Source organism: Mytilus californianus, unplaced genomic scaffold (assembly GCF_021869535.1).
Source record: "Mytilus californianus isolate M0D057914Y unplaced genomic scaffold, xbMytCali1.0.p SCAF_11, whole genome shotgun sequence".
In the NCBI taxonomy this organism is placed as follows: Eukaryota; Metazoa; Mollusca; class Bivalvia; order Mytilida; family Mytilidae; genus Mytilus; species Mytilus californianus.
This window is the reverse complement of record NW_026262593.1, coordinates 42,092,884-42,237,062: the sequence shown is the minus strand read 5'-3', so window position 1 is coordinate 42,237,062 and position 144,179 is coordinate 42,092,884. Positions and strand designations below refer to the sequence as shown.

The 144,179-nt window shown below is 32.6% G+C and overlaps 3 protein-coding genes across 8 annotated transcripts; 2 read left to right on the top strand and 1 right to left on the bottom strand.

Annotated features, from left to right (window-relative positions):
- Nucleotides 1–72,419: 72,419 nt before the first annotated feature.
- Nucleotides 72,420–98,264, bottom strand: LOC127720126 (methyltransferase-like protein 27). 6 transcript variants are annotated; one of them, XM_052226555.1, is made up of 11 exons: nt 97,544–98,264; nt 97,046–97,250; nt 89,557–89,606; nt 83,921–83,995; nt 81,874–81,957; nt 81,172–81,231; nt 79,717–79,781; nt 78,878–78,997; nt 76,457–76,592; nt 75,190–75,282; nt 72,420–72,701 (listed from the first exon to the last, which is right to left on the bottom strand). In XM_052226555.1, the coding sequence occupies exons 5-11, from the start codon at nt 81,875–81,877 to the stop codon at nt 72,514–72,516; spliced, it is 666 nt and encodes a 221-aa protein (XP_052082515.1). In that variant the 5' UTR covers nt 81,878–81,957; nt 83,921–83,995; nt 89,557–89,606; nt 97,046–97,250; nt 97,544–98,264; the 3' UTR covers nt 72,420–72,513. The 6 variants fall into 6 exon arrangements, with proteins under 6 accessions (XP_052082515.1, XP_052082519.1, XP_052082518.1 ...); XM_052226559.1 differs by lacking the exon at nt 83,921–83,995; XM_052226558.1 differs by lacking the exon at nt 89,557–89,606.
- Nucleotides 98,265–107,309: 9,045 nt separating this feature from the next.
- LOC127720121 (procathepsin L-like) lies at nt 107,310–120,276 on the top strand. Its single transcript, XM_052226550.1, has 11 exons — nt 107,310–107,467; nt 107,943–107,984; nt 109,200–109,313; nt 110,045–110,152; nt 110,787–110,872; nt 115,084–115,111; nt 115,456–115,560; nt 116,254–116,320; nt 117,204–117,428; nt 118,568–118,700; nt 119,960–120,276. The coding sequence occupies exons 1-11, from the start codon at nt 107,415–107,417 to the stop codon at nt 120,142–120,144; spliced, it is 1,146 nt and encodes a 381-aa protein (XP_052082510.1). The 5' UTR covers nt 107,310–107,414; the 3' UTR covers nt 120,145–120,276.
- Nucleotides 120,277–121,552: 1,276 nt separating this feature from the next.
- On the top strand, nt 121,553–143,062 carry LOC127720122 (cysteine proteinase 1-like). Its single transcript, XM_052226551.1, has 11 exons — nt 121,553–121,627; nt 125,820–125,864; nt 129,514–129,627; nt 130,297–130,404; nt 131,299–131,384; nt 135,440–135,467; nt 135,698–135,802; nt 137,340–137,406; nt 138,981–139,202; nt 139,737–139,869; nt 142,582–143,062. The coding sequence occupies exons 1-11, from the start codon at nt 121,572–121,574 to the stop codon at nt 142,755–142,757; spliced, it is 1,140 nt and encodes a 379-aa protein (XP_052082511.1). The 5' UTR covers nt 121,553–121,571; the 3' UTR covers nt 142,758–143,062.
- The last annotated feature ends 1,117 nt before the right edge of the window (nt 143,063–144,179 follow it).

The window sequence follows — 144,179 nt, the reverse complement described above, 5'->3', positions numbered from 1 at the left end:
AAATAACTGAATGTGAGTTTCATGCAAACGTTATGGTTACAATATGTTTTCTTACCCGTTTTGTGAGATTTGGCCATCGGTAGACCACTGTTGCCTTAATTTATTACCTGAGTGTATCATAGAAGAGTTGATATATTTGGATACTGATCTGTGAATACCAATATTCTGAAAAGGTAGCACATCACATTCTGTATCGGTGACTTCATTTTGAACGCACCAATAATACTTCTGAATACCAGAGTCGTGATTTACAAAACCATTCCAGGATACACCAACAACATGTGAACTGTTTCGAAAAACAATTTCTCTGTGTCCTACAAAACATGAAAATGTTTATGTAAAACAAATTCTTGAGAAAATTACAAATGTAGCAATAAATTTATAGGATAAATAAACCCTATCATATTTATACATTTTTACAAAGTGTATACCTCCAAAAAATGAAAAGTAAAATTCATTTTATCACTGGACTAGACAGAAAAGTTAAAAAATATGGAACCATTTGAGAATTTATGAACAATAGTTCGAATCTTAATACGTTTCATTCTTGATAATGTTGATATCACATGATTTTCATATTAATTTATGTTTATGTAGATTTTACTATGTAAAATAACCTGTTAACGAAAACTAAGTTCACTTTTGGAGAAACTAGTATACAATTATTTATGCAAATTCAAATTGATGTCTTAAAATACATTATAGTTTCATTACTTTCACAAGACAAACACAATTACACTTACCGATGCCGTCATGTACAACTCCGATAAAAAGTTTATCTATATCTACAGTAAACCTATCTGATGACAGTGTCACGTGCTGTCCAGCATAACTGTATTAAAATAAACATATAAATATTAGTATTATTACAGCACGATTTTGCAGTTGTAAGTAATTTTTATTGGATTATTTCATAATTTATGTCCAGCAGTTTTTTTTAAATACTTGAACTAAAAATTTACATACTCACAATCTATTTGTTTATCGTTAGAGATACAGGAAAAGTAAACGGGGGAAAAGTTGGAACATCAAACCGCAACTTCATCGAAATAATCCCCACCGATAGTTCCTGGAATGTGGAAAATGATACCTTAATAAAGGTGAAAAAAAAATCAAAAAAAGGTCAGGTCACAATTGGCAAACCGGGAGTAGGCTTTTTTTCTGTCTGAAGAGTAGATACGTCGGCGCGCTGAAGTTACTGTGTATTCATACATTTATTCAATTATGATGTTTCTGTTTATATAATATGTCCGTCTTCCATATATTTGGAAATGCCTGTCATGTTTATATGTTAACGTGATCATTGAATGAACCTAATTTGTTTTAGTTTGTTAATTTATGTTCAATTGTATTTGTTCACATACCCTGGTTAAGAGTCTTGAGGAATAAAAACTTGAAACTTGAAACTTGTTATTCATTGTTTTTTTTTTCGTTTTTTATAATTAAAATATACATGATTGTTTGATTGTTTGCTTTAAACGCCATTTTCAGCACTGTTGGCTATTACATGATGGTCAGTTTTTATTGGCGGAGATAGCAGGAGTGCCCACAGAGAACCACTGACATTTGGCCAAATATACATGAAAATTCAATACATATATGATTGGCTAGCGACGATGCAGCACCAACAGAAAAAATACAGGAGTCCTGAAATTTGTCCAAAGATACTGAAAAAAATTTTTACGAACAAGATGAAATGAAAATGTATTGACATATATTTAGGCAGAACAATAGCCTTCATCAGTGTCACTCCCGTTCCAAAATGTTATAAACAATGAGTTCTGTTTGTGTTAAAATGTCATGAAATAGAAGTTCCTTCATAATATAATTTCCAAGTGAAAGAAATATTCTGAAATATTATTTCCACTGGAACAAATATAACATTATCTGTTTTTAACGGAACAAAGGGTATAGAACATGGCTGTGTTCAAACAGGAACAGATATTATGGCACTGCTTATAACAAAGTTTCCAGGAAAACTTCTGTTAGGCGGAACAAATATACGTTGACAAAAAGAGCACACTCACTCATACAGTGTAATATATATTGAGATGTCAGCTTTATATTGATACTAAATGAAGATATCTTGTTTTATTTTGTTTTTCTTTTATTTCCTAGTTTGCAAGTTTCATCGTGAAGACATGGGATTTGTCACAACTTCTTTTAATAGTTTGCATGTACATGTCACAAAGGTTACGAAGGACACCGATGCCAATATGGTAAATCGTATATAAATTAAGATCATGTTTTTGTACCAATATATCATAATGAAAATACTGGTACTGTAAAATATTAATACTGCAGCTAGAACACTTCATGTTGTCTTTATCTACCAAATATAGTAACTTAGGGATATTTCGTGCAATGTATATTTCATATCACGTCACTTTACTTTTCTTCACAATCTGGGGCTCGTTTAGGGATTGAAAGAAGTTTTTTTTGTATTGACATTTTCATGTATATAGATGTATCAATTTTAAACTGCAGTATAAAAATAATATTAGGTGAATGTAAAAAAAAATATTTTTTTTTTGTATTCGGCTAGAAACTACAAAGGGCTCGATAAACCTCGCTCTTCCCCAGTTACTGAGCCTCATACACAAAGTTTATATTTTTTTCTAACAATGACCTTATACTGTATATATGAAATATAGTTTATCATTATAATGTGACAGGTCATTTTAATATGACGACATAACCTTTACTTGAGGTAACACTCCTAACTTAAACTTGTTACGTTAACACAGCTACCGGTAACATGTAACGTTTAAACTACTGCTATCTTTAAAACAAACGTTTACACTAAATTCAGAACACTGCTACCGTTAATATGTAAAGTTTTTATTACACTACAGCCAAAACACTGCAAATAAAAAAAATGTTTAAAGGGGATATAACTCTCAGAGGGGATAATGAATTCCTACGCAGCCTCATCTGGTAATACTTCATGATGAGATCTACCTATTGTCCAAATTAGTTCATGATATCTTCAAAAACAACCGGCCGGAAGGGGGGGGGGGGGGGGGGGGGCGGGGGCATGTCGAAAAAATGAAACCAATAAAAGAGAGATAACTTCTAAAGGCGATGATTAAATCCTACACGAGGTCATCTAGTAATACTTAATGATAAGGTCTATCGATGGTCCAAATCTGGTCACGATAACTCCAATTGAAACGGTATAAGCAATGTCAAATGTTGAGAAAAAAAACGAAAAAAAAACACCAGAAAAACAATAATGTCTTTCCTCACGTAGTGGGAAGACCTTAATAACCAAAGGTTGATTAACCACATCGGATTTCTACAAAATCAGATTGTATACGTATAAGATGATTTTTTTTAACTGTTCAGAAAAAAATACATTTATAAATGATCGATATATTCTTTTTTTTATCGTTTCCAAGATTAACTGTAAGTTTAAACAATTAATATAGTCATAATTTCTGGTTATCTACTTTGATACCTTGTGCCTCTACTGACGCTTAATAAGTGTGTAATGGAAAATAAACTCAATGAAAATCTAGAGCTATTAATTTTTATATACAATATATACAGCTTTAAGTGTTTTATATATAGTAAATTCAAATCGTCAGTGAATGATAATATTATGATTATCCTAATTTTAGTGTACATAAACATTTTTGAACTTTTTATGAAAAAAAATTCTAGTAAACTATACTATTGCAAACTAGGTTGATCAGACGGTATACAAAACAAGCGCAATGTAATACATGTATATTTATATATAAGAGTTTTGAAATATACTTGTATTGCCAAGTGGCGTTTACAAAAAACAAAGCAAATACTCAGTCAAACAGCTGACATAAAATGGTGGTAATTAGATAAACGGTACCAATTTTACCACACCGGATGTTCATTTCGACAATTAATGTCTCATAAGTGATGCTCGAGACCGCGTCATCTGAAAATCCAAAACCTAATACAAACGTTGAAGAGGTGATACAACCAAAAAGGCTAAACCAGGACAAGGAACCAGAGCTATTCTTGAGGGAGATACATTCCTTAATCAAAATGATTTCAAAATTTGTAAGTTGTCAAATAAACCATGTTTTTTTCAAACAATCTTTGCATTTAAAAGAAATGTCATTAAAGGTAACACAAAAACCACAAATAAAAATGATGCATAAAAGACAAAAGTCAACACTTGTACTACACTAAACGCAAGGGAAAGTGCAATATAAATCCTTCTCAATATCGACGATTAACCTAGGTGCATTCGGGGAGTAGGAAGATTTAAGCTCAACTAGGTCAATTTGGTCATTAAAATAATTATGCCAAGTAACATATAATCTTGTTTTACAGATTGTAAAAGAAGTCCTTGTAAGTATGGAAGCCGTCAGAGTAGTACATCCGGGTTCTCGTGTAAATGTAGAAAAGGCTACACAGGAAAACAGTGTGATATAGGTATTAAATGTCAAAACGCAGCTGAAACGCCAATCTTTTTCTACTTTCAATATTTTTTTCTTAAACAAGTGAACAATTGATGTTACGAATGTAGAATTGAATTGTCCAGTTATATTTTACAATAATTATTCAGTGCTACAAATACAGATAAATGAGATTTATATAGTATAAATTCAGAATAGACCAATTGCAAACAATTATGTATTATTATCACAAGTTACTCGAGTAATGGGGGTTGTTTCTTTGAATCTCGACCAGATGAATCCATGCACTTTCAGAATCGAATCTGTTGCTTTACCTTACAATCATCCTCGTCTTTTTCATACTTTTTGATGCTATTTTCATGAAAATCTTCAATAATGACTTCTTTTCTTGAAATTGTACAATTTTCTATTATTTTAACTTGATATATTTCGACTGATCATATGACCAAATAGGTGCATTTTTAATGCAAACATATGATAAATACATAATGAGAAACCAGTTGAAAGGGAAGAGCATTGACAGATCAGATTAGTGTGTTCGTTGAGTATGAAATTTACTTCTGCGGTTGTTACATTTAAAATTCGCGCGTTTCAGGTTCGGATTAAAAGTATCAATGTAGAACAATGCAGACTATATGAACATAAGGAGATGTGGTATGATTGCCAATGAGACAACTATCCACCAAAGTTCAAATGAAGTGGATAAAAGCAATTTTAGGCAACCGTACGGCCTTCAACAATGACAAAAACCCAAACCGTATAGTCGGCTATAAATTACCCCGACATGAAGAATATGTATCAATTCAATTGAGAAAACTAACGGTCTAATTTATAACAAAACAATTTACGAAAAACAAATATGACAGACATGAACCAACGACTACCACTGAACTACAGGCTCCTGACTTGGGACAGGCACATAAAGAATGAGGCGGTGTTAAACATGTTTGTGAGCTCTCAACCACCCCCTAACCTTAGACTCTATATTGATATGTCTAACTTATCCATCATCCAGATATACATGTAAAATTTAGCTGTTTCCTCGTTTGTTGGCTATTGTTGGACTGACCAATATTTTAGGTATCTCTTTTTTGCAATTCATGCGATTCCCCCAGATTTTTTTTTTTTACTTTCTTTATGGAGTTATCAGATTTGAATTCAAGCAAACTACTGTTGCCTTCATTTTAGCACCCACCAATCAAACAAGTAGTAATGGTTCATCATACATAGGTCGAAGATATAATTGGTGAATACAGCCTTGGTTAAACGTCTAAAGTATGGCTATACAAGTTATGCCTTTAGCAAATCAGACTGTCTGTACAATATGCTGTTCGTTGTTGTTCATCTATGTACGACTGTTTTCAGAATCGTTTGTTGGTTTTTGTTGGTGTCTATCATACTGTTAAATATATAGGTTATTCCTGATGTCCTTTTTATGTGTTATCAAGAGTATGTAGTCCAGTAAATTTTACTCTCTTCTTACACGTTATTAATCGTTCAAATATAAATCTGTTCAAAATGTGAAAAACTGAGTCATTGGTATGCTTCTCTTTCGAGCTAATATGGGAAAAACAACATCTATTCTGATTATTTTTCGTTCAAATATGCACTTGATTCATCAGGACTATATGCAAAAGACTTATTCTTAAGTTGACTTTGTATTATGTCCCTGTCGTCAGACAATTATGTCTGACAATTACACGTATAACCATTATTTTGTTAGGAATGTTGTTTAGCTGGTTGATTTAGAAAGATGTTCTACCAACGTTTAAAATGACCAAATATGAATAATCTTATACCTTTAAAGCGGCATTTGCTACAATTTTGAATAAAAAACAGTTCATTTTAACTTTTGTGGATAGTTGTCTCATTGCCAATCATACCACATCTCTTTATTTTTATATTAAGTTAAATAAAAATGAAATAGGTATTTTTACATACCTTTACAAGAATGAAACATTAATTATAATTCGCATCTAGAAGTCAGTTTGGTTCAATTTGGCAAAATTGTTTTGCAAGATATACATTTGACCTCATTTAGGTCCATATACATGCAACCTATGGTGTGACCTATGGTTTGAAATCAATTGAGTCCCAAAATGTTGATAATTTATAACGATTCAATGCAATGTTTTATTGTTTCATATAGAGCTTTTGCAATTCGAAAAAAAACATTTTAGTATGTCATCAATCAAATTTAAGAGTTTGAGTGAAATAGGCGAACATGAATTGGCAGCTTATACCAATTTTAAGCATTTAGGGCGAATAAATATTATTTAATCTGAGGTATCAGAAAAATTGACCTTTTTACAAGTGATACTCAATGTATATTTATTGAAGATCATTACTAGTTCTCCGATTTGATCAGTTTTATGGAAGATGAGCTGAACTTGTTCCTTGGAGAATCTAATATTTAATGTTTTAACGACTTATCGTATGAATGTTTTATTTTTCAGCTATAGACTGTAAGCAAATAATTACATACAATGTGTAAGAGCTCTTTGGTAATTGTTTCTGCGTTCTTTGGGTCTATAAATATTGACATCAGCTCTCGTGTGGAATGAATAGTTTTGGTCTGAAGTATAGGAACATTTATTTTGCTAATTTTCTTCTGTTTTCAAAAGCCTCTAAAATGATAACTGTTTTAATTTTCTTGCAGGTAATAATTGGTAACAAACTCTTAAACTTATGCACTTTAATAGTATTATATGAATTTTAGTTTGCTAATGCTGTATGCTTTGTTACTTATTATACTGCGATATAAAACAATAATTTTTTTAAACGTGCTTTTATATTTGAAATTAAGATTGTTTACCGGATCCGTGTAATGGACATGGAACGTGTAGACGCAGCCATACTGGTTTCATTTGTAAATGTGATGTAGGATACACAGATTCAAAATGTCAATCGGGTATGTAGTACAGGAACATGTACAATGTATCAATATATAAATAACACATAGCTTAGAGGGTGATAGAGCAGATTGTTATCCCGAGAAAACATTGTCAACTGAGGCGAAGCCAAGATTGTCAATGTCTTTTCGAGGGGTAACAATCTGCTCTATCACCCTCTCAGATATGTATTATTTAATTTATTATACTGAATGTTTTGTTATTACTGCCTATTAAATTTCAAATTCAAAGTAATAAACTATATCGTCTTGTACATAACAATCATCCGTATTTATTAAAGCGCACACTAGAGCAAGCGTCTCTGTGAAGGGTAATAGAGTATTTGCCATGGTATAGAGTAAATTGTCTCCCTCGTACTTACCAATCAAAATCTGGCATTTTGACATGAAGTATAATAAAATAAGAAGATGTGGTATGATTGCCAATGAGACAACCCTGCAACAAAGACCAAAATGACGTAGATGTTAACGACTGTAGGTAACTGTACTGCCTCCGACAATGTTCGTATACACCATTTTGTTTTCGAGAATAGATTGTCATGAAAAGCAAAAGTATTTAGATAAATAAATCACAAATAAACAAATGAAAAAATAAAAAAATGAGACTAAATCAATATCTTCGAGCTTGTTTTATTTATCTAGTAACCAAATTGAAAAAGCATTGGAATAGTTAATTAACCAAAATGTTAATAGTTTTGTTTTCATAGACATTTTAATTAATTATTATATACATGTAGCACCTCTACTTCATGTTCATGCTTTTGGTGTATATATGTCAACTGCATTTCATTGTGTTTGTTAACTGAACAATTATTTTTGTTAGCCGTGTCGTATTACTACCCTTGTATTCAAGAGAGAGTAATTGTACCCCTAAAATTTAAGAATTACGTGTGTACAATGTAGCATATTCAAAATAAATTTTGCAAAAGCCATAAAAAAGTAATTTACATTTGTATATATTTGAAAATTAAACAATCAATGAAAATATCTCATATTTAGTAGTCATAAGTCTCAGTTTTCTTGTGTTGATGAAGTGTTTTGTTTTAATCTAAAGGATAAGAGAGATTGTTTAAATTTTATTGATAGATATTAAAATGTTAGTATGCGATGCGTACTACAACATTTATTGCTTTGTTACCTATTAGTTGTATTGCTTTTTGGAATTAAGAATACATACACATGCAAAATTATCATTTGTCATTAAGCAACAATCAACCATGTTCTTTACTTAAAAGTGCTGTTTTGTTGAAATTTTCATCTTGAGATTATTTCTAATTAATGTATATCATGTTCATCTTTATTGTAGTTGTTAATCGTAAGTTGGATATAAGTATTTTATTATCCTTATGACAAAACAGAATATTGGAAAATAGAATTTAAATTTTGTTTGTGATATTTTCCTTGTCAACGGGTGTTTTACTTTTAAATGATGGTTAAAATCGTTGGAAATTTTAAGGTTGAAAATGGACAACGGCTAAAAATCGATGAATAAGAGACAACACTATGACCAAAGAACAGAAAAAAACTATTATTGATGAATTAAATGGAAAATGTTTCACTGAAAACGATATTGAACTTAAAGTCAGCTTTCCTGAAATGCTACACACTACTTTTCTACGTAACTCACTCGATAGATTACATTTTAAAATCCGATGATCGATAGAAATCATATATTTGTTGATAAATCATGAACAAGAAAAAACAAGGATTTTATTTTGACCCAAAATGAAACAAATCCGTGGTTATCTGTGTCGGAGTTGCATACATTCCGTGAACATAAATCAACTCGATTTGGTCCCTTATTTTAAAAGAGAAATACAAAAAATATATTCATACATAGAAAGACATTTAAAGTGCAGCTTGATACAAATATGAAAGTTACAATTACATATCATGCAAATTGTGCTTACACAATATATACGTGTTTGCTTGTATCATTCAACCTCTGAATGCTTAAGGACATCATTACAAAATGTGCAGTTCTGTATTTCAAGTTTATAAATATAAAAAAAAAGAGTTTAATATATTTTGGTAAATGGTTTGGTGTCAGAAATATATCAAAACGGAATAGGTCAATATCGTTATATTATTGATTTTAATTTTAGTATAATTGTGATAGTTCTTACTACAAAAGATGAAATAAATTTAATTTGAATCTAGACTACAATTGAAATTCTTGCAGTAGACATGGCGTCTGTAAAAACAGCCTCACTGGTTTCAGTTGTAGTTGTGATGCGGGGTACACGGGTTCAACATGTCAGACAGGTAACCAACATTTTGCTTGCTACTTTACACGAAATTTCCTGATAATTTTACGATTTTTATTTCGTTCAATGATTTTCAATTGTTTGTTTGATTTCGATGTGTTTTATTGCTGTGAATACATTTTGAACTTTGAGACCCGCGTTTTTGTGCTATTTTTTGTTCATTGTTAGTTTTGTTTAGTATTTTGCTTCTGTTTAAATTCCTTTTATATGTATGCTTTTCAATTCTCGTCACAGTCATTGATCGTAAGTATGAGATTAATGAGAATAACTGCATTTTGTAATTATAAATTTTACCATTGTAAAAATGAATCGATCATTGACGGAGACTTCCTACAAACTTTTTTCAAAAGCTATGGGAAAAAAACAAAAATTAAGGCATCGTCAATAACTTTGTATGAAACCGATTAAATAGAGGCAAATCAAGGCAACAAACAAAACCTGAAAGCATCACATGAACGCCATAAGGAGCGAGACATGTTACGTCGACAGTGTAATTGAATGAGGTATTAAAAGGAACGAATGCAAAGATAAACATGAACCACAACTGCATAAATGTCTCAATAAGGATGTAGTTTAATTGAATTAAAACCTTCTTGAACAATCTTTCACTCTGCATTCATGAAAAAAAAACAACAAAAAACATCAAGATCAAGAGTTCTACATTGTATATTTGTAATTTATATTCATAAACCATGTTATATAAATTTACAAGACTTCAATTTTAAATCTTATTTAAGTACTTTTGAATTGAATCTAGACTGTCTTGCAGATCTTTATAGTGGAAATGGAACACTGATTTTGCTGTTTGTCTTCTATTTTACAATCGCCTCTTAAATGACATCGAGTTTTAATTTCCTTTTATGAATTAAGTGGTAAATAAAAGTGTGAATATCATATTTATTTCAGTTGCATATTTAAGATTATGAAAAAGGTCAAGCCTTTTATAATATAAATAGAAAGTATTTATGACTTATTTCATAAATTGTACAGCCCCTCTCTATCTGCTAATTCTGTTTAAAAATCTTTGAACAGATAAGATTTGTTGATACCAATCCTTCAAGGATAATACAAGTTGCTTGCTTTCTGGTTAGAATTTATATATCACCGTAGTGCTACTTATTTTATTTTGGCCAAAGCTGTACTCTTTGTTAATGATTTTACTGTAATACTGTACTTGTAATTTTAAAATTTAGATTGTTTACCGGATCCGTGTAATGGACACGGAATGTGTAGAAACAGCCATACTGGATTCACGTGTAAATGTTATTCAGGATACACTGGTTCAGCATGTCAATCGGGTAAGTAGTACAGAAACTAGCTTTTGATTCCACCATTTTGCTTCGAGAGTAGATAGTAATAACAAGAAAAAGTACACAAATAAGCAAACAAAAGAGAAATTTTAATTCTATTTTGTCAAGCTAGTTTAAGATAGTGAATTTGAAAACGTACTAGGAAATTTAATCAACCAAGATGTAAATTGTTTTGCTTTTTAAAAAAACTTTGATAAATGATTAGGTATCTCTTCATCTCATTTTCATGCTTTTAATATGCACATGTCAACTGTAGTACAATTTGTTGCTAACCTGATTTAATATTCTTGATACTTGCGTTATATTAATTTCCTTTTGCTCTAGTGAGACAAATATTGTTCCAGAAATTAAAGCATTACGCGTGCACAATGAAGAATGCTCCAATCAAATGTTCAAAAGTTCAAATTGTTATTTTGTAGTAATAAGTCCAAGTTTTGTTGTTAGAATAAACTGGTCAGATTTTTAACAAACATTATAGTTTTTTTCAGCTCATAAACGTTTTTATTCGGTTTATGCATTCAAATATTTTGGCCTCGAGCAGCACTAGAGAGACATTAATTGTCGAAATGCGCACCTGGTGCAGTAAAAGTTGTACAGTAAATTCTATCTTCATTATAAGGCTCAAAATGATCATGTTATCATTCTCTTATTTTGCCATGAAAAAAACAGTCAATATTTGCCACTGGACAATGAACAAACATCTATCAATTATTTAAAAGTACTATCTTTGTTCATTTTCTTACATTTTTAGACTATTCTTAATTATTGCAACAAAATTTGTCTCGAGTCGTTGATATGTTCATCATTATTGCAGTTATAAATCGTAAGTTTGATTTAAAACATTTGTTCATCATTATCAAAATACAAATTTTCGGAAAGGAACATAGATTAATGGTAAATTATGTTTGAAAACTATGTTTCCTGTCAATTTTTTTACTTGATCTTATCATCAATGTCACAGAACCTTCGATCAACACTAGGCGTAATTAAAATCCTAAGTCAAGGAATAACAGACTGCATCATGATCAAAACAACAAAAGTATGCAATACTTTATAGATCGAAGGAAAGAGAGACAAAAGATACAAAAGGGACATTCCAACTCATAAGTAGAATATAAACTGGTAACGCCATGTCCAAAACAAAAGACCAAAATATAAACAACAGTATACAAAACACAACATAGAAAACTAAAAACGGAGCAACACGAACCCAACAAAAACCGTGGGTGATCTCAGATGCTCCACATGTGGCACCCGTCGTGTTGCTCATGAAAGTTTTAGGAATTAATTTCATAAATGTGTCGTTTTTCTTCACAAGACTATAGTTGTATATTACGGATTACAAATGTGTCGAGTTTTGTGATTGGATAACAACACAGAGATGTCAGTATATATTCAGGAAACTGCCGGGGTATATACGACGTTTTTATCCCAATTGGAACTTCAAAAACGTCAGCATAACACCTGTAACTATGTGACGTACTCTAAAGCTAAACAGAACACTAAAGAATTCAGAGGCTCACAGAGGGAATAATGACGTGCATCCGTCAATAATACATTTTTAATACAAAATCACGCAAATTACACTTCAAATACATAAATTTAATGTTTTAAAGTGTTATTATAAATTATTACATACACGATAAACTTATTTTCTCAGCAAATTAAAAAAATCCTTCACGTATGCGGAACATATCAAGTTGGTTTTATATGTGTTGTAAAAAACAAAAGCCACTCACACATATAAACACAAAACATGAGATCTAAAAACTTGATTGAAAACATTTTCTTAACGGAAAAAATAATGTCAAAATAAAAAAGGTGCATTAAAATGGATACTCAAAATATTAAGAAACAATAAACATGTAATGAATATATATGCTGCATTGTGAATGTTTAACAAATACCTGGCACTGGAAAAAACATTAAGACAGGGGTAATCCGTAATATATGTGTAATTCAGGTCTCAGACCGGGTATATACTGTGACATTCCCGGCTTAGGGCTTATATCCTGTAATATATCCTCTGATATAAACTCTAAGCCGGGAATGTCACATGTATACCCTGTCTGAGACTTGAATAACATATAATATATAGGGGTATAGAATATGTTGGCAAATTGATCAACAGCATTTGGTGGAAGATAAATCTTGAAACGAAATGGTTATTTTTATTGTCAAATATCATTTATTGTCAATAACTATAATTTTGACTTGATTGATTTTAATTTACTCCTATTTCAAAAGATACAATATATTTTATTTCAATCTAGACTGAACGCGGCATTCTTGCGGTAGAAATGGCGTTTGTAAAAACAGTCTTACTGGTTTCACGTGTGCATGTTATACAGGGTACACAGGGTCAAGATGTCAGACAGGTAAACATTCTGCGTGCTTCTTTACGTACGGGGATGATGAAATTTACTGATATTTTCAAGGACTTAAAGTTCGTGTTATGCTTATAAGCGTATCTATTTTTGCATTTCATGTGTGAACATTATATTTACTCTATAAGACTTGCGTTATTTTGCTCTTTTTTTGTTCACGTCTGTTGAAACTGCTATAAAGAGGCGCTTTTAACATACATACTTTTACATAGTAGCGCTTTTACAAATAATATATAATATATAAGAAGTAAAGTTACATAAATACAGAACTCCAAGTAAAATTCAAAACGGCAAAATCAAAAGCTTAAACACATAAAACGAATGGAAAACAACTGTCATTTGCCTGACTTAGTACAGGCATTTCCTTATGTAGAAAATGGTTTTATAACTAGTTAAACCTCTCACTTGTATGCAGTCGCATATATATCAGAACTTTTAACATATACGTTTTTTTGTATTTTATTTCTCTTTGCAGCAATTAATTGTATGTATGAAATTTTTCTATTAGCATTACAAAATTAATCTAACTGATTGAAAAATTAATCGATGTATCAATATCAGATTTACAATAAAAGAATGTTGAGAACACCCTTTAAATAGTATTTTTTGGTTTTCAACAACACTCCTCATATTCGTAGCTAATTTCGGCCTTCAAAATGTTTTGATTCGAGTGCCTCTGATGCTTTTTTATGAAGAAGAATCGCGCGTATGACATTTCAAATTATAAGCCTGGTATCTTTGAAGATGTTATTCAATGTTGCACAGACAACGAGAAGGAAACAAAAGCAACCAGAAAGCATTACCAATATCTATATAGGCAAACGTTTAGAAAAATATCCATCATAGTCTCATAAATCAATTCAAAACATACAAAACATACAAAAAAAGGTGAAATAAAATGTGAAGGAGTCGCATGAACTCCAAAATAGTAAGACAATGGATTGACTGCGAAGATGCATATGAGAATAAATCACAACTACGACAATTTTAAGGAATAGAAGTAAATCGTCTTTGTAAACATTGTTGAAGTTAAATACATTTTCAACAAATCTGCATATTTTATACGCATTCAGTATCGTCATTAATATTGTAATTTAAAACAAAATCAATTATTTACTTACATCTTATTCAAGAAGTAAAAATAGTTTTGATTTGAATTTAAATCCAGATCCTTGTAGTGGTCATGGCGTCTGCAAAAACAGCCTGACAGGTTTCAAATGCACATGTAATACAGGAAATATATGCTCTGGATGTCAGAAGGGTAAGTCTTAATCCCCAGACATTAAATTTTCTTTAGTTTTTTGGGGGGTAATTGCCTATGGAATTTGTCATGAGCAGATAACGTTTTTAACGTGTTTACTTGAGACAGGATATACTGGTTCGAGGTGCATGACAGGTAATTACGATAATAAAACTGATGCTTATTACATTTCTTACAAAATGTCATGTTTTTCTTTTTCACATTGTTAGCCTGTTTCTGTATTTCAAATTATTTCGCATGAATACTTGTTTTTAGATGAATGTGATTTTTATTAATGTAATGGAGCTGGGTATATATATTTTTTGTCTTTTTATTCTTAACAGTTTATATGGTTCAATAACTTTTAACCCTGAACAGTGTCTAGTTTCGGGGCAAATATCAGAGATTAACATCCTGGTATCGATGACGAGTTTATATGTGTGTTAGATACTGTCCATTGTTAAGAACTAATGTAGGTCTAATGACGTACTTTTCTATTTTTGTTGTTGACTACATAATTATAACTTTATTGTAACATATATCTCATATCGCCTGCCATTCATTTTGTCATACTGTGCTTATTAGCTAGTCATGTAATTATATTTTCTTTATTATGGTAAAATAAACAAGATTATTTATGTATGTAAAAGAAAAGACAGAAATAAATTCATGTATGTTTATACTCTTCTTAAATTGTAGTATGATACCTGTAGTTAATCGCAATTAATGTCTAGAAGTGCTAAAAGAATCCTTAAGTTACTATTACTCTATTTATATATTCTCAGACTGCAGTCCGGAACCCTGTAATGGACACGGTGCTTGTCCGAAAAAATAATACGGGATATACATGTAACTGCAACAAGGGTTATACAGGTTCACAATGTCAAACAGGAACATAAGTTGTAATACAACTGTGGTTTATTGTCAATAAATTGTCCTAGAAAGTTGTAAAATGTCTTTTTTACTTAAAAACGGTTATTATGCACGTATTAAATTAGAGCTTTTCTAAAAAAATATAAAAACAAAAAGAATCATCTTTTTTTTCTATTTTGAAGAAAAAACCCGCCGTTTTTTTTTCATTTCTTAAACAATGTAATCTGTTGAGACATCTCGCAATGTTTTCAGTCTATTTTTTGTATTTACTGTAAAGTTTAATTAATTGAATTTATCTCTTACTTTTATGTTTTATTTGTTTGTATTGAGCTATTGCTTGACAACGGCTTGCTTCTTTTATGTTACAGTTGTAAATCGTAAGTATACTCAATTTGATAGTTTTAGCTTTATTCTGTTATTTTTTTTTTGTAAATGCAAATTCGCTGTAAATTGTATTGACTTATAAAATATAATTCCTTTATAAGAAGGTATTTTGTAATTTGAGCACATTTGTTCGTTTTGAAACTATTTTTCCCTGACAATAGTCCACTTTGAAAAATTTAGGATCACTATGATCTAAGTAAATATTTTGTAGGTAAATTCAACATGGGCTATTTTGCTACAAGGATAACTTTTGATAATGAGTCAAATTATTACTAATATATCAAAAAGAGGTGTAATATTTTGCTTGCGATTGAACATACCATTTCATACGAAACTAAGTATGTTAGTTCTGAAAGCTTATTACTTACTGAACCAATGAGAAAATTAACTAAATATGTATGAATATGACGATTATTTTTTTATACCAGGAATATTTGTCTGTCAAAGTTTGTATTTTATCATATTTTGAATAGATCAATATTTTCATTAGGGATTTGCTAAACCCTCATAAAGAACTACTTATAAACTTAAATATCAAATGAATGTAGGAATTCGTTTAATAGAATCGAAAATTAGTAACAAAAGTTTGTTTAAATTTGATAAATATATTATTTTTAGTAATTTTAGAAATCTCATAATTTTCAAATTAATTTTCAGTATAGTTATAACTGTCATTTTCTCCAACATTACGCAAGTAGATAATTTGAGTTTGATTTCATTCCAGACTGTAGTTTAAATACTTGTAGTGGATTTGGCAGCTGTAATAACACATCGACAGGTTTCACATGTTCATGTAACACGGGTTACACAGGTTCATGATTTACTCGATAACACATATGAATATCTTTTTAATGTATGTTCCATTCCTTACAAATCGATACTAGATTTATTCCGGACGTCATTGATATTAAATGTTGAAATGACAATAATCGTATTGACCATTAACTCATCCATATCTTATTTGTAATATTACTGTGAAATCTTCTAATTAAGACTGCAAACCCGATCCGTGTTCCGGACGTGGAATTTGCCGTAACTGTCTGACTGGTTTTACGTGTACATGTAATGCAAGGTATAAAGGTTCACGATGTCAAACAGGTAAATACAATAGACTAACTGTTTCTATCATACATGATTTTCATCATGTCTGCGATTGATTTGGATATCTACTATCTATCTCGCTCATTTGTATTTCAATATACTTAAGTATATAGCCATTATAGTCTGGCGTACAAAATTATGAGCCTGGTATCTTTAATGAGATTTTTTTTAACCACAGTGAATAAGGCCACTGCTGATTGACTTTCACTCCCGAGGGTATCAGCTTCCCAGTAGTCAACACTGATGTGTTCATTTTCCATAAATTACTGTTAACATCATGTGGAGCAGGGTCTGCTTGCACTTCAGGAGCACTTGGGATCACCCCCAGTTTTTGGTGGGGTTCGTGTTGCTGTTGTACCTTATTTGTTACATTTTTACCTATTGTGTTTGTTTTCTTCACACATCGTTGTCAAAATAATGGAATTGGATGCGACTGTCATACAAGTGAAAGGTTTATATAGCTTTAAAACCAGGTTTAATCCACCATTAGACTAACTGTTTCTATCATACATGATTTTCATCATGTCTGCAATTGATTTGTATATCTACTATCTATCTCGCTCATTTGTATTTCAATATACTTAAGTATATAGCCATTAAAGTCTGGCGTACAAAATTATGAGCCTGGTATCTTTAATGAGATTTTTTTTAACCACTATGGATAAGGCCACTGCTGATTGACTTTCACTCCCGAGGGAATCAACATCCCAGTAGTCAACATTGATGTGTTCATTTTCCATAAATTACTGTTAACATTATGTGGAGCATGGTCTACTTGCCCTTCAAGAGCACCTGGGATCACCCCCAGTTTTTGGTGGAGTTCGTGTTGCTGTTGTACCCTATTTGTGACATTTTTACCTATAATGTCTGTTTGTTTTGTTCACACATCGTCAATATAATGGAATTTTATGCGACTGTCAAACAAGTGAGAGGTTTAGCTAGCTTTAAAACCAGGTGTAATCCTCCATTTTCTACATAAGAAAATGCCTGTACCAAGTCAGGAATATGACAGTTGTTATTCATTCGTTTGATGTGTTTGAGCTTTTGATTTTGTCATTTGATTACGGAGTTTTCTTTTTGAACTGTCCTCGGAGTTCAGTATTTTTGTGATTTTACTTTGAATTATTCGACACACTAACGGTTTTTTTACCCTCAGGCATAATTGTTATAGCCGTATTCGGCACAACTGTCGGAATTTTCATTGCTTGCTGCTCTTCAACTTCGTATTTGATTTGGTTTGACTCATTTCAATGCTGGAAATATTTTTGAAATTTCTAAATAATCAAATTATAATATCATGTATAAATTATGTATTAATATAAAGGACACAAAAAAACTGCGAAAATGTGTTTTTTTTTTTTTTTTTTCGCTTTCTTTAAATTAAAGCTTAAGCCGATGAAGACTTTGACAACATTAATGAACTAAGTATTCCTATTGTAAACTCGCCATTCTGAGAAGTAATATACACTGTTCAAAGGATTAATGTGTTTATGTTACTTATTTGTTCGCATAATAGCAGTTTTAATAAAAGAGGTATATTCCCAAATAGACAAACTCTAAAAAAGATACGATGAAAACCGACTTAAATTATCATTTCGCAACTTTCACTTTCTCTCTCTCTCTCTCTCTCTCTCTCTCTCTCTCTCTCTCTCGATCGATCGATCGATCGAACGATCGAACGATCGATAGATGGAGATTGATTGCTCGAAAAGTCATGTATGAACCCCTAATCTGTTTTAAAAATTCAGGTTTACCCTAGAAGAATACATTTTTTTTCTTATTTTTTCCTTCAACCAAGAGAACATAATTATATTATCGTAACTTTCAGTTAAAATTACAACTACTACAACAACTGCAACACCAAGCCAGACACCGTTATCTAGCTGCATGGATGACCCACGCGTCAAGTGTTCATCTTCCATTTGCAGTGTGGGTGCTTTGAAAACCTACTGCACATTGACGTGTAAAATGTGTAGTAAGTTGAAAAATAATTATATTACCAATAAAAAGCAGGGAGTTGAAATTACTATTCGAATGAAAATGAAATGAAAAAATAATGGGTTAAGATATATAATTGAATCAATGGGGGTCATTGCAGAAAAAAAAAAACTTCATGTCATTGGATTCATTGAATGAGATAGTACACTGCAAAATTTAATAAGAGTGTTAATTTATCATGCATGTATTGATTTAACGTTGTGTGAAAAAAAAATATTATAAATAAAGGCAACAGTAGTATACCGCTGTTCGAAACTCATAAATCGATAGAGATAAAAACAAATCCGGGTTACAAACTAAAACTGAGGGAAACGCATCAAATATAAGAGGAGAACAACGACACAACAAAAACACATAATTAAAATGTAACACACACAGAAACGAACTATAATATAACAATGGCCATTTTCCTGACTTGGTACAGGACATTGTAAGAAAAAAATGGTGGGTTGAACCTGGTTTTGTGGCATGCCAAACCTCCCGCTTTCATGGCAACGTCAAACACAACACCAAAACGACAACATCACATGACAGGACCACAATACAAATAAATGGGAGAACATATAGGACAAAGAAACACACGAATAATAGCTAGCAGAAGGTACTAGGCTTAAAATTCAATACGCATACATAGGATTATACGTGGTCAAAAGCATTTTAACCTTCACCAAAATTTACCATTTACAACACAATTTCAGTCAGACTTGTCATGCTGATTAAAGCAATAGTAAATAACAAATTAATATTGTTCGAGTTTAAACGGTCAAATTTGGTCAAATTATAATCCTCCTAGTCTGTATAAATGATATTAACAAAGTTGTTTTTTTTAGTGTAGCGCCATGTTCTGATAGTAATCTAGTTAATTGTAAAAACACAGCTGTTTGCAAAGACACTACGTTGAAGAACTACTGTAAAGCAACATGTGGTCTATGTTCAAGTAAGATATCGTTATCAAATTACCTACATTATATATCCCTCAAAATCAAATGTATACTCTGCGTAAAGATTTGAATAAAGTTGTTGCTTGGACACATCTATGTTTTGAATCCCAAATTTGAAATAATACCCCCCAAAAATATAACAAAATAATAGGAATCCCTAAATAAATAATCGAAAATCAAATTACTTAAAAGTATTTCGCAGTATAAAGGACCACACTTAACTGCTAATCAATATTCTCGTACATTCAAAGACAACCAAGAACTAAAAACACATTGTGCATTTACAGCCTGACGCGGTAAATACACAAACGTGTACTAGGTTTAAACTTATTGAACGTGTGCATAAGCATCTTTCTTCCAGATCTTGTGTCGTTAGATATTTATGAGAGGCTATTGAGTATTTAGGATCGTCATACCAACGGAAGAAGAAAATTTTTCTAAATAGGTCGGTATACGAAGCTTGTAGCCCTTGCCCTTACATAATAAAACATATTCTCTTCAAATGATTTAGTCCAATTTAGTTTTATTTACGACATTTTAATAAATCGTAATTTGAGAACAATCGTCTAATTATAATTATTTGTCAAGAACAATATACATATTGACAAGATGAATATTGACTGTGAATACTGTGTTGAAGTCTGTGGTATGAACTAAGGTCTATGCAAGGCGATTTAGGTTGAATAATTACTAGTTAATGCACTTATCATGCAAAATTCCCGCAAGTAATTAAACAGCAAAATAACATTTTAAAAATTCATTGACAGAATTTCATAGCACAATAAAGATATATTTATAAACGATAAGTTACTTACAAATTGGTTTCCTTTAAAAAAAAGTTCCATTCGAACATGTGTTAAATATGTTGTTCTTTCTGATAAGGTATGTTCTCTGTACTTCTTAAATGTAAATACAGAAACAAATATTAATAATTCAATATTAAGATAAACTTTCAGGATGAAAGAAGGTGAACATTTAAGCACACCATAAGTTTGTTAAAAAAATATGTGACTTGCATTACCTACCAAATCAAATTGGTTGTAGTGTTTGGAATTGCCGTGTCCAATTTAAAGACTCTTGGTAATTTAAATTTTGCGGGCTCCTTAAAGTAAATAACGTCATGTCATTGGGTAAATTTCCATTTATGGAGGATAATGTCAGCAATCCACAAAGTTTGGGTTTTCCATTATGAAAATATAACCGAGATTGCATTATATTCTGCAGCAAATACTAGTAATTTTATTAAACAATGACTCCAGGATTTCAATCTTCATCCGTTTAAACTTGTTTTGTAATAACTCCTTCTATTAGCTCAACATGTCAAGTCGTGAAGTAAAGTTTTTTTTACAGTTACCGACAGCATGCTATATAAAATACAAAATTTAGTTCATTATCTATACTTGTATGTCCCGTTTTTGTCTCCTAGCTTTTCAACTTTTCGGTTCTTATACATCCTTGTCTTTTAAATATTCGGCTTTTAACGTACCTGATGAAATTAAATCCAGAAACGCACTTCGGACGAATGAAATATATAAGCGTTGTTTTCATTTTTTTTTTAGAAATCATGTACAGGAAATGACATTGGCCTGTCAATCTAGAATTAAATACTTAAATCACTCCAATACGATAATAGAATTTTGGTTTAAAGGACAAAGAATTTCACTAAAAACTACATCTTGGATTCATAAAATTACCAACCCCTATACCAACACGATGGTAACATGTAGGAGGAAAATAACAATCAAGAGAGCAGGGAATCCGTCAACCAAAGGCTGTATCTACCTCATTAGATATAAAATTAAAGTAAATATCACAAATGTGTTGTATTCTAATAAGACACACACACTTTCTCATCATTTATGAAATATATGTCCAGCAAAATAATACGTAAGAACCGATATCATGCATACAAAAAAAAACGGAAATCTTACACGTCGTCTCTACGTTTTAAAGACACATACATTCAAAAGCAAGGTGCTTTCAATATTTATGATATCATTAAATCCGCACAAATTGCGTGATAAGAGGAATTGCATTTATCAATATAAATCTTTTCCCCGATATTTTTCTCTAAACAACTACATGAATATTTGCACTCTCGTATAACAGGATATTCATCTACGATATATTATATGATGTTTAGAATGACGAAAACTTGTGTAAAGAATAGCAATGTCAAATGCTTCATAACATTGCAAGGAAGTATCAATGGATTTGAATTATTTGTAAAAATACAGAATTTTGGAATTAATAAGTATCGACATCTGATTCACACAATCACTAGAGAAGGTAGTTTCATAGTGTCGTTGTATTTCCAAGAAAATTACTTATACCTTCTCCACTCAATAATCAGTTTACATGAAATAGTTTATACACCAAAACCATATTGAATGCAGCTTTTTGCATTTAAACAATATATTCGTAAAGGAGGCAAGTCATGTATGTATCAATATCGGGATCTTTGAAGATAGATAAATCTGAAAGAGAGGTGGGAGATACCAAAGCACTTTTAGACTCAGAAGTCGTCGATATACTGAAAACGCAATGGCAAAAAATGAAACATGACGAAAAGATAAACAACAGTATGCAAATCACAACAGAGAAAGCTAAAGACAGAACAAGACTAACAAAACAAAAAACGTGAAGTGTTCTAAAAGGTTTACAGATCATGCTTGCTCCACATGTGTCACACGTCGTGTAGCATAAGCTTTTTTTTTTAAATTGTAATGCTATTTTTGACACCAAAGCTTTACATTATTTAAAATAGTATAAAAATCTTTTCTACCATATATTTTGCATATTTCTATAGATAGATCTATAATTAGCATTTTTTCCATTGAATTCAATTATTATTTGTTATTGTACTGTGATATCTTCTGCAATTTCCTTGTAATTGTTTTTCAAGTTGAGGACTCTGGTAGAACATGTAACGTATTTCTCATTTGGTTTAAACACTGCGTAACGAAGTATTCTTGAAATATAAAGGTCAACAATTATTGTACACAGAGGCACGCAAAAGCTTGAAATAGGGATATTAGCTTTAACATTCACGGAAATTATTATACAGCTTTTTGCAATAGATTTCGTATCTGTAATTCATATTTTCACAATTCCGGAAAGAGAGATTTATTTTAAGGTATGTTAATAATTTGCCATTATTTTCATGTTTATGCTAAAATGGAAACAATTTATTTGCTCTGCGTAATATATTTGTGTCGTGCAGCTGGTCAGTTTATTTCAACTTTCCCTCTTATTATGTTCATTTTTGATTGATTTCCGTAATGTTATAAAACTGTATTTAAAAATTACGTTACATCTAAATTGCTTTTGTTGATATTTATGCCCAATAGTAGGTGGGTAGTATGGTTTCTGGTCTATGCATCCCTAGGTCCGTTAGTCCGTTCGCTTGTCTGTTCAATATTAGGTTGACGTGTTTGGATAAGGACGTTTACCATGAAGTGTTGGTCACATTTACTTTAATGGTAGTACGCATATTCATTATGATGTGAACTGAAAATATATGTCAAATTAGGGTCTTGAACACGATTATGCAGGTAACTGAACATACAAATTTGATAGTGCGAATGAGACATGAGAAGTCCAATGGGGATATTTCCATTTACATATCAACAAAATGGACCATTGCGTTATATATATGAACTCCAGTTTTCGTATAAATCGATAACGAGTTTTGGATATCTGTTCATTTTTCAAAGGATTGTCCTAATAAATTTTAAACTTTCTAACAAACCTTTATTTCATTATTGCTATTATTTTTTTTCCAAAATCCATTCATCTCGTTGGATGTGAGTATTTGCCTGAATTATGATTATTTCATCAAATTTATAACTAGAGTATGTTTTGCCAGTCAGGCAAGTAAGTCATTCTTGGTTTTCGCATAGAGGTTACAAATAAGACAATTAAAGGTTTTCTTCAGTACTTTGTTTCCCGTGTTTATAAGTAGAACTGCAATTCTAGAATTCCGTTATTGAAAGATTATAGCACAGACTGTGCATTTGTGTATCTTGTAATTGTATAGTTTGCTCTCACATTGACGTCCAAAGGCGATTGGAAACATTGTCTTTAAATAGGTCAAACAAATCAAATAATTTGATTTCCAATTCATACTTTTTTTAGGTAACTGGTCTTTGTGAAATATAAATATGAGAATAAACACCCATCATTTGTTTTCACATCGAAGAGGGAATTTGATCATGTTTCATTAGCAAAAGCGATCGTCACTTTTAAATTGCAAGTGATTTGTTGTCCATCAATACCCTAGGACAACACACGAGTGCAGTATTAATGATTTTAAAACGATTTATAATAAATACCTGAAACGCATTTACCTATTGTTTTCAACATGGCTGTTCAAATCAAATTTTTTCAATATATGAAGATATTACTGGTCTTCGGGCTTTAACAAGTGTGGAATGGTATAAAATATTGCTTTAATCTTATTTATATTCAGACGGTAAAAATATTGCATTAAAAACAGTTAAAGTGTCAAATTGCTGTAGAACACTACAAAATGCAATGGATACAAATCAGATGTAAAATATGCTTGCGATTTAAGTTGTTAAAGTTTACTTCTAAAGTGGTACAAAATCATTTTGAATTGGTGTTCAGACGGATATCTGGTTATTTATCTACAATAGCACGGCGGCTGCAAGGGCGGATTGTCGACCCCAGCTGTTTCCGAACAAATCACTGAAACCAATACTTTCCATTTAACATGATGACCGAGATCAATTTTGATATTGATGATTTTCACATTAGTCGTTTTTGAGTTACGGTCCCTGATTGAATAAGAAATGGCTCATATGTCGCTTAATTGCTGTAACTTGTGACCATCAAATCGATGGTTATAATTTTTTTTAATATTTCGTTTCTCATTACAGAATGAGGTCAGTTCGATGTTGACGGTTTAATCTTTTGCTCTGCAGGAGTTATGATCCTTGATTGAATGACGAAATGCGCTTTACGTCAATTACGTGCAATGACTTGCAAACACTTGACACATGACATTAATAAATGCTGGAAAACCCCGGGTTGCTTTTGTTTTGGCAGCCTCTTGTTTTACTATGCATTATGAGTATACGTAGCTTGGATTCCAGCTTAGTTCTTTTTATTACTTTCAAAAACGGGAGGAAAGCAAATTATTTTATTAAATCTTCTCATTACTGCGTAATCAGTCAGCCAATTAAGTTGGTTAAGGGCAGAGGCTTAACATTTGAATTAGAATCAACGAAAAATACAAGAACATGTTTAAACTATTTTTTTTAAACATCATGTGAATGACAAGTGCGTAAGATGATACATTGCAGTGGTCAAACATTGACGTACAATATAAAATAATAAGATGTGGTATGAATGCAAATGAGACAGCTCTACACTAGAGACCAATTGACGTAGAACATGTAGAAGTTAGCAACTATAGGTTACCGTACAGTCTTCAACAATTCGATACACCTATACCGCAAAAGCTATGAAAGGCCCCGAAATGATATATGCAAAACAATTCAAATGTTTACTAGTCAATCAGTACGTAATAAAGAACTTCATTGCATTTAAATCGTTTTGAGAATCAATAGCACAACTCCTTAGTAAACTATTTCTGGATGAAGTACTGACATATTTGTCATTCAATGAATCAAAATGCCAATATTCATCATCAAAGTGGATATTTCGTGGATGATCAGGGACATAAACATCACTAAAATGAATATACATTATAGTGTCAATGATAAAGAATGGTCCATACTATAATACACGGCTATGATCAATATAGACATACGTTTTTGAGACTGTAGTTTTCAAATGCGCTAAGTAACCGTCTTTGTCAATACTGCGATCATATCTTAAATCTAAAATTTATAAAAGCACCATGATGCTTATTTAGATGAACGTTATAACTTTTACCTGTACACTGTCATAAAGATAAGGCATAACATTCAGATAACAGTTATAAAGGTATACACATGTATATGTAAAGAAGTAAAAATACAAGGTAGGATCTTTTTATATATGTATGAACGTGTTAAACCGAGTCTTAAACTACTACATAAAGACAATTATCGAAAACCATCACAATTATAAAAAGGGGTGAAAATGCCGAGAAGGTAACCGAAAACCATAAGTAAAAGATAAACTGACAGTATTATGGACACATGAAAAACGACGGAAAAAGGCCTTTAAACATATAAAACTAAAGATTAGGCAAACGAAAAGCCACCAAAATACCTGGGTACAAAACATGTGACTAAAAGCACTCGATCCGTTGCTCATGACAAGTTAACATTCGGTGAGGTAGCAATCGAGGAGAAAAAAAGTGTCTGTTGCGACGAAATGTTGACCACATCCATGGTCAACTGTGGCATAGGTAAATTATAGGTAAATCATAACGGTCATGAGGAAATGAAATAAACTCTTTTACAGTAAAGATGAGTTATTTGCTAACCCTATAGACTATTTGTAGCTGTGAATAAAAATGTAAAGTGAAAAACAAAATACTGACGAAACTAAATGCAAGAAAACTTCCTTAGCTTGAAGAAATTCTTCATGGTATCCCTGGCATATTGTCTTCTGTTAACTCATATTTACTCCTACAGTATGTCTTTTAATGCTGAAAATTAAAGACGGATATAAATCATAACCACCAAATTCGATACATGTTTACATTTTGTCTAGCATCAATCACATATACTGCTATAAAACTCATTGACACAGTTCATTCTTGAATTCAGAAATTGTAAATAAGGGCGATGCTGTCCTGATAAGCATGCATTTAAATGACATCACACGATATAATTCTTTATATCTCGCATAATTAATGTCACAACCCATTTTCTGCACATTACAAGTCTGATTTAAAGCTGTACATATCAAGTAAAAGGCAACAGTAGTTTCACGATGTTAAAATATCGGAATTCGTTAGAATATACAAGTGAAGACACAGAAAAAAAAGTGGAAGACATGGCATGTAGTGGATGCGTCGATAGTTTGAGCGTCCCTAGGTATTCGAGCATCTTCCATCATGTTGAGTCACACTTCGTCTAAAATATCCAAAGAGGGAATGCAAAATAATCAGTAAATTAACAGATAAGACGACTTTACTTGTATCTAAAGATCTATGAGGACGAAAACCTATCGCTTTTGAATTGAAACACAGGCACATCGCACCGGGTAACCATGTCGTAATTGTGATCTGCTGGAGCAGTTTTGGTGTCGGGAGCATTTTCCTGTTAATGACGTCTGAATAATATGAACATGCATGCTTGTAAGGTATCAATTGATAAATGTAAATACGATGGGACAAAGTAGTTGTTACTTCAGTAAAATGGAAATTTAAAAACGAAAAAGCAGAAATCGTCACGTTTGTCATTGATCTTAGCTTAAAATCTTTCATTTCTGTCAATATCACAGAAAAGATCAAAATATGAAGCAGATCTGATTGTTTTGGTAGTAGTAGTTTCAAGTTCAGTGAGATATATGAGATGTAAGCAGTTATACTTAAATATGGATTATGAATTGACAGGACATCATCAATATACCTGACAGAGAAGTCTAAGAACTTGGCAAGAGTTTTTTTGTCTTGGAGAAGTTTTGGTTACAATTCTCCTTCATATGAGTAAAAACAGTCGGCAAGTAGGAGTGAACAATTGATACCCATTAGAAAAGTGGCTGCTTGTTGTAATGCGAATACACCAAATTGGATGCAAACTCAAAAAATATGTTGTCGTTCAAAAAGATCAACATATCTATGATATCGTCTACCGTGGATATGTTGTGGTATTCGGTCTGCCTTTAATTTAAAGCCAGATTTTTTATTAACAAAACACGAAATTCGTATAAATGTATTTAAAAGTAGCCAACATATTCCTACATTTTGCAAAACTAATAAGGAATTAATAAATTGTGCTATCTTTGCAAACAATCCCTGGATCATCCGTTTTTTCATTAGAAATGACAAGAGAATTGTATGAATGTTACCGTTGAAATAAACACAATCAGTTAACAATTCAGCCTTCAGCCAATATCAAAGTAAAGATTTTGAACAACATTCTTATTGTTTTAGTCGGATTCTTTGACAGTTTCACTTGAGATTTTGGAGCATTTTTATGTCAAAAAGTTTCAAATATCTAACCAAATACTAACTGCAATAAGAGTATTCATAAAAAACAATATCATTAAGACTGTTCCTTAAGGGACAATTACTTTCGACACGAATTCGCCTACTAAAAGGTGGTTTTTCTTACTGATGACTAGAATAACTCCATCAGCGAAGAGAAAACAAGTTAAATGTCTCCATAAAACAGAAAATCAGTTATTCTTTAAGTATAAGTATGGTACTTTATTAAATGACCTACTAGTATAAGATTTAACGATAATGTAAATCAACTTAAGAAAGAATGTGGTCGTAAATATCTGAAGAACAAAAACACATAGAAACTACACCGTACTAAAAAGCACCGGGACAATACATTCGCATTACTACATAATATATACAACTACAAAAATCAAGTTCAAAGAGTTTCAATAACTTTCCAAGATCTTTTACCAATATGAAGAACATATTGTCAATGATGTTTTTATAAACGTACTTTATAGAAATAAGGAGATGTGGAATGATTGCCAATGAGACAATTATCTACTAAAGTAGTTTAAATGAAGTGGATGTAAGCAATTACAGGCAACCGTACGGCTGTCAACAATGAGAAAAACTGATACCGTATGGTCGGCTATAAAAGGTCCTGACATGAAAAATATTATTTATTGTTTTCTGTTTGATATTTAATTAATAATAAAGATCCATTTTGTTACATCTTGGGGTCAGTTTATTTGGCAATCGCCTATGGCAGTCAGCATGGTTTAAGAACATCCGTTGCTCGACCTGTTAGTCAAATGCGTTTTGTTTAAATATACTTTTCACTTTTTTGGTCTTTTGGAAAATGTTGTTTGTGCTGTATTTAGACACCCCCTATCAAGAAATTTGTTTTGCATGCACACGTATAACAATTGCGGTTTTTATCCAACGCAATCATAGGTTTGAACCTTGTTTTCAATTTAGACTTATTTATACTTTTTCGTTTGGGCTTGTATTATATTTGCCTTCGGGTTTATATGATCCGTTCATCCTATTTCGACTCTTCAAAATTCAAGAGTCTATCCTAAATTGAGGTAAATTATATGGCCTTTCAAATACCGTTTCGATTCCTAACATCACTGAAGAGACATTAATTGTCGAAATCCGGATATGGTGTACAAATTTTTACACCTCATGTTTACGGTATACCATCTTTTCCGCAAGTTTATTGTTTTTTGTTTTGTATTTAATTAATAATAAAGACCCATTTTGTTACATCTTGTGATCCGTTTATTTGGCAATCGCCAAATGCAGTCAGCAGGATTTAGGAACATCCGTTGTTCGACCTGTTAGTCAAATGCGTTTTGTTTAAATATACTTTTTCACTTTTTTTGTCTTTTGGAAAATGTTGTTTGTGCTGTATTTAGACCCCTCTATCACGAAATAAGTTTTGCATGCACACGTATAACAATTGCGGTTTTTATCCAACGCAATCATAGGTTTGAACCTTGTTTTCAATTTAGACTTATTTATATTTTTTCGTTTGGGCTTGTATATATATTATATTTGCCTTCGGGTTTATATGATCCGTTCATCCTATTTTGACTCTTCAAAATTCAAGAGTCTATCTTAAATTGAGGTAAACTATGTGGCCTTCCAAATACCGTTTCCATTCCTAACATCACTGAAGAGACATTAACTGTCGAAATCCGGATATGATGCACAAATTTTTGCACCTCATGTTTGCGGTAGACCATCTTTTCCACAAGTTTATTGTTTTCTGTTTGGTATTTAATTAATAATAAAGATCCATTTTGTTACATCTTGTGATCCGTTTATTTGGCAATCGCCGATGGCAGTCAGCAGGGTTTAGGAACATCCGTTGTTCGACCTGTTAGTCAAATGCGTTTTGTTTAAATATACTTTTTCACTTTTTTTGGTCTTTTGGAAAATGTTGTTTGTGCTGTTTTTAGACCCCTCTACCAAGAAATTTGTTTTGCATGCACACGTATAAAAAATTGCGGTTTTTATCCAACGCAATCATAGGTTTGAACGTTGTTTTCAATTTAGACTTATTTATATTTTTTCGTTTGGGCTTGTATTATATTTGCCTTCGGGTTTATATGATCCGTTCATCCTATTTCGACTCTTCAAAATTCAAAAGTCTGTCCTTATGAGGTAAACTATATGGCCTTCCAAAAACCGTTTCGATTCCTAACATCACTGAAGAGACATTAATTGTCGAAATCCGGATATGGTGTAAAAATTTTTGCACCTCATGTTGCGGTATACCATCTTTTCCGCAAGTTTATTGTTTTTGTTTGCTATTTAATAAATAATAAAGATCCATTTTGTTACATCTTGTGATCCGTTTATTTGGTAATCGCCAATGGCAGTCAGCAGGGTTTAGGAACATCCGTTGTTCGACCTGTTAGTCAAATGCGTTTTGTTTAAATATACTTTTTCACTTTTTTGGTCTTTTGGAAAATGTTGTTTGTGCTGTATTTAGACCCCTCTACCAAGAAATTTGTTTTGCATGCACACGTATAAAAATTGCGGTTTTTATCCAACGCAATCATAGGTTTGAACGTTAGACTTATATATATATATATATGTAGCCTATATTTCTATTTATTCTAATTACAAACTAATTAACGAGAAACATTGCATTTCTCGAGAGAAACATATTTAAAAAGACGAGGATTGACTGAAATAGTCTATTTTTTATGAAAATTGGCTGTAGGATAATGATATAAAACGAGGTTTTCTTTTTTCGATTTAGATAATGGCTTCGCTATTTTTCTTTTAAAGTGTTGACCTATGGGTTCCTATGGGATTTGATGAATGAATAAGATTACCCAGCGCCAACATTTTTCATAATTACTTCTAGAAAATAATAAAGAGGTAATCCTTTTCCCGAAAAAAACCCAAAATGAACATATTTTTTTTACAGACAATCAAAATTGATGAAATGAAATTATAATACTTTCATTTAATAGGTGCGGAAGTAAGATGTGCCAAGTGTTAACATTCTCTGTATTAATATTTGGGTTAATCAGAACAGGAAATCCCACTTGTTTATTTGTACCATCTGTGTCCGAAATATGTCTTGACTCCTGGACTTTTGCTGACATGGAATATGGTTGCCTTAATTTAACAGACGACTTGCAGTTTTCTGGAGAGACAAAAGCTGTAGATGGAAAACAGCTAATAAGTGTACATGCTACAAACATAAATAAAAGAGTAAGTGATTAAGTATATTTTGATTGAACATGCATGGTTTTACTACAAGTTCTCAGTTTCTATCTTATATTTCTTACATTTTTGATATTTCAAAAAATTATCTTCGATTGACCAAAGTTTAAGCACTATTGTATGAAATGGAAACGCAATTTGAATGTGTATTACTTTTGCGCAATAAAAAAACAAGGTTTCATTTAGACGAGCGTTTGGTTTTGTAATTTTTTATGGATTTTTCTGTTCTAGATTTCTAATACATGATTGAAAAAGAATATATCACTGACATTATACAGTTCTCTTTTACTGAAAAAAAGTAAAATAACAAAAAGACCAAACTCCGAGGAAAATTCAAAACGGAAAGACCCTAATCAAATGGCAAAATCAAAAGCTCAAACACATCAAACGAATTGACAACAACTTTCATATTCCTGACTTGGTACAGACATTTTCTTATGTGGAAAATGGTGGATTAAACCTGGTTTTATAGCTAGCTAAACGTCTCACTTGTATGACAGTCGCATAAAATTCCTTTATATTGACAACGATGTGTGTGAACAGAACAAACAGACATAATAGGTTAAAATGTATAAAAAAAAGGGGTACAGCAGTCAACATTGTTATAATCTTAATCGCTTTACAAACAAACAAATATGTATACAAAGAAACACAAAAAGGCATATAGACAAAGCACATTAGCAAAAATGAAAGAAAATACAAAAATTTACCATAGCACAATAACACAGAAACGGGATGTATTAGTACCGAGACACGTCAAATGAATATTAACAAAAATAGACTAAACAGTAAAAGTAAAATTCACAAAGACAAATAAAAGAATACTTTTATAACATGTTATTAAGATGATAAACAACGTCAGTACCTAGAATCTGTACTTCAAGACCATCGTGTATTATTTGTGAAGTTTATACGGAATATTTATCAACAAGGTCTTGTTATCTTCCTATGAACCTTTTTAGAAAAAGAACGAGACGTTCTTTGACATAACCCTGGTTCATCAACTTTCTGCCCAGACACTGGTGACGTTTTACTAAGTCTAAGTAGCAGCTGCAAGCTCTTGAATACCGGATAATTTGGGAAATGTATATCCCATATGCAGGTGAAGTTGGAATATTGCTACTAAGGCGGCAGAAATTGAAAATTTCAAAACTAAAATTGTCTCGTTTGTCATAGATTCTGGTACTGAGATGACCGCGTATGTCAAAATCGAGGTAAAAGTCTAAAAATGAGGCAGAGGAAGCCATGTCTGTTGTTTCTTTAATTAATTTCTAGTTCTGGAGGATATAATAATGGAACCCAATCAGAAAAAGTTTGGATTGTTAATGGAAAGAACATCATCAGTATATCTGAATGTGAAATTAAATGATCTGGCGTCTTTGATCTTCTTGTTTTTGACAAGTGTCTGAAGGAACTCCGACTCATATGAAAATAAGAAGAGGTCGGTAAGAAGAGGCGCACAGTTCGTTCCCATAGGAATGCCGACAATTTTGAAAAAGTCTACCTCCAAATTTAACAAATATGTTGTCAATAGAAAACTCCAGCATACTGATCACTTGTTCCTCTGTGTAGCATGTTTTACCTTTTTGTTCACTATTAACAAAATATGCCGTATGGTATCCCAAAGTAATAAATTTTAACGTATGCTACCATTTTTATGCTGAAAATAAAATTATTTATTTTACAATACTTGCAGGTTTTTAGATAAGCATATGTTTGTTATATGTTATACACAATAGGTACTGTCTGTTAATAAAAAATAACCAACGTGGCGATATCCCATATTTTTTGTTAACTTTAACTCCTTCGTGGTTTTAAGAAGGATACATTTCTCAGTATGTATTTTTATACTGGTGTTTTCAGTGACATATGAAAAAATTGCGATCAAATTAATATTGCATAACTAAAAATTGGTACATTAAACAAACGAGTGCCATTAGTGGTAGGGTGCCTGGTATTTTGATTTATGTTACTAGTATATCAATTTAACTTTTTCACTGTAGAAATAAAAAATAAATTGTGCATTGCAATTTTATTATGATTTTCTCTGGAAATTGCACAAACAGTTTTAGCCTTATATGTATATAACTTTGTGGTATGGAAAAAATACGGCAAAATAAAAGAATATAACAGCAAGTTGGTTAAGTATTCTAAAAGAATTTGTACGTAAAATAGTTCTGTCGTTGTTCTTAAGGTTGCAGCTCCCTAACACTGAATTGACCTTTTAGAAAAAGAAGATATTAATGCTAATGAGACAAATACCCACCAGAGACCAAAATGTCGCAGATGTAAGCGTGTTTTTGTTAGATGTACACAAATGTATTTATATTTGTATCCATCTGATGAGTTAAGCCTTTTTCAACTGATTTTTATAGTTTTTTCTTTTGTTGAACTGTTACACCACTGTCCAAGGTTAGGGGAGGGGGTTGGCGTCTTCAAACTAGGTTAACCCCGCCACATTCTGTATGTTTCTGTCGCGTCAGGAGCCTGTAATTCAGTGGTTGTCATTTGTTGCTATGTAATATATTTGTTTTTCGTTCATTATTTTGTACATAAATTAGGCCGTTAGTTTTCTCGTTTGAATTATTTTACATCCGCCATTTCGGGACCTTTTATAGCTGACTATGCGGTGTGGGCTTTGCTCATTGTTGAAGGCCTTATAGTTGCTAATTTCTGTGTCATTTGGTTTTTGTGGAGAGTTGTCTCATTTGCAATCATCCCACACCTTTTTTTAAACATATAGGTAAACAATTAGCAAAATCCGTATCTTATAGTAAGCTATAAAAGGCTGCGACATGACAAAATGATAAAAAAGAAAACCAACGGCCTGATTTAAGTACAAAATAATAAACGAAACACAAATATAATAGACAGGAACCATCAGCAGCAGCTAGAGTATCGGCTCCTAACTTGGGACAGGAACATACAGACTGTGCCATGGTTGAACATGATTACTACTGCTTAACCCTTTCCCTTACTTTTAAGGTCCTTTTTAGTTATATAGCTCTTCAACTGTTTCGAGTTTATTCATCCTTGGCTTTCAAATATTAGGCTTTGAGCGTTCCTGATGAAAGTAAATCAGGAAAAGCGGGATTTCGGACGCATGCAATTTATAACGTTGTTTTCATGTTTTCATCGAACAGACACAAAGAACATATCTAAGAGTTCTCGCAGATACTGAAAGATAGTTCAACGCATATTACAATTGATAGAAAAATCATGTTTTCTAGACTAAAATGTCAGTTAATACATATCCAAAGGATTAAGTGTAAAGACGTCGTAAAAATGAGAAAAAAACATGACCTTCTGCAATGTCAAAATATAAGTCCCGATAGGATGTAGGACCAAAAGTATTCATAACTGCATCTTATTATAACATAGTTATGTTTTATTATATGTTATATACAATAGGTACTGTCTGTCAATCAAAAATTACAAACGTGGCGATATTCCTTTGCTATTGGTAATTTTCACTCCATTTCTTTTAACATTGCCATATAAGCGGCAGGTTTTGCTAGCCATAAAACCACGTTCAACCCACCGTTTGTTCTTATAATGTCCTGTTCCAAGTCAGGAATTTGGCAGTTGTTATCTACAGTCCATTTTTATGTATGTGGGCGTTTGCTTTTGTTGTATTTCACTGTTCTTGTTGTTCCGTTGTTTCCCTCTTATAGTTGATATGTTTCCCTCGGTTTCAGTTTGTAACCCGGATTTGTTTTTGCTTAATCGAATTAAACAGCGGTATACTACTGTTGCCTTTTTTATTATATTTTTTTTATCAAAATCAACGTTAGTGACTTTAAAACCATATTCAAAAACCTTTTTACATTATTAAATAAATAATAACCTTTTAAAATATGTCTATTGCATTGATCGATAATATACATTGATCGTAACTAAATTTACGCGCTCTTTAAACAAAACCACTTTATGAATTTCATGCGTCCGAAGCGCTTTTCTGGATTTACCTTCATCCGGAAATTACAAAGTCGAATATTTGAAAGCCAAGGGTGCATTAGAACCGAAGCAGTAAAAGTTCTATATGATAAAAAAGGACATAAATATAATAGTCAAATCCATCTAAGGTCATCTTGCCTTGAGGGAGATGAAACCTTAATGCCTTCGTTTTAAATTTATAAACTGACAATTTAGGAAAGATTTGTAATAGATCATTCCGAAGTGCTGACTACTGAGCTGAAACTATCAGGGTGGGGAGGGGGCTGATAGTCCACCAGCAGCGGTATTGACCCGGTGCTGTAAAAAATGCAAACAACATTTTATGAATTACAAGCGTCCGAAGCGCTTTTCTGAAATAAAATCTCCTTTTATTGACCGATTAGTTCAATCTATCAGAATCGTTATAAAACAATTCAAAATGTGCTCCAGGTCACTTAAACATGCATGTATCCTCTTGGTATCTATGATGAGTTTATTCCGAACACTGGGTCGATGCCACTGCAGGTGGAGTTTTATCACCAGCCCAGTAGTCAGAACTTAAATGTTAACATGAATTATCATTGATATGGTCATAATCATAAATTAACTGTTTACAAAACTTTTGGGAATTTTAGGTTCTCAATGCTCTTCACATTCGTACTTTGTATAACCTTTTAAAACTTTTTAAAATTTAATTTTTTTAAACTTTTTTTTATTCAATAGTCCTTTTTAGACGAAACGAGCGTCTGGCGTACACACTGTTTATCCTGGTATTTTCGACGAGTTTATTTTATTTGAAACTATATTAAAGAAGCACAAAACTATTCCATGATTGTTTAATATAGACGCCAATAAATTATGTAAAATAATTGATTGTAGAACATGATACCTGTATGGATTCGAAAATCAGATGGGTATTGTAAAAGAAATTGCTGTAGTAACATGAGTACGTATAACATCTTGCTTGAGTGAAATAAGTGTTTTGCAAGGTCATAAATCAGACCCACAAGAGCGAGAAAACTAATCGGACATGTTTATGAGGGATGACATTGAGCATGTTTTGACGATATATAATTTAAAGGAAATTTTTGATCGACCTGGACATTTCCGACGAGGTGAACGACTTTGTTGGACACACGTTTGAGAGTGTTATAAACATACCATGTTTTACAAGATTAAATTTAAATGTATACACATCCTCCTAATTCAGTGTGAAAATATCAAAAGCGGTCTGAGAAAAAAGATGATTCCAAAGTACTAGTATTTATATATTTAGATGCAGGAAAGTGTATGCCAAAACATGTTAAGCTGTGTATGAAATCATTAACAATTCAATGAATGTAAGTATTTATTTGATTTGTTAACATAGATCAAAACTGAATATTCAAGCATTATTAAATGTCTAGCGGACATTAATGTACTTGTTTCTAGACTGTGGACGATGAGACGTTTATCTTGTAAAGATACTCTATGCGTGTAGACCGTACCTTGACATCTACATATACCGTATATTGACCTATTTTGTTTTGTGTTTTTTGTTAGGTTGCTATCTCATTTTTGATGTAAACCCTATATTTGTTGTAATTCATAAAAATACAGTTGACATTGTATTGTATTGTATCTTTTCTATATATTGCAGCTGGTCTTAATATTAAAAGAACTTTCCAATCAAGTAAGTATTGAGATTTTTTTCCAACTCTGGTGATATAAGAATAGAGAATAGCAAGAACTGCTTACCCCTTCGAGCGCCACTGACGGGTCTTATGTATACGTACTAAATTATAAGTCAAGTGTCATTAATTGGCGTTTACCCATTCCGGAGCACGTGAATTATTACTGTGTTTCGTATTGGGCATATTTGTTTTGGCATACTGCTAACTTAAGTTGACTATGTTTTGTCACTTTGTCATACATATTATAGTGTTTGTTATGTTTATACTTTGATATATGATTAAACACACACTTTCTTAATTCCTAGTAATCATGATCTTAATTTTTATTATTAGAACGCCTACTAAATACAGAATCGTTTGTTACAAATATAGGTTGATTGTGCCGCAGAATTTATATGATTAGTGAGAAAAGCGCTGGTAATTTTGTTTATAAAGGAATTACTCTAGTATCTGTGATTTGGCAACATGTAGTTTCTCAAATGTTCGCTCCTGGTATTTGTTTTGTTTTAATTTTTTTTTCAATTCTGTTGTTAAGGAGTAACAGTTATACAAAAAGGTCGATATCCTTTTGCGAGCGATATATGCTATGACTCTTGTACAGTTATTAGCAATATTAGTGAATTATTCTAACAATGCGTTTGATTTCATGCAAATTATAATGCAATCGCCCCGACACCATTCGCTTGAATTGTTTCTATTTAGGTTTAAACATAAACCCTATATCTTTCTTTAATTTCGTTGTCCGGGCTTTGTTCAAATTCAATAAACAACCTCAGTTTTGTTTTACTGGCATTCATCATACCTGATATTAGTTCATCATATACCAGAAGAACTCTAATATAGATATTAATATATTACATATCTGTAAAGCTTTATACATAAGTGACACTATCGAAAGAAACAAGTCCTTAAAAATAATAATTCGTTTTATTTTGCGTGTGGCATTGTGAAGGAAGATGACTAAATGGGTCATTTAATTGCCCACCAAAACTACATAATAGTGTTTGGTCTGCAAAGTGGCACAACATAATTATTTCCTTAACGGCTAAATCTGGTTGGCATACGCTATAAAACAAAATATACAAATGCTAAAAAAACATTCCACAGAAAAACTGTAATATATTCTGTTAGATCTGTGATTCTTAAGAGATGTTAAATATTACATGAAAAAGTTCATTAAAGAACATTTGTATATCAAAATTTCTATCTAAATGCAAGAGCAATATGCACTTGCTTATTCCATCCTTCGCATTCCCTGCAACATTTCTTTTTTTAGAACATTATTAATACTTGCATCTCCGTCAAACGTATCGGAGTTGTTTTTGAATTGCGCAACGCTTGTCAATCGGTTGGTCTATGCTGGCATTTTGCTCTATTTTAAGCTCATCTGTCCCAAAGGGTGACTATGAGCTTCTGACATTAGTTGGCATCCGTCGTCTGTCATCACCAATACCTGTCGCCGTCCCTTAACTTTTACAAGAATCGTTTCTTATCAAACTGCTTAGGAAATTAAACCAAACGTGGCCAAAATTAGCATTGGGATATCTTAATGAAAATTGTGTCCGATGATTTCACTTGACAACCAACATGGCCGACATTGCTGAAAATAGATCATAGAGGCAAAATACACGTTTTGTCTGTTTCCTTAACAAACACTTTAGATAGAGACGGGGTGAACATGTTTAGACGCGGCGACCATGTTTCGAATGATGAGATCTACATACTATCTATTGACTATTCAAATAAAAACTGCCAGACGACTTCTTTTGGGAGTCATTGTTCTTAAACGACGCATGTTGCTTTATGTTAAAGCAAAAATTTATACTACTTTGCAAATTATTAAAGATAGAAAAAAATGATCAACAAGACATGATTTACAAATTAGCCATGTAGTAGAAATCTAAGGTCGACTACTAATTCGATTTATTGCCCTTTAATGATAATTTTAACTATTTTTTGCCTATTATTTTGAAACCTATAATAGATAGATAGAAAAAATTTAAATACAAAATGATCAGCATGCCAAGATGAACAAATACGTCAGCATGACTGAAATGTTCAGTTAACTTTTAATAGAGTTATTTCCCTTTCACATATTTAAATGTTTATTTTTACATCTTATTCCCTAGTTGATCTACCCTGCAGAACTTACACATTGCATTAATTGTAAATGTGTCGTCGTCCTAAATAAGAATGATATAATTGCTACTAGATGTTTTTCAAGGGAAAACCAATATGAAATCTTTCTTGTGTTTTATTTCTCCCAGACGTGGTATGCAGATTACAGACACAAACGATACAGACTATGGTATCGTCAATCCTTTTTGGTTACTACTTATCAATGTTTTATCTAAATAGATATTTTTTTTTAAATTCAGCTTGCGATCCGGATCCGTGTTATGGACGTGGAATTTGTCATACCGATCTGATTGGCTTTACATGTACTTGTTATAAAGGGTACACGGGTTACAGATGTGAAACTGGTAAATACAATTAAAGAACTGGTTATAATGATGTTTATAATTGTCTTTTTTTCCAATTATCTATAATGTTTAGTATTTCAGATTAATTCGATTGATTTCTTGGGGATTTTTTTTTAATTTACATACGTAATATCCAGATAAAATAGTAAGTCGGGTATGGACTCAAACAATAAGGTATACATATGAAAATTAAATAAACATCTAAAAGGTGTACAATAACATCGAAAGATAGTAAAAAAGTATAATAAGAAAACAACATTGATGAAAATCGAGTGGATTTTTCTACACATAACTATCGATTCTCAGTTGTATAAAATAATTTGGTTTATTGAATTTGATTTGTTATTATTGAGTTTCTACTAGTGTTGTTAAATTGAATATACCTAACGGATTACTCGGATAATTTTTCGATCAATTTACCGGTTAACCGGTATGAAAGTTAGCGTTTTAAGAACATGTAACCTACGGGTGAGTGGGTAAAGAAATATGGTATTTTTTGGTCTTCTTCCGACCTGCAGTAAAATGAGACGTCCTTTTGATTGTGTGGCATGTGTGAATTCGCAGTCACTTATGCTTAGAATGAAGACATTAAATCCGATGACTCATGTAGAGAACGTTTCATGCGCTTTGCACGTTATTACCCCTTGCATCAACCCTTTAAAAGGTTCTTAAGATGCCTTTTGAAAGGCTTAATTTCTGTCCACTCTTTCAAGTAGCATTTAAAATTTTCGACCCTGCGTGCCGGTCGATCTGCATATTGGGTTAAACATTAAATTACTCAAATCCCATGAAATATGCCTGAATTATCTTCCACTGTGCGTATACGTTACGCAAACAACAATAAATTGATCATCTAACAAAAAAATGTTTGCAGTACTTCATCATGGTGTATGGTTGTATGATATGATCTATTAATGTTTATCTTAACACCTTTCCGAAAACATGTGTAGTTCATATCTGCATTACAAAAATCGAAAAATTTGATCAGCTCACGACTTTTCAATGTATGTTTTACACAGCTTAACAAATTAGGTTTGCTTAAGATTTTGCATTGATACTAGGAAAAGTGTGTTCTTGCTAACTAATTTAGGCAAAATTGGAATGTATTCATTGTTAACTTAGTCACAAATGTATTGGATAATTGATCTCATCAAATACCAAGATGATCATGTTTAAAATACTAACATTGTTTGTTTTTTTCTTATAACAAAAAATACATTTATATTATCACTATAAGAACTGATAAAGTTCCGATTAATATACACACTCTGCCAAAAAAAGAAACGCTTGCGTTATTAAGGTATTTCAAACATGTATATGAAATTCAAATTTCAGTTCCTCTTATTGATATTGAATCAGAATGTTTTTGAAGGATAAATGCATGAAAATAAGTTTATCAAAGTTCAGCATACCTACGGCCATGTTTCAGTAACACCGTATATAAATATTACGCGCGACCAACACTGCTCCGTTCCTCGTAGCATAGACTCAATCAATTTTACTAAAATAATTTCGTGCCATACACTTTTTCGCCATTTCTGATCACTTATTTATCCAGTTGGTCTCATAGATGTTCATTCGGATTCAAGCTGAGTCAATTGTTCAGGGTGTGCGGCCTAGCGTTAGCAATACATGGGACATTTATTTTTTTTATTTTTATATCAGTAATAATAAATTCTAGATAATAATAATAAAAAAGTTTTAAATCATACTAATTTCACAAAGTATCCATAGAGTCACATCTTTTTGTATTCCAATAGGTTTCACTCTTCAATAACCGATATTCATTGATGTGTAACTCTGTGCCACTAACGAAATTAACTATTGTAAACTAACTTCATAATCATAATTTTTTTTTTCGAAAGTAACGTTATTTTTTATGAACATATAACATAAAGTGAGGTAATTGAAATAGAGTAACGGTTCTGTTGTTGGCAAACCTGACATGTAATAAAATATATTGAATTCCCCGATATTTGAGCATATATACAGTTTGATCCTAGGCATCTTTTCACAGTCTTGGTACCAAAATGTGCTTTTATCAAGAAAATGTTCAATGATTTATACAAGGAATGTCAATTCGGTTAAGATTTACTTATCGAGTACACGTTGGTTTCATCGAGCGATACTCGAGTACTCGTTTGGAAAAATATCTACAAAATGGGAAATTAATAACAAGCGCTTTACGTTTTGTTGGTCGTTCCTTATTAACGTGAGGATAAGCTTGATAATTGTAGTTCCTGGCTTGATCTACTATAATTAATAGCTCAAATACTACATCATCCAATAAAGTAAACACTGATTTAACCAATTACTAAATAAATCTTTGGAATATAAAGATTTTACATTTCATTTTTTTAAAGAAAACACATTTACAAAGGTGCTGTGGTAAAAAGTGTGATATAGTATTATTGTTACGATTTTACATTCCACATTTTTTGTCCAGCTTAGTTCTCGGCGATGACTTTACAAACATTAATAAAACTGCTTCTTATAAGAATCCCAATAAGCAGATGTGCATTTATGATTTAAAATTTTCAAAATGCCCGCCGTTACCATGGACATGACGCCACGTTCTTTCTCGCGCGCGGGTCTTATTTTAGATTCCAAAGATTTCCAAAACTATATATAGATCTCAAACATTACGGGATAATTGCATTTTTTTTCTACGGGAAGATAAACAAGGGAAGATTCATAGGTAGAAAAGTCAAATGGCATGTATAGATGTGCCATTTGACTTTGGTATATTCAAAATGGTTGCTGCTACAGTGGCAATGTCCAGTACGGGTTGACATCTTCCGCTATTGCTTGCAATAGTAATATTAGTTTAATTTGTTCTTCGAAACGAAATTTTGTCGTGATAAGATATCACATATTAGTTAAGTATTTAATAATGGAATAAAACCTATAAGTATTTAGTGATTTCTTTTGGATCGTGGGTTGGGCGGTCTAATTTAACAGATATAAGAGAATGTGGTATGAGTGCCAATGAGACACACAATTTGTAAAAGTAAACCATTATAGGTCAAAGTACGGCCGTCAACACGGAGCCTTGGCTAACACCGAACAGCAAGCTTTAAAGGGCCCAAAAATGACTTATGTAAAACCATTCAAACAGGAAAACCAACGGTCTAATCTATATAAAAAACGAGAAACGAACCACATCAACAAACGACAACCACTGAACAACAGGTTTCTGACTAAGGACAGGTGCAAACAAATGCAGCTGGTATAAACGTTTTAACAGGCGCTAACCATGGTTTAATTAAGAATTATTGTTTGCTTTTATGTTTTTAATGTGTAATGTGCATTTCATTATTTTCTTTGTATCGCTTTTGCGCAGTGGTATTTTAACAAATATATTTTATTTTGTTACAGAGAGCAACAGTAAGTATAGACAAATATGAAATAAATTCTCCAGAGAACATACAATTGAAAAAAATTGATTTGATTTGATATGTCCAAGGTAAATGATATATATAGTTTAAAGAGTACTTTAATTAAATTATATGAAAAATATTCATTCCGAATAAAATATATATATCAATGCGAAATTTTGATTTCATGCCCAAATGTTTGTATCAAATTAATTTGACTATGTCTAGTGAATTCACATATGTTCCGTTGACAGAGATATACATGTAACTATGATAATATTGTACTTTAAATCATATTTAAACCTCCAATGTTTATTCATCACAATACAGGAACGTAGTCGGTAATTGGCCTTATTGATGGTTAAGTGTTTTGTTCTTTAAAAGAAGAAAAAAAATAGTATTTTCTTAAGTCAACTTAATTCACATGTAGTCTAGTTAACGAAAATAAGACTATATAAATTCCTTAATATCGAACTTACTTTCCTAAACTCGATTACGTGCTAGTAAATGCAAATATAACTTTATAAATATGGTGCGTTTGAAGATTTATTTTCAACAGGAACGTTCGAATATAAACATTTGAAATCCAGCGATGTTTAAGAATAAGGGACACATTAGTTGGCATTCATAATAGTATAGCTACTTGATTATTCTTGATTTAGTTATTATGTGCGTATATATTAATACACAATAGGCAAGTCTTCAAGAGTAGCAAGTAAGAAAAAGAAAGCAAGACATTTAGTCATGTATGTCAATGCTCTTCCCAGGTTGTGTTCCTGATCCCTGTAACGGACGTGGTGTATGTCAAATGACTTTAAGAGGATATACATGTGATTGCAATTATGGTTACACAGGTTCACAGTGTCAAACAGGTCCATTAGTGTTATAAATATGGTTTCATAAATTATAGTGATTTTGTCAACATATTCTGCTTTTTTTAAATTCAATTACAACATTTAACATTACTGTGGTACAAACTTCCAGAACAGTTTATACATGAACATATTATAAGACAATAGCATTTGATAACTGTACAATTTGTTGATTTATAACGTAGTTGGTATTTTTAAAGAAATATTTCCAAAGAACTGATTATATACTGTTAAATTTACGCAATGGTATTTTGGGAGTGTTGCACGCGTTTAATATGTTTCATTTGGTTGAGTATATCTGTATTACATATTATGTACTACTTTATTTGTTGATTTGACTTTTAGTTTTTTCCTTTCACAACGTGTTTGATAACAGAGGTTTTGATAAATAATGTTGTTTTTCTTTCCTTTGCAGCTTTACCCTGTGAGTATGACATTTATTTTTATTTTTTATTTAAATCTCAGAAAGCATTATTAATATCAAAAGCGATAATAAGTTACATCTATTCAATTTGAATCGTGATTTTGATTATCTAGTTTGTTGCTAATTTTTTTTAAAACTTTTACAGCAACAATCCATATCTATTATTGTATTTTAAACTCTTTAATCATACATACTCGATTATATCCATCATTTTACGCACAGGAACGAATTCAGTAATAGACTTTATTCTTATCATTGTGTTTTAATTTTTTGAAAAAGTAAATGCTTCTGGCTACAAATTCCGAAGCCTTCTGTAACTTTATTCACGACTGGTCTGGGTAGAAGTTAAACTGAAGCATGAATAATCGTAAATAGACTTACTGATTTTTTGCGGCCTTATCATGTTTATCGGTTGTTATCCCAGTAATGTATATCAAGCACAAAATCGTTAAGTTAGAGCGTTCCTGGTGAAAGTAATTCCAGAAACGTTCCTCGGACGCATCGAAGTCATAAAAATGTCATGTTCATTTTTTAGCGCATAATTGTTACCGCTGCTGGAGGAATTCATCTAATCTCCGTAAGTATCATTGGCTCAGTAGTCAATGCTTTATTACTTACATGATTAATTTCATATTTTTCTTGAATTCACCTTGATAAATTGAGAAATCATAAAAAAAACCTAAGTTCCAGTTCCTTAGGCAAAGTTGATCTTAGGTGGATTTGGCTATTTCTTTAAGATCCTTTAGGTCATATAGTTCATCGATTATTTGATATCATATCTTAACTTACATCTGCAACTTAAATTTATGGGTCGGCTGCGAAAAAAACTTTGTGACAGAAGAGATGATTTTTGATTCCAAAATGCGAATTTCTATTTCTATGTAGCATTACCTAGCAGCACCAGTATATAGAGTATAAATCTCCGAATTGATACGATATTTCAGATTTCGTTTCCTATTATAATTTTCTGATAAAGGATTACTACTTATAAAAAAGTTTTTGAACCAAGTGGTAAAGTTGAAGTAAACGCTTTTTGTATAGATTCGAGCACGAGTTTGATTGACCGTTATAAAACATTTGTTTCCCAGATACGATGGATATGTTCCAAATGTCGTCACAACAATCCCGTCCTCCTTTGCTCGATGTGACATCACTAAAATTGAGAATGGAAATGGGGAATGTGTCAAAGACACAACAACCCGACCAAGCAGAAAACAGACTAAGGCCACCAATAGGTCTTAAACACAGCGAGAAAATCCCGCACCCGGATTCAGGTTTCAGCTGGCCCCTAAACAAAACTGTGTACTAGTTCAGTAAAAACTCAAAAACATATTAATGAACTCAAATTAAAAAACATACAAGATTAACAAAGGCCAGAGGCTCCTGACTTGGGACAGGCGCAAAAATGCAGCGGGGTTAAACATGTTTTGTGAGATCTCAACCCTACCCCTATACCTCTAGCCAATGTAGAATAAACAAACACACAGTAATACGCACAGTAAAACTCAGTTTAAAAGAAGTCCGAGTTCGATATCAGAATAGATAACAAAAGAAACTAAGCAAAATGACAAAACAACATGAATTAACAAAGGACTACTAGTAGTTACTGACATGCAAGCTCCAGACCGCAATGAAACTGATTGAAACATTATGTCTTCATCAGATGAAAATCAAGCACAACCTCTCCCGTAAGGGGTTAAGTATCATACCATCATAAAATATATGAGAAAAACCTGACCCGTATCATGCCAACAACTAGAATAACAGTATGATACTTATCATCGAATCTTATTTCACAAGATGGGTGCCACATTTGGAGCAGGATCGGCTTACCCTTCTTAGGGACCTGAGATCCAAACCGTGTTTTTGTGTTGTTCAATATCAAGTGTTCTATATTGTGTTTTATAGACTGTTTGACGTTGACGAACTAGATTGAAAACGCTTTTTGTAACTTCTGTCTCTCTTGAGTACTCAGATATCTTTGACTTTTAATGTTTTTTTTTTAGCTTTCATAAAGAAAGTAAAACAGGCATGCTTCTCAGATGCACCAAATTTTATAATATGCTATTTTCATACAGATTTTCATTATTTGAGGTTACCATTATTTATTTTACTCCGTCGTTTTTAGTTCAACAATGGCCCGAATATCTATAAGAGTTGAAAAAAGAGAAATAACTTTTGTCTTGCATTTTTATATTCTTCGCAGACTGTGATCATGATATTTGTAGCGGACATGGGACATGTCAATATGGATATAGCTGTCATTGTCATCATGGTTTTACAGGTTTTTATTGTCAAACAGGTACAATTATTGTTGATAATATGGTTCCACATTTATGATACATTAATTGATATTTAGGCTTTTTATGTTTTAAAATCTAGTTTACAATTATGTATGTGCTATAACGTTCTAAATTATTTATAGTATACCAGGATTTTCCCTGGGTCAATTTCTTTTTTCGTCACCTATTTCGCCAAAACAATATTTTTCGCCACTCTCAATTTTTTTTCGCAAACTTACAAAAGCATGTTTAATTAATTTTTTGCTAACAAAAGAAATAAGTTTGCAGCATTGTTGTCACATTCAAATTTACTCGTATATATCTATTCCATATCCTACATTGTAATAAATGAACTTTTTTAAAGATACTGAAAAATTAGACTTCTGATAACACAGAGTTCATCTTCAATCATTTTATTTAATATTTCCTGTCTAGAAGATGGACAAAGAATAACATCCGAGATGTCTCTTAATTTTGAACGCATGATGAGTTCAAGTTGAAATCTGAGTATTGTCTGATTAGTGGAAAGGTCCGAGAAACCCGAAACAAAATTATAAAGATGGACGGAAACGAACCGTTATATTTCTTTCGCCAAATGCTTTCGCCATTCATGAATTCTTATCGCCACAATTATATTATATTACAATGTAAAAATGAGGACCGCCAGCTGAAACCCTGTAGTATACATAAACGAGCACAGTACAACTAGGGTCCATTTACAAAAAAATTCAGATTAAGATGTCAACACAGCCGCACACTACTGTAAATAATTTTCAGTGGTAACAATCTGTAAAAACATAAATATTTTTACATCTGAAGCATACACTGTACAGCTAATATAAAATGTGGTATGATTTGCCAATGCGGCAGCTATCCACCGGAGACTTAATGACATAGATATTAGCAGCTTAAGACTACCATATGGTTTTCGACAATGAAAAAGAACCCATACCGCATAGCAAGCTGTAAAAAGGCCCCGACATGGTAGAGATTCCCCGATTTCATACTGTTCCAACTATGCTACTCGGAGACGTCATTGAACATATGAAAAAAACACTTTTGAGTGTCTATTGCACAAACGATATATCATTTTGTATTACAGTGATTGAAATTGCTGTAGTGAGCAAACAGACTCAAATAAAGGAAAAATTTGCATGTTTAATATAATATTTTTCGTAAAATTGTTGTTATTATATAGAATAAGAATTAACCTTTATTTGGCATATGCAGAAAAGACAAGAAAAATTTCATATTAACCAATAAAATTTACCTCTTTCATAATCAATAATGATCTTTCTTCCCTCAAACACATATCAAAGGGTTGTGGAGATCGTTATAAACAGCCATAGTTGTATCTTTCTGCAATGTAGCTGTGTAAAACATATTTTAGATGTGTAAGCTAATTTTTGTTTCCGAATTCAAAAATTCTTTTACATATTATGAGAGATTTATCAGTAAATGTAAAACTTGAAATAAGGTAGGCCAAAAGAAATCAAGAATAAAGGTTCATTGAATATCCGAATATTTTGGGTATTCTTTTTATGTCCCCTTTGGTTAAATCACGACTCAAGTAACTCCGCTACTGTAATGTTTTTTTTATTTAAACGTTAATGGTGAAATTAAATCCAGAAAAGCTGTTTGGAAGCACCAAGTTTTAAAAGTGTTAATGCTATTTTCATTCAAATACCTTTTTCTCGAACTCGGTGTAAGGGCACAATTTTTATTAAGATTTTATTCTATGAGTATTTCGCTCTTTAAAATATTTACTATAAAACTATATATTTGAGAGTCAGTTTTTTCCTTCATTTAACCAAAGTAACTAGACGTTTTCTGTGATAAAAATATCTAACAGCTCAAAGGTATTTTTGCAGTTTTGATAAGTAAATTCTGATCCGACCTGGTTTTTTTATTTCCAAATATGTTTCCGTAGTTTCCTTTTTTACATAATTAAGCTTTTTTTTATAGCGATTTACATAGAATGTCTTTTAGAAGACTATTTTTTTTAAACTATATGTAGCTTCTTGCTAGCATTAATATATAGCAACGCATCAACCATTTAGAAATGAAAGGGAAGAACTGGAGGCTTGAATTTTGAAAATTTCATAAAACAATTGTAATTTTGTGTTTCGGATCAGTATACAAAAATAATGTATAAGCGTTTATCGGAATATATACAATGCATTTCTGGAAAGAAAGAAACAATTAGGTTGTGGTTGTTGCGACAACAATCCGTATTGAGGGGTTTGCGCGAAAAAAAACATGACTCGATATAAAATCCCAACTTCCAATCTTTAAAAAAACCCAACTGAGTTTATAGTATATTACAAGAAAACAATCAAAACTATTGAGAGATAAACAGAATTCCTACATATCAACAGTAGCCTAATGTTCTGTAGCATTTAGATAATAAAATCTATGTATATCTTAATGTATTGTTTTTGCATTTGTATTTTTAAAATAAATTATATAAAAGAAACAGAAACCAAAAACCACGGTTATAAAAGCACACAGAAAAAAACAAACAGAAACACACATTTTATTTAGAATCTTATTACATCTGTTTAGGGACTGTTTGAATCATGAACTTACATACATAATGCAAAAGTTTGCACAGAATAACTAACAACGCATCTAGAAATGGTCAGTTCATCATAAAATAAATTGAAATACCTTTTTATTTTATATATTTACCATTTCGTTTTCATTGAATTTATCATGAAAGGTGTGATGATCTCATGCATTAAAAAAATAATAAATCCAATACATCACGAACGGTAAAGATACGTATTACAGATTAGAGATTCCTGACTTAGGACATGCAAATACTGAATGACTTTCCCTGAAATATACATTTTGCCAATAAGAATACAACCAACAAAACTTGTGACTACTCCATGATAATTTAAAACTTAAGTAACACAAGAAATCTGTTCTAAGATCTGTTTAAACCAAAAAGCCAAAATACAAAGGATGGCCATTTAATAAGTTCAACAAGTGTACCATCTGCTTTACTACAAACTAAAGGGTTAATGCAATTACTAGCTAGATTTATAACGGGAACTAACCAGTTATTCTCGACATGCTTGTTGAAAGTTAATACATCCATCGCTGTTGGTGTCGGATTCCAAATTTTCGACCCAGTCAGCGTTGTATAGTGCATGTTAGCAAACATATCAATAGTAGAAGGACTCCAAATGATATTTAAACATCAAAAGTAGCAAATGATATACCCTAATCATTAATCACAATAATTATACTCAAAGAATCAGTTTTTTGATGATCCTCTCTTAAAAACTGTGCAAATTAAAAAGAAAGACATCTTGTGCGAACCGCAAGTGCTACAAACTGATGAGCTTAACTATTTAAATGTACAAATCCACTACACATCTTAAGTGGAAACCTTCCCAAGAATCAGCAGTGGTGAAAACATAACAAACCAAAACCCGATTAAGTTTACCTTAGATAAAGTTCACAAATTACATGACACGCAAAAACAAAAGACCTACCATTTCTAACTAAAGGATGGTTAGGTCGTTGCGTCTTTTTTGGCTAAGTTTTGAAATTCTTTTTAAATGCCTGATTCGCTCAGAGACTGGCACTTGATAAGATCAGCTGCATTTTGATCATATCATGAAAATAGTAAATGAAATGTTTTTTTTGAAAGATTAGCAAAATTGTTTTTGCCTAGCTTCTCAATATGTCTCATTTTCAGTCAGAGACCAGTTTCTGTGTGCAATTAATGTAATCAATATCTGGTAATCCTTGGTGCGCCAGTGTCACTAGTACCATTAAAAATATCATATCAAATTCTGAATGTTAACTAAATACTTGGTTACAATCAACATTTTTGTTTCCAGAATATAATTCTTTATATACTGAATGGTATCACAAATCATGTTTTGTAGACTTTTATTGGTGTTGTCTTACCTTTTTGTTTTTTTTTTTTTTGTTATGCTGTCGGATTCTATTCATCTTATAAGTTTTGAATACCTCTTTGGTATCTTTCCCCTGTCTCTGTAGCCTGCTGCATAAATTTCAATAATTCACTGCTCCCCTTCAGCCCCCGTCTAAGCCTCCTGTTCTCTGAGTAACTAGCCATTTTTGCGGACAGAAACTCATCTACCGCTATCTCAATGTTTCCCTAATATGAGATGTTTAGGTACCAGAATAGTCATCTGATATATCTGGCATCTGCGACATTTCTTTTGATTTCCAACAGTTTGTTTGTAAAGTATTATTTTATCATTGACAGTGAATCAGAATTTATAATTTCTGTATAATCTGTCCCTTTTAGTTCATTAAAGATTTTATTAGGATCGGTAACAGATATTCAAAATTGCTTGTTTATAGACTTTAATATCTTTCTTTTATGCATTTTTGAACATGAGATTTTCTTCTTGTTGCAATACGTTAATATACTTTTTATTCCAATTATTTTTAAAAACTCCATGTATATCTCAAAAAATAATAAGTTAAAATGTATACCGACAACAAATATAATAGAAAAGGGAAGGTGACACAAGTTGGCAATAAAAAACCATCGGTCGAAGAACAGACAGCACAGTATAAATGGCGAAATTTAAAGGACGAAATGACAACAAACCTAGAAAATAAGCGATTGAACAACACGAAATTCTCAAAAAAAAAAAACGAGGGGATCTCATGATCAGGTGCTTTTGATGTATCAGCATATCCAATAATCACACAATACCATTAAATGTGTATTATTTCAATTGCATTATCTTTAATAGATATACGTTTCTCTGTCTCATTCATGTTAAATTGCTTTACTCTTTCTTTTTGCAATGTCCACAAGAAAAGAGCTTTTGATAAATAAAGTTTTCCTGTTGCAGCCATTTACGGTAAGTATGACATAAATAAGAGTCTTTGTATGATTTACATCTCAGAATTCCAAAAACATGATAAAATGGTTAATTAATAAGATCTAATTGTGATTTATTAACATTTAACGGAACAACAAAAGTTTGTTAATTTAACACTTCTAACAATCTCGTAATCTTGTAAAGTGACGACGAAATTTTCTGAAGAATGATAATGCTATGAACATGATGAAGAGGAACATAGTTTGACAATACTAAAATTGGATTTGCATTTTTAAAGGAAATTTATGTGGAAATGCCAATTTGTTAATAAACTTTATGTTTGAATGCTTCAGTAGTCAGGTTGACTTTATATGAAAATATATAATAGTTTGATTCTCTAAGTCAATTGCAAACGGATATTCTCATATTCGTTCATCGAAAACTCATAAAAATGCAAAATACTTCTCAGCTTTTTTTCTTTTCATTTTTATTTCAAATAATTTAAAAGGAGTTGGGTCTCAAATGAGTTTAATATTTTGCATGGGTAGGAACATAGTCTTTATTTTACCAAGCCATGATAATGGATGAAGTCACTTAAATATTTACGAAACAAATCATGCGAAATAAATATCCACTAAACAGTGTGGACTACCATAATGTCCTCAGTTGTTTTATCCATGGTTTTTATCTGGTTCTAGGTGGTGGTGCATTCTCTCTCTGAGTGATGTAACTACATGCAAAATCTCCATGGTGTGTGCGTCGTAGGTTCTCTCCGTTCGCCTTATGTTCAGTGTTACAACATTTTTGGGTTTGTCAATGATGACATGCACACCTTTTTGCCAAATGTGAGCTGTATTTTGCTTCCTGTCATGTGTTACCACTTAAATCAAAACTCTGTTTTCCAAGGTCTAAAGTAGATAATCTGAATTTTAAGTCAGATTCTACCTTATATGCTCTTTGTTTGTGTATGCAGTCAGTTATGCTAACTTATAAGCTTTAATAAACCTCTACCTGAGTTCCTGAATATACTAGAATTGAGACTGTTTGACAATATCTATGTTATGCTCAAAAGCTATATATATAGGCAAATTAGATTCTATAAAAAAGATCAGAAAATAATATGAATTGCTGGTGCTTAATAGCGGATACTGTTGTAATCATGTACAAGTAGAGCAACATGAGTATGTCTATGTATCAGCTCGCCGCGATATAGGCTTGTTGTGCTGATGTGGCGTAAAGCAATCACCAATCAATCAATCAGTCAATGTATCAGCAATATTACGAATAAGCCAGGTAAAGTCCTCTTGAACCTAGCAGTCATACCCGTTCCCATAAAGTGATAAGATGCTGTTTTCACTTTTTGTACTACAAAAAACGTACATTGCATAATTCTTTTTTGAATTAGGTTCTTTTGTCCGAGTGCAATCTCTGTGAGATTTCGTTATAAACTAAAAACTGTTAATCGATGCCAAATTCTTTACATTTATCTATACTAGCTACAAAAGTGAAATGGTGAAAACCGTATCAAATAAATCACACTTGTTTTTGAATTCAAATGGTTGACATTCAGCTATCAGAGATTGAAGAGGAATAGTAACCGTCCTAGTTGTTATCATGCTGATGTTCATATCTATTTATTTGTTGATTCATTTGGCCTCTGTTGGAGAATTGTCGCATTGGTAATCATACAAACTTTTCTTAATTTTAAAAGAACTATGGATGACGCAATATCTACTTCATCTGGAATGACAGACTGAAATGTTGTTTGAACCAAGGCTGATGTTGGATGGTAAAATATGGCTTTATCGATTAAACAATTAATTATGTGTTTCAATTCGGAGGTATGGTGATATGTCTCAGCGCTGATTCTTTTTGCCTGTCAATTGATCCTTGTTCCTTTGTAACTCTTTTTCTTGTAACGTAGTACAACGGAAATATGTATTTTTGAGATGAATAACAACAATTTTGAGATGAAGAACAGCAATAAAAACGCTGTTTCTTTGCTATTTGCAAGTTTTGTACTCAATATTTTTTTTTATTATATTAACTGAGTTTGTCTCTCGTGCTGTGTGGAGGCCGTAGAAAGTTTCCACGTGGTTGGTTACATCTTACAAAGTCTATCCAAATTATTTTTGCAAAGAATTCTACAAAATCCGGTCCTAGGGGCCGTCTTAAACTTGCAGTGAGGTTAGACTTTTTTTCCTCCGTTTTAAAGGCTTCACATAATTTTGATATGTAGAACAGCAATAATACGCTGTTTTTTTGCTTATTGTGTGTATTTTGCTGTTCATGTACTGATTTTGTGTCATGGATGGACACCCCATATCCTTTGTTTTTCTATTATATTAACTGAGTTTGTCTCTCGTGCTGTGTAAAGACCGTAGAGAGTTTTCTCGTGTTTAATATGGATGCTCCTCTGTATTTTTCAAGTTATGATGTGTTTAATCTTGAGATAAATTTTCTCATGTGTGCCACATCATTCTCTCAATTCTAGGACAGTTTGTATACTATAATTTTAAGACGCACACAACCTTTTCTTGGCCCTCATTCCTATCCACGTTTAAATTTTCACTTTCACACATGTCATGGGAACGGAATCAATATACCGTTATTTATCGATTACACCGTACTGGTTACCGGAATTTTGATACACCAAACCAAGTATGTCATATATGAGAAACAGGCAATACTGTCCTCAATTTTAGAATTCATTCATACATTTATGTATTATTCAACATTATCAGTCAATATGTGTTCTACAAGGACCACCAGTCCTTCACCTTTCATCTAATTCCTGAATTATTAAAACATATTCTATATAGTTTGATATTTACACCAATGCGTAGGTACTATTTTGTTTTAAATCTGTACTATTTTCCAGTATGTTCTATTTTGAGCGGGTCCGATTTGGTGGTGTTACATCTGAGCATCTGAGATCACCCCCAGTTTTTGGTTGGGTTCCTGTTGCTCAGCTTTTAGTTGTTTTCTATGTTGTGTTTTGTGTGCTATTGTTTGTCTGTTGTTGTTATTCTTTTTCAGCTATGGCGTTGTCAGTTTTTTTTTACTTATGAGTTTGAATGTTCCTCTTGTATCTTTCGCCTCTCTTTTACAAAGTATATCCAAATTATTTTTGCCAAATATTCCGCTGAAGCAGATCCTTGCGGCAGTCGTAAACTTGTAGTGAGGCGAAAGTTTTGTTTTGTTCCGTCCCGAGGTACTCACTGTAATTTTGAGACAAAGGACAACAATAAAAGCGCTGTTCCTTTGCCTTTTGTGCGTTTTTTGCTGTGCGTGTACTGATTTTGTGTCATTGATTGATACCCATATCGTTTGTGTTTCTATTATGCTATGATGTGATTAACTTTGCAGACTGTACAAATAAATATTCTTTGTCGTTGACGGCAAATATCAATGATAATGAAAGTAGGTTAGTACATAGTAGAAATTGAACGGTTGAATTGTATTCACAAAACACATACACATATGGCGAACAAGCTGTTTGATGTAAACTTCCACTTCTACATATCTAATGTAGGGTAGCGATTCACCATGTTCACATTAAATCTATAGTCGGAATAGGTTAAGTTGAAGTTGTTAATAATGAAGTTTCTTTCTTACTTAAGAAACGGTTGATTCAGTGTTTATCAAACAGTTGGCTTTATTCCTCCTACATTAATGTTGCTGGTTTTTTTTCAATCGGTGAACCACAATATCTAGTTGACATCTTGTTAGATGTAGTAATTACTGCTGTGTTGGACGGGTAAAGCTGATTATAGAAACAGTTGATAGAGTGTCAAAAGAAGCAGTTATCTGTATTTCTTCAAAATTAATTGTTGTTTCATTCGACTGTCAACTCTCCAGCCATTGGTGTAGATTCCTTACCTTTTAAATGCTGAAATTTGGAAGGCTTGGTGGCATAGCCTCTGTCATAACGCTCTTCTTGACCAAATCTTCTCCAGTATATATGCTTCTGTCTCTCATATAGGGGTTGCTGTCACTCATAGATGTGTGTTAAATCCTGATCATTTCATTTTCTTGTTGTATTGTTTCTTTGATAATTACTCTTTTGACTCGATCTTTATCCACTGCCTCTGAAACTTCCTCTGTTACCTGTAACCCCTACATATACTCTGTCCTGGCTAAGGACTTTAATAATGTGGTTTCAGTTTAGTCTTTTCTTGATGTAATGACCTCAATTACTATCTTAATTGTCCTTGCACGAAAGGTGATTAGATGATGTTTTCCACCCGGTTTAACGTCCTGTTTACGATTGCATCGAATATCAAGGAAGACAGTTTTTCTACTGATGTTTGCAGGGCAAGGTTCTCATTTCGACTCATGATGACATTATGTTTGCTTTATCACATAAATAAATCCTAAGCTCGAACAATGATAATGTAAGTTGAAGTACAAACACCCACAATTTAAATAAACAACAACTATGTATTAATATAAAAACACATACAGTTGTAAATACAGAGTTACACATGTAATACCTAATACATTAGTAATACGAATACAAGATACAAGCACACTATACTATTAAGTGTGTTTCTTGTTTGTAACCAACAAACAATTTCGTGTCAGTTTTATAGTTCATCATCAAATATTGTATTTACCATTACCAAGGCAAATTTGATTATGAGAACCATGCAGGATCATCGAAGAAAAATTGAACAATCTTCACCCCATCAAGCATTAAATTAATGAATTACGTTTATTATTTAAAGATTCAAAGATTCAAAGATTCAAAGATAAAAAAAAAATAGAAAGTAAACATTTATATACGAAATGCGTTTAAAAACGTACTGGGGAGATTTAGGAATGACTTTTACATAATTAAGATAACATCTTGGTAGTTGAACATTCTTTGGAAAACATCGAATTTGAAAAAAAATGTATTGAATAATAAGTTTATCGGGTTCAATACTAAGTAATTGGTTGATAACTAATTCTAGTGCAATTCGTTTGTAACGATAATTTTCACTGGACGTTGACAAATATTTTGAAGGGTTAGATGCTACGTTCTACCAGTCCGTAACTAAGAAAGCCACCATTTGGAACTCCGGTTTTTGTTTGGTATGTAATTTCACATTTTGTGCCTCAAAATCTTTTAAAGTGTTTATGTTTGACATCCGGAGTCACATTGTTTATATGCTAAAGACGATGCAACAGTTTCGCGGACCTTTTCATATATGGAATTTTAAGCCAAATATTTACTAAATGGAATTTATTTAAATATGTGGCATTATAATTGAGATAACTGTCTTGTATTTTATGCTTGGCCTTCGTAAAACTTGATGTTACTGTCGTAAATATCCGTTTACCTAGCTCTGCTACGCGTCGCTAGATAAACTCAATTAGCGACAGTAAAAATCTACGTTTTACGAAGGCCAAGCTTGAAATACAATACAGTTATCTTTTAAATATAAATTAGCACAAAAATACTACTTAGATAGTGACGGACTGATAAAACATTGAATTAAGCGTCTGCTGACAGGGACATTCTATAGTCTAGGAGAGGGAAATCAACGGTACGTATTAAAATGTTGATATCCCAATTTGCCCACGGGTAATCGTCATATACTGAATTCGAAAATTAAATGCGTAATCTGAGCACCCCAGCATTGGAATTTATTCAATAATTTTATAAACAATTTCAGGCTACACAAATTACCATGAAATTTCAGATTTACTTTAAAATACGCATTTTAACAGTCATGGGCATTCCGACTGAAAACGTGATCAAAACACACAATACTATATGCCTACTTCTGTTTTTGCTCGTTCTTGAAGGTACCCCCAAAAAAGTAATATTCAATATACCGTAAACATAAAATGCAACTGTGAATTTCAACAAAACTTTGCCAGCTGATGCGTGGACCCCTTCCCTTTTGAATATTGTAAATTTAAAAAAAATAAATAAACGAAAGGAACATTTTGGGGTTACCAAGGCATAATTTGAAGATTAATTAACAAAACAATGTTTTCGAATGCAGTTTTCAATTTTGGATTACTGGTAATATTAATCAAATAACGACAACAGTAGTATACCGCTATTCGAAATTCATAAATCGATTGAGAAAAAAACAAATCCGGGTTACAAACTAAAACTGAGTGAAACACATCAAATATAAGAGGAAAACAACGACACAACAGAAACTCAACACTAAAATGCAACACACACAGAAACGAACTATAATATAACAATGGCCATTTTCCTGACTTGGTACAGGACATTTTAAGAAAAAATGGTGGGTTGAACCTGGTTTTGTGGCTAGCCAAACTTCCCGCTTTTATGGCAATGTTAAATATAACATTAAAATGACAAGATTACATGACAGGACTACAATACAAATAACAAATAATAGCTATCAAAAAGTGCCAGGCTTATAATTTAATGCGCCAGACGCGCGTTTCGTCTAAATAAGACCCATCAAAACAGTTACATAAACAATATGTATATCATCTATTAGTAGTTTGGTGTTGTTCATATCGAATATCATTCAAATAGTTTTCACTCTATTCTAGTAGCTATAGACGGCGATTAACGATGACATTTAGTAATAAATATATATTGTCCAACCTTATGTCACATCTGTTGTGCTGTGTTGCTTCTGACTTGCTTTATGATTGTTTTTGTAAGCAGTAGTATCAAACCTACAGTTGAAGCTGTCTCAGCTAGCGTCATGCATCTGCGAGAACATTTTTGCCCTGAATTCAAAATTATGAACCGTTTTTCGTTTTTTGTTTGTTTATTCCCATATTCAAGTTGGTGGTCATTATATTGGTTGGTGCACTGTTCAGGGTTTTATATTATGCCTAAACTTTAGGACATACGATCTAGATATATAGGTTAAGGCGGAATATGTGCGCATGTTAAACTATTTTCCGCCTGGGTAATGACATACTTTACGACATGTATCCTGCACCTTGTAAAACACATGCACTTTTTGGTATGTTGACCCCTTATATCACTTTTGATGATGAATGCGCTGCCTTTAATCTTTTTTTAAAACACAATCCTGTTTTGACTAACAAAAATAAGCTTATTCTAAACAAAAGAAGTCATTTGGAAGACCAAAACAAAAGTATCTGTTGTTTTATCAATTATTCCTCGTCATATACTTTTAGAAAATGTGTATATTGTTTGTTTGTACTGTATTCCTGTTACGTAGTGTTGTCATTTTAGCGATATAATTAACATTGCCATATAAGTGGTAGGATTGGATAGCCATAAAACCAGGTTCAACCCACCATTTTTTTCATAAAATATCTTGTACCAAATCAAGAATATGGTAGTTGTTAACCACAGTCCGTTTCTATGTATGTTGGCGTTTGCTTTTGTTGTAGTTCAGTGTTTCTGTTGTTCGGTTGTTTTCATCTCATAGTTGCCGTGTTTCCCTCGATTTTAGTTTGTTACCCGGATTTGTTTTTCCTTAATCGAACTATGACTATTTAAGAGCGGTATATTACTGTTGCTTTTACGTTCAGTTTATATTTTCCTCATTAAACTAGTGCAAGGCAGGGCACACTTACTAGATGATTCCTTTCTTTGATTAAAGTAATCTGGTTCTTTATACTTTATACCTTATATGGATCAACCGATAGCCAAGACAAATTGTTATGTAAAAAAAAATTCACAAAAAGAGATAAGCGTTGAAACTGTTCGGTAAGCTGTCAATAGCAACTGATGAAGAATGCACAAGTTGAAAATAAACGTACAACGCCAAGGCTTAAAAGACTAAGACAAACAAACAACTTGAACTTATAGTCAGTCCTAAAAGCAATTTATGTAAACTACAGAAAAAACTCCATGTGCTACAATCATAGAGAGAGAATAAGAAAAACGTCTGCTTCAATTTGCCCCTAGTTTCGTCCAACCTGTATTTATTTTATTTTAATTTGTACCTCTGGTGGTTATAACCTCCCTCAACTGTTTCTATTAATAAATTGTTTAATTTGTGTTTAATATGTTTGTAATGTTTGAATACTGCTTTAATGTCATGATTTCAGAAAATAATTAGTCGTCATTTCACATGGGAACAATAGTCTCCAAAATATCTATTGAGTTTTGTACTTATAATTTTAACATTAGTTCTTAATTATTTCATGTGTTATTGTACAGTTTTAGGCGTGTATTTGAATTTTTGTCTTCGTTTGTATTTATTCATATATCTACAACTTACGTAATTAATTAATTCAAGAAAACGTCTTGAAGAAAAACATATTCTGTATTTTAGAACAAAAAGGATTAATTAGCTACCTTACCTTTCAGCCCAAACTACACCAACAGCAAAGCCCATAACGACAACAACGTCACAAGCATTAACCATGACATCCACTGAAAAACCAACACGGGCGCAGTTATCTAGCTGCAAGGATGACCCCCGTGTTTTGTGTTCTCAATCTATGTGCAGTGATACTCCTTTGAAACCTTACTGTCCTTTGACATGTAAACTGTGCAGTAAGTGAAAATGAAGATATTTCTTAAAACCAATTACACGCAGCCGAAGTAATTTAAACTTATTTAAGGCGACAGTAGTTTATCGATGTTCAAAATCATAAATCGATTAGAGTTAACAACAAAAACTTAGAGAATTCCACGAACTTCAAAAGGAGCAAAACCACATGCGTTTAGAGGGTAGGCGCTCCTCATACTGATTGCATCACCCGCCATGCTAATTCACACTTGGTCAAAATGTCACAATCGTAAAAAGGACACAACCTGTAGAAAAGCAGATCAGAAGACTATATTTGAATCTAAGTATATTAGACTGTGTAAGCATGTCGTGTACACTTTTGTTGTGTCGATGTCAGTCGTACTTCCTTATAACTCTGTTTGGACAGTTTTTGTGCAAGGGGCACACCCCTGTTGATGAGGTCCGAAGAATAGTGTGAACATGCACAAACATAACGTATTAAATGAGATATGTAATCGCCATACGATGGACCAAAGGGTTTTTACTACTGAGAAATGGGATGTTGACAATAGAAAAGTTGAAGTCATCACATTTGTTACAGTTTCTAGTTTGAAATTGTCTATCTGTGTAAATATAGAGGTAAAGATCCAGCTATTAAGCACACCTTCATCTTTTGGCCAGTAATTGTGGACAATTAATGCAAATAGGAATACCGACTGTCAGATGAAATATCAATCCACCAAACTCAACAAATATGTTGTCGATTAAAAAGTGCAGCATTTTGATGATATCATCGTCGGTGTAATTGTTGTGGGAATCAGTGTGTTTATTCACAAAGTAAATGTTTTCATGGCCTAAAACAAGGAATATGTATCTACGTTTCACATGTTTGTAGACAAAAGCTCTGTTTAATGTGACAATGTAGTCTAGCTTTCAATTGAGTATGGTGACTAGCAGTGTAAAGCGTAGAAAAATCAAATGATTTGATAAAACTGCAAAATTGTTAAAATAGTGATTGCAGATTTTGAAGTAGATGATTAGAATTTTTAAAAATGTGATATCTGATTGGTCCGCTGGTTGAATATATCTCATCACAATATATCTGAAGGCCATCTTTTACTGTAGTTAGAACGGTGGTAAAAAATTTGAAAATATGTTTAGTCGAAATCTAGACGATCCGTTAGACTTTTAGTTGGAATACATATTGCATTAATTAAAGACATTCGTGTTTTTTTTTATATAATAGATATAAGAAGATGTGGTATGAGTGCCAATGAGACAACTCTTCATCCAAGTCACAATTTGTAAAAGTAAACCATTATAGGTCAAAGTACGGCCTTCAACACGGAGCCTTAGCTCACACCGAACAGCAAGCTATAAAGGGCCCCAAAAATGACTAGTGTAAAACCATTCCAACAGGAAAACAAACGGTCTAATCTATACAAAAAACGAGAAACGAGAAACACATATGAACCACATCAAGAAACGACAACCACTGAACATCAGGTTCCTCTAGTCCGGAATAAGTGTCTGCATAACAGTACAATCATTCAATGTAAATTGTGGTAATATTTTATTCCATAATATGTTTTGTCGTTTTGATGTGTTTGTTTGTAGTGTGCCTTGCCCTAGAAAGTTTGTAGACTAATTATTAATCTTGGCCACCTGTTGTCCTTAGTTTTGATGGAGTTGATGTCGCTCAATATTTACGCGTATGCGTACTTGTGTAGACTGTCTCGTTTATGTTCATCGTTTTTCCTTTGTCAATGGCATTGATTTTTCAATTTTTTATATTACCCCCTTTTGTATTGTCTTTCTTTTTTTAACAAACATATATATGTGAATGTTCCATTAATCAAACCATGATGGCATCTGTTAAAATTTGAAATGAATTACTTCAATTTAACAAATTGGAACTCTTAAACGTGGCTGCAAGAAGAATGGTCTGAAAACATCAACGGTACCTGTGGTTGGTATTGACAATACACTCTCTCTGTCAGCATCCCAGCAGACCAAATAGCAGCGATGATGATTGTGCAGTTGAGTGGAGCTAGCCTGCATAATAGAGACAGTATTGGCAAAAGGGTATCAGATGATAGTCTGTCAAACATGATGTCAAGTAGAAACGCTAATTAGACCAATAACACAGTCTGCAACATCGAGCATCAAACACAGAGACAGAATGTCGAGGCACAATCTGTGCCAAATACAACAAATGGAATACGTATTTTCAGAAATATATTTTTGGAATAGCATAAAATACACTCATTTACTGGTTATGAGGACAATGGCAAGTTTACTGTCGAACGAGACACCAACTATTTCCCGGCGCGAAGATGAGTGATATAGTTTATGTCGAGGGAGACAATATTAAACTTTCTATTCTCCGAATAGCCAGTAAAAAGTGTTTTAGTATTTTCAGAAAGAAACTTGTATATATTTCGATACAGTTTATAGTTATTCTCTTTATACTCCAACTCTTACAACTGTTCAAAATTAAGTATTTTGGGTAAACCGTCATTTTTTAATTGAAAGTGGACGACGTAAAACTGGTTAAGTTCAGTAGATTCTTCTTGTTTAGTGTAAGTTATTTTCAAGTTTTTCTTTGTAGCACCATGTTTTGATAGCAACATAGTTGATTGTAAAAACACAGCAGTTTGCCATGACACTACGTTGAGGAACTACTGTAAAGCAACGTGCGGTCTATGTTCAGGTGAGAGAGCATTAGATACCATTGTTCGTCCGACGTCAACATGTCGGACAATAACTCAAAAACGCTTTTACCAATTTCCATGAAACTTTGGTGAATTGTTTATATCTATTGACGTAAGATCCCTTTTGATTTTTATAAATTTTAGATTTTTTCTTTTCCGAGTTATGGGATTTTATTCATAAAAAGGGGTGATTTTCCAGTTTTCAGACAATAACTCAAAAATGTTTTGAGCAGTTTTCATGAAACTTTGGTGACTGGTTTCTTTATTTATAATATAAAGCTCCCTTTAGTTTTTTTTATAAATTTGTGATATGGCATTGAGGAGTTATGGAACTTTATTCGTTGAAAAGCAACGAGCATATCATGGGCTCATGTCGCAGCTCTTTATTAAACCGTCTATTTCTAAGTAGCGGTAAGCTTTCGTCAATCGCCATTTGTATCATTTGCTTTTGAATTTAAACCTCTCCTTTTTTTTCTTTTGACACTTTTTTTAATTCACAATTTGAGACCTAACAAGAATTCTGACATCGGACACACTATCGCTTGACTTGTAAATTAAAAAAAAAACAAAACAAACAAAGAAGGCTACTGCATACTGGCTGAAATTTTATAGATCTTGTAAAATTGCCTATTTCAAAGGCAAAGAGTCTCGTATGTTCTCTAGCAGAAATTTTGTTTGTACAATTCTCAAATTGGATATCTTCAAATATCACTGACAATTGAAATCAGTCCGAACAGGAAAAAAAGCAAGGGCTTGTTATCAGCTACATGAATATAACTTACTCTGTGAACCCCACAATGGTCCGATGTAATTGGCAATTATTCAAACGAAAATATTTATACAAATAAAATCTCCTCACCACTTTTAAATTTTTCCTTTATAGACCAGGTCGGAAAAGACGGTTTAACTTGAAAATGAGTGTTTATGATTTTTGTCGAAAACAAAAGAAATCTGATAAGAGGAGCCTAAAAAATATGGTTGCAAGTTTACAAAAGACTGTTGTAAAGTAACAAACACGCGTCATTGAAATCATGCTTCCCCAAAAACTCGAAAAAAATATCTACCCTTTTGATTGAAAACGACTCAATTTCTATTCAGAAACATGGTTAGTATCTTTAACACCAACGGTTTAAAACTAAAAACAAAAATTTAATATGGCTTAATTTATTAGGGTAAATATTCTTGTGAGATCACCCCTGCCATTTATCTGTATGATGTCTTGTATATATATGTAGTCTTTTTCTTATTCGGATTCCGAGACCGCCAGATACTGTTGATCACTATTACTAATGCAGGTTCATGTTTATTTTTTTTCGACATAATGATTCATATAAATGCCTCTGAAAGTGAAAGTCCTGGAAAAGATTGTGTGAAGTTCAAATTGTTTTGCTTAACTTAATTTTGTTTTTCTCTAATTTAAAATTATATTTTACTTAACAGGACCAAAATCTTCTACAAAAACTGCATCTTGGATTCTGTTAACAACACCAAGGCCCACAGGGTGGATCCATATAGTAGGGAAAAGATAAACAGAAAATGAAGGAATCCCTCATATATTGGCCTTTAAAGTGAACTTAAAAAATAAAGTACATATCATTGATAAATTGGTACATTACTGCAAATGTCTATTTGGATTATAAAATAAACGTCTAGCAAAATAATCAGTAAGCACCCATGAAATGCATGACAGAAAAACGACTTCTTACATGAAAATGAAAAAATAATGTATATAATCAATTTAAACGTCATATGGTTAAGTTTATGATATATGTGACGGACTTTGAACGAGCTTTTAGTAATTGCAAGAAATCATACATCTATGTCTTTTGTCTTTTTGATAATCGTTTTTATGCTTCGTGCCGATCTTATGAGTCAAGCCATTTCCACTTGTTCTTTTGTTGGACTGTAAAACCACTGTCCAAGGTTAGGGGAAAGCTCGAGCGCTAACGAACATGTTTAACCCAGCAGCATTATTGTTAGCCCGCTCTCAGTCCAGAGTTTGTAATTCATTTGTTGTCTATGGTTGCTTTTTGCCATATTTTTTCGTTTATTGTTTTAACATAAATGAGGCTTTTGATTTTTTGATTAAATTGTATTACATCATATTGTGTCGGGGCCTTTTATATATTACTTTACAGTATACATTGGCTCATTGACGATGGGCGTACGATAATCCACTTTTACTAACATCTACGTTTTTCTGTCTTTGATCTTATTGGCAATCATACCACATTTCCTTGGATCTTTAAATATATCCCATAGGTAAAATAAACTGTTATCACAGAGATATGTCTCGCCTTTTTTTGATTTTGATACTGCAAATGTTGAATTTAAAATAGCAATACTTCAACATGTAAGTTATGAAAATATTCAAAGACGATTAACCATGACTTAAGGTACATGGCTAAACAATCTCCATGGAAATGAGATGTGCCTATGCTAATACAACTGCATACCAAATACCATTGACTTATTATAATCGTTCCCTTTAAACACACATAAACACAAACATTAACTTGTAAACATTGTAAAAGTTTCAAAGTCAATGAACCATGAAGAGGGGGTGGGGCTATATAATCTCCATGGAAAAGAGACTTGCAAATGCCAATAAATTTGCATACCAAATATCATTGAATTAACATTAGCATTTCATCTTAAACTGATATAATCACAAACTAATACATGTAAATTAATCAAAAGTTTTCAAAGTCAAAAGACCATGACTGAGGGGGCGGGGCCAAATATTCTCCATGGAAATGAGATTTGCTAATGCTTATACAACTGAATACATAATAACATTGGCCTACCACCTTATGGTTAACTTTGAACTGACTTAATCACAAACTAATACATATAAACTAAGCAACATTTTCAAAGTCAATAGACCATGACTAAGGGATCAGAGCCAAATAAAACCCATGGAAATGAAATATGCCAATGCTTATACAACTGCATACCGAATATCATTGACCTACCACTAGTGGTTCCTCATAAACTAACCTAATCACAAACTAATACATGTAAGCTAAGCTAAAGTTTCAAAGCCAATAGACCATGACTTGAGAGGGCAGGGCCAAATAATCTCCATGGAAATGAGATGTGCCAATGCCAGTACAACTGCATACCAAATATCATTGACCTACCACTTGTGATTCACCATAAACAAGACCTGATCACAAACTATTGCATTGTTGACGCCACCGCCGAAGCCGAAGCCGGAAACAGCATACCTGTGTCTCGCTTTTTGACTCCGTCAAGGCGAGACAACAAATGACAAAATCAGCAGTTTACTTTTTCATTTCAAATTTTCTGATTAGGTCATTAATGAGCAATACAGACTGTACATGTACCAACTTCTAATTGTCACACGCGCAGATAAGAGACATATCTTCATCCGCTGTAATTGAATGAGAACTTCCTGTCAGTTTAGGCATCATGGGCTTTCAACAAGAGTTACACAACATTGGTATATATATATATATATATATATATATATATATATATATATATATATATATATACTTTTTCACTTTTTGGTCTTTTGGAAAATGTTGTTTGTGCTGTATTTAGACCCCTCTATCAAGAAATTTGTTTTGCATGCACACGTATAAAAATTGCGGTTTTTATCCAACGCAATCATAGGTTTGAACGTTGTTTTCAATTTAGACTTGTATATATATATATACATATATGTGTTGGACTAAAGTCAATTAATTGTAGACTATAGATCCTCATATGACCTTTTTGAATACGTGGCAGAAACTACCGTTGCACTGGTTGTCAATTTTAACTTGAACTATTGTCAAGTTTTAGTGGGTTTTTTATGCTTAGGTAAGTACTAGTGGGTGTTGAAGAGTAAGCTTCCTGTTTGAATATAGTTTGATCTTTATATAATATAAAGATAAGAATATGTGATATGACTGCAAATGAGACAGTTTCCACCAGGGACTAAACTGACGTAGAAGTTAGAAACAACAGGTCACCGTACAGCCTGTACCAATGAGCAAAACCCATACCACATAGCAAGCTATATAAGGGCCCAACATGACATGTGTAAAACAATTCAAACAAACAATTAAAGTAACGGTCTGATTTATGGAAAAATTACAAGATAAACGAAAAACAAATATGATTTACAGCAACCTACGACAAACACTGAATTACAGGCTCCTGGCTTTTGATAGGCACATACAGAATGTGGCAGGTTAATCATATTTGCAGGAGCCCAACCTTTTCTCCTAATTTGGGACAGTGGTGTAACAGTACATTATTATATAAATAGATTTAAAAAAAATGAAAAAGGCTTGACTTATCAGATCGTCAAACACATACAAAACAAACTAACAAAACGACTTAACACACAAAGTACCGATCTGAGAGTATTCGCATTTACTGAAAGTAAGTTCAAGGCTAATAACAACTACTAGTAATAAAAAAATCATGCATTAAAGACTTACTTTAATGTCAATCAGTAAACATCCAATGGATTAAATGTAAAGACGGTATACACAGTTAGAGAAAAACATGAATGTTGTACAATGCCAAAATACAAGTATCGACAAAATGAAGGATCGTAAATGTTCATAGCTGTATACATGTAGCAACAATTAGAGTCCTTTTTTAATTCTTTTATGACAAAATCAATGTTTGTACCGACAATAGCTATACTCAAAGATGTTATTACAGTGTTAAATTGACAACCTTTCAGAATAAGTTTATTTTGAGGATCGGTACGTTAACACGGACCGTATCAAAATTTACGGGTTCAATGAACAACATCACTGTAAAAATAAGTATGTGATATCCTCTTTGTAATAAGTTTTCTACAGGTTTAAACGTCCAAACCAAATATTTGTATCTATGAAAGAAAAAACATCGTAAATAACAGTAATAATGCCTACTGAGTATGATGATTAATTTGTCATATTTTTTCAGCTTCTTTTTTTATGCATAACTTGTAATTTGGCTTAAAACTTAATTATGATAAGTTGTAGCGCGTATAGGATTATGAGATGAACTTGTCAGTAACTGCATTTTCTACGATACTTTTATCAATATAATCTTTATAAAGAATATTTGTTATTTACTGAAAATGTCATAGCAATTTGCAATTTGGTGAAACGTGATTTTAAACAGTATTATTGGATTACTACGAGAACCTTTCGTTCTCTTCTTGTCGACCTGCTTTTTACAATAAGGCAGAATTCATACAGAACCTTCAAAAGAAGAAAGTAAAACACAAGAATTATCCATTAACTCCATTTTCGCTGTAATGCTGATGTTCTGTCCCTGAATATTTAAAAAAATCAGTAATTATATTTCTCGCATCTCTTCTAATTGAACCTAACTTTCCTTTTTCTGTGCGTCAACATCCAACCAGCGCCTGTATACTGGGTTTATATATTTAAGTATTTACTACATTCAAGGACATAATTTCCAATTAATTTCCTGAAACAGATTGTTGCTACTTACAGCTATTTAGTTCTTCGGACTTTTAATCAGGTTACAAAGTTAATTGCCCCAGTTTACACACTAAGACAACATGTGTTTTAACCCTATAATATTTACAAACGATTCGACGGAACTTACGCAGTGATATGAATATGAGCTTAACCAAACACAGAGTTGAATATAGCGTTTTATCTTATTACTATCAAATGCAGGATAAAATCAACAGTTTATCATACATGTACTTTTAAATCAGATGCAGTTTCGCCTACTTCTTCTTGCATGTAAACATCAATTTGCATTATTTTTTTGTAGTTAATAAAATGTTCCATTTATCCGTAAACACTTTTTAAGAACAATTTATTAAATACATGTATATAAAAAGTCACTTACACAAATGTTTAACTCCATGTATTGAAGTTTTAATAAAGAGTCATGGAATCATGTTCTTGAAATATGACTTGTTTCAGGATGTTCGCTCCTCTTGTTTCTGAATTTTTGCCAGATATTCGGAATCCTCTGTTTTTATCCATGTACTGCCATTAAAAAAATTTCCCCGCTAACCCCTACTTTTCTTTTCATAATTTTATTACATATAGTTTAAATAGCCATATTTGAAAATGCTATAAAATCCTTGTTATTTTTTCATATTTTTTTTAAGCAAAAGGGTGCCAATGTTAAATATATGAAAAGTCTAGAGAGAATTATTTCCCGCCAAATTTTCAATGGCTTATATCTCGAAAACAAGCACACGGACCCTTCATCTTTTTCTGCTTTTTTAGTTCCTTTATTTATATGCTATCAATTTATAACACTTTTTTAAAAAGCTTGTTATTTTGAAACAGAGTAGCCAACATCCTTAATCTTTTCTAAGTGAAACATAACAAGTTTTCATTGTGTTGTAAAATGTGATCACGGTAGAATTTTCTGTCAAAGTAGAGAAATATATTAATGAATTATCATTTAAAACTAAAAGTTACATAAAAGACAAGATGAACAATCCTTGACAAATCAACGGTTGGTACGTTACATCACATAAAATAGGAAATGGATATAAAAATAAATCATATTCATAAATGTTACAGATTTCAGTCTCACAAGCAACCAACCTGCGACCAAGATGTTAGGAGGCAGTTGTTTTAATGATAAATGACAGATGTTTTTAATTAATGAAATTCAAAGTTCTTACTTTGTACTATTTTATAAATGTAAAGGTTATTTCGAGATTTTAACAGTCGGGATTGCGAGATTTAAAGAGTCGACATTTTGAATTTAAAGTTGAAATTTTAACTTTGATAAAGTCAAAATTTCGTGTAAAAAAAAGTCAAAATTTCAAGATTTGAAAAGTTAAAATTTCGACTTTGAAAAAAAAGTACTTTATCTATTTTGTTTTTACTATGTCCCTAATACGCTTCCGTACATTTGCATATTTGACATTACGGATACATTATCTTGGTCATTAAACAATTGGAAGTTTACTACGTAAAAGATACATTTATGATAATTTTACTTTATATGATATTTTAATGTGGAAAGTAAAAGTGTGAACAATATAATGAACCATGAAATCTATTCATTTCACATGATAGGCCCGTGTGGCGAGACAACCCTCACCAATACAGATATATTCACACGTGTTTTATACAAATTATGACCCAATAATATGTGGCGAGGCAGTCCTCACCAATCGGACTTCTATATTTCGCTGACTTTGTATACAATACTAGGAGTGGCGAGGCAGTCCTCACCTATTAATACACCAAACGGAATTTTGTTGTTGAAACAGTTGAAGTGGCGAGGCAGTTCTCACCAATTAGTATCATCTATATATCAGTTGATTTTGAAAAACTCATTTTGCAATAACTATGCAGTAAAATTCAGTATTGTCAATCTCCACAAGGTCACGAAGCGGTGTATAGAAACCAAATTGTCAGAATTTCATGAAACGTAACACTGTCTGTAAACTAGTTTATCATCTTTTTAAATCCTCCACCATATCGTGTACTTGGCTGGGGGACTATGGTAAGAACCAAGTAACGAGTCGACAAATAAACTGTACTTCACACTTTACTTCTTTCAATTTTTAATACAAGGCCATGCTACTGCACTGGTAGACGACCACTAACTTAATAATTAATAGCTAAAAACATGTTCCACCTTTTCCGACATAAGAGATAAATTGTGTGAAGCAATCCCGATAACCAGAAGACCCAAAATAGGAATATAGCACTAGCAGAAAAAAACCATGAACAAACACATTTTAGCTGATATCATCCTAGATTGAAAATACTTGTAGGTATTATGTTAAAGATTGTCTAACTATGATTCGTGATTTGTCGTCCTTCGGATTCGGAATTTTCGTTTAGAAAATGATGTTTCGAAGAAATCTAATTGCATTTTACTTTGGGTTTTGATGTTTGCCCATTTCCATGAATGATTTAAGACCTTGATTGACATATAAATTGCGACTTAATAAAAATATCACAGTCATCAAGCTAAGATGAAATTCACAAGAAACCCCCAACATTGTTTTAAAAAATCAAATGAAAATAATGAACTCTCTACAATTAAATTGATCCGAAATATCCTTAACCTTTTACTGTCATCGGTTCCTCAAGTTAATATTTCTCTACATATCACATTGCATATTCAATCATTAATATTATATAAATTGCCCTTGTGCAACATTATATTCTTCTCGTGAAAATATTCATTATTCACTATTACATCAAATTCCGTTTCACTTTATTTTTCACAAATTTTCCTGAAGATAGGTTCACCATTTGTGAGCGTTATTTCACTCTGAATATGTTTTTCAGAGAATTGATCTTGATACGCAAGGAATATTCAATTTGAAACAGAAAACATTTAGATAAGACACTGAAGATTTAATAGCTTGGTTACAACAGAAAAAGTCTAGTTCATGTTCCAAAAATACTGATTCCATTAAAAAATTATTTACCTACAAAGTAGAAAATAGACGTTAACAACAACAGCATTCTGATCAAGATTCAGATCATTTGTCATGGATTCGACAACACTTTATTCTATTTTTTTGTTATGCAACATGTTTATAACATCCGCCAATTAAATTATATCTACAAATTTTTAAAGGTATGTATCATTTCGAAAAAACTAGAGGATCCCGAAAGGTATTCAAAACAGAAAGTAGAATGCAGTAACCCAATGACTTAAAAATAACACAAATAAAAGGTATTCTAGAGGGTAACATGCATCGTCAAAGATTCAGCAATAGAACGACACAAAAACCAAGTAAAAGGCATTCTAAGGGTAACACTGTCAAAGATTCAGCAAAACAACGACACAAAAAACGAAACAAAGGGCATTCTAGAAGGCAACATCGTCAAAGATTTGCAACACAATGACAAAAACAAAAAACAAATAAAAGGCATTCTAAGGGATAATATGTAGTCTTCAACAATAGACATGTAACTAAATAACAATATAAAATAAGGTGGTAAGATTGCCAATATGAAAGCTATCCATCAGAGACCAAATGACGTAGATGTCGAGCTATAAATTGTCCCGAGTTTGCGGCAATTGATTGTGAACTATTTATACAGAAAAAGACCCTTGAGGGAAAAAAAAGTAGTATTACATTTTCCCCGCTTTTGGTTGGCCTTTCGTCTACCCATGCAGGTGCAGGAAGTCAACTAAGAAGCGATTTGATTGGATGTAAGGGTGTATTTTTTTTAAAATTTATTTATGAATAAATGTAGAGTGTATATTCATGATATGAATGTTGAAACACATTGAAATATTTTCTTGAGAATTATTCGAAAAGGCTTACAAATCTTAATTTGATGTAAATTGACGGTGGGCATGTATACCATAAACAAACTTCGTTCGAAGATGGTCATTATACCATTTGACTTCAATTTCTGAAGCAGAATCATAAAGTACTAATATCAAACAACTGTTTTGTCGAGAAAGTTTTACATAGAGAAAACGTTAGTTCTGTCGCCTATGGAAGAATAAATCCTACCGTTTTCTCATGATATATATATATGTATATTATTTATTTTGTAAAAATATTTCCTTTCTCTATTGGAACTGTACACGTATACCTAACAACAAAATTATTTTCATTTACCTGTGTTTAAAATAATTGCAAATGGCTGATATTTTTGTTCGAGCATATTGTTTTTCTTAAATTGTTTAACATTTCATACCGATATAACATGTTACTTTTATTATTCTTCCCTTAGTTTATTTATTTTGTATTTGCATTGTATCATAGGTCAAATTATTTGTTCATTGTATGTTCATTGGTGTTAATATGTCCTTTGATTGAGTTAAGCTATTTCAGTTGATATTTTATAGTGTGTCTTTCTATGTTGTGATGTTACACTATTGTTTCAGAAAAAGGGTGAAGGTTTGGCACCATTGAAACGTTTAAACCCGCTGCATTTGTTTGCACCTGTCCTAAGTCAGGAATCTGATGTTCAGTAGTTGTCGTTTGTTGATGTGGTTCATAAGTGTTTCTCGTTTCTCGTTTTTATTTATATAGATTAGATCGTTGGTTTTTCCCGTTTGAATGGTTTTACAATAGTAACTTTTTGGGCCCTTTATACCTTACTGTTCGGTGTGAACCAATGCTCCGTGTTGAAGACCGTACTTTGACCTATAATGGTTAACTTTTTAAAATTTTGACTTGGATTGAGAGTTGTCTCATTGGCACTCATACCACATCTTCTTATATCTATATACTACTTTAAATCGGTAACATTTACCAGTTTTACTTGTGAGATACGTCTGTCCAAATTAATTATACCGCTTCGATATAAAATATTCATTAATCTAGTTTATTTTTACCAAAAGTGACATCTATTATTGATATATGTTCTTATTTAAGTGTTATTTTTTTATTATTATTGCTTATAGAACTTGAAATATTAACACAAGTCCAGTGATATCTTTGATATAGCTGAACTCGTTGCTCACGCTTTGTGAAACTTTTTTCCACTGTCCTTTCTTTTCCAACTTTTCCATGTTTTCAAGAACAGACTCAACGTAACCTTGTCCACTTATACATTGTCCACGCATTACAATAACGACATGACCATCTAAAAAGATCAAAATTAAATAATAGAGATGATGCAATGAAAACTCTATATTTTGAACTGCATGTACACATAATTGAATGGAAAATGAAAACGGATTATTACAGTTGTAACTGGAGAGCATGATTTTCATGACTAAATCACATGGTTTCCTCCGGGAACCTCTGTGTTCCAAGGCAGCGCTTTAACCGACTGAGCTAAATTTCTTTAGCTCAACAGCTTTCGGCTGACTAATTATCTACTATTCAAGGGAAGCAATCCCGTCACACAGTAAACACGGACAATCAATCATTGTATACTTACTATGTCATGAAAAGGTGTAATGAAAACTTCGATGACAACATAAACTTTAAAATGCAAACATGTTTGTAAAAATAACCAGACTATAGACGTTTACAAGATTATTTCACGCAAACAAATGGTTTAAAGGTTAGATGGAAAATTACCCGTCAATCGTTTATAATATTATTTACCTCTTAACATCATGACATATGAAACCATGACTTAAGATATTTGTGACTTAAAACCACGGATATATTCTGTTTGATTTTTTAATGAGTTAAAACATGTTTATGGCTAATCACCGAATAATACAAACAAGAGCAATTTAAAGATATTTTTTGTCCTTAGTGATATCTACCTTTTGTCACAAAACCGTTTGCGTTTTCATTTAGAAAAATAAATAAAATGTTCCGCAGGGTGCAGCATGATACGACCGCAGAGGTCGAACCCTGAACAATGTTCTTCTTCTTTCATTTACCATGAATAAAAAATTTTCGTGTTCCTCCGGCTTTTAATTTTCGTTGGATTAGATAAAAGAAATCTATTTTATCATTGAAATGATGATGATGATGATGGGGGTATTTAACGACCTGGACTGGCTATAAAGCCCTCGTACGGTCGGGAAATCATTCAAATATAACATACTGTCGAAAATAGTATCATAGGCTTTAAACAAGAGCTACACAAAATTTGTCACCAGTAGAGCCGCAACTACTTATTCTCTGGTAGCAAGTTTATTCACCATGGTTTATGTATACGTTAGATTGATTGATTGATTGATTGTTGGTTGCTTTACGTCCAGTGGCAAATATTTCATCCATGTTCAGGACGATGTATACGTTAGACTTAAGTCAATCAATTTTAAACGATATATACACGTGATAACCTTTAAAATTATTCATGACAAACTATCTAAAGATGTTGAATACACAGACCAAATGTAATAAGGCTGGTGAAAAGTAATAGCAGGTTGTATGTTAGTAAAAAGATGTCAGAATGATATTGGCCCTAGATAAAGAGAATAAAAAAAGTTACAATTTTCAAACTGAATTCATTATGTATTAATTTAAATTTCACTCAAGGTAGATATGACTCTCCCCCCTTGGCACCTTAGATGACATCGGGTTTTGGTGAATTTCGTTTGCTCAGTCCTCCTATGTTGTGTTTTGTAGACTTGTACGTCTTTTTTTTCTCGTCTTTTTGGCACGGAATTGTCAGTTCCTTTTCGAATTATGAGTTTGACTATCACTTTGGTATCTTCTGCCTGTCCTTTATGAAGGTTTGGATGAGGGTCATTCATTTCTTTATTTTTCAATATTTTAGACTATTTGTCTCTTATCTTTATTTATTTTGCCACCTATTCACTATTCTTTATAATTTAGCATCCTATTATTCTCTTTTTTGGGCTTTTTTCGCTATTCTTTATTTTGTTGCCCCTTATTCTGCACTTTCTGCCCTTTATTCTCTATTCGGTAAACCCCATCCAGACCCACTTTTATCGTAATTTGCAAATTTACGAAGCGTAATACGTATGATGTCACTAGTGAGCAGGAAAGTCTGACCTTTCTACTGGACATCTTAGGTTACCTCTTGTTTTTTATTGGGTTTGTAGAGTTCAGTTTTGGCTTTCTGTGCAGTGTATATATACTGTTTTTGTGTGTCAGTGGTAAGGTAACCTATTACAAAGTGATGAGAAAATCACAACCAGTACCCTTTTTTATATAAATTTTCGGAAATTATGAATTAAACATTATAAATTCTAGCTTTATCTCAACAGTCCCTTCTTCCTTCTTCATTTAGAAATGAGGTCTCATCATTGGTCTATGCAGTGCAATGCAAGTCAGGTCAACCGTTTAGCATAATAAAATAAGGGGATTAAATATTTACATATTTGTTTGTGTAACTCAGTCTTTAGTTTTCTATGTCGTGTTTTGTGTACTGTTCTTTGTCTGTTGGTCTTTTTTCTTTTTTATCCAAAGGAAGATTCAAACTCATAAATTGAAAACAAACTGATAATCCCATGGAAAAAACGTGATCTCAGGCGCACCAGAAGGAAAAGCAGATCCTGCTCTACATATGGTATCCGTCGTGTTATTCATGTAAGTACAAAGCCGGTGATAAGTCTGATTAGGTAGGTCACATGTAACAGTGAACATCTATACATGCGTGGGTAAATTTATCAATTTTGACAATTAAAAGTTTATCATACCTTTCTTTGTTAATCGAATAAAATGGGACACACTATCCGGTTCAAGATGACCTGCAAGAAATACTCCAGCAGCGACAATGCAGTCATAATAATCTGTAAATGCATTTAATACATTTTGATAATTGTTCATTAATTGTATGTATCGTCATTTGTTCAAATGTCTAATTATTGATTAAGGTCATTAACACTTAGGCACAAACCATTCATCTTTTGTTAGGTGCATGTTATTTTTCTCTTGGACAAACAAGTTGTTCGACTTTAATAAAAAAAAATTGTTTTTAAAATAATATATTGGTAATGTTACAACATTTAAAAAACATAATGTTGAATATATTTTGTTCTCTAATTTCAATGGAAACAAACTATTTTGTTCACTTCCCTAATGATGAAAACAGTTTCTTTTAAATACATGTAAATAAAAGGCCAAATTAACCCGAAAATAAAACGAACTTCAAACTTAGTGTATAATACTCTTATCTGAAAGAACTAAATGTTGAATCTATGCACTTTAATCAAACATTGCGGTTGTGGTTTAAAATATACATTTTTCTTGATGTATACATCCATAAAACGACGGAAAATTCAGTAAAATGGCAAAATTATGCAAAATCGTTCATATGGGGGGGAAAATTGTCATCATTTTTTTTTGTTTTTGCTATTCAACTACGCCTATCTTTTGATTGTCTTCACATATGTCGTATTGATAAGCTTTGCTTTGTCTCACATGGGCATTTACTTCTTAATTTCGTTTTTCTGATTTATCAACATGACCAATGAATACTGCTTTTTATTCATAAAATATACAATTATTTTCCTTGTTTTTTGTGTGAAAACTGTACGGTTAAAAATTTTGCTTTTTAGAATTTGTTGTTACAATTTTTTTAAATTTTAACGTACAGTATTGTAAATATTGACATTCAGCGCTTTCTGATTGACACTTCTCTGTGAATATATGGTGCGATTCGTGTTGCTCAAATCTTTAGCTTTCTATGTTGTGTTTTGTGTTCTGATGTGTGTCTTTTCGTCGTTTTGGTTTTTTTTTCCCAAGGTCTTGTCTGTTTGTTTTCGAATTGTGAGTTTGAATGTCCCTTTTATAATTAGTATCTTTCTTCTCTCTTTTACCAAAATCCTATTTCCTTTTTTAATGTTGTAATGAATAACTATTAGTTTGCTTCCTTTAGATATGAAAACTTATCTCCAACTTCACAAACTGTTGTTCTAAAATAAAATTATTACTAGTAATTTGTTTAGAATGTAATTAAGTTACCGTTCAGGTGAATCAGTGAATCCGCAGTAAAAAACTCTTTAAAACAGTTTCGATATATTTTCTTTTTTCTGGCTTCATTCATCATCCCTTCTGAAGCATCGAGAGCGTCCATTTCAACAAAGCCATTTCGTTTTAACTGTAAAAAAGCTAACATTGCAAAATTTTTGCGAAATAAAATATTTTGAGTATAATTGAGCTTCAATGTTCTTTAAAAACATTTCTTTTTTGGGCTAAAGGTGTTAAGTTATGTTTTATAAAATAACTAATCAAAGATACAAGGATTTTGACTTGCGTTTCGTCTATCTAATTAAGGGCCCACAATGACGAAGGTTTTGCCCAATACAGCTAAGGCAATCTATTCCTGGAGGAGAAAATTCTTAGTATTTAGTTCAATTTAAAGTTTTGTAAACAGCTAATTTATTAAATGACTATATCAATGTTAATTCATGTCAACACAATAGTGCTGACTACTGGGCTAATACTACTTTAAATGAACACTTTAACAGGCAACTCATTTAAAGATCGACCATAAATTTTTATTTCATCCATTAAATGTGAAAACAACACGTTATAAATTGCAATACGTCCGAGGCGCATTACATTCTATTTATCTCTTTTTCGACATGCAAAAAGTACAGTTGCATTGAACATTAAGCCTGTATATTAAAATGCTGGTAAAAACTCAGGACACCATTTTATTTATTTTTGGTAAGTAAATTAAGGTTTGCAAAGTATAAGGGTTTTCTTTATTTCTCTGTGTTCCGCACTGTCATTAATTTAAATCCAATACTATAATTCAAAAATAAAAAGACTGCAAAAGAGAGGCGAAAGATACAAAAGGGACATTCAAATTCAATAGTCGAAAATAAACTGACAACGCCATGGACAAAAAAAGACCAAAAGACAAACAACAGTACACAAAACAAACAGACAAGACCATGGAAAAAAAACCCTAAAAACGACGAAAAGACACACATCAGTACACAAAACACAACATAGAAAACCGAGCAACACAACCCCCCCCCCACCAAAAACTGGGGGTGATCTCAGGTGCTCCGAAAGGGTAAGCAGATCCTGTTCCGTATATGGCATCCGTCGTGTTGCTCATGTAAGTACAAACCCGGTGATAAGTCCAATTCGGTAGGTCACATTCGAGGAAAAGAGGACGGGATTATAGTTACGACAATTGGAACATATCCGTCGTCATCTGTGAAACAGATATTTCATAACTGTGAATGCGTTTGTAAAATTTACGAAGGGATGATTTTAACTTCATCAATTGGAACTCTTGTTTAAATAGTTTCCTTGTGAGCAGCAACCTTCTAACAAGAAAATCATGATAGGAAATACAAGCCCTGGAATATCGTATCAACTGAGAGATATATACTCCATGTGCAGGCGCTGCTGGATTGTTACAACATACAGATGGAAAGTTCACAAATGGAAAGCTGAAATCATCTCTTTTGTCGTAAAGTTTTGTTTTTAACAGACCATCATTGTCAATTTCTAGGTGTAGGTCAAGATATGAGGCAGACTTTTCAAAATGATATCAAACAACGTCCTCTGCATTGTAATATTTTCTGTAATTCGTTCCCCAATTTACAGCGGATTGAATAAGGTCACCACCAGAATCCTTGGTGAATATGTTTTTTTCATTTTTGTTTAGGCCTTCTTGCTTTTCTGTTTTGGTTTTTAAGTTTTGGTCTTTTTGCTTTTCTGTTTAGGCCTTCTTGCTTTTATGTTTTGGCTTTTTTGCTTTTCAGTTTTGGCCTTTTTGCTTTTCTGTTAAACGTATTTCGCTTTCTGTTTAGTCCTTTAATGCTTTTCGGTTTTGGCTTTTCAGTTTTTTTCCTTTTGGCTTTTCTGTTTATGCCTATTTTGCTTTCTGTTAAGGCCATCTTGCTTTTCTGTTTAGGATTTTTTGCTTTTCAGTTTAAGCCATTTTTGCTTTTCTGTTTTGACCTTTTTTGCTTTTGTGTTTAGGTTTTGCTTTTGTGTTTATGCCTTTTTTATTTTTTTGTTTAGGCCTTTTTTGCTTTTGTGTTTAGACCTTTCTATCTAGACCTTTTTTACTTTTCTGGTTAGACCATTTTGCATTTGTGTGTAGTACTTTTTCGCTTTTCTGTTTAGACCTTTTTGTTTTTCTTTTTCGGTCTTTTTTGCTTTTCTGTTTAGGCATTTTATTCTTTTCTTTTTAGACCTTTTTAACTTTTCTGTTTAGGTCCATATTGCTTTTCTGTTTAGTCCTATGATGCTGTTTTGTTTTAGTCTTTTTTGCTTTTCTGTTTAGGCCTTTTTGTATTTGGATTCTGTTCTATGTTTTATGTATATTGATCATACGGAAAGAATGTAAATGTAAACAGCCTTGGAGGACAAGACAACGGTAAAACATTTCCTGAGGAATAAAAAAAACATACGTACATGTTCTCCAACTAAACCAGTACCAGCCCCAACATCCAACACTTTCACTTTCGATCTTACAGATGAATCGTATAGAGATATGACGGTGTCAGCAGCTATTTTTGGTCCCCGTACATTTGTCTATACAAATTAGAACGAAATACAATGTTCTTATCAGCAATATAGTTATATCTAGGTTATAAGCAATTAAACTTACTGAAAATTTGAATTTTTTTTAGAGGTACACTTAATTTTGATTCAATGTGATTCATACACCACTGCTGTTCTTGACCGAACTCTAACTTACTAAAACTTGAAAAGTAACTCCCTAGTTTTGTACTTTTGGTTTCAGTTTCTTTTCACAAGATTTTTCATTCTTTTATTTGTGAATCTTTACTGGTGATTTACTGTTTCTATCGTTCATACAAATTTAATGAACACGAAATACTGTTCACTTCAAATTTGAGCAGATTCACTTAGATTTTGAGGATAAATTTTAAAGAATTCGAACTAACCATCATTTTTCGAAATATACGATTTTAAGTCCGATATTCACGATTTAAAGATTCAATTTTAGAATGTAGAGAATTTACTTATAAATGCTAAATTCTGATAAAAAAAAATCATATTTCAAGATTCAATATTCAATGTATAAGTATCTTATCAGTTTGGAATAAACTGTTATAAATCAATTGATTAGCCTTTGATTCAATTCTATAGTCATGAATTAAGCAGCTAATGACTCTTTAATTTTCTAGGATTCCCTACTTAGTATGTCTTGTTTGTGTGTATGTATGGTTTCCATGAACTTTATTGTTTTCTTATCAATTACAATATCACCAATAACTAAGAATACATACCTCATCATATCCATGCTTCGGCCATTCGTCATAGTATTCAATAATTTCCTGTCTAGATAGTTTTTCTTCAAATAATAATACAATTAAGTAATATACAAAAAATGATAGAAACTTGTCTTAATCATTTGACAAAACTGATGCATCTCCTTGTGTCAAGATGTCGTCGAAAAAGATCTAAAATGACCATGTTGTCGTTTGTTGCTATATATCAAATTTGTTTTCCGGTTATTGTTTTGTGCATTAATCAGGCCGTTCGTCTTCTCTTTTGAATTGTTTTACATTTGTCATTTCGAGACTTTTTATAGCTTACTATGCGGTATGGGTTTTGCTTATTGTTGAAGGCCGTACGGTGACCTAAAGTTGTCATACCATTTGTCTCTGGTGGAAAGTTGTCTCATTGGCAATCATACCACATCTTCTTATTTTTATATCTATTGGCATATCATAAGGTTTGGTTCACTGTGACATTCAAAAATATGTACATTATCTTTTGAACTTACCTAAACTCGTGTGTTGTTTTATCTTTTTAAAAGCAGTTCACGTTGTTCGGGTATATATTTCAAAGCTAAAGATAATTCATATTATCTTACCTCCTATACATTTCTAAGAATATAATTGGTTTAAAGCAACCGCGTGGAGATCGTGTATATTTCATATGGGGTTAGTAGGCGTGGTTTATTTCAATACACTGTTAGTAGTGGTGTTACGTCCCTTTTAAAAAACAACACGGTGTTGAGGAAAAATCTGAAACGTTTCAACAGACGAAGAAGTTGATGATAAAGGCTAACAAGTTGTTATTGTTGACATTTGTTTTTGTATAGACCAATGGAAGCAGGTTCTATGATATTGAAGACTTGATCACTTTGATAGGCTACTAGTCTAAATACCACATGTTAAGATAGTCGGTAAGATTAATTCGTTACACAATTTGTTCGCTCTCACCCCATATGAAATTTACTGACCCCATATATATCGTATTAGGTCACTAGCACACTATGCAACTAATAATACCACATCTCTTTTTTATATTATTTTCTTAGCAGATGTTGACAAGTAGTTCGTTAAAAAATCCTATTTATTACTGTCAGTGAAGTTTTTAATTAATTTGAATACAGATATATCTTTTGCTCACCCAATTTTGTCAATATAACGGAAATATAAACAACTATGATACAAATCTGAGTTATAGCTAGCTATAAAACCAGGTTTAACTCACCATTTTCTTGGGAAAATGCCTGTACCAAGTCAGGAATATGACAGTTGTTTTACATTCGTTCCGTTTGTTGATAAATTCATACGTTCGATTTTGTCAGTTTTTACGGACTTCCCCTTTTTGAATTTACCTTGGAGTTCGGTATTTTATTTTATACTTTTTCGAAATTTTTGCGTGTAATGATCGCGTATCTAAAACACCTTCAGACTAACGAATTAAAATAAATATATTTATGAAAATACCCCACATTTCTCTTCGGTCAACTTCTTCCGTCAAATGAAATATATGGTTTCTGTTGTTAGCTGAAATACATGAACATTCTTACAATAATATATATATTTTCATCTTATATAAATGTAAATATTTATGAAGTTTTACCATTAAAATGCAGACACTATAGATAAGATTTATGATTGTTCATGTAAACTTTGCTCTAGAAATGATGCAAAAATTTCAACGGAATTTTCAGGAAAATAAACATTACTTGCCGGAAATAAGTGTTTCAATTGCATTATATTTTTCGCATTTTCATATAAATAATCCAGGTTTTCAATTATAAAATGTTGGAATTATTATAAATTGGATAAATTGATTTTATGTCTTTCATGTCCGTCAGTTATGCGGTATGCGCCTCCATTTTTATAAATGTCCTGGTCACTGAGGAGAGTGGATTCAACAACTGCATGATATGTACATATATGAATTCATATAAAAATAAGAAGATGTGGTATGATTACCAATGAGACAACTCTCCACAAGAGACCAAATGACACAGAAATTAACAACCGTCTTTTTTTTAAAATTTTTTTTTATCATTTTTTTGATGTATTATGTAATGTGTTATTATGTTTTCATGTATGCCATCAACACCATTGGAGTATAATAGAGATTATTTTCAATAAATTATAACTTAGATAATAAAGAATAAAGAAATCTTAACTTACCCATCCAGTCTGATGATGTTTTAATATATGTGTTGGATATCAGTTTATTTTCTGATTCTTCTGCACGTTATACATATGATTTACCTAAAACAATTAGTGTGTTACGTGAGTTCAATTGCAGATGTAAAAACATCCCAAAATTCCCACAATAAAATAGCAACTTTACTTTAGTTAGCAATTTATAGTTACCAAAACGGCAAATACACCTACAAGACGACTGCATGGATATGCAATTAATCGAACAGGGGACACTTAGAACTTTAACTTTGATAATATTACCAGCCCAGTAGTCAGCACTTTTGTGTTGACATGAATTATCATCAATATGGTCATATTTATAAATTAACTGTTAACAAAAGAATTTTTCGAAATACTAAGGACTTTCTATCCTAGGAGTAGATTACCTTTAATAGCTTTATTTGGTAAAACCTTTCGGATTCTTTGGTCCTCGATGCTATTCAACTTCATATCTTATTTTCCCTTTTTGAATTTTTTGATTCGAGCGTCACTGATTAGTCTTTTTTAGACGAAACACGAGTCTGATTTACAAAATTTTAATCCAGGTGCATGTATCAATGATGAGTTTTTTTATGAACAACCATCAAAACCAGGAATAATAGAGGTTGGTCAATTTAAAACGTATCAACTCATATCAGATACGTTGACGTTAACGTATCTGGAGATATAACATAATATAATATTTGATCCTGAGTTTAAGTCTATGTTGCGTATCAAAACTCTGTATCCTATTCATTTCATGGAATCCTATAGCTCAAGCATTTATACAGGTTAACTTGATTGGTAATGGTGGTGTTTTGCGAAAAGGATGGTTCTATCATTAGCTAACGTAGGCTTGTGAAAAAAAAACCAGATATGGGGCAATGGCACGAAGACAGTAAAAATCACCAAATGCAACACAGGAAAAAGACATCATATGCGGCATGCCTGGCCATTGCGTTTCAATAGCAAAGTTCTACCAATCGTTCTATTTTACTTTCCCACACTTTTATTCATTAACTTGAAGTACTTTTCGTTTTGACATAATGGAATTGATATTAGGGGCAAATAAATCACTACCGCGCCTACCTTTTGCGATAGCCTGCCACACTTGTCTCTCCCTTTTTGTTATTTCATGCCTGTTTTATGGTTTTTTCCGTTTCCGGTAAAGAGCTGAGTTTGCTTAATTTCTTAATCTTGCATTACCTTATATTTAGAAAAGTACCATTTGGAAATCTTAAGTTCAAATATGAATCAAAATAAGGTGCACTGGTTTCGGTTATGTTCCAGATGCGAGATAATTAAACTTGGACCACACATAGTTCTGCGTACCTCGTAAGCGCAGCTCCTATGCATATTCAACGATATTTCACTCAAGGATAGTACGACATTTAATTTAGTATGTCACCATATACGTATATTACGTCAACGCGTCTGGTACGATTTGATACGTTTTAAATTGACCGACCTGTATTAGCAGGTTTTTCTAAAGGAAACCATTCGGTATAATAGATAAAATCATAACCTTTGTACTAAGTGAGTACTTTTATGCGTCATTAGTTTGATAGGTAAGTGAACTAAATAACTTTTAAATACGTCAGATTTGTCTGTGTAATATTATCATGCAATAAACCATGTTTTTTTTCAAATATATAAATCGTCAGTTTTATTTCTTTATATCGTAAATATTGTATACTTCATGTATAAAGCATATATTTTTATATAGCAGGTACAAAAGGCTCAATAAGTACAATGGACTATCTAGGGTTCTTTAGTGATTTTATTCACACTGACTGCATATAATATTATTAAACCCTATAACATATATAACAATAATAAATACACATTACATAGACACATAAGTCTCATAATCATGTGCTATAACGTATTATAAGTAAGTACTACCAATCTCAATGTTAGTGTTCCGACATATTCATATAAATGCAATACTATGCAGTTTCAAGTAAAATTACATATAAACACTATAACACTATACAGTTACAAAATAGACAAAACAATCACAAACTAAAACATGTAACACATTCCTTACATTATATGTGGTATATGGGTCATGCGTGGAACCGTCTACTTGAAATGTATATCATAACCAATTCTATATCATATCCTGAATAAAATAAATATAACATTCATAAGTCCACTGACCTGGACATTACTCTTACATTAATCAAAACACAATGTACTCAATAAAATGTCTATCTTACTAATCTTAGTATAAGATCTCTGTACAAATGTACTTTTAAATATATAGAAAATAATGAAGTTTGTATACTGTTTTAAATGATTTATACTATTTGACATTTACCAAATATGTTTTACTAATAAAGGTTTATATTTTAATATGTGTGTTATTAATTTAAATCACTTCCTCTGTATACTCTCATTCAAGTCATTCATTCATCTTTTATTCAATATGTTAAAACATCAATATATTAGTTCATGTTAGAAAATGGAATATAACTGACCTATAGAAATGAATAATGAATTCCAACACAAGTATGAAATATATATATAATATCCAATATCAAATATAGTCAAAATGTCGCCAAGGCTAAATAAAACAGGTAAGTAACAATACTGTCACTAGAAAATTAAATGGTAACAAAGGAATCAATAGAGAATACCTAATCAACTCACAAGTGACCAATAGAATGACCAGTACTTTCCCTCCAAAACTGAACTATCATAAACGGATGACTCTTCTGATTGCTGAGGTTTCTTATGTCTGGTTCTGGTTCTAGGAACTAGTTTAACTCTTAGTGCTGGAGTTGGTTTCCTTTCAGCTATATATCCAACTGGCAGTAGAAGGTTTCTATGTAAAGTGCGTTTCCGGCCCTCACCACTCTCCTTCTGCACACTAAATACAGGTAGCCGTAAGTTTGGTTGATCTCTGATGGTGTACACATCATCCTCCCATTTGTCGGCAATCTTGTGTTTGCCACCATAGGCAACAATCTTGACAAGTACACGGTCAATATAGCACCTCATGTCTTCAAATCATAACCTGCCTTCTGCTTTATCATGGCTCTGTCAGCTGCCTTGGAAGCAAGTTCATAGGCTTTGGCTAATCGTTGTCTCAGTTCCTGAACGTACTTGGACTTGGGCTGTTGTGTGGCCTCGGATGTAAGTCCAAAAGCAATGTCAATAGGTAGGTTGGGTCTCTGCCAAACATCAAAAAGTATGGAGACTGTTCAGTTCCTTCATGTCTAGTGCAATTATATGCATGGACTAGTGGTGCAACATGTGCCTTTCAGTTGGTCTTTTGATGTGGCTGTAATGTACCAAGCATTCCCAATAGAGCTCTGTTGAATCGCTCGGTCATTCCATTTCCCATAGGGCGATAGGGCGTTGTTCTGGATATCTGTGTTGCCAGGATTTGACATAGCTCGTTTATCACCTTACTCTCGAAATTAGCACCTTGGTCTGAGTGTAGTCTACTCAGTATCCCATAATGTACCACAAAGCTGTTGACCAATGCTTCTGCTGTTGTTCTAGCTGTTTGGTTCCTTGTAGGCACTGCCTGGGCATAGCGAGTGAAATGGTCTGTTAACACCAGGATCTTCTGTATTCCTCCTTTTGATGGTTCCAAGGTAAGAAAATCCAAGCATACTAGTTCCATAGGTTGCGACGAAGTGATGTGTTCTTCATAGGAGCTCTATGTGGTTCCTTCTTTCTCTTTAAACACCGGTCGCAGTGCATTATTCACTCGTCTATGTCTTTAGATATAGAGGGCCAGTAAAATCTGTCGCGCACTAAAGAGTTAGTGCAATCACGACCAGGATGACCCCTCTCATCATGAAGTTCTTCCAGGACCATAGGAACAAGTGTTGCTGGTAAAACTAGTTGTCTAATCTTTCTGTCATCTTTAGCTATCTCTCTGTATAGAACATCATATATAACTGTCAGCTGATCAAAGTGTCTTTTCAATGGACTAGGTGGTAGATGTCTTTCTTTGGTTTCATACCAGACTTTTCAAATTTAATCCATGGTTGCAGTTGGGAATCTGACTGTTGTAACTGTGACCAATCAATGTTTTCCTCTATCTGCATATGCATATCAATGTTGGTTGTATCCAAAACATCAGGTGTTACTGCTAATGTATCAACATAAGGGGTTGATATGACTCCGCAGATAGCATTGATCGAATCCTTGGATATAACTGTTCCCTCATCTGGTTTTGGTAATCTTGATAATGCATCTGCATCTGCGTTGTTCCTTCCTGGACGATATGTGATGTCAAAATCATATGCAGCTAACGATGATAGCAATCTGTGTCCTGTTGAATCTAACTTTGCAGTGGTCAATACATATGTTAGCGGGTTGTTATCTGTAAGTACACGGAAAGGATGTCCATAGAGAAAATCGTGAAACGTGTCCACTTCAAGGCTAGAAATTCCATCTCGTAAGCTGGATAATGTCTCTCGGCTTTAGTCAATCCTCGACTAGCATAGCAATGACCTGTTGATGACCATCATGTTCCTGATATAACACTGCTCCTAATCCTAGACGACTGGCATCTGTATGCAACTCAAATGACTTCTGATGATCTGCATAACCAAGTATTGGAGCTGATTTAAGTCTCTCCTTCAATTCCTTGAATGCCTTTTCTTCCTTTTCTCCCCAAGTCCAAGCTTTCTGTTCCTTCTTAATCTTTTTTTCCTTTCTTTGCTTTTGGTGTTGGCATCAAATCAGTAAGTGGTCTCGTCACCTGGCTATAATGGTGGATAAACCTTCGATAATATCCAGCGAAACCAATAAACCTCCTTACTTCTTCCGTGGTTGTTGGAGTTGGCCAAGTGCATATACGATCTATCTTCGCTGGATCTGTCTCGACACCTTTCTCAGAAACTATATGGCCTACGTACTTCACTCGTGATTGGAAGAATGCACACTTTCCTGGCGTTAACTTCAAATGAGCTTCTCTGATTCTTTCGAAGACTTGATCCAAACGTTCTAGATGTTTTTCATATGACATGTTCAAAAAATATACAGCAGATGTTCATGTGTAAATCATGGAGACAGTCTTGCATCAACCGTTGGTAGGTTGCTGGAGAGTTGGTGAGACCGAATGGCATGCGGTTATACTCATATAATCCTAATGGACCAACTATAAAGGCTGTCCTTTCCTTGTGTTCTTCTAGTATCTCTATCTGATGATATCCAGATTTCATGTCGATGACTGTAAAGTATCGGTTTCCTGCTAGACAATATAATATATCTTCTATGCAAGGCAAAGCGTAGGCATCTTTTTTCGTCTAAATGTTGTGGGAGCGAAAATCCACACATAGTCTCAGAGAGTTGTCCTTCTTGCGCACTAATACCAAGTTAGAAGAGTATGGACTAAATGACTTTCTAATGATACCAGCTCTAAGTAGTTGATGGATGTGACCGTTGACCTCCTCATACATAGATGGCGGTGTCCTTCTGTAGCGTTGTTTAAATGGTGTTGAATCATCAAGGTCTATTCGATGTTTAACCATGTGAGTGTGTCCAACATCAACAGATCAATGTCGCTCTTCGAGAAGATGTCACTGTAAGATGTAATGAAATCTTTTCCTCTGTGTTGTTCATCAGTTGACAGGTTATGCTCAGCAATCTTAACCTGATCTAACAATGGTGTTGTGAAGTCATCTATATCTTTGTCTGGCTGATCTTGTATAGTAACAGGTTGTATTTCAGCTATGATGCATTTAGGTGGAATGGTGACTGTTCTTGTAGTTACGTTACTGATGCTGACATCTATACGGTTGTGAATTCCATGATGATAATCTACTAAAGATGGAGTGATATCTAAATCTGACGGCATGACAAAATGTGAAGTTTGTTGTACTTTGGCTGCTGATGTATAGTAAGGTAATCCTTTGTCGACGTAACCTGATATTCGTATGTTGCTGTTTGGTGGTATGGTTATAGTCTTTGTCTCACCGCTTTTGATGACAGCTAATCTGTTATCATTCCTCTTTAGTTCTGATATCACCAATCAAAAGTAAAGTACAACAGTAAATCAATCAACCCTGTACTAAACTAACTAGAAGTAGCTCAAATCACTAAATCAAAAGTTCCAAAGTGTAAAAAAAAATCTATCTGACCTCTAAATATCAACTAAGTGTAAAGCGGTCAAGTATAAAGTAGTTAGTAATAAACTAAAGGATTGCTGGATAGAAAAGGTTCATACGCTACATGTCACATCATTCACAGACACGTTCACAGATTTACACTAAGGACCTAAATTATCTAACTCCTTATTTGTAATATAAATTTAAATCAAAGAAATTTTATCAAAATGACAAATTAATTTAAATCAAATAAAATTCTATCAAATTAATTCAAATCAAATCAAAGAAATTTTATCAAATTTTACAAAATGTAAACAGTAAATTCACTATCAAGTACACATGTACCTAAACAAAAGTACACAAAGGTCAAGGAAAAACAAAAATATATATATACAAGTACAAGTACCACATACACAAACACTACATATACACAAAACCAAACACTACATATAAATATTTCACAAATAAACAAAAATACATACAATGCGAACAAACAACACAAACATATATGACCACCAGGTGTGTTGTTTGACTGTAATTAACAACAAAGTGTATGTCAGTGCATCAGTATCACTGCATAAAAATTGCTATAAAACTACAGGTCAAAGAACCTTATAAAGTGTAAATAATTTCACTTAAAGTGTGACGTCAGTGAAATAAATACTTATCTAATGTTATAACACCAAAGAACAATAATAAATCAATTTCAAAATTTATAATATTCAATCAATCTATGTAAACTGTTTCAAAACAATCCAATTTTAAATTTTGGATTTCAATTTCAATTTCAAAACCAAGTTATTTGTCAAGTGTTTAAACGTAAATCTTTAGTGGAAATGTTTTACAAACACACAGAACATGTAATGATATGTCTTTCCTCACCAATTTTAAAAAGTATTCTAATCTATCTAGAAGACATATATCAACTGTTATAAATATCCTAAAATAATTTCATTGTCAAACTTGTGCAGAAAGTTTTCTTCTGATGACAGCGGGGGGGGGGGGGGGGGGGGGGGTACTTCCGGTTCATCAAGTGTGAGGCTCCAAAAGGGTCAATCACATCTACGTTGGGCGCCAAAATATAGCAGGTCCAAAAGGCTCAATACATAAGTCGTCAGTTTTATTTCTTGATGAATGGACAAGTTAAATATATCGTAAATATTGTAAACTTCATGTATAAAGCATATATTTTTTTATAGCAGGTACAAAAGGCTCAATAAGTACAATGGACTATCTAGGGTGCTTTAGTGATTTTATTCACACTGACTGCATATAATATTATCAAACCCTACAACATATATAACAATAATAAATACGCATTACATAGACAACACATAACAACATAAAACAGAATTATAGACAAAGGGGAATAAATCAAATATATTCCAATGCCTTTACCGGTACTTCTCAATCTTATATTAAATGAAATGCACACATAAAGTCTCATAATCATGTGCTATGAAGTATTATAAGTAAGCACTACCAATCTCAATGTTAGTGTTCCGTCATATTCATATAAATGCAATACTATGCGGTTTCAAGTAAAATTACATATAAACACTATAACACTATACAGTTACAAAATAGATAAGACATGTAACACATTCCTTACCATATATGTGGTACTTTAATTCTATATCATAACCAATTCTATATCATAACCTGAATAAAATAAATATAACATTCATAATAAGTCCACTGACCTGGACATTACTCTTACATTAATCAAAACACAATGTACTCAATAAAATGTCTATCTTACTAATCTTAGTATAAGATCTCTGTACAAATGTACTTTTAAATATATAGAAAATTATGAAGTTTATATACTGTTTTAAATGATTTATACTATTTGACATTTACCAACTATGTTTTACTAATAAAAAGGTTTATATTTTAATATGTGTGTTATTAATTTTAATCACTTCCTCTGCATACTCTCTTTCAACTCATTCATTCATCTTTTATTCAATATGTTAAAACATCAATATATTAGTTCTTGTTAGAAAAAAGAATATAACTGACCTCTAGAAATGAATAATGAATTCCAACAAAAGTATGAAGTATATGTATAATATCCAATATCAAATATTGTCAAAATGTCACCAAGGCTAAATAAAACAGGTAAGTAACAATACTGTCACTAGAAAATTAAATGGTAACAAAGGAATCAATAGAGAATACCTAATCAACTCACAAGTGACCAATAGAATGACCAGTACTTTCCCTCTAAAACTGAATGAGGTTCAGTACAGGAAAATCGATGAGGTCCAATATAGGAAAGTATGAAACTGAATACTAAAGATTGAAAATCATAGCTGTATCAAATATAATAAGCGAAGTAACTAAATATATGACTAAAACTATATTAAGTAATACTAATCATATTTGATTACCAATCAAATATCACTCTGGCACATTTACATACAATTTTGCAGTATTTCATGTTTTATTAATTTCATAAAAAAAAATCTGTGCAGAGATAAAGCTTTGATTTATAATTTCAGACATATAAATAGAAAATTAAGAATAATTAAAATACATTCAATGATATGAAGCTTAAATTTTTTGTAATACATGTTAATATGGTTGTATATACATGTTTTAGATATAAAGTAAAAGCCACTTTATAACGCAAATGTATTTTATTTATAGTTTGTCACAAAAAGGTTAACGCACAAAGTATACGTGTGACATCTGTTGTAAACGCCCGTTTACTACAGACGTTTAGACACAATTTAAATGCGTTACTTGAGCATGAAGTTTCCATTTAATAAAATTATCGATTCGCGCATATTCCTCTTGACGATGTTTTCGATTCATTAGAATTGATGGAATTCATTAAAAAAAAACATGTTTGATACCATGAACCATTGACTTCACCGCAAATGGGTTGCGGTAGTCGACGCGTTATGTTTGCGCGAATTTATCATATTTTAGCGCGAAATTTACCTGTTGAAAAGTTACTACGTTTAAGTGATTTTATTAATTTTTCTAATAAAAAAGAATTCAAAATTCGTTAACTGAAATAGATATGTGATTTAAATACGGCAAGGATTTGTGATGGCCAGTTCTTCCAGCAGAGAAAGTTGGGGACAGTTTTGTAGATGATATGATTTCAGATGCTTCTGAAAATGAAATACGCAAACTATTTGCCAACTTCTAGTTGAACATTACATTACCGCTGAGTCTAAATATAATTCCGCAAAGAATAGTGACGACTGTTCCAAATGCAAGCAAAGAGAAAAACCATACCGACAGTGAACCAGAGTCTTTTCACAGCAAGGACTGACTTGTAGATTATTCCTGTCGAAATTACATGGCTGTGTTTTATTCCAGAATATGGTTGATTTACTTAGAATGTTCCCTTCCAGGAAATACACACTATATTTGATTCAAAACTTTGCTTTGACATACATGTATTGCTTTTCGATGTTGATATAAACGAAAAAAGACTTTGGACATACATATTATTCATCAGTATAATTAATTTGCAACACGTTGAGGTTATTCTCACGATAAAAAAAAAAACAGATAAAAACTCATGTAAATTTAATGTTAACGTAATACCTGTCCCCGATATTCAAATTCGCGCAAATATAGGTCGCCCTGACCCAGCAAACACAAAAACATCTTTAAAATGTTTTTAAAAATATTGTGTCTAATGTCATGAAAATATCACAAAAAAACGTGAGAAAAACATTAAATATATGGTAGAATATATATCGCTAAAACGTTTTCTAATATATTTTCTAAAATATTTGCATAATATCATTAAAATGTTGTAAAGAAATATCATGATAATGTGAAAAACAATGGCGTATAAAACATTTTGCTAATCTTTTAAAAAATATTTTCTAGAAATATTTTCTGAACGTTTGAAAAACATCATGAACATCAAATAATGTTATAAAAACGTTTTCTTGCAAGTGAGACTGTGCCTAAAAAACGTTTTCAAAATTTTTTAAGAAGATGTTTTTGGTTGATATCTAGATCATATCAATATACAAATTTCTGTACTTTTGATTGAGTTTCCTGCTTTTTAAATAACAAATCATTAGTTAAATTAATTTATACACAGTGATTAATTCTATATACAAACAAGAATACATCAGTTGTTTTGCTAAGCATATGAAATTCAATTCAAAGTCTCTAAAAACAAGAAGTATCTACAAATTTTGACACATCCAAAATGGCAGACACAACTCATCATGGTCAAGCCACTTACCAAATATGAAGTCATTCTGTTCATCAGCATTACTAATTAAAGTAATGAAAAATTTGAGAACATTCAACATTTTGAAATACAATGTATAGGCAAACAGGAAACAGGTGCCAGATACAAAAATGTTCACACATCACAGTTCATCACTATCAAGCAGCTCATTAAATATGAACTCATCTTTATCAGCAGTTTTAGGAAAAACAGTGATGAAAATATTTGTTGGACATAATCCGACAAATATAGGTGGACAGACGACAGACAGTGCAAGAAAGCCCACATTCCAACCACAATGGTATAATGTTTAGTTTTTCACTCTCAACTTTTATTACCTATCTTATACACATCATGCATATATGGTAATGTCAACCTGAACATGCATGACATATATGCCATTGGACATTATGCAAACATTATACACATTTTTAAGTTCCAAGTTACATTGACTAAAACTTGTGTCCCAAATTCAGATTTTTCACTACAACTTCTCTTTCTAAACTAAAACACTACACTTCTAATAGGGTTACATCTTAAGTCAATAATCATTGATAATTGGCTGAAGAGATGAGAACAAAACACCATTTTACATCAACTATTTGATTTATTTAAGAATACATTGAAAAAGTCAATCAATTGTCTTATTCAAAATCACTTGGAATGTCTTGTAGTGTCTTATATCTTTTTCTTGCTGTGCCATGCTTCTGAAAAAAAAATTAATCTTACATTCATATATAAACTTCTTGCACATTCTTTTATTATAGAACGATTCACGTTGCCTGAAGGATATACATCCCCTCCCCTTTAAAGTTTTGAAACAAATAACGATGATAGTCTGTCGGAAGGGGACGATAAATGGCTGACCGTGTTAAGAGAGAGCAATATGCCACGCTGAACTTCATTTAGTTATTAAAAAAAAAAAACAAATAAAAAACTTTAGACTAGATATGTGTCCAGTCAAGAGTCTTATTTCATTATACTGGTTGATTGTTGTCTATCATATTTTTTTTCTTTTATTGTTTTGTATAAATCAGGCTGTTGTTTTTCTTGTTTTTTTTTTAGTTTTCACTAAATGCATTGTATCATGTATGGGCCTTTTTAAGCCCTGCTACATAATGTCATTAAACATCTTATTGTCCTTTTTAAGTGTTAAACTCTGTAGAGTGACATAGTTTATAACTTGTCATTTGTATCTAAGGGCATATGATACAGTCCTAGAAGTATACTATAGGCACATAATAACTTATCGAAGTGTTACGCATTGTTTTCGCAATGATGATAATAATATAACTTAACTTCCGAGAACCAAACAGATGTCTTTAAATGAGTTGTTTATATGTATTTGAAATACTTCAAAGGAAAGCAAATATGTAGTTTATGAGAGCACACTGTCGGACTAAAAGATTGATTTAGATAAACAACTTGTTTCTATTTTGTCACAAAAAAAATATTTTTTTCAAATATCCAGATATCTTTTTTGTATTGTATGCCCTTAATCTTGAATGTAATGCATTGTTTATGCTAAATATTTGAATTAAATATGGAATAACAGTAATTCTGTATGAAAATCTTACTTCAAAAAAAAATTCTCCTGAAAGGTTGTAGACATTCCAAAGAACCTGCGCCACTTCCAAATTGTAAACCTACATATTGAACTTGTCCTTTGTGGCTTTTCTTTTAGCTCCTGTTAAAAAATAAAGATACATTGTATGTACATTGTGTGTATGAAGCAATAAATATAATTTTAAGCAACAGTTTATATTATCTTGCTTGTACTGAAGTCTTACATAGTCTTTGTAATGTTCATTAAGCTGTTAAGGGAAATTTAATTTACTGCTTTGCAAATACATACATACACTGATTTTACTATAAAAAAAAATCTCCAAGCTCAAATGGTGCTTATATTAGTGTTATTGTAACTTGTTTGTGTGCCTCGGAAACAAGGTATTGAGTCATGCTTATTGCAATAGTTGTTGTTGAAGTCTGTCAAATTTCTTTTTCATAATGTGTATTTAATGTAGGCAGTTAGTTGTTTTGTTTCAATTGTGTTGAGAAAAATTTTACATTTGTTTGTCAAGGCTTCAAAGTGGACTATATGGCATAGGTTTTCTCAGTTTTGAAAGCCGTACAGTGACCTATATAATTTCTTTTATCCAAGTCATTTAAATTCTGGTGGATAGCTGTCTCATACACCATGTACACCTTATCGCTATTTCAGTATTTGGAAATCTGTCCTGCTTGAACTTTTTATGTCAGCATACGTCATACAATAATACACCTTATCGCTATTCCCGCTTGACCCGAGAAACTATCCTGCTTGAACTTTTGACGTCAAACAACAATCACTTTTCCATTGTGGCATCAGATATTTTTTATGACGACGTCAACATTTTACGGGAGCCCGGAACTTTTGTGATGTCCATGGCCAGTAATGGTGGACAAATAGCGATAAGGTGTATTGGCAATCAAACACACAAGCCACATATCCTTATAATTTTTTTATATTAATGAACAAATTCATAATTGTTGTACGTAGATGCTTGAACAGTGGCGGATTTAGGGGCCCCGACCCCCTTATGGAGCTACTTATAAGATAAATGTATAGACTATTTACAAGTATCACTCCAAACGTTTGCTTGCCTTGGGCTGGGGCCCCCCTTTTTTCAAAACCTTGATCCGCACCTCCAGAAACAGATGTAATTTGAATCCGATTATGATTGAACACACACAATGAATGCACAAGTTTCATCTTAACAGATTAATCATTCTTACCAAGTGAGTATATATCGCGTAACAAACAATTTTCTTGACTCTCTTTGTTGATATCCTGTCTTCGTTTCGAAATTCAAATTTCAAAATCATTTCCGGTGATAAAACAAAAGTCGATTCCGGAAAAGGTCGGTTTTCCGTAAGGCATATAAACGATACGAAAATTGAACTTAGTACAGTTACAGTTTTCATTTCTTAATTTCTGAAATATACACGAACGAAATGAATAAACATTAAAGAAAGGTGATTGTTTATTAATACATTATTGCTTAATTTAATGTTGACTCTTTTGAATTTTAATATAAGAAGGAATAAAATCTGACTTCAAGGATCTTGAAGATATCAATTAAGGATTTCAACCATAGTATCTTGCTTGTCATGATATTGATGAAATGTAGTACTATATCTTATCCTGAAAAAAAACGAGCTAATTCCACAAAACGTTGTTTGTGGGGTTTTGAATAAAGTTTAAATAAAATGTTATTTTTATATCCGTAAAATGTTGAATAAAATATCAGTAAGACTATTAAGTAATGTGTGTGTCAGAATATTTTATAGAAAACATTTAGCTGATATTTTTCAGATGTTTTATGTAAAACATTTTAAATTTACGTTATAAAACATTTTATGCAAATAGCAAAACTATATTTTCTGTAAAACATTTTTTTGCAGAATGTTTTTTGGATATTTGGAAATTGTTTACTTTAAATGTTGTTAAAATATAAAATACCAATTGAAGAAAATATTATTTTTTTATATTATAAAATATCTACGGGATATTTTATAACAATGTTTGAGAACATGAATAAAAGATATTAGCAAATAATATTTTGTTAATGTTGTAAAAACATTTTACTTAAATGTTAGAAATAAAACATTTCAAAAACAATAAAATAAACATTTTTTTTATGTTTAAATGATATCTTATAGAAATATTTTGTGAGAGACGTCCATATGACATTTTAAAAATGTTTTTAAAATGTTGTGTGTTTGCTGGGTGAGGGGACGGGGTTGACCCAAATGCCAATTCTCCTAGCTGAATCGGTGTCTTCCCGACTGTCCCACTTTTTAAAATTACAGGTAAAATAATAATGAAATTTTGTGGTAGTGATTAATTTGTTTTTATCGTGTGGAGCAGGTAATTACAGGTAACTTTTCAATGTAACTTATAAAATATGAAATAAACATGAACAAATAATAATATTCACATTTTTTATTTTGCACATATTAGGTACAATTTAAGTATATTCAAACATAGAATATAATCTCAAGTCATGAAACAGCACATTTCAAGGCACTACTCAATTCTACATAAATGTGTACTAAAGAGTTACAACAAAGCACAAATTATAAACATCTTAGTACAATAAATCACACACAATAAACAGATTAATTCATTAAAGGACATATTTGACACGAAGAGCAGCTACTATAAAGCACACACAATGCAGAAGGTACAACAATAAAGCACAAATAAAACATAAGTACAACAATAAAGCACACATAATACATAAATACAACAATAAAGCACACTTAATACATAATTACAACAATAAATCACACTTAATACATAAGTACAACAATAAATCACAGATAATACATAAGTACAACAATAAAGCACACATAATACATAATATAAACATAAACATCACAACAGACCATATAATTGTAACAAATGTAGTCCAAATGTAAGAAATAAGAGGAGGCAATGTTAGCTTACTGAAACACATTAACTTCACCATTCTGAAGACGATCTTTGGGTTCTTGTAGATGTTGATTGAGTTGTGTGTATTTTTTTCTCTTTGTTGGTCGTACTCCCCTGGCATGGTACTTGAGGAGGACAATTTTTTGCTGTCTGTTCTTCTTTAAGGTAGTTCATTAGCGCGTATGTTTGGGTGTGGTACTTATATCATCTTCTTCAAGCTTCTGTGCCATCCTTTGAGGTGGTTAAACATCATGACTTGAATAAAACATAATCCTTATTTATAGAACGATTATGACTCAGAATTCATTTTAAAACATCTGCACGTAGAGAGCCTTATTGAAAATTGGTTATATAAAATAAACCCTTATCATTTGACAAGCTTAACTTTCTAAGGCTATATTCACCTACCTTTACTGGAACTAACTCCTCTCAGTTGAATATGTGCATGTTTGCAATGACATTCTTGAATGAAATTATCACTATCGTTAAAATTAATATAATGATAACGTGTACTGGCCGGACCAGCGAGTTTAACCAAGATGACTGGGTTTATGTAAAGATAAAACAATCAGGAGCTGTCTTTTATTTCACTACCAATCCAAATGGTGAAAAACTGAAAATACAAATATAAATACAATTTTACAATGTGTTCAATGATAATTAAAGTCCATTAAAATACGGATAAACAGTTCGTAGATATATAAAGCTGTTAATGTTCTTTATAATAATAAATAGATGAATATTCTTACACATGTCGGGTTCTGTCTGAATTAAATTGTGTAATCGCAGATACGAACAGTTTGAAAGGTTAAATGTTCATAGTTTCTTTATAACATAGGAAAACATATTAAAACAGTTCATCGCTGATGTAAAGACATAATTTGTAATGTTTTAAAGGTAACTCACGCTGTGGTTAGCCACGAATTGTTCCTTTGGACAACGTGTCCGCTGAATGTTCCTTGCAGTTGTGCACACGGCCTGCTGAGCAGTTTTCGTCACTCAGAAGAGAGGGGAAAGTAACATGGGTTCCTACACTGTCCTGTATAAAACTCCTAAAACTGGAGCATATAAAGTGATGTACGCAATGAAACATAAACAATATAAAATGATGATCACATGAAGAACAAATGATGAATGAGTTACAGAACACTCCCCGTCTGAGGTCTATCTGACATCACTATTCCATTATTAAAACAAATAAAATGTTAAATATATAACAGCCGTCCAAAGTTCCACTTATATGAACTTGGAAGTAATCCAGCGGGAGGCTTGGTATTTCACAGCTTCTTTCCTAGATAAGGTGGTGTTTCCGACGAGATCGCGGCGATCTAAGATCCAATTCCATGGCTGTAGTTCTGATGGAAGAATCTCCTTTCGACACAGATATGCGATCCAACGGGGACGTCTTGCGAAACGGACGCTTTCCTTTACGTTTATGGCATACAGTAGACCATCCGGTGCCATGTTCCTTTTCTCTGTGACTTAAGTCGGAATTGTCTATTCTACTTTCCTCTTGTCCTTGCGTATCCAAAGGCGAATTGAAGCTTTCCTTGTGAATTAAATGTTTTCGGATGTACTTTTCTTTGTCGGCATTCACTTTTGGTGGTGTTGCTTCCGAAATGAACTTTTCGGCTTCTTCAAATCTGACGATGATCAAGGACGTGATGTGCCTCTATTAGGTCTCTTCCAATGAGCAATAGTATTTTGCATTTTCCATCAATCGGGAGAATATTTTTTTGTAGTTCTTGTAGTGTTGATATTGCAATATATCCTCAGGTGTAGCAATTTCGTTCCGATTATTGGATATGTTATCGCATTCAATCAGTTCAGGCAGATTGAATCTAGTATTGTCTTGTACAGACTTTACGACAAAGCCGTTTCCTCGTTTACCGGAAGTAACCTTGCTGCCGGGGCATGTGGATAACATATAGTCTTTTGTTTCTTCCTGTACGTTGAATAGGCTGAAGAATTCAGGAGCGGCGAGAGACCGGTTGCTTTGGTCGTCAATAATTGCATACATGCGAATTACTTTGTCCTGATTATTTTTGTGAAAGACATTCACAGGAAGTATCTTGGCACAAGATTTACTACTGTTGCCATCTTTGCAGATATCTGTGCAAGTTGAACTAACAGAGGGTAGCTTGGTTTCAGCTAACTCAAGTTCTCCCCGCCGTAGGCTGTATCAATTAGCTCCCCGCGGTCGACTAGTCTAGGCGGTGAAGGCGGTGCACCTTTGGGTTGGTATACTCAATTTGTGTGTAATGCGGTGGTGTGTTGTTTACTTCCGCATTCATTGCAACTGATACTTGCCTTGCAATCACGACTTCTGTCCATAGTCGAATCACAGCATTTGTTACAAAGATTGTTTTGCCTCAACAGTTCCTTGCGTTCCTCGATTGATTTGGCACGGAACGCTCGGCATTCGTTTATTTATGCTTGTATTATGCAAAATGCAAAGACTTTGTTGTTCACTGCTGTCTCCAGGTTGCTGTTCAACTGCTGTCTTATGAACATTGACTTTAGAATATGTTTGAGGTGTGAACTTTCGCGCAGCACCTTTTGTACTTGGTGTGACTCTTGACCCAAAAATGAACCCAGGATCGTTCTTTATTTTGCTAATTTCCCTGAAAAAGGCAGAGAATTCTGTGAAAGGTGGAAATGCAACTTCATATTTAGACTTGTATCTTGAAGACCTTGTTATCCACTTTTCTTGGAGTCCGTATGGCAGTTTTTCCACTATAGGATTTATCCCGGATGAAGAGTCGAAATACGCAAGCAAACGTCCCAGCTTGGGATTTTCCTTGTGATATTCTATTTCTGAGATAATATCTGACAAATCGTAAAGGAGTGAGTTGTCCTTATTCGTCAGTGTTTGGAAGTTGACAAGTTTGTTAACGAGAGACGCCTCCAACATTTCTGGAGCACCATATCGGTCGTCAAGTCTCTCCCATAGTCTCTGTAGGCCTCTTGTTTGGTTGTTGGCATTTGATGCCCTTATACTCATGGCATGTTTGGCAGATTCTGGTCCAAGCCATTTAATAAGTAGGTCTATCTGTTCCGAGTCCGAAACTTGTAATTCGTCTATGACGTTTTTAAAGCTGGCTTTCCATGTATGGAAGGATTCTGCCCGGTCGTTAAAGCTTGTTAGCCGGGAGAACAGGTCCTTGCGTAGGAGAAATCTGGTTATCTCCGACGTAGGATTGATTTGTTGCTGGTATGCAACAGGGTTCTCTTCTAGTACGCCTTGTTTTTGGTGTGAAACAGGGATCTCTTCTATAACGCCTTGTTTTTGTTGTAAGACAGGGATCTCTTCAATAATGCCTTGTTTATCTATGCCAGTTATTGTTCCCAGATCTGGGAATACATTAACTTCTGGTGACTTAGCATGTGTAGGCAAGACCTCAGGTGTTTGTGATGGCAAGTTCAATGCCATAGATGGCACGGACGCTGGTGCTTCATGACTCAGCTCAATCTTAACAGGAATTTGTTTTATCTTTTGAGGTCCTGTTTCTTTCCTTACAGCAGTTGGTACATGATGCTTATTGACGAAATCTTGCACACGTTGGAGAGGGTCTTCAGTTTCCTCAGGGAGATCGCTAAATGCTTGGCTGTCGTCGTATTCCAGGATACGAGCCTCGGCTTCTTCGGCTGCAGCTTCTCTCTGTGCTTCAAGAAGGTTAAATTTGGCTTTCAGCTCAGCCTTTTCCCGGCTTACTCGTGCGGCTTCTTGTTGCATTTGAGCCTTCCTGCGCATGGCCTCTTGTTCTAATTGCACTTTTCTGTGAGCGGCCTCCTGTTCTAGCTGAACTGTTCTCTGTGCGGCCTCCTGTTCTAGTTGAACTTTACGTTGAGCGACTTCTTGCTCCATTTCTGCCTTTTTGCGTGCTGCTTCCTGTTCATTTCAATTTGTCTGAACAGGGCTTGTTTTTCTAACATTGCCTCCTGTTGTAGGATAAGGGCATGTTTTTCGACAAAGGCTATTTTAGACTTGGCAGCCTCTGCCTTGGCACGCTTTCTCCGTGCTAGGCTTGACATGTCTGACACGTTAGAGCTACTGCTGTGTGAGGTTTTCTTACCCTTTGAGGTCTTTGTTTTAGTGGATTTGGCCTTTGTTAGGGCGAGGCGATGCTCGTGTAGTTTTTCCACAACCAGTTCCACTTTGGACAGACGAAAATCCAATGAGAGATTACATGCTTCTATTTCTTTTTGACTCTCCGATGTTCTGGTCCTTTTCAGAAAGTCCAGGAATTCATCTGTGAGCCTACGATAAATATTACAGGCTTTAACAAGTTTGTCCTGGGCTGTTAGGAGTTGCTGGAGCTCGTTAGGAGGCGTGGTGACTTCCAATAACTGGGATTCAATGTCTGTTCAGAGAGCCTCTTGTTCCTTACAGAACTTGTCACGTTCTTCTGTGAAATCTTTTTTTCCTTTTTCCGTGAGGTCACGTACTCGCCTAGTCTCGGGATTTTCATCTGAATGTGTTGTATAAGACGGATTTTCTAATAGTTCAGGGACATCTCCCTCTTGGGGCTGAACCTCTACTTGCTGTTCCACATGACTGGGATCCATGGTGACTCAACGTTGTTGGGTTGCTGCCTAGTACACACAAGTTATGTAGTCCACTGTCAGTGTAAAGGTATTCACGTTGCTACGTAGTCGTTCCTTGTCTGGATATGTAAAGACAGGTTGTCGTCAATTTACTAGCACGAAACGTTGTCGTTGAAACTACGTTATGGGTCTGCTGACTGTCGTGGAGTGGCGTACGTTATCCAAGAAAAACAACAAGCAAGTTGTAGCTTTTTCATTGTACTGGCCGGACCAGCGAGTTTAACCAAGATGACTGGGTTTATGTAAAGATTAAACAATCAGGAGTTGACTTTTATTTCACTACCAATCCAAATGGTGAAAAACTGAAAATACAAATATAAATACAATTTTACAATGTGTTCAATGATAATTAAAGTTCATTAAAATACGGATAAACAGTTCGTAGATATATAAAGCTGTTAATGTTCTTTATAATAATAAATAGATGAATATTCTTGCACACGTCGGGTTCTTTCTGAATTAAATTGTGTAATCGCAGATACGAACAGTTTGAAAGGTTAAATGTTCATAGTTTCTTTATAACATAGGAAAACATATTAAAACAGTTCATCGCTGATGTAAAGACATAATTTGTAATGTTTTAAAGGTAACTCACGCTATGGTTAGCCACGAATTGTTCCTTTGGACAACGTGTCCGCTGAATGTTCCTTGCAGTTGTGCACACGGCCTGCTGAGCACTTTTCGTCACTCAGAAGAGTGGGGAAAGTAACCTGGGTTCCTACACTGTCCTGTATAAAACTCCTTAAACTGGAGCATAAAAAGTGATGTACGCAATGAAACATAAACAATATAAAATGATGATCACATGAAGAACAAATGATGAATGAGTTCCAGAACATAACGGATGTGGTCGACGAAGTTTTTTTTCATATTTCAAAATCTGTATTTATTTTGTGGTCTTAAAAGATATTAAACATGTTTAAGTTAATATACCGTATATATAATACCGGAAGAAAAGTGACGTTAGGAACTTTTACAACAATTCAAAAAGTGTTTTACATGAACATTAATTAATATCATGATTGTCGTTTTAAATTGAATATTTCTTGTTTTAAATGTTTTTTTATTTCAAATACCCAAATAGATTATAGATTTTAATAATTTACAACTTACATGTAATCCGATGGCAGTTAAAAGTGTGAAAGATGATACATGTCCGGTAATATATATTTTTGTATTGCTATGAGTTACAATTTATGACAAAAATCAGCAAAGACCCATCGAAACAACATCTGATACACAAATTTAATAATACTTTTAGATATTTGGATGATATTTTGGCTCTCAATAATGACGACTTCAGTATGTATACTAAAGAAATTTATCCTTTTGAACTTACTTTGAATAAAGCTAATACTAACAATGACCACTGCCCTTTCCTCGATCTTGATATCTATATCACTAATGGAAAGCTTAATACTAAAATATATGATAAAAGAGATGATTTTTCATTTCCTTTCGTTAATTATCCTTTTTTAGATGGTGACGTTCCCTTGTCACCATCTTACGGTGTTTATATATCTCAACTTGTACGATTCGCTCGTGTATGTAACAATGTTTTAGATTTTAACGAGAGAAATTTATGTATTACTGAAAAATTATTACACCAGGGTTTTCGATATCACAAACTAGTCAAAACATTTACTAAATTTTATCATCGGTATAAGGACATCATTCGTAAATATAGCTCAACATGCAGACTTCTTATACGTTCAGGTATTTCACATCCAATTTTTTATGGAAATATTCTTTATAAAGCACAAAAATGTCAGTATTCACCTCTGAAGCTAACAAAACCTTTAAACAGACTTATTAAGAAGGGATATAGTTACGATACTGTTGTCAGGTCATTAAAGATTGCATATTTTGGCGTTAATATTGATTCACTTATAGGGTCTTTGCATCGGCACTAAACACATTTATTTAAAAACCAGTTGTTGGCATGACACGGGTTATGTTCTTCTCATATATGTTATGATGGTATGATACTAAACCCCTAACGGGAAGGATTGTGCCTGATATTCATATGATGAAGACATAATCTTTCAATCAGTTTAATTGAAGTCTGGAGCTGGCATGTCAGTTAACTGCTAGTAGTCTGTTGTTATTTATGTATTATTGTCATTTTGTTTATTTTCTTTGGTTACATCTTCTGACATTAGACTCGGACTTCTCTTGAACTGAATTTTAATGTGCGTATTGTTATGCGTTTACTTTTCTACATTGGCTAGAGGTATAGGGGGAGGGTTGAGATCTCATAAACATGTTTAACCCCGCCGCATTTTTGCGCCTGTCCCAAGTCAGGAGCCTCTAGCCTTTGTTAGTCTTGTATTATTTTTAATTTTAGTTTCTTGTGTACAATTTGGAGTTTAGTATGGCGTTCATTATCACTGAACTAGTATATATATTTGTTTAGGGGCCAGCTGAAGGACGCCTCCGGGTGCGGGAATTTCTCGCTGCATTGAAGACCTGTTGGTGACCTTCTGCTGTTGTCTGTTCTATGGTCGGGTTGTTGTCTCTTTGACACATTCCCCATTTCCATTCTCAATTTTATTTGAAAACAAAAATTTCTTTCGCTGTGTATAACTACATAAGTTTGGTACGCATGCAATCGTTTAAACAGTGAAATCAATCAAATGTGATTTTTCTTGGTTTTTTTTCCTACTGTTATCGACATAGAAAGAAAGAAAAGAAGGGTGGATGAATAGCCTTGAAACAAGTTTTGATAAATTAAATTTTCATACATGAATACAAAAAGAAATTATAATTTAGGGGAGGAGGTAAATTTTGTAAATACGCCAATGAAACAGTAATCCAACCACAAACAAAAAATTAATACGACAAAGACCAACATACTGTCTATACAATATACCAAGTCTTAAATCAAGCCGAGTACAGAATTTACAGTTCAGAAAGGTAGTGAATACATTTAACTGAGAAAAATAAAAGATCTGCTGCCATCAGCACTAAATTTCCCATATTCACAAAAACCATTAAGATTTGACAAGCAACAAGCACGAATGAAGTGTATGACGCGGGACAATCACATGAACACTTGGCGGGTAAAAACTATGTATTGTTTTATGTCTCAATTATCTCCTCTTTAATTAATTTCAATCGGTAAACTGAAAAAGTACATATGCAAATCATTGCCGGTAAAGCCAACTCATCTGAAATGACGGAGTTATACAATAAATTATAGGCACTAACGGAACAATATATTTTTCATACCGTATCAAGGATTGCTCACATGTACCGAAAGCAAGCCTAAGTAAATCAAGCCGTTATTTTTCTCGTTTGAATTGTTTTGCTTTTATCATTTCGGGACCTTTTACAGCTTACTATACGGTGTGGGTTTTGTTTATTGTTGAAGGCCGTACGGTGACCTATAATTGTTAACTTCTACGTCATTTGGTCTCTGGTTGAGAGTTGTCTCACTGGCAATCATACCACATCTTCTTACTTTTATATCTAAAGTATTTAACGTCACAGTACCCAAATTGCACCGAGTACCCAAATTGCACCTATTCAACAAAAATGGCTGTGGAAATCTTACAAGTTTTTTTGAGACTATTAAACAATTTGTATTTTTATGATTTGACATTATACGTTTTTCAACATAGGTAAATATTTTCAAATATACACAAAACGTTCACAGTATATATCAACAGATGAGGTATTCACTGGAAAAATTAAATTTACGGAAACGTCGCCATGCGACGTTCACAAAAAGTCATCTTTTAAAAATTAGCAAATAAAATATGTTACAAGCATCCATTTCTTAAAAAAAATAAATACTAAGCATGGACTAATGTCAAATTGTTCTAAATATTTGAAGAGATAAAACAAAACATCTGTTATTCGATTTTTAAGGATGTGAATTTAAGCAAGGATGCAATTTGAGTACAGAACCATGGATCGTTTGAAGGTTGGTTCAAATTCATTTTTCTATGATTCAATATGGATTTAAAATTAAATTGGTGTAACCATATAGTAAATAAGCTTAGGTCTACAAAATAAACACAGAATGGAAACTTTTGTCTGGATCATAAAAAAACGTAGGTGAAAAAACTGTCAAAATAGGTGCAATTTGGGTACCCTCACGTTAATTTGCTAATATGAAATCACCCCGTCCTGCAGTCTAATACCAATGGCTCTACTTCATAGATTATTACATACAGCAATGTCCAGGAAGACACGATATTGGTCAATGACCAGAACAAAATGGCATTGTCAGTGTCAGTTCCTGTCATCTGGGGGCCATTAATAACTTACTGTACGGTATGGGTTTTAGTAATTGTTGAAGGCTGTACGGTAAACTTTAATTCTGCACTTATTTGTTATTTGGTCTTGATGGATAGTTGTCTAATTGGCAACAAGACGACAACTTCTTTTTTTTATCAGTGACCTCGGTGGCCGAGTGGTTTAAGTAGTCCAACTAATGTATCACAAGCCTGTCAACACTGAGGTTGTGAATTCGAACCCCGCACGTGACTCGACTTCAATCTTAACTGATTAGGATTGTCAGTTTTCCTACCGAAGGTTGCTTGTAATCCCGGGTACTCCGGCTTCCTCCACCAATAAAAACTGACCGGCACGAATTACCTATAGTGATGAAAGTGGCGGTAAACACCAATCGATCAATCAATCAATACTTTTTACATCATATGTATTAATATACTTGGAAACATTATAAACAAAGTCCCTTTGAACCGTTTACAAACGCTAAATCTTAAAATGATTTGATATTAATTTAAGTTTGCTGCAAATTACTTAGATGTTGATAAACCGAAGTAGTACATATGTTCTTGTTAAAATTCATAGAAATAAGCGTTTCTGAATTTTCAAACCGATGTAATGCTATTAAACATATATTTAGGGTACTTTTCATATACTTATTATCTGTAAACTAAATATGTGTCAAATGTTACACTTTATATTTTTGGATAAAAGTGATCATGTGAATTATCATTAAATCAAATATTAAACATGTGGTTATCAAGGACTCTGTCCTGATCAAACAACCTATGTTAAACTATACCGTATAACCTATAACATATTTGAATGTAGTAATAACATGTGTCATGGGCATCTATATGCAAGTAAAGTAAATGGACTGTTTATATCTAAGAGAGCTCCTTGCACGTTGAGCATGTTGCGCAATAAATCAGATTATGCTTTTTCAACTTTGGCAGTTACTTTAAATGTCCCTCGAGATTTAAATGTCATCTTCATCAATATATTCGCATGTTCCACAGCGACGATCTCTGCGTTTTAGTACTTCGGAATTTTCTCCGTTCGACTTTCTTAAGACATATAATATATATATATATACACAAGTCTAAACATTTGTGAAACGATTCTGAAAAAAAGACAAGAAGAAATAACTAGAGATAGCATAAAATCAAGGGTATTGTTTGATAAAAGTAAAAATATATCGATAAACTTATCATGGATACCAGGATTAAAATTGTATACGCCAAATGCGCGTTTCGTTTACAAACTCATCAGTGACTCGACCAAAATATTTAAAAAAGCAAAACAACGAACGAAGTTGAAGAGCTTTCAGGACTCAAAAGTCCTAAAGGTTTTGCCAAATACAGCTTAGGTAATATATTCGTTGGGTAGAAAATCATTAGTAATTCGAAAAATTTAAAGTTTTGTAAACAGTATTATATTTAAAGCACGCAGTCAAAAAGAATAATTCTGAAAGACAGAAAACTCATGCCCAGAAATGTGCAAAAAGACAAATTCAGTTCTCTAAATATTACCCTGAAAATCAACGAATGGACTACACGAACCTAAACAAAAAAATTAAAAATCCATGATCCTTTAGCTTGAATTTCCTTGATATTTGATAGAACTTCATGTGAGCGTTGTTTTTTCTCTTTGATGGCATTTTTTTAAGTATTTCTTAACTGCAATTTATTTTGGTTCATAAAAAAAAATCAGCCTATATAACACGCTGGTGTTTGAGCTGCGTAATTTAAAGTTTTTTTTTATTTTAAATTTTACTTTAAACTATATTTTAGGATTTTCACTAGTTTGAGCGGTAAAAGTGATTTGATAACACATTAAACAAAGCCCACGTTGTTTGATTACAAATATGTATGATATCATAGATAATACGCCATAGAATATTTACGGTAGTGATAGTGCTGTAGCCATCATGGTGTTGTTGTGCGGACTTTTAGTCCTTGTATTGGCAAATTCTGTATCAAGGTAAGTTGTTGAAAATTCAAATAATTTTAACGAAATATAACCTTTATGGGTTTTCACTATAATTGTCTGCTGTAAAATAATTAAAAAAGAGCTATATCGTGGCAGCCGGTTTTTATTGGTGGAAGAAGCCGGAATACCCGTAAAGAAACGCCGACTTTCTGCAGGAAAACTTGCAATCCGATTCAATTAAGATAGGAGTCAAACGCACCTGCCACGAGCGGGGTTCGAACTCACAACTTCAGTTTTGACAGGTTAGAGACGAACTCCTTTGTTTTTACCTAGACTACTCGGCCATCGAGATTCCCAAGTTATGACTAAAGAAAATCTTTAACAGGTTCCTGACAGGCACATTAACATTTAACATCTACTAAAATGCCTTTGAAAATGTAGACTTGAAGTGTTTTTATAAATATTGTCAAAAATTAAAATGTAGATTTCTGCATGTATTTTAAAATATGTGTACATTTTTTCTTAGTTCATATCCAGAAGATGAAGAAGGTGCAAACAATCTCTTCCAGTAAGTAAAAGCAATATAATTTAATACAAATGAAACATATTAAGATTTGACGCATTTCGGGACTTAGATCAAATTTTCAAGTAGAGATCACATAGAGTTTGGTTTACGTACTGTCCAAAGAAATTCAAGTCTATATGTGATAATTAAAAGAAAAAGAATAATATCACTTTGAAACGGTACGAAAAATGACTCTCAGTTTGGTATATGCATTTATCGGCCATTTATACATTTTCTCTTTGATTCTACCGCCTCTGTGATCTCGTGGTAGCGTGTTCGCCTCGAGTGTGAGAGGTCGTGGGTTCGAACCCCGGCCGAGTCGACGTCAAACCAAAGACTTTAAAATTGGTTTTTGCTGCTTCTCCGCTAAGCACGAGGCATTAAGGAGTAAGAGCAAAGACTGGTTAGCTCGGAGTTAGAATAATGTGTAAGGAGATATGTCCTCCTACGGACTGTTACCTTGTGAATTAGCAAGTTAAAAATCCGGCTCAGCGTGTCGGTCTAGTACAAAGCAGGCCTAAATTTCATATTACATTAAAATGAACTCGTCCTTTATATGCATATTAATTTGCCGCTGGACGTTAAGCAGCCATCCATCATCATCATCTTTGATCCTATTGCTTGATATTTTTATTAATCATGGACAGGACAAATATAATACTCGATAATACGAGGCAATGACGTCACGTAACAACAGTTCACGCTTCCATGTCCTTCCGCATCAATTAACCAATGAAATGCACGCGACTTTATTCATACAACCAAGGATTTGTATAGTAAGATCTTACTATACAAATCCTTGATACAACCGAACAACTATCGTAAAATTGTGTACGCTAAAAAAAATATCAACTTTTTCATGTTATTTCATGTTCTAGTAAAAAAAATATATATAGACGAATTGCCGATAAAAAGCATTATGTCATAACTCCGTTTCCTGATACTGACTTCATCATATCGAACATCATCTCGCCTTTGTGAGCTCGCTTAAAATTCTCGCTGATGAAGTCGGTATTAAAAACAAAAATTCAATTGTTCTATATATTGTAGATGTAATATATTACACTTCCATTTCGTGTTCGTGATCAATCTTCTGTAAAATATCGGTTTATGAAAGAGTTAGCAAGTTAAATGATTCCAAAAAATATTCGAACAGAATATATTGGTTATTATTTGTGCTTCTAATACATTAAGTCACGTTATCAATAAATAATTCAGAACTTGGAAGCAGGAACACGGAAAAGAGTACAAACTGTTGGGTGAAGACTTTGGAAGATTTCAGATATTCAAGGACAATTTAAAGCTAATCAACAAATTAAATGGAATGTACAAGTAAGCCTTTTTTTAATGAAAAGTGAATGTTACAGAACACTGACTTTTAACTTACATACATATACGACAATTTGCTACGGCCGGTACTGCTGTAATTGTTTCGGTGACTGGGGAATAGAAATATGGTTACTACAGGTCTTCTTCCAACCGGCAGTAAAACTCTTGCCAAAGTGGGGCGTCCACTTGGCTCTGCAGGAAGCACAAAATTTGATGTCACGTGTAGAGAGAGTGCCAGAGAGGGGTCCGGAGGTGGCCTGTTGCAAGGCAAATTTCTGTCCCTATCCATTATACCCTCATTTTCCAGTGGCAGTCTTATTTTCCCCGACCTTCCTCCCGAACGACCCCTATTACAGGACCTACCTATTGTATTGTTTAGTTTAAACATATTTTATTTGTAAAAGAAGCAAAAGGGATTGGACACAAGTTATAACAACATTAATGACGTCCTCTCCCTATGTGTTGTTAATTTGTTCTCGTCCTGAACATGCATGAAATATTTGCCACTGGCTGTTAAGCAACCCACAATCAATCAATGTAATTATTTCAGTTACGGAGTAGGTACGGTAAGTCCCCAATATGGCCCCCACTTCTAAGACTAGCTTATTTTTTTCAGTAGATTTAATGGCGATGTAACAGAATAAGAAAGAAATTAAAAAAAAGAATTATATGAAAATAGTTCTAGATATCACGACATTAAACAATACAGCATTTAAACCTATTTTTTTTTTCAGAGGGAAGATGACATTTGCTGCAAACAAATTTGCAGACATGGATCCAAAAGAATTTCAAAGAAAAATATTGATGCCAAAACGTAGAGCACCAACATTTGAATCATCTAGGTATTACAAACAATTGCTGATATAAGTTGAAAATCTTTGGTTCTATACACTATCGTTTCTACGGCTACACTTATCTGGTTGGGGAGTAAAACAATAGGAAATTTTCAAAGTTATATATCACTGCTGAAAGTCAAGACAATTGCAATGATCGAATTTTGATAAGAGATAGAAAATTAAAAACCATGCACTTTAACTTAAAATATAATTATCTTGATGAACTTAAGCATTATGATTAGAGACAACGTCAAAGTTTTAACAACAAAACAAGGGAGGGGTTTAATATACTGATTATTATATCCGTTTCGCAGGAGAGGATTTGCCGATTTACTTCTGCATGTCCGTCCGTCTGTCCGTAACACATTTCTTTCGCATTTTCCCAGTATCTACAAATTATAGCTTCTTTAGATATGTGGTACTATGCCATCTGCGTATGTCATATCGTGTTTTACTTTATTGGATCCTTAGATGTTATAATTCCTGTTTGCCGAATACGTATATTTTCAACTTCAAAATAAATCCACCAACAATAAGCGGGAGTGTACTAAGGTAGCAATAGTTCAGATTACATCTGGTTTTACAGGAATAATGCTTAACCGAATACCTTTTCACAAAGTCTTATATTTTATCTTTGTAGATACATCAAATCAAAAGTCAACGATCCACTGCCAGATTCATTTGACTGGGTTCCAAAAAATATGGTTACATCCGTAAAAGACCAAGGTATATTAACATCAACATTTACTTTGGAAGATTCGGGTTTTGTGACAGTTTTTAGAGGTTCAGATAGAATTAAGTAGTCAGATGCATGGAAATCACAATTCATACCACATTCCTGTCAAAGCAAAACTTATGAAACTATATGAAGCACTTCGTATTTAGATATAGGAAGATGTGGTATGAGTGCCAATGAGACAACTCTCCATCCAAGTTACAATTTATAAAAGTAAACCATTATAGGTCAAGGTACGGCCTTCAACACGGAGCATTGGCTCACACCGAACAGCAAGCTATAAAGGGCCCCAAAAAAATTACTAGTGTAAAACCATTCAAACGGAAAAACCAACGGTCTAATCTATATAAAAATCTTGTCTAAATATAAGTTTTCAATATACATATTTTTTATTGGTTCCGAGTTTGATGTCTCTCGTGTTTTCTCGGTTACGTTTTCACATTGAGATGTTTTTAGAGATGTATATGCGAGTATTGGCAGTAATGGTTATGGTGTGTGTGTGAGGGTAGGGGTTTCAGATCAATTGAAAGGTCGTTTCTATAATTCTATATCTTTTAGTTTTTACCATTTCACTCTATTCTTTATCCTTTGATCTCTATTATATTTGTCCTAAACATGCGTGACATATTTGCCACTGGACATAAGGCAACCAAATGTCAATCAATGTATTCTGGATATTTCAACATTTCTGTATTATGTTATCTATAGGTTTGGCCCCGCCCCTTTTCTACTTTTTTGCACATTCGGGACGACATCAAAAGTTCAATGTAGGATAAAAATTTAATTCATATAGTTTTTTTCACTGACCCCCTACACCCCTCTTAACTTAATTTGGGAAAAATTGATTGACCAATAAGGATATATATAAAATCGATGTTAATTAAACAAAACTTGCAGTTATTTTGACCCCCCCCCCCCCCCCCCCCAAAAAAAAAAAAAAAAAAAACTATTTGAATTAAGTTCTTTATCCTTCATTGATTTTCTGATGTCGTCCCTTATCCTCTCTATGTAAACCCAATTCATGTCCTGATAAATGGTGACTCATGCATAGCATCATATGTGGTTATTAAAACAAGAAACATATTCATATTATAATAATTAATGTATGCTAGGACTTATAGATAGATGTCATTAGTCCCAGGTCATGTAATAAAGTAGGTCTTATAAAAATACAATAGCATTTTAATTTTGATGATTATATATATGTTTATATATTTAATAATGACATTTTTTTGGAAAAAAGGGTAGGGGCAAGGCGTTTTTAAAACATATCCATGGGGCGCGTTTTTTTTTTCTTCGGAAGTGAGCCAGAAGAAGTCCATTTCTGGTTTTTTTTTTGCATTGGGAAGATCTTCTGGCTCTCTTCCACCTCTTCTTTTTTGATAGGTTGACGGCAGAGGCACATAACAAACATGGCGTCGTTTAGTCTAAATGAAATTAATAAAGTTATGAATGCAGATATATTAGAATGTGAGCTGTTTTATAAACGTTTTTATGGTATGACAGCCTTAGTAGGACATCCCTGTAGGACGATAAGCTGGATAAATATAAGAACTACACGGACAATAACAGTTAAGGGACGATTATTTGATATTCTAGGGAAGGGATTTTGATTGATTCGTGTTTAACGCTACTTTCAACACTATTGGGCTATTCCGTGGTGGTCAGTTTAAATTTATAGATGAAGGATGGGGAAGGGAAGAGAGGGCATTATTATTCATTTCAATCTGTCGCTAATCATGCCTATTTGTCAGCTCTTACCAGGAAACCATATTCATATATGAAATCCTTCTGTCCCCCACCCCAACAAATAAATAAATATAAAATGATTTTCCTCTTATTTAACACAAGTTTAAATTGATTGATTGTTTGTTGCTAATTTTAACGCCCAGTGAAAATTATTTCATGCTTGTTCAGGAAAACACGAGTTTAGAAGTCACGTATATAATATAAAAATAAAGAGATGGAATATGATTGCTAATAAGGCAACTATCCACCGGAGTTCAAATATGAAGTGGATGTAAGCAATTATAGATAAGATAAGATAAGATAAGATAAGAAAAATTTATTTTAAGTCGGGTTACATGAAATACTACAAACATAAGCTCTGTAGAGCTTTTTGCCGTCATGTAGACAAATGATTTTTGTAGACAATCGTAAGGCCTTCAACAATGACAAAAACCTGATACTGTAAAGTCGTCTATAAAAAGCCCGACATGAAAAGTATGAACAATTCAAACGAAAAAACTAACAGCCTAATTATACATAACAAAACAATTTACAAAATATCAAATATGCGTCGAGACAGGAACCAACGACAACCACTAAGCTACAGGCTCCATCCCTGGGACAGGCAAATAAAGAATATGGCAGGGTGGATATAAAAACGAAGATGTGGTATAATTGCAAATGAGACAACTCTCCACAAGAGATCAAATGACACAGAATTCAACAGCTATAAGTCACCGTACGGCCTTCGACAATAAGCAAAGCCTACACCGCATAGTCAGCTATAAAAGGCCCCGAAATCAAAAATGTAAAACAATTCAATCGGAAAAACTAACGGCCGAATTAATGTACAAAAAAATGAACGAAACACAAATATGTATAACAAAGCAACAAACGGCAACCACTGAATTACAGGCTCCTGACTTGGGACAAGAACATACATACAGAATGTGGCGGGGTTAAACATGTTAGCGGGATCCCAATCCTCCCCCTAATCTGGGACAGCGGTGTAACAGTACAACAACATGTTTGTGAGCAACCCATCTCGAAGCTGGGACAGTGGTGTAACAGTACAATAAAATAACAACCTGCACAAATCAGCAAATTAACTCAAAAGATCGGTACGAGACACACAAAAAAACTAACATTAAGACAATAGACACAAAGCACCGACATAAAGAGTATTTGCAATTACTGGAAGTTTACTCAAACCTAATTACAACTGGTACTGAAATAAATCTTGTTCTCCCAGACTGAGTTATCAATCAGTACACAACGCGCGGCAAAGGATTTATTAAAAAAAGAAAACAGTCTGAGAAACGTCTGGTTTACGTTGTATATAGATATAAGAAGATGTGGTATGAGTGCCGATGAGACAACTCTCCATCCAAGTCATAATTTGTAAATGTAAACCATTCAAGGTCAACGTACGGTCTTCAACACGGAGCCTTGGCTCAAACCGAACAGCAAGCTATAAAGGGCCCCCAAAAAATTAGTAGTGTAAAACCATTCAAACGGGAAAACCAACGGTGTTTAATCTATTTAAAAAAACCGATATACTTGCATATAAATCCATATACAATGAAACGGTTTTTGAAAAGTGGACCGAACGTTTTGACCATCGAAATTTTGCAATAGAAATACTAGTTATGACCACAAGATTTTAACAGCTAGTGCAGGACTCGCACGAACGTTAGATTTAGTTAGAGGGGCGATATTCTGACACGTTTTTTAATTCTTGGTCACCCATGTTTAGAAAGAAAGGGGAGAAATCCAAACAATTTCCGACCAATCACAAACGTTGTTGCAAACTTGACCTTATGACGTCAAAGAATTTCCCATAATGCAATTATTGCATATAAATAAAAAACTACTATACCCATTGAATAAAAAATATTGCATTCAAATGACATTTTATACCAATTGAATAAAAACTATTGCATTTGAATGAAAATTATACCATGTGAATGAAAAATTATACCATTTGAATGAAAAATTATACCATTTGAATGAAAAATTATACTATTTGAATAAAAAATATTGCATTTAAATGAAAAACTATACCATTCAAATAAAAAAATATTGCATTTAAATGAAGAAATATACCAATTAGATAAGAAATATTGCATTTAAATGAAAAATATCAAATTTTTGCAACCAATACCATGCCATAGTAGCTTCGATAAGCATTCAATGTTTTCATCCTATCATACTTCTCCGACAACAATACCCTTAATTGATGGGTACGTTCATCTACACTTTACTCCAATTTCAATGGATTTACACACTATCTTACATGTAATAACAGTTGAATGAGTCTAAATGTTAACATGTTCATTTGAAGAAGTCAACACAACCTCGAAAAAAAGACATAAAGGCAACTTAAAAAAAGCAAAGTTAACGAAATGTTTTTCAAATAAAATCAACTTAAATATTATTATGATAATGATATTTTTTTTCAATTATATTTCAGGAGCTGCCGGTTCTTGTTGGGCATTCAGGTAGACATTTACAATTTATTTTTAATTTTCTCTTTCTTTGAAGATAACTTTGTAGAAACTTGATATAATAAGAGTTGTTCGAAAAATAGTAAATGAACAAAAGAATATATGCAAATGGCAAGTTACTTTTCTTTTTACTCTTTTCAACGTTATCATCTTTGAAATAGAATATTGAGAATGGAAACCGGGAATGTGTCAAAGCGACATCAACTCGACCAAAGAGCAGAAAAACAGCCCAAAATATATTTATATATAAGTGACATATCTTCGAATGATGAAGTAATTAGTCACACAGCTACCGTAAAAATATAAAGCTTTTGATAAGTACAATAATAATATTTCAGTACTGTAGAGAATATAGAAGGTCAGTGGGCTATGGCGGGAAAACAATTGACAAACCTTTCTGTTGAACAAGTCGTCGATTGTGATGGCATGGAAGACATTCCAGGGTAAGTTTATTCACGGGAATCTTTGACAAACCTTTCTGTTGAACAAGTCGTCGATTGTGATGGCATGGAAGACATTCCAGGGTAAGTTTACTCACGGGAACCTTTGACAAACCTTTCTGTTGAACAAGTCGTCGATTGTGATGGCATGGAAGACATTCCAGGGTAAGTTTATTCACGGGAACCTTTGACAAACCTTTCTGTTGAACAAGTCGTAGATTGTGATGGCATGGAAGACATTCCAGGGTAAGTTTATTATCATAATTACATAAACATTTGTCAGCTAGTCAAAGGCATATAAAGGGGACACTTTTGGGATTAAATGATTAAGATCAGTCAACAAGTATCGAAAAATAAGATTTGAAAATATCTTCAGATAAATCTGAAAAGGGTGATTATTTTCATAAACGCAGGAAAAGAAATTTGACAATGGCAATAAATCTCTGGACAATATTTCAATCCTTCATGAAATAACAGATAAACCTTGCAATGGAATAGAAGGGATATGATGGGGAATTGAGAATATATAACACAAAATCCATACATGAACATGACAAAACCGAACGCAAAGGCAAAAGTTCACATCTCTTTGCAGTAAAAGACATTCCCTGGCAACAGTGTAAATTGAAAATGTATGTCTATGTAAATCAAGAAAGATTTAAACAAATTCTGAATCTTGAATTTTGTTTTTCTCAGTAAGAATGCAGATTGTGGTGTATTTGGTGGCTGGCCATATCTGGCCTATCAGTATATCATGAAGACAGTAAGTGAATTTTTTTTTTACAGTTTTAGATAATGTGTTATTACTGATGATACATTGTTTATTATTTTGTCGTGAATCAGGCTGTTAGGGTTTGGTTGAATTGTTTCACATTTCATCATGTCGGGTCTTTCATTGCTGACTATACGTTATGGGTTTTGCTCATTGTTGAAGGCCGTACGGTGACCTATAATTGCTTAAATTCAAGTAATTTAGACTCTGTTGGATAGTTGTCTCATTGGCAATCATAATTTATCACATATTTTTTTTTATACACAACACCAATCAGTTCAGAAAAAAACACTTAATTCCATACTAAGTATAATAGATAGTAAACCACAAGTACGAACAAAACAAGACCGTATCAAGGAATGTGCATTTTTTTCTTTTTTTGTGTGTGTTGTGTTATGTAGACTTAAGTCTCGCCTATTTTACTTTTTCTTTTGACTAAGGTGTTGTCTTTTTTCTTCGACATTTGATTTTTATAGTTTCTTGCATTAATACATGTATCTTGTAACTTTTGTTTAGCAAACATTTCAAAGATTTACAATTTACAGAATAGAAAAAATCGTCTGGTTATTCTAAGCTATCGAAGAACTTTGGTGGTTTCAGAAAAGTTAACAAAATGTGGCGTTTCGGGTACGTCGTGATAATAATTTATGGCTTCATTGCATTGTAATTGTTGTGTGTATTTTTCTCCTTATTTACACAATTGATCTTTAAAGTCTGGTATGTCAAACTGGGCTTCTATTAACAGGACTTAACATCCAATTGGCAAACCTCGTCAGTTTCCGATAGATTGTTAATTCTGCCGAGGTGTGCAGAATGTATTTACATTGAATTGTCATATTTATTTTCCTCCTTATTCTACAATTTATTTTCAAAGGGTGGTCTGTCAACCTGGAACGACTATCCATACTGCAGCGGTGACACAGCTGACAAACACCATCCCGAAGATAATTGTATGCCATGCCCTGCACCGGGATTTAACGCATCGTTATGTGGGCCTCCTGTACCGTACTGTAATATGTCGCAGAGTTGTGTAGCGAAACTTAACAAGGCAAAGTTTGTGAATGGATTACAGCTGTCATCCTGGAAAGCTATTGATCAGGTGTGATGTTATTACATTATCAAATTGACATGTAAATTTACACGCTATACCATCTTATCCATTCAAGGTTATAATAAGGGTTAAAAAATTTATACTGTCAACATAATAAGAATTGTATACTTACGCATTCAAATATTTGTATCACAAAAAAGGCACTACTACCTTATTTAGAACTTTAAGTCTGTTTTCTTTAATATTTTGGGCCATTTTTCTTTATTCTTATTTTTGCCCATTATTCTCTATTCCTAATTATTTTAGCACCCTGTTATTTTCTATTTCTGAAACTTTATGTGCCTACTTTTATCTATTATTTCAAGTTTTTGCCCTTTATTCTGTACTTTTCGTCAATTATTCTCTATTCTGTAAATCTCCTTTCATACACTCATATACGAATAACAGCAATAACATAGATGTTTTATAGCTTTATGTTTTGACAAGAGCGTGTAGAGAAGTTATTTAATGAATTAAAACATCATATACCTTCTGTTCAATTACGTCTTTTGCAGATAATGATAACTTTGAATATTTTCATGATAGTAAACCCAATTTATTTTATGTAAATTAAATTATATATATCATTCTGGAATGAAAAGTAAATGGGTATTAACATCCACATACAATATTTCTCATCTTTCAAAGTTATGGATTGCAATCATTATTTTTTTCTGTAATGTTATTGTCCCTTTTTTAAGGGTTAACTTGTGACCGAAACTTGAGAACCCCGCCCGTGGCAGGTGCTTTCGACTCCGATCTTAATTGAATAGGACTGTGAATTTTCCTGCCGAAGGTGGGTGGTTCACACCGAGCATTATGGCTTCTTTCACCAATAAAAATTGCCCGCCTTGGTATAGCTAATAATGCTGAATGTCGTCACACATCAATCAATCAATCAATCAATCAATCAATCAATCAATCAATCAATCAATCAATCAATCAATCAATTATTCAATCAATTACTCAATGGAAGCTTGTGAATAGGCAATAGAAACCAAACCAGTACCACCATTATTCCAAGTTATATTCAATCTGCTGTTCATGGCTGTTTGTATAACATTTTTAAGATGCTATTAGGTTTTTATAATCTTTATCAATTGAATAATACAAATAAAAAATATCATACTTGTGTGTATACTTTTTAGAATGAGACAGTGGTAGCAGAACAGCTAATGAAGATTGGACCGCTGTCTATTGCAATCAATGCTGAATTGTTACAATTATATCACAAAGGTGTATTCGAACCGCACCATTGTGATCCAAAGAATCTTGATCATGGTAATATATTAAACTGTTTAAACACTTAAGAATTCAATTTTTATATATATTCATAGGTTTGAACGTTGTTTTCAATTTAGAATTGTTTATATTTTTTCGTTTGGGCTTGAATTATATTTGCCTTCGGGTTTATATGATCTGTTCATCCTATTTTGACTCTTCAAAATTCAAGAGTCTATCCTAAATTGAGGTAAATTGTATGGCTTTCCAAATACCGTTTCGATTCCTAACATCACTGAAGAGACATTAATTGTCGAAATCCAGATATGGTGTACAAAAACCTTTGCACCTTTTGTTTGCAGTATGTCATCTTATCCGCAAGTTTATTGTTTTCAGTTTAGTATTAAATTTATAATTAAGATCCACTTATAACATCGGTGATCCGTTTATTTGGCAATCGCCAATGGCAGTCAGCAGGGTTTAAGAACATTTGTTGTTCGACCTGTTAGTCAAATGCGTTTTGTTAAAAAATACTTTTTCACTTTTTTGGTCTTTTGGAAAATGTTGTTTGTGCTGTATTTAGACCCCTCTAACAAGAAATTTGTTTTTCATGCACACGTATAAAAATTGCGATTTTTATCCAACGCAATCATAGGTTTGAACGTTGTTTTCAATTTAGACTTGTATATATATATATATATATAAACAAGTCTAAATTGAAAACAACGTTATATATACAAGTCTAAATTGAAAACAACGTTCAAACCTATGATTGCGTTGGATAAAAACCGCAATATATATATATATATCGCCAATGGCAGTCAGCAGGGTTTAAGAACATCAGTTGTTCGACCTGCTAGTCAAATGCGTTTTGTTAAGATATACTTTAAGCCATTTTTCTCTATTCGTTATATTTTAGCACACCATTATTCTCTATTCTTTTTTTTTTTTTTTTTTTTGCCTACTTTTCTATATTCTTTATATTTTTTAACCCATTTTCTATTATTCTTTCTTCTGTATACACCATCCAGACTTTCATATATAGCGGCATCAAGGATCTTTTCTTTGATACAAAAGTAAGCTTCGTTACATGAAAATGGATAACTATACATAACGAATTAGAAATACATAACCAAAACATGAAGAAAGGAGAAAGAAAGTTGGATAAACCTGTAATTTATTTTAATTTTTAAATATATATTTCAAATAAAAAACAGAAAACTGAAAAAAAAACACCACTCTCAAATTAAACCTAGTTAGTATAACAAATTACAACTAGAAGTGAATGGTTTGCTGTCTATATATTTTATTATTTTCAGCTGTTTTACTGGTTGGCTTTGGAAAAGAAAAGACTTTGTTTGGGGAGAAATTATTCTGGAAAGTAAAGAACTCATGGGGACCGAAATGGGGAGAAAATGGATATTTCCAGATAAAAAGAGATGTCGGCATGTGTGGAATAAACACACAGGTCACTACCGCTGTTCTTAGTCAGCCCAACAAATAATACAATGTTATGACAGTTTTGATATATACACTACAAACAATAAATATTGGATCTATTTTATACTTCTGCACTGTTCTTTACTAATAAATCTTTAAAAAATACAAAATTAAAAAAAAAAAAATTAAAAAAAAACATGTTCGATAGACATAAGCAATTTTTTTAAAGGTTGAGAGGCACACTACACTGTTTCCAGTCTGCCTTAATTTTAAACCTCATCCCTTCATCGTCTATGGATATACATGTAGAAAAATAAAAAAGATGAATTGTTGTCTTTCTTCACGAGCCTGTATTATACTTTTTGAGTTGTTAAAGTCATCGGATTATGAACTACAAATACTTAATGGTTGTTGTTAATTTTGCAGAATTAATGTTTTATAACACACACACATACACACAAGGGATATATAATGTCTATAAAAATAAAAATACAAATTGTTTGTAAAACAGTTTAAATCTTTATCTTTTTGTAGAACAATGCTCAATTTTTGTTTTGTATCGATCTGATGAGCTAAGCCCTTTTCAACTGATTTCTATAGTTTGTTCTTATGTTGTAATGGTACACCACTGTCCGAGGTTAGGGGAAGTTTGGAGCAAGTAAACTAGTTTAACCCCGTCACATTCTGTACGTGCCTGTCCAAAGTCAGGAGCCTGTAACTCAGTGGTTGTCGTTTGCTGCCGTACTATATCTTATTTGTCTTTCGTTCATTGTTTTGTACATAAATCTGGCCATTAGTTTTCTTGTTTGAATTGATTTACACTTGTCATTTCAGGGCCTTTCATAGCTGACTATGTTGTATGGGTTTTGCTCATTATTGAAGGCCGTACGGTGACCTATAGTTGTTGACTTTGTCATTTGGTCACTGGTGGATATTTGACTCATCGGCAATCATACCACTTCTTCTTATTTTTATATCATGTTTCCAAAGACTTTTATACAAAATTACTTAGCATATGTTGTCTTTAACAACTCTTTGTGAAATTTGGCTGCTGGATTCCTTTATAATATTATCACGTAAACCAATTCGATCTGTTTGGGTTGCTCACAAAGTTTTGTCAATACGACGGAACTATTATAAACTAGTTTCATGACCGCGGAACCCAATTTATTGTCACTTTAAATAATTATGTCTGTTTGGGTTGTTTACACAATTCTGTCAATGTCTCAGAAGTATTTAAAACAACTGTTACACACGTGGGAGGTTTAGCTAGCTATAAAAGCAGGTTCAATCCACCATTTTCTTCGGAAAATGTCTGTACTAAATCAGGAAAATGACAGTTGTTTCCGTTCGTTCGTTGGTTGATATAGTCGAGTGTTGGTTCAATGTTGTCAGGTTTTATGGACTTTTAAATCATTCGATGACTTACATGTTCTATCACCTAAAGGCCTCCATATTTATGAGAGTTATTTTTATCGACATTGTTTTGAAATGGCGAGATCACATGAGATATTCATTCTGCTATGGCTTGTAAATATATCTGTCAGGTAAATTATTCATCAAATTTATCAAATAATATTTCTTAGTTATCACTTGTTTTCCATGTGCATGTTACATTTTAAAAATTTATTCATTGTGGGCTAATAGCTATATTGTTTTGATTTGTGAACTTTGTCAACAAACAAACTGTGATATATGGCATGCCATGAGCAACACGAATTATACCTCTGTAAAAAATCACATCTACATAACAATTTGATTAATGTATAAAAAATGTATGTGTACTTTTAATTAAAAAATGGGAACCGTTTTGGGTTTTCAAGATAATATTTGAAAAACATCATTTTAAAGAACTAGGTTATTTAAATTAAGAATGTAGTCATGTAGCTATCATGATGCCAGTGACATGTACTGAGGGTCTTGATTGGGTTTACAGAATAGAGAATATTGGGCAAAAAGTGCAGAATAATAGGAAAAAATGTAAAGAATATAAAAAAAAGGCTAAAAATAAAGAATAGGGAATAATGGAGTTCTAAAATATAAGGAATAGGGTACGTAGGGAAAAATGGAGTGCTTTAATAAAAAGAATGGAGAAAAATGACCTATAAAATTAAAGAATGCAGATTTGAAGGACCCCCATCAAGATCCCCATGTATGATCGGTTATGGTTTATAATATGAAAACTTGATTTATGGAAGAAAGGTGAAAGATATTTCGGATTGTTCCGAAAAAAACTCATTAAAGGAACCAGTTTTATATTTTATTATGCCAGACACGCGTTCGTCTAAATTATTCATCAAATTTGATTATTATACCGTAAAATCGAAATACAACGGAAGATCGCGACCGGGTGAAATTTTTCAAAAATGCGAGTTAAGTACTTTGTGTTATATTAAGGTATAAAGGAAATTTTTTTCTGAGACAAATGCCTGTGGGCATACATGGTTGATTTCAGATGTACAGGTTTAACACAAAATCAACATAGTTTTGATATGGAACCAACCACGCTGATATTATTAGTGTTGGTAGCTATCTTTTTTCACACTTACGGATATACGGATATATGAGTTATTATCTTACCTCCTAAACATTTCTAGGAATATGATTGGTTAAAAGCGTCCGCGTGGAGACCGTGTATATTCCATATTAGGTTAGTAGGGAGGCGGGGCTTATTTCAATACACGGTTAGTAGTGGTGTTACGTCCCTTTATAAAAACAAAACGGTACTGAGAAAAAATCTTAAATGTTTCAACAAACGAAGAAATTGATGATTAAGATTGAAATAAATTCATAAAACACTTTTAAAGCTACCAAGTTGTTATTGTTGGCATCTGTTTTTGTATGATCAATGGAAGTAGTTTCGTAATGCTAACGGTATTGAAGACTTGCTCATTTTGATAGGTTACTGGTCTAAATATCACACGTTAAGATAGTCGGTAAGATAAATTCGTTGCATAGTGTGCTAGTGACGTAATACGGTATATATGGGGTCAATAAATTCCATATGGGGATTCGAGCTTCGCTCTCACCCCATATGGAATTTACTGACCCCATATATACCGTATTAGGTCACTAGCACACTATGTAACTAATACTATCAGATTAATACATAAACCGTGGTTTAGTCACACGTGAATAACACTGTGCAGAACTGGTAGCTGCTTTATATGAGGATGGTATTTGATTTTAATTGACGATTGGTTTTGGATGGTTGATTTGTATTCCGTGTATAAATTGTAGTTTTAACGTATATTGAAAAAGTGTGATCTGATGAAGATATAAAAAAAATATAACATATGAATTACATTATTAATATTATTATAATTGAACGAAATGAAATGAATGCATTCAGTAAAAAGTTAAAGTCTACAGCCTCGACCAGCGGTTTACAAAAGTAACATGTAGAAATAGTCAGTGGCTAATTAATGAGTCAATGCAATGCAATTGAGAGACCCCCCTGTTGATAAATTTTTCTTCAAATACATATTGCATAAGCACATGGATTTAAACGCCACTAACGGTGAACCAATCTGATTAAACATGCATCAAATGTCTGGCAGTTTCCGTTTACTAATATGTTGCATTGAATAAAACTTTATGGAGGATCAAAAACATAAGTGTCAGAAAAACAGACAACACCGTGGCCTAATCTGCAATCTCCAATAGAGTCAATAGTTTCTATATAAATAAAGGCAACCGCTTTGCTGCTCCTGTTAAAATAATTTGTCATACATATCACGTTGCATTATACAACAGCAGGTAGGTGAATGTCTCTCTCTATTAAACCATAATACATCATCAAATCCATAAACCATCGCTATATATAATAATCAAACCTTTAAAGGAGAATAAGCTGTCAAATTTACTGTGCACCGATTTGACTCAAATCCTTATATTCGACTTAATATAACATATTAAAACGAATATCCAAATTATAAAAAAGTCTAAAATAAACAATTTACGATGCATAGACTCGATAGTATATATCAGCATTTCGTGTGTATTTTAGTCTTTACGTACGCCATCTAATTAACCATCGAGGTGACCTCCGAAGAAAGCCGACGGTCATATAACCCGATATAAACATCAATATAGATATAAACAGATTGCGATCTCGTGCAATTTGATTTTTCTAGGTCTGTTTGATTTCATATTATAGGTTTAAAAATATGTTAATAATCGTTTTTACCTGTATAAGAATGAGTTTTTCTAGATCGAACCAGTCAACCAAATGGTTTACCCTTGTTTCACTTTCAATGTTTACATTCTTTTCCATTTAATAACTGAACACGCCCCGTTCATGCGTAACCCATCTTTAGCTATAGGTATCAACTAAAGTTCACATGAATACGGATTCAATGAGGTCGAATTATTCACTTGCAAGTCAATAACTCATTAGCGATGTTTCTTTGCTTAATTTGACAAAACTGAACCAAACTGGCTGTTAAAACCGAATTATTATTTCACTATTTCACTTTCATTAATAATTGAACAAAAAAACAAATCATGTTGTATTTTTTTTTTATATCTCGTAGCTAATGTCCCTTTAAACGTGAACGAATATGAAAGTTTGAAATTAAAATACAGTATTCAGGAAAAATTATATACCGGTACAAGACTGTAATAAATACGTTCATATGCTTGGGTTTTTTTTTTTTTTGTTCAAGAAAATACATCGGAGACAATCAAGAAGCAGAAGAAGGGCAGTTAAAACAATGACGAAAAGAAAAAAGAGACAAAAAAAAAATTTAACGCCCTCATAAACGCAATTAACTAAATAAATACGAGGGTTAACTCGTATGATCCGGATGGTTCGCATTTTGGGCTGTTCCTTTTAACTTATAATTAGATGCAAAATCATCGTAGTCTTGCATTTGAATTATATAAAAGCATGAACGATTTTGTGTTGTACAGGCATTTCAAACTAAAACCATTCAGTCTTACTTTTAATATTTAAAAACGACCCGGTCGACCTAACCTGAAGAACCCACATGTTTTAATTGTCAATTTGTTCTTATCCTGTGAAAATGTGTTATTTGCGACTGGACATTAAATTGAATTGTCAACTTGTTCTCACTTCTGTGAATATATGTGAACTGTTTACTACTGATGTTAATCACGCAACAATCAATAAAAATGTAGCTAATTCCCCGAGCTGTTGTCCTTCAGAAATCTGGATATACCGGCATGACCAAACCCTCTTGTGGCATTTCATTACTCATAAGAGCAAGATGTTTTTTTCAGATAAAGACGTTGACTTTTAAAGTATTCTTCAACAGTACTGAGTGTGTCGACCGATGGTGGAGTACCCATCTCCGATTCCAATAGTAATCTCTGGGTTCAGAAAAAAAAAACCGAATAACAAAGCAAATACTTATAGCAACAAAATTACGTCGCACTTTATAACAAATTGCATTTAGCTTATATATATTTAGAACTGATCTAAATTGAATAAATATCTTGAAATGTATGGTAGCCGTTTGTTGTTGTGAGATTCGAAATGATGTAAAAAACAGAAAGTACATTCAATTTGTATGTTTAGAAATAGATAAATACAAATGAAATGGAAAATGGACTTTATGTATTTGCAGAAAAAATCCAGAATATTAAAATGACTAGTCTTGCATTGTTTTTCCCTCTTTAACAGCAATAAATATGTTGAACTTCTCTTTGAATAATTGATTATAGAAAAAAAAGGAGACATTAATCATTTGTTTTTTTCCTTTTAATATTTTCCAGCTTTCTTTACCATGAAGATACAGATTCAGCAAAACAATTATTTCAGTAAGTTGAATATAAAAGTGACACTGGCGACGAAATTCGACGGAAATGTATCAATTGTATAAAAAAATTTGTCAAGTAGTGATCAATACCATATGCTTCTTCATTGGTAACGTCAAACCTATGGTTTTGGGGATGGGGTTTAGGAATAGGTATATTTATTTCAGAAAGTAGACATTAATTTCTTCAAAGAATTTTTTTTTTTAATTATTATTTTCATTTACTCAATAAAGGATGAAGCGGGACACATGCCAGTCAGACAGTTATCCATTATAAGGAGTAATGTTAATCATACATGCAGATATCGTATGATCGAGGACTAAATTATGTAAATGACAGACTTTTCAAGTCAAGTTGGTATTAAACATAATTGCCAGCAAGGTAGACATTTAAGTTAAATGTGTCTATAATAGAAAAAACAATGGATATGGGGTATCCATCCATGACACAAAATCAGTACATGCACATCAAAAAAACACACAATAAGCAAAGGAACAGCGCTTTTATTGCTGTTTTTCATCTAAAAGTCACAGAGAGGCCTTCAACACGGAGCAAAAAAACTCTCACCCCACTGCAAGTTTAAGACGGCCCCTAGCACCGGCTTGAGCGGAATAATTTGCAAAATAAATTTGGATAGACTTTGTAAGATGTAACACCACCTTATCGGGCCCGGTCAAAAAATAACATACATATTTAAAACGAAATAGTTCCTACGCAAAGGTGTAAATCTAAAACTATGTAGCAAATATTTTAGTAATTAAGGTATTAGATGAAAGGTGAAGGACTAGTGGTCCTTGTAGAACACATAATTTACTGATAATTTTGAATAATACAAAAAAGTATGAAGGAATTCTAAAATTGAGGGCATATATTGCCTGTTTCTCGGATATGAAGTGCCTGGTTTGGTCTATCCAAAATTCCGGTAACCAGTGCAGTACGGTCTGATGTATAAATACAGGTATATTGATCCCGCTTCCATAAAATGTTTTGAAGTGAAAAATTTAACGTGGATAGAAATGAGGACCAAGAATAGGTGGTGTGCATCTTATTAAAAATTTAGTACTCAAACTTGCCTTAAATTGAGAGAATGACGTGGCACACATATAAGAGAAGTTATCTCAAGAATAAATACACCATAACTTTAAAAATACAGAAGAGCATACATATCAATATGGTTGTTTACATAACAAGATTGATTTACTGAAAGCAGACAATTAATTATTATATTGAAGTATTTTTGAAGAATCTAGAAAGACAGGAAAAGTTGTCTCGGCTTTAAAATGAACTAGAACACACCCGCGAAATCGCGGGAATTTAGAGCGTGGTTGAAAGTATGTAAACTGTTGTAGGATGAATTTTTGTAAAACATTTTATGACTGGAGAATTTCAGGAAAAGTATCAAAAGTATCTTAAACATGAACTGATGTCAATGTAACATTTTGAATTTTTCACCAGTTCAAAAAAATATTGGATGTAAATCTAAAGAATGTCAACGCATATGTCAACTATTTGTAGTAACATGAACGCACAATTTTTAGGAGGCGAGTTGCTTTGTCACCATGCTTTTTGTTTCGTTGTGCAGAAGACAGAATAATCGATATGTAAACCTCTTCAATTTCAGTCACTCGAAACGGATTCCACTAATGAAATCAGATTATTATGTGATATTTGCAAATAAGATTGGAATTATGAATAGAGCCATAATAAAATTCTCAATAAACAATGCGATTTGTGCACAAAACCGTCATATTTTACTGAAATCTGGAAATGGCTTCAGACTTAATAAGGTGTTGACTTTTCAGAAGCAAATTAATTCTAATATGTGGTGCTTATTACGTCATATGAATAGAGCCATAATAAAATACTCAATAAACCACAACCACTTTATATCGACGACGTCACAATGCGATTTGTGCACAAAAACGTCATGTTTTACTGAAATGGCGTCAGAGTTTTCAGTGGGAAACTTTACCACATTAGAATCAAAATAATTCATACATTCCATAGATTTGTTTTCATTTTCACATGGCCTGGGTCGTTTCATTCTTTAATTTTATCCCTTGCTTATGCTCGGGATAAAATTCTAATATAACTAACCAGGCCATGTGAAAATTTTCAACAAATCTATGGCTTGCATGAATTATTTCTTAAATAAAACATGATTATATACCGGTTCCAGGGGTCCTATGCATGGTACCTATAGGACACAGAGGCATGATGATTAGTTTATTGTGGAAGGAAGAGACGCGACACACAAAATGAGGTCTTCTCATTTAATAATATAGATGTTGCTATTATTTTTATGTCCCTTAATTTTGGTCATACAGCTCCTAACGATTTGACGTATTTATACATCCCTGGCTTTATCAGTTTAACAAAAAATCTTACGACTTTAAGTCACGGAACAATTCAGTATGCTTACGATCGAATTAAATCGTAAGTGTTTTTGTGAAACAGATCACAGATGTTTAGGTTTGAGAGTTCCAGATGAAGATAAATAAAACAAAGGGCATCGGACGCACGAAATTAAACAAGTGTAATTTTCATTTTTAGATAAGTATAGTCATGATAGTGTAAAATGTCATACAATGTTATTTTGGTCTACAAACAGAAACAACTTACACTGTTCAATATTAATTATTCATTGTAAACAAGGTTTGGTAAAAAAAAAATACTTTAACATGTTAAATGTAAAACACAGCAACAAGGTTGTAGGATAGAGTGTCAAAAACAAAAAGTCACAGACTGGCTTTATAAGCGTTCTACGTTTGGGTCAATTTATTGTTCATTTGCGCCATAATACAATGTTGCGCTCATAATATGTTTGCGCAAATGAATTGTATAAAATACACCAAAATAAAACAATTCATTTGCGCCAATATACAGCATGATAATTTCAATTAACATACCAATTTGACTGCTTGTTTTCTAAACAAATAGTTGTGAATTTCTGTTCATTTACAAGTAAACTCCTGCAACAACCGAAAGGAATAAATTCATTGTACATCTAAAAATTTTATGTGACATATAAAAGTGTGTTTTTCAAATAACTCTCAATCAGTATGAAAAGGTACTTTTTTCATATTTGTCATGACAGGGCCTTTTATAGCCGACTATACGATATGTGTTTTTCTCATTGTTGAAAGCCGGCTTATAATTGCTTACATCCACTTCATTTGAACATTGGTGGATAGTTGTCTCATTGGCAATCATACCACATCTCCTTATTTTTATAAACATAAAAACAGTACCCAAAATGATGCGGATGAAACCATGACTTTTTCATTTGGGTTTCTTTAGCATCTTTATATAGTTACTCTGTTAGAATCAGTTATTAACATTTACTCTGCCTTTCAAACCACAGCTGAAATAAGCGATTGTGGATCAAGATCCAGGACTTTGAAAACGGGTGGTTGTGACACCAAGGCAACGTAAGGAATAGGATTTGTAAAACGTCTATGCATTAAAATCAGGCATATTTGTAGTTCCATAAGCCGCCTTGCGCATCTCCCCTAAATCCGCATCAGATAAGAGATTGTCGGGTATGTCTTTCCATTTTTCTCAACTTCTCGATTTTCTTTTAATAACCAAATGTATTCTGCACTTGTTTGGTTCATAATAAATTACTGATGAAGGATACTGATCATTTTAGGACTTGGAAACTAGAAAACGGCAAAGAATATTATGGTGTCGACGAAGAGCAAAATAGATTTGATGTATTTTATGATAACTTAAAGAACATCAATAAACTTAACAAAATGTATTGGTAAGTATTGATAACTTTTACAATTAGTTTCTTTTTTGCCTTGAAAAATCTGAACAAGAGGCAGAGCTAATTATATGTGTTTTACTCACAGGGCAGTGTGTCAAAACAACTCAGGCATTTTTAGAATTTTCTCCATTAGTGTAGAACGGTTGTAGAAAATGTTATAGCTCAGTCACAATCGGAAATAATATTAACCTGTGCATTCATATATTCTACAATTGCACGCAAATAACAAATAAGTAAACAGATATCCTACCTTTGTTGTCTTTTAAAGGTCTGCAACCGTACTTGGAGTTAAAAATAATCGAGTTGAAACATTTTTTTACCTGGGTAGTTTGGACATAGTGCAAGGTATACATCAAGAGTTGCAATAACCTAACTGAATTAGATTATTTAAGAGTCTATATAATCTACTTCAATGTTTTCACAAATTCCAATAAAATCAAAAGTTTTTCAGCGCTACATATTGCTGTTGAAGACAATTTTTTTTTAAATGTTTTTAAAAATATTTTCATCCAAGGATAATTCATTTTTAGTAATAAAAAAAAGAATAAAATTGCATTGTAAAGACATGATATAGATTTTCTTGATAAAATATTGATTTTGGATATGAATCGGCATACATTTTTTTAGATATTACTAAAATTAAGTTATTTGATTCATTTGTAGGGGAGAGACTTATTTTGCCTTGAATAAGTTTGCTGATATGTCGCCATCCGAATTTCAGAGTAAGATACTGATGTCCAACCGTGAACCTCCAACGTTTGAAAACGACAGGTAAACACGGAAAGATAAACAAATTGGCTAATAATGGTCTATAGAAAAGTTAATGTGTAATAGAAAGGAAAGGATATGGGATATACATCCACGACACATCAGTACATTCAAAGCAAAAAACCGTGACAAAATGGAGCAGCGCTTTTATTGTTTTTCTTCATCTCAAAGCTCTAAGATATGAAAAGGATGGGGTAACAGAACCCCAGCAGCATCCCTATCAATTAAGTATTGAAGTGGTCCCCCCCCCCCCCCCCCCCCCCCCCCCCCCCCCCCCCCCCCGAGTCTCAAAGTAGCAGTGAACACGGAGCGAAACGCTTTCCTCACTGCAAGTTTAAGACGGCCCCTAGCACCGGAATTATGTATTATTTAAGGATTAAGTCTTGGATGTATATCTTAAATGAAATTTTTTTTACAAACATTTAAAACGATTTTCAGTGGAATAAAATTGTTTTAGTCACATATTATCATTAGTCGAACAATTTTCTTGATTTAAGCACGGTTAATTGTATTTCAAATATGCAAATTGCAAATATTATTACAATGTCAGAGACAACTAAACTGTAAATGTTTTATAATTAGACCCTGACAAATATTTTTTGCTGTTGAATATTATGTGCACGAACTGGTCAGCTAGAATATAACAGGAGACTTTCGGCATTTTTTATTAATAATAAAGTAAAACGAAAAAAACATCATTAATCGCCCCGATTTTGCTGTAATAATATTAACACAGACACAGTTAATTCATATTCACGAGAAGAAAATTGGTTTGAACTTAATTTTATCTTACAGAATGGTAAGTAAACTCATTTCAGAAAAATGCTTGAAATATAAAATTGTTATTAACAATTTCAACATTTATAATCCTGATTTAGATTTATAATCCTCATTCAGATATATTAAAGGTGAAAAGGGTTATCATCTGCCGGACTCATTTGACTGGGTTCCGAAAAATGTGGTGACATCCGTCAAGGACCAGGGTAAGGATATATTTAGTAAGCTATATCCGAAGTTGCTATCCAACAAGTATTTGGTGTTTCTCCAATAAAACAAAGGGTGCATGCTGTTTTAAATCATCATAATGAATATATTATGGACATCCCTCGTTTTCTTGCCACAAAATGATGATGTTAAACTCATCATAGATACCAGGATTAACATTTTGTATTCCCAGACGCGCGTTGCATCTACACAAGACTCATCAGCGGCAGTCGAATAAAAAAAGTTAAAGGTGATTCGGTAGCGGTTTCACAGAATACTCGTGTGTAGACCAAAACGCATGCATGTACCTATTTTTGAACTTCTTTGCCACCTGTTCGTAACATGGTTTAATACATATCTTACATTTGATATAATATTGTACTTATATGTACATGCTATGTAAAAGTAAGAATAATGATGATGATGGGTTAGTGTTTAATATTTAGTGGCAAATATTACATGCATATCAGGCCGATATGATGTGCATGTGCAAAAAGGAACCCTAGGCTGCTTTGAACCGGACTAGATTGGCTCACTGAGAAGTATTTTGTTACATGCTAGTTCAAAGGAAGACCGGTAAACTTACTCGGACACATTATGCTGACTACGAACCGACCAGTCTTTGCAATCTATATCATTAGTTAGAAAAAAACAGTATTGCCAAATTAAATGCCCTGAAAAGGCAATAAGCAGTGCAGAATACATTGCATAGATTTAAGATGAGCAACAGGAATATCTGTAAATAAAATTGGTATCAATTGAGTCGACATGGAGGAGAATACAGTTTTTGCACCACTTGTGGCAACACCTATATCAGAAATATCCAGCCCTCATTACAGATGATTGTTATATTCATTAGATACTTTTAGCCAAATTAAGTTGACGTTTACTTTTGTTTATGTATTATATATATAGATTATCAGGTTTCTGCACATTTATTTTGTAATGCATTTGCCGCGAGGCACATTTTGATTCTTTTTGACGAATAAGCGTAGAGAACAAGCGGAAAAGCTTAATATTGTGTCGAGTGGCTGATATTTTTACAATGCCTTAAAATAAATATAAATGAAAACATACCTCTTGAGTTCCGTAACTTGTCCAATATATTTTTTTCATTGGATAATTGGGCAAACGGATATTCAGGACATTTTCTTTTAATATACATATCTACTTAACAGGGGCGTTTCCAGGATATTTGAAAGAGGGGGCGTAGAATAAAATCTTTTTTTGACTAAAAAACAGAAAATAATTGTGAAATGCACTAATGTAACGGTTCCTGACTTGGAGCATGTACATTTTATAGTTAAAGTGTCAGGGTTTGATATTTTTTATGCCGAATTCTCTCCATTAATTGTTTATGGAATATTGAAATGATTGGATGGATCTTAACAGCAGTAGACCAATAACGAGAAATTCCAAATTCTAGGGTATATAGGGAAGGTCAGAAGCTCCTGGATTTCAACAATTAAGCATCAAATTATGAAGTATTACAACAGACTCCATGATAGACAAATTGGTGAAAATAGTCTGACTTCGGATCATTCAAATTATGTATTGATTAGTATGTGGATATCAAATCTTTGGAAGAAGTTGTAAATTCAGTTAAAAGGTTATATAAAATGGGCATGAAAAATGAAAAATAAATCTTTAACGATAGCTTTTTCTGAACTTTTGATATATATATATATACCCGTTTTGTTAAAATATACCTTTTCACTGTTTTGGTCTTTTGGAAAATGTTGTTTGTGTTGTATTTATACCCCTTTACCAAGAAATTTGTTTTGCATGCACACGTATAAAAATTGCGGTTTTTATCCAACGCAATCATAGGTTTGAACGTTGTTTTCAATTTAGTAGATATAAAAAGATGTGGTATGAGTGCCAATGAGACAACTCTCCATCCAAGTCACAATTTATAAAGTAAACCAGTATAGGTCAAAGTACGGTCTTCAACACGGAGCCTTGGCTCACACCGAACAGCAAGCTATAAAGGACCCCAAAAATTACTAGTGTAAAACCATTCAAACGGGAAAACCAACGGACTAATCTATATAAGAAACGAGAAACACTTATGAACCACATCAACAAACGACAACTACTGAACATCAGATTCCTGACTTAGGACAGGTGCAAACAGTTGCAGCGGGTTTAAACGTTTTAATGGTACCAAACATTCACCCTTATCTGAAACAATAGTGTAACATTGTATTTATAATACCCCGTTCTAGATAGTCAAATCTGACCCCTTCCAATGCAAGGCGAAAAAAACATAACCCAATTTCAAACAATTTAGCTGAAAATGCAACCCCGTTTGTCGGAACATACCCGGTATCATATATATAGCGAGTATCCCCCGGGTAGATGTAGAATGGCCATTGGGGAAGTGTCACACAAAACAACCATTTCATGTATAGATTTACTTACCGCTTTGGTTGTTTAAAAAAGGTGTCCAAGTCACCCATCGGATGGGGGTGTCCAAGTCACCAATCGGATGTGTGAATCAGTATAAAAAGAAATCAGAGAGTGTGTTTAATTAATGAATATGATAAATTGCCATATTCAATACAATTTAAGCAGATAACGCTGTTTTTTGTTTTTTTTAAAGGGAGGGGGGGGCGTACGCCCATTACGCCCATACCTGGACCCGACCTAAAATTTTGCACTGGTGAATTTATGTGTTGTCCTCAGGGAATTAAACCCCAAGCTGTGGAGATATTAATGCTCCACCCCATTCTTTGTGCCCAGCGCCTCAGACCACTTGAACAATCATACTGTAGAATATAGCTTTTTTTAGAAGGATAATGTCCATTTAAACTCATTAGTTGAAAGGAAACTGGCCCCATGACAAAAATGAAAGACGACGTGAAGATAAACAAATAAACAAAATACTTCATAGAAAAATAAAAACTGATCCACACGAACCTCAACAAACACTGGGGTTGACATCGGGGACACCCAAAGGGTAAGCAGTTCCTGCTGCACTATTGACACCCGCCATATTGCTTATGGTAGAAAAATGACAATGTTACTAGTCACCCAGTGTTTTGGTTTGTATACACATCTTTTTATTTGTGACTAGCAGAGCAAATGGCTATTTTGGGCTTTAATTCACTGTATATAGATATAATGTCATTTAGGTTTCTTTTCTTGATTTCAGCCTTATAATGTGAGAGTTACATTTTTTTACTGGAAAATTTATATCATTCCTTCACCGTGATTTGAATTAAATAGTAAAATAACACCGAACTCCAAGAAAAATTCAAAACGCCCATTAACAAATGGCAAAATCAAATGCTCAAACACATCAAACGAATGGAAAACAACTGTCATATTCCTGACTTGGTAAGGCATTTCCTTATGTAGAAAATGGTGGATTAAACCTGGTTTTATAGCTAGCTAAACCTCTCACTTGTATGACAGTCGCATACAATTTCATTATATTGACAACAATGTGTGAGCAAAACAAACAGACATAATAGGTAAAATGTCAAAAAATATGTGTGTTGTTTATCAAAAGATGGATGTATACGTAATATGAACATAAAAAGGTCTCAATTGTGCTGCACTAGATGCGTATTTCAAAAAATGTCTCCCCAGTAATGCAAAATATTTGAAAATCTAAACCTAACACAAACATTGATGAGATCGTAGTACCAACAAAAGTATAAAACTTATAGCCAAACTCTGACGATGAATAACAGCTATGCACTGGAGAAATATATTCCTTGATTTCAAATCAAACGAGTTCATGCTTTTATCACTGTAAATTTCATAAAAAAAATAAAATCCGTATGTTAATGCAATAGCCAAAGTACTAAACTACTGGACGGAGGTAGTTAAGTGAAAAAATACATTTGAAACATGATACATGTAGTAATACGAACAGAAAAGATATTTTAAGGGCGATATACAGTCTTCTTTTATAGAACAAATGTCAAACTATAATGCAGTACGATTTTAAAATTACAAACAAAAAATACAAAAAGATCTACCATACACAAATTTTTAATAGAAGAAAATTGTGAAAGTGAAAATATTTCGTTATATATTTTAGGGGCAGCTGGATCATGTTGGGCATTTAGGTAAGTTTTCATATTACTCTATGTTCCAAAGTAGCATTAATATTTTAAAATGTATTCTTTCAAACAAAATGTTTGTTTTTCAATTTTGATCTATGAGAAGTGCACAAGATATATAATTATTAACATTTGCAAAGCTCTAGTTAGACATATGTTTAGTAAAAATATAGTGGATAAAAGTAATTACAACTTTCAGTATTTATTGTATTGATATGTTTCAACTTCAATTATAGCACGATTGAAAACATAGAGGGACAGTGGGCTTTGTCAGGACAGCCGCTATTGAATTTGTCCGTTGAGCAAGTGGTTGATTGCGACGGATTTGAAGATGTTCCCAGGTAAATTAAGGAACTTTTTATAGAAGTAATTGGTTCATATCAAAATAAGAGCTGCGCCCTTTATAATGATGATTTAAAAGGGAAACAACTATATGTTAATATACTTTATCTGCTGCTTAAGGTTTCCTCCCTGAGGGTTTCGCCTAGTGGTCAGCACTTATATTTTGACATAGATATATTTGATGTGGCCATTTTCTTTAAAAAAATTACTGTTCATAAGATTTTTATTAATTTGAAATACTACCACAGGCATAGATGGCCTTATATATAGCCGGATTTGAAACAATTGGTTGAATTTAGATTTTCAATTGCTCTTCAACATTGAAATTAGTTAAGCCTTTCAATTGTTATTGATTAACTGATGAGTCTTATGTAAACAAAACACGTTTCACATACTAATTTTTATGCCCCACCTACGATAGTAGAAGGGCATTATGTTTTTCTGTCTGTGCGTCCGTTCGTTCGTTCGTTCGTCCGTCCGTTCGTCCATCTGTCCTGCTTCAGGTTAAAGTTTTTGGTCAAGGTAGTTTTTGATGAAGTTGAAGTCCAATCAACTTGAAACTTAGTACACATGTTTCCTATGATATGATCTTTCTAATTTTAATGCCAAATTAGAGTTTTGACCCCAATTTCACGGTCCACTGAACATAGAAAATGATAGTGCGAGTGGGGCATCCGTGTACTATGGACACATTCTTGTTTTTCATAGTTTGATTTATATTCACAGTTTCTTAGGATTGAGCGTGTTCATTGGAATCTTTGGAGTCAATTTTTTCATATTTTGTAAATTTCGAATGTAGAAATTAATATTTTCTTGTTTTTATTATGTTGTATCCCTCCTTACCAAATTTTTTAGATTTATGTGACAAACTCAAAAGATTAAAGATTTCTTTTTAAGGGAAACAATAAAATTCTTGTCTACAGACATTTATATTATGATAAATATTGTTTATTGTAAAGAATTATATCATGGGCTTATGGTTTTGTTGTTTCTTGAAACTCGATCCTCTATGTACAGTGATCAATTCAGATTTTATAAATGTATAAAACAGAAAGCAAATGAATATAATGATCATGAAGAAAGTATTATTGAAAAGGATATAGATATACACATCATAGAAATGTAATTTATAACTTCAATATGAACTACCATGTACCTTGATTGCCAATCTCGTTTTTCGAGAGAGAAAAAAAAAAGAAGAGATCCAACAGTATTAAAATCGTAGTAGCTCCAGATACACTCATATAAATAGATAGATTATTTCCATAGTGTTTAATAGATTATGTTAATTATCTGGAGTTTTACCAAACAACATAGCTATATAACAGTTTAAGACACCAAAAATAACTATAAAACATATCAATCGATCTGTTTTGCAAATTATAGGGTTATGAAACTGTTACAGGTACTATGACGTATTGCTGTAATGATATCCTATGGCTATGTTTAAGTGATCTTTAAGATAATGTCAACAAAATTCCTACACCAAAATGCCATCAGGGCCCTTGTTACTTATTCAATCCGTTTTTGTTGTAGAAAGAATGCTGATTGTGGAGTCTTTGGTGGATGGCCTTACCTTGCATACCAATATATAACAAAAGCAGTATGTATTTCATATGAGTTCAAACCATTATCAACAGAATGACTTCATATTTGGTCAGCACACGACAGTGATTGTCATCTGTGTTCGTATTTGTCAGACACCTATTTTCCGTCTTACGTACCAATAAATTACGATTGGGAGTATGCTCAGCACGGTAACGTGTGCTCCTTGTTTTTATTTGTAGAAAGCATCATTTACATATATCTTCCTTGAACACTTGCGATTAAATAGATACTTACTCAAATAAACCAAGTTCTAGTATCTCTTCCATTATATAACCTTTCAAATTACAAACCATTAATATTGCAACTCGGACTTACATATGTTTCACTTTTTTATACCAGAGAAACTACTAACTATCTATTGATTACAATGTCAGGCGTTTTCCTATGTGCATGTTTATTGTTAGCCTGAAAAATAGCAAAAATGTTGTTTAAGGTGGAGTCTTGCAAAATGTGATTGTGTTGCTTTCAAAAGTCCTCATGTGACTTCTCGCATTTCAAATTGCCAGTTGAGCTTAAAGGGGCATTAGCTACGAGTTATTTAAAAAAGTAAAATATGATTTTTTATTGGCCCAATCATTAATGTAAGAGTGAAATAATAATTCGCTTTTAGCAACAACTTTGGTTTAATTTTGTCTAAATAAGCTAAGAAATATATTGCTGATGAATTATTTACTAGCAAGTGAATAATTCGACCTAATTGAATCCGTATTCGTGTGACCTTCAATTTAGCCCCTTAGTTAAAGATAGGTCACGCATAAATAAGGCGTGTTCAGCTATTACAAGGAAGAGAATATCAACATTGAAAGTGAAACAAAGGTCAACTATTTGGTTGACTGATCCGATCCACAAAAACTCACTCTTATACATGTAAAAATGATGATTAACGTATTTTTTTTACCTATAATGTAAAATCAAACAGACCTAGAAAAATCCGATTGCACATGTTCGCTTTCTATTTATATCTATTTATGTTTATATCGGGTTATATGACGTCGGCATTCTTCGGAGGTCACCTCGATTTACTGTTCTTTCTTGTTAAGGCGTACCCCAAAACGTTTCTCCTATAATCATGATAATATCCATTGTAAAATCAAGCATTTAAAAAATATTTAACCTGTTTAGATTTATGTCAAATCATGTCACTATCTTTATGCATGAATTAAAACCCCTTTTGGTACTCCTGTAAAACTTCAAACTCACCGATATGACACATTTCAAATAAACTTACCCCTAAGTAGATTGAACGAAATTCTCTTTTTCTGTTTGAGTTTGAGGTGAAAGTACTCGGTTCACTTAAATTGTCAAAAATTGGTTATAAAACCAATTGGGAAATAAATATGAAAAGAAGGTTATCTTTCTATGCATGAAATATTATCTTTATATAACAAACAATTTGAAATTAAAACAAATGAGGTCTATTTTAAACAGGACTGGAAGTGTAGTGTTTATATGTATTATTTTGCAATACTACTGTTAATAAAGCTACTGTTTTGTTGGTACAACACATAAACAGTATTAGTAACATGTGAAATGTTAGAAGTCTTAATGGATTTGTAATTTTTTTTGTAGGGAGGTTTAGAGTCGTCAGGTGACTATAAATACTGTAGTGGTGATACAGACACAAAACACCAAGAAAACAATTGTTTACCATGTCCTCCACCAGGCTTTAATAGTTCATTGTGTGGTCCAGCAGTTCCTTATTGTAACATGTCTCAAAGCTGTGTGGCGAAACTTGATAAAGCCAAATTTGTAAAGGGTTTGAAAATAGCCAATTGGAAAGCCATTGATAAGGTATTCTAGTTGAATCAAACCATTTACTTAGAAATCAGGTTTTCACCAATCTTATTAAAATACAGTTCTCCTGTGTCCAGCTATGATTACAAGGATCTGAAAACAATTCATTAGACATTCTGTTATAAATACCTTTCGGGATCCTCTGGATGTGTCGTAATGATACACACATGACACACCTTCAAAAGTTTGAAGGCTGAAATTTCATTTGCTGATATAATACTTACCAGAACAGAAAGTATAATGGAGTGTTGTCAGATACTTGCAGCGAAGCGTCGACACAGGATTTGTATTTTAATCAGATTGGGATTTCACTAAAAGCAAGTATCAGATTAAATTAACGTAAAACTATGTTGATCATTTTGTACCATTTCCATATTGATATACTCTAAAACTTGTTTCATAATAATTTTGTCGGTGTGTCGATTAAATGGATTCTTAGGCTGTGTTAAAATTTGTGTGTTTCGATCTACAAACAAAACTGGATTTATGGTAGATTAAAAATTTACCTTTGTTTTAAATTTTTAAATTTAGAATGAGACAAATATTGCTGAGCAGTTAATGAAAATTGGACCACTATCCATTGCAATGAATGCTGATTGGTTAATGTTTTATCGTAGTGGAGTATTTTCACCTTACTTATGTAACCCAAAGAGTATTAATCATGGTAAGATTATTGTTTTAATGATGAACAGAAAAGTTTTCTTACTTGTTCATCAACGATTTACAGGTTGGTATGTTTCACTGCTTTTAGAAATACGTATCAAAAGCAGTAAAATAGTTTAGTCCATTTTGACATTTTGATATTATTTTAGTAGGTTTTCTTATATACATTTGATTTTGAATAAAGCTGGAATTCACCTAAAGAAAAGTGATATTCATCGCGCTAAACGTCACATACTTTTTCAAATAAAATTGTGGTTAAATGGTTAATGTACAATAGGTTACTGTAAAATAATGTTATTTAATACATTTTGTCTTTCGGAATATGGAAACAAAAGTCTAAAGACCCCAAAGGGATATTCAAACTCATAAGTTCAAAACAGACTGACATGGAAAAAAAACCCAAAAAACGAGTAAAAGACAACAGTACACAAAACACACAATAAAGAATTAGCAACATGAACCCAACCAAAAACCGGGGATGATCTCAGGTGCTCCGAAAGGGTAAGCAGATTCTGTTCCACATGTGGCGCCCGTCGTGTTGCTCCTGTATTACTTTCCCGGTTATAAGTCTAATTTGGTAGACTTGAAAAAAGGACTATCTTTTGTTTCGGTTAACATTTACATTTCAATTGACTTTGGAAAAACTGTTATGCTTTTCGGCTGTCAATAAACAGTCAATAAAACTACATATTTTCCACATCAAAAGAAATTATTGTAAAAAAATACAGTTTTTCTTTAGATATCAATCAATGTGAAGATACAACAGCATACTTCACGAACATTTCTATTGCGTTTTATGTCTGAATGTGATGTATGTTTACAGTTTTGGCTGCTTGATCTCAGTTATAGTCACATTAACAAATTCTGTTTGTTTGCAACTTGGACGCTCACCCACTTTTGTCAATATAACGGAACTATAAACAACTGTCAATTACAACTGTTGGAAGTTTAGCTAGCTATAAAACCAGGTTTAACCCACCACTATTTTTTTCCCCGGTAAATTCCTGTACCAAGTCAGCAATATGACAGTTGTATTTCATTGATTTAGTCTAATGTTTGATTTTGTCGGATTTTGATTTGCATTTATCTTGGAATTCGATATTTTTGCTACTTTTTTCTAAATTCTAAGCTGACAAAGAAGTAAGGCAAATTTTCCCAGTATATGTTTCACTCACATGGTCAAAATCGTTAAAATGTCTAATCCTAATAGAATTTGAATATAAGAGAGTCTATATCAAACACTTTTCTACAAATTAACATATTTTCTCCCCAAAAAAGTAATTCAGCGATTCATGTTGCTGATCAAGGTATTTCAATTTAAAATTACATGTTTTTTGTACAATTTTTGTGTCGAAATACTACTCTAACCAGATTGAATTAATTTGTAACCGAACGACCATATAATATAACTTTTTTTTTGTATTTTTTGTATTTTTCATGATGAAACATGTGAAATTACATACTACAGTATTAGATACACATTATAAAAAATGAAGCAATACTTGAATGATCAACCAACTCATAAAGATATAATAAGATATAAATATAAATATAAATATTACAATTGATTTTGTTAATTAATTAAATAAAAGCTGCTTCTAACAAATACCATTTCTGATCCATTTTTACTTTTTGTACAGGGATTAAGAAACATACAGAGTATTTTTCTATATTAATCCAATATTTTAAATATTCTATCCCACCATATTTTGTGGGGGATATGTTCTTACATCTACATTTGTATATATAATATTTGAATAACAACAAAATATTATTAACTGTTTTACTGTTGACGAAATCCTCAGACACACCTAAAATGACTTCTTTTGCACTGAAAGGCAGGAGAAAGCCATAATTTTTAATCCAACCTATTATTGATAGCCAGAAGTTTTGTGTTACATTACATTCCCAAAAAATGTGAAAAATATTTTCCTTAATTTCTGAACAAAATGTACATAGTTCAGTTTCTTTTAATTTACATTTCAATAAAAATGAATTACATGGTAGAATCCTATGAACAATCTTAAATTGAAAGTTTTGTAAAATAGAATTTCTGGTTATAATGAAGGGCATGGAATAAATAGCATTCCAATCTTCAATCTGCATATTTAAATCTATTTCCCATTTATTACGGGAAGTTAAAGATACCACTTTATTATCCTCCAAAAATAATTTATAGAAAAATTTACATGATTTTGGTTCCTTTTTAACTTTATCTATTAACTTATTTTCAATAATATCCAGTTTTGAACATTTGTTACATATAAAATAACTTTATCTCCAATAAAATTTTGCTAATATGAATGGGTCTCCTTCATATATTAATTTTGGATAAGCACTAAAAATGTACCAAAATCTGTCAAATTGCAGTTTCAGACTATCTTCAGGCGTTTACGATTTGGTGATATCTCAAGATATTTTAAGAACCTCAAAGAACTCCAAAAAAGGTGTTTTACTACGAATTTAAGTAAATATTGAAACACCTTTTGGAAATGGCCCTGGTTTGAAATAAAGTTAGGAAAAAATGGTCCTTAGTAACCTCTTTCTCTTTCGTTTAAACAAGGGTCGACCTGCATTAGAGTAATTATATTCTCACTTGAAAACACTCTGTATGAATCACTTGAATACAAAAATATAACATACCTTTACCAATATTGCCTTTCTGGTCTTATATAATAGATATTGATAATTTGGTTGTAATTTTTATTTTCAGCTGTGTTGTTAGTCGGTTTTGGCAAAGAAAAAACACTGTTTGGAGAAAAGCTTTATTGGAAAGTGAAGAACTCATGGGGTCCATCATGGGGCGAAAAAGGATATTTCAGGATTAAACGAAATGCAGGCATGTGTGGGATAAACACCCAGGTCACTACTGCTATTTTGATGAAGTGATATGGGCAGAAAGATCGTTGTTTTTCTTTGATTAACCTTTGACTTTTTTCAATTGGAATTATGATAGATAGGTCCTCCTATTTGTAAAGGATATAAGGGCTATCAATTGTATTTGTACAGTTATTTATTGAATCATAAAGGTTTTTGTGTCAACAAATGTTTTTTAGACAGTACATACGGCAGATTACCCTTGCTATTATGGGCAGAAACATTGTTTTGCTATCTCTAATAGACATCATTTCTTTCCATTAGATTTTTATTCATAATATTATGTTTTTATTATATATAAAACTCTGTACCTCGAATACTATTAAATAATTAATGCAGTATGGTCAAGGACAATCCCTAGAATTTTGTTATCCACGTTATAATTTGTTCTATTCCTTTGAGGTTTCTTTAAAAAAAACATTCTTGGTTTAATTTCCTGTTAATGAATGGTTTTCAGGTTTCAAGCCAAACGGGACAACGTGGTCTATTAAATTAACTGATGATTTATAGCTCCTACTAGTTTCAGAGGATGTAAGGGGCCATAAGTTACATTTTTAGTATTAAAAAGGGGCCACAAGTTACATTTTTACTACTAATTAATCATATAGCTTTTTTCAATACATTTTATTTTGAGATAATAAATTACATTTTGCATGGAGCTTGTTATATCATTAACAAGTCACCAAAAACCTGTTCATAGCTTAAAATAAGGTTTTGTAACTGATAATATCATTTAAGGTCAAATGTTTGCATATTTTTGTCAACCGTACTTAAAATTGTGTCCGCTAATTTTCATTCCATGTGCTTTTTGTTTTCCCAGGCTAGTGTATATGTTTAGGAACTAAACTTACCAGATGGGTAGGTTTCAACTGATCAGTACTGATAAATTTCAACTTCTGGGGGAGTTTTACACATAGACTATTTAAAAGAAATAGTAAAGTAGCCCTTACTTTTAACCAATTCGACCTTTTGAAACAGAAGTAAGTGGTTTGCAATTATGTCTCAACATCAAATTTCGATATTAAACGGGCTTTATATCGTTTCACTTGGATTTAGATACTTTCCACAAAAGAAATTGCATTTAGTTCACAGACTGATGATTTTATTTTCGTTCCAGTCAACAGGAACATCATTTGTCCAGCAGTTGGTACTTCGCTAGTGGATTTCAAGTCACCAATGACATCAACCAACTTCTGGTCAGTGATTTGCTAATAGACTTCATGTCTGCAGATACATCATCCGTCCATTAGTTCTAGTCTTGCCCAGTAGTTTGTGCTCAGATAGTTGACATTATCTCTATTCTTTAATATTCGTGCCCTTTATTCTCTAATCTTCATATTTAAGCTCCCATTTGTCTCTATTCTTTATCTTTTGGCCCCTTATTGTGTAGTTTGTTGTCCATTATTCTTTTCTGTAAACCTCATCCAGACACTC

What these genes read in the sequence shown, in the direction of transcription:
- LOC127720126 (XM_052226555.1), bottom strand. An exon ending in CGAAGCATGGATATGATGAG is followed by an intron (nt 78,998 to 79,716) that starts GTATGTATTCTT and finishes TAATTTGTATAG; the next exon opens with ACAAATGTACGGGGACCAAA. An exon ending in TATTCGATTAACAAAGAAAG is followed by an intron (nt 72,702 to 75,189) that starts GTATGATAAACT and finishes TGATCTTTTTAG; the next exon opens with ATGGTCATGTCGTTATTGTA.
- LOC127720121 (XM_052226550.1), top strand. Translation starts at nt 107,415, where the DNA reads ATGGTGTTGTTGTGCGGACTTTTAGTCCTTGTATTGGCAAATTCTGTA. An exon ending in CCAACATTTGAATCATCTAG is followed by an intron (nt 110,153 to 110,786) that starts GTATTACAAACA and finishes TTATCTTTGTAG; the next exon opens with ATACATCAAATCAAAAGTCA. An exon ending in TCCAAAGAATCTTGATCATG is followed by an intron (nt 118,701 to 119,959) that starts GTAATATATTAA and finishes TATTATTTTCAG; the next exon opens with CTGTTTTACTGGTTGGCTTT.
- LOC127720122 (XM_052226551.1), top strand. Translation starts at nt 121,572, where the DNA reads ATGGCGAGATCACATGAGATATTCATTCTGCTATGGCTTGTAAATATA. An exon ending in TCAGCAAAACAATTATTTCA is followed by an intron (nt 125,865 to 129,513) that starts GTAAGTTGAATA and finishes TGATCATTTTAG; the next exon opens with GACTTGGAAACTAGAAAACG. An exon ending in GGATTTGAAGATGTTCCCAG is followed by an intron (nt 135,803 to 137,339) that starts GTAAATTAAGGA and finishes TTTTTGTTGTAG; the next exon opens with AAAGAATGCTGATTGTGGAG.